General features: G+C 36.2%; 6 protein-coding genes across 7 annotated transcripts in view; 1 reads left to right on the forward strand and 5 right to left on the reverse strand.

The window, feature by feature from the left end:
- LOC142349129 (uncharacterized) overlaps positions 1-1,079 on the forward strand; it is a 14,410-nt gene extending 13,331 nt beyond the window's left edge. Inside the window, exon 8 of the mRNA XM_075400542.1 lies at positions 289-1,079. Within this exon, the coding sequence (XP_075256657.1) occupies positions 289-674 (386 nt within the window). The 3' untranslated portion in view covers positions 675-1,079. The remainder of the gene's footprint in view (positions 1-288) is intronic.
- A 10,723-nt stretch (positions 1,080-11,802) lies between these two features.
- On the reverse strand, positions 11,803-46,255 carry LOC142349678 (trimethylamine monooxygenase-like). The gene is made up of 8 exons (XM_075401401.1): positions 46,035-46,255; positions 45,117-45,264; positions 38,362-38,586; positions 36,903-37,123; positions 32,483-32,660; positions 17,208-17,449; positions 16,671-16,860; positions 11,803-12,032 (listed from the first exon to the last, which is right to left on the reverse strand). The coding sequence occupies exons 2-8, from the start codon at positions 45,260-45,262 to the stop codon at positions 11,960-11,962; spliced, it is 1,275 nt and encodes a 424-aa protein (XP_075257516.1). The 5' UTR covers positions 45,263-45,264; positions 46,035-46,255; the 3' UTR covers positions 11,803-11,959.
- A 2,530-nt stretch (positions 46,256-48,785) lies between these two features.
- LOC142349031 (DNA-directed RNA polymerases I, II, and III subunit RPABC1-like) lies at positions 48,786-49,498 on the reverse strand. Its single transcript, XM_075400442.1, has one exon. It carries the CDS (start codon positions 49,484-49,486, stop codon positions 48,854-48,856), a length of 633 nt encoding a protein of 210 aa, XP_075256557.1. The 5' UTR covers positions 49,487-49,498; the 3' UTR covers positions 48,786-48,853.
- A 6,553-nt stretch (positions 49,499-56,051) lies between these two features.
- LOC142350032 (V-type proton ATPase subunit D-like) lies at positions 56,052-57,306 on the reverse strand. The gene has a single exon (XM_075401937.1). The coding sequence runs from the start codon at positions 57,273-57,275 to the stop codon at positions 56,526-56,528; it is 750 nt and encodes a 249-aa protein (XP_075258052.1). The 5' UTR covers positions 57,276-57,306; the 3' UTR covers positions 56,052-56,525.
- A 49-nt stretch (positions 57,307-57,355) lies between these two features.
- LOC142350033 (charged multivesicular body protein 4c-like) lies at positions 57,356-58,854 on the reverse strand. Its single transcript, XM_075401938.1, has 2 exons — positions 58,579-58,854; positions 57,356-58,099 (listed from the first exon to the last, which is right to left on the reverse strand). Exons 1-2 carry the CDS (start codon positions 58,825-58,827, stop codon positions 57,716-57,718), a joined length of 633 nt encoding a protein of 210 aa, XP_075258053.1. The 5' UTR covers positions 58,828-58,854; the 3' UTR covers positions 57,356-57,715.
- Positions 58,855-101,308: 42,454 nt separating this feature from the next.
- LOC142349537 (uncharacterized) lies at positions 101,309-125,325 on the reverse strand. Of its 2 annotated transcripts, XM_075401166.1 has the most exons (8): positions 124,900-125,325; positions 112,473-112,579; positions 108,213-109,957; positions 107,786-107,915; positions 106,664-107,049; positions 106,037-106,344; positions 105,456-105,631; positions 101,309-101,724 (listed from the first exon to the last, which is right to left on the reverse strand). In XM_075401166.1, exons 3-8 carry the CDS (start codon positions 109,905-109,907, stop codon positions 101,549-101,551), a joined length of 2,871 nt encoding a protein of 956 aa, XP_075257281.1. In that variant the 5' UTR covers positions 109,908-109,957; positions 112,473-112,579; positions 124,900-125,325; the 3' UTR covers positions 101,309-101,548. The 2 variants fall into 2 exon arrangements, with proteins under 2 accessions (XP_075257281.1, XP_075257280.1); XM_075401165.1 differs by lacking the exon at positions 112,473-112,579.
- Positions 125,326-144,179: the final 18,854 nt, after the last annotated feature.

Genomic DNA, 144,179 nt, shown 5'->3' on the forward strand with positions numbered 1-144,179 from the left:
TAAGAAGAACTGAGTCCCATTTTGTACATGTCGATAAATCAGAATTTATTATACTTGCCAAACCTTTGCTTTTTAATATATTCGAAAAGTTTGGGGAAAAAGTTTGCATTGAATTTCTTCAAATATTCCCCCGCTGGAAAATATAAAATTTATCTACTTCGTTGCTACGTGTTTTAATATGAATTTTTGACTAACGTGTAATTCTGTAAGCATTATTTAAAAAACTTTAATGTTTTCCTAAACTAACTTTTTAAAATTTTCTCTCAAAATTTTTTGAAAATTTTTCAGAACTACTTAACAGCACTCTTGAGCGTGTACTCAAAGCTACAAACAAAAAGCGACGAGAAGAAAACAACAGTCAAAATTCACCCAATGAAGAAGCCAACATCAGCCCAAAGAAACCAAAACTAGAAATTGACGAATCACATCACGCGAATGACAACTCAGTGAACACGGACGAAGATAAATCAACGAAAGAGAACAAACTGGTTAACGGAGCCGCAAAAACATCATCAGAAAGCGGCCAATCATCGGTGGGTGAAGATTATCTCGAAATCTTACGCGCTTTTGGGTGCATCTCTTCAAATATCAATTGTTCACAAACGGCAACGGGTAAAAATCCCTCGAGTTCAATTGAAAATAACAGCAAGCAGGCACTTACTACTTCCGACTAAACTTCTGGATACTACTTCATTTTAATAAATAGTGCAATATTTTTGATATTTTTCATTTGTAGTTTTAAAAACAGCAACTTTTGTTTAGTTCAATTATTTTTAGTCTTATAACCATATAGATAAAGCTTGCCTAGTGCTGAATTTATATCACCTCTGAAAGCCAACGATTATTCCGTTTCGACTTAATTTCTCCTACTTTAATTATAAATTTTTACTTAGAATTTGGCGTAAATTGTACATATTGGTATTTGTAGCCACTCTCTTATCTTTCAGTCAGTATTCTATCTGCATTGCAATGATATCAGCTGTCACAAAATTCAGTTTCTATCTCGAAGCAGTCGTCATTTTTCAGTTACAATCTGTAGTTTCAGCTCAATTATGAACTGTAATAAAATCTTGCGCATAGCTATTTTACTGAGCTACTAAAAGCACACAGGAACTCAATAATTTTCATCTCTGACTATCCAAAGCGTATTACTTGCCTCTGGGTGTCTCTGCAATTGATGAACTTTGAATAAATATCAAAACATATTGCCAAGACATCTATCTACACTTATTATGAAACAGAAACAAGGAGGCTCGTCCACTATTCGTATCTTGGCTATTCAAAATTGCGCGCTCTATCGCGCCGGTCAAACACCGCATTTTTCTTTCAAAACTTTTCAATGAAAAAAAATTTGAAACGTTTCAATTGACGAATAAATTGGGCTAAAAAGGTGCTAGAGATGTTCGAATGCAATCAAACTTCTCCCATCTGAACTTAGAAAAACTCAACAGTCGACAATAAAATCTCAAAATTGTCGATGTTTCTCAATGTGGGCAAAAACAGACTACCAGAATAATTTAGGCCAACAGTAAATGGAAAGTTGTATTAAGAAACAGGGAAAATGAGTGTACTCAGTTAAACAGTAACAAGACGGCTCGTGCGAGTCTGTGAGTTGCACAGAATGTTCCAACATACTTCTCGAGTCTGTCAGAGAATCCGTTGGGAGTATCCAAAAGCAACTTACAAGCATTGGAGAAAATTACTTTTACTGTTTGAGACAAAACTGGCTTTTTTGGCAGAACAAAAGCAAAAAATTTTTCACAGTTTCTTGAAAGATAATTGTAGTACAATTCGAAACACAGACAGAGAAAAACCATACGAACACACAAAAACACACCACACATTACACAAACAAACACCAACAAAGAAATACAAAGCCCAACACAAAAAAAAAGTTTGAAATTGGTCAATACTCAGATTCGTCACTGTTCAATTAGCTTTTCTTTGATTTTTTATAAAAGAAACTAGGCATGGGTTTATATGGCAAGAGAATTGGCAGCTGTACAATTAACATTAAATTTTGAAATGCATTTTTTTCAAGTTTGTACAGGATTTTTTCGATTATGATTTTCCTTGAGCATAAGGGTACAATGACTCTTTTAAAAAACTGCATATATTTTATCAACAAAACTTAAAAAACGGAGCAATTCGTAGCCAATAAAAAAAGATTTTTTTAATTTCGTTATAATTACTGACAGTATTTGCTCTCGGGCTATCTGTGTCTATCAGCTATTTGTGTCTATCATTTGAAGAAACTCTTCTTCATCCTAACTCTTTCTTTCTCTCTCTCTCTCTACCCACATATAACAAACGCATTACGAAAATGCACGCCCATACATACACTCACAGTAGCGTGCACACACACATAAAAACTGACCTCGCTACCAAAAATTATATTAAAAATATATTTGGCATCTGACCTTTAGTCAAATTTCATCACTGTTCGTTTACGTCTTGAGTGTTTTTTTTAAGAAACATAGGTTTGAACTTCTCGGGGCAATTCAGTCCGTAATTGTGGAAATGAAAATTTTTTGAAGTTTTTCAAAAATTTTTAGTCATTTTCAATGTTTTAGGAGCCTAATTGGACAAATAGTGTTTTTGGCAGGACTTAGAGACACAGATACTTGGTATTGGATGTTATTGAGGCAGTATTTTTCAGCTAATAATAGGCAATTTTTCTAATTTTGTCATTATTTCTGACAATTTCGGCCCTCTGTCTCTATTTTTGTCCGAGATTAAAAGAAAATAACTATCTCAATCTAATTCTAAATGTCTCTCTCTTACACACATACCACTGGTTAGATTACTAAACCAGATTACAAAAAAAAGGAAACTTATATACACCCATACAAACACGCACACACTGTCATACATCATCAATTAATTTAGTGCAGTAAATTTATTATACGATGTACTTATTTTATTTTAGTGTTTTTATTCCTGAAGGGCATGTGTAGAAGTCAAGTGTAGTTCATTGTTATTTAATGCGCTAGTCTGTTACCCTAATTCCCGCATCGAGAAATTGTTGTTCATGTTTGTTGTGACTTCTGAGATATCATTTTACTTTCAGTATCACTCTTTTAGTTTTGCACTTCGCGAACAGTTGCATAATTAACTTATTCTTCGCTAGTCGTCTTTACTAGTCAAATAAACTAGACAAGTATTTGTCAAGCAATTCGCTCAGCGAATTCATTTATAAACTGTGCTAAGCGCACCCGCCGCGCAAGTTATCAAAGTAGAAACATAATCGTAACTCACGACTCAAGATCAAGTACACAATTTCATTTGTGTACGACATGGCGCAGTCAGCAACCCAAAAGCGGACCCCACTTGGCATTGAGCACTTTTGGGAAAAACCCAGTGCTGATCCCCCACTGAAGTGGGAGAAGTGGCAGATGCAGGCTCAATTGGCTCTCCTTGCGAAGGAAAATTTTGCTCTAGACACTCTACTGGAACCGAAACCCGAAACAGTACAACTACCACTTGAACCCATCTATGAGAATACAATAACAGGATCGTCGGCACAATCGGAGAGGGAAAGACTAGCAAGGAACGCACAACTGAAAATGAATTGGGAAAATCGCTGCCAGAAACAAATGGAGATAGGAATCATGAGTGGCGACAAACCGTGGGCACAGGCAGACCGAAAGACTGTGTCAATGCTAAATCTCAGTTTGGTCACCGAGGGAAGACGAATTGTTTGTAGTAGGAATCCGCACCTCAAGATGGACATCTTAACAACAGTAGAACTTTGGAACAACATGGAAGCAACATTTATCCGCCAACGAATTATTACCTTTGATAGGTATATGCTTCCCACTACCAAACAGTCGAAAGGAGAGTCTATCGAGCACTTCTTCAACAAACTGAAGGAATTATCCAAGAATTGTGAACTCGGAAGCCAAGAGGACACTCTGATTAGAGACTTGTTTTTTTGCAAACATGCAAGACCCAGAAATTCATAGGGAGTTACTACGAGAAACTCTTGAACCAGCTCAAGCTCTGCGTTTGGCCATAAATATGGAACCAGGACAAAGAAACCAACTGCAAATCACAAATTCGCAACCCTCATCGCATGTTCAACGCGGTACCTTCTCAACGATCCTTTCGACAACCAAGTCAACGGCCAACTACTTCCAACTTCACTCTTCCATCAAATCAACTATGCAGAAGTTGTGGTTGAACTTGGTCAGCAAACCACAAGGACAAATGTATTGCAAGGGGCAAGACCTGCAATAACTGTGTCTTACAAAATCATTTTTCACGAGTGTGCCGAAAACCGAATTCCTCATCATATAAGCCCACTCGCTCGAATGTTAACTCTGTTGAAGACACCTCAACTGATCAGACGGTGAACGCAATCCAAAATATGGACTATAACCCCCAATGCGAATCTGATTACGATAGCTCAGATGATAACATGGTCGCCAGCATTGCAAGTAACTCTATAAAAATCGAACCAAAGAATACTACGTTGCAAATTGGAAATACCCAAGTAGGACTACTCATTGACTCAGGCAGTGTGTGTAGTATCTTGACCGAGTCTCTTGCTGCGGAAATAGTGGACAATTTCCCTCTTGCCCGATGGTTGATGACAGCACCCCCTCAGGAACTCAAAACATTCGCAAATGAACCCATAAATGTTATGGGTATGACACAGGCACCAATAGCGAGCAAGGGGTGGCGAACCGAAGACGCTGATTTTGTGGTGGTTCGCGGCGGACTAAAACCACTAATTGGTAGAGATTTGTTTGACGCTCTCGGAATCTACTATGAAGGTAGTATGGTCAACGCAATCACACCTCAATGTCCATTCAAAACTCGCATTGCAAAGCAATTTCCACAACTGATTTCACGTATTGGTCGGTCAAAAGTCCACATTGTTAAATCTAAGTTTCAGAAAAATTTTCAACCAAAACATCAAAAGGGTAGAAGAGTACCCATTAGTCTACAAGAAGTAGTCAATAGTGAAATTAAAAAACTTCTAAGGACACATAGAAAAACTGAATAACTGTTCTGATCAATATTTTATTTCATCTATAGTAATTACAGTCAAACGCGATCAAACAATAAAGTAAGCATTGGATTCCAAAGTTCTTAATAAATCTATACACAAAAATAAGTATCAGATGCCGAATATTGAAACACTTATGGATTCCGTATCACTAACAATAACAGACTATAAAACAGAACAAGCAGATAAAATATACTTCTCTACTATAGACCTTAAGTACGCGTACAGTCAACTGAATCTTCACCCCGAAACTGCTAAACACTGTAATTTCAATATTGTAAGTGGTGATATGACAGACACGTATCGTTTTAAAACGGGATTTTATGGCCTCAATGACATGCCTGCCGAGTTCACGAAGGCAATGGATTACACGTTAATCGGCCTCAAAATTAAATTTTGTTTCTTGGATGACATAATAATTGTGAGTAAAGTTTCTGAAAAAGATCATTTTCAACTTGTATTAGATTGTCTTAAGAAACTGGATGCAGATAACCTCCGGATTAATCTCCCTAAATGTCATTTTGCGAATCAAGAAACCTCCTGATTAGAATATAATATTACTCAATCTGGGACATCACCACTCGAAACTAAAACTTCGTCTATTCTGTTACTACAGCCACCTAATACACTTAAAACATTACGTTCATTCTTAGGCTCAGTCCATTATATTAGAAAATTTATTCCCAACCTAGCTCAATTCTGCCATCCTTTAAGACCCCTCCTTCGTAAATCAACCAACTACATTTGGACTGATAATCACACTACATATTTCAATGCAATAAAAACACGCATAGCAAATCATACAGAAAATTTTCACTATAACCCGCAATTCGAAACACGAATTAAATGTGATGCCTCTCGCTCCAGATTGAAAGCAGCACTAGAACAACTAACAGTTGATGGTTGGAAGCCGATCTCTTTGCATCCAGATTTTTAAACAGTAATGAAGAACGTTATAGTATTAATGAACTGGAACTTCTCGGAGTGGTATGGTCTATAGAATATTTTAAAAATTATCTTTATGGTAAAGAATTTTCTATTATCACCAATCACCGAGCACTTCTCTCAATTTTAAAAGAACATAGATCAAACAAAAGTTATAATAGTCGTTTATCACGATGGGTTGATCGTCTTTCACCTTACCAATTTAAAATAGAACACTTGCCAGGCGCAAAGATGGGACTTGTTGATAATATATCCCGTAAACCATATCAACCGGCAAAAAGTATTTCTAAATACGGCGAGGAATTTTTAGTCGCAACATTATCAAGCATACACTCTGATGCGAAATTACTTCAACAAAAACACAACATTTCAGCTACTACACTTACTAAACTATATAACGATAATGAATGTGAAATACAAAATTCCACCAAACACACTGAACGAGTATTGAATATAGATTATGCTAATGCTAAATCCCAAACAAAAGTTAAGAAGCCACTCGCTCCGCAAAATCATAGCTTGAAACCATTCTTAAATCAAAACTTTTATTTTGATAGTGATCCCGCTAAGCGCGTACGCTTAACAAATTATAATTCAGCACTCGCTACGCAAAATTACCATTCTACTTTGTTCTTTTTTAAAATCAATAATCAGCATAGTGAACACGCCTCGCGCTTACGCTTAACTCAAAATATTAAATCACTCGCTGATCAAAATTATAATCCAGATTTCAGTCATACTAATTGTACGATTTTTACTAGTGCACATGCTAAGCGAGTGCATTTAACTCAAAATCAGTTAGTATTTGCACAATCATGTCATACTCCAAAAGTAAACACTCCCAAATACTCTAATTCTAATCCTGATTTCGCAGCGCGAGTACGCTTTTCTCATAACAAATTAACACCCGCAGGGCATAATACCCTATTAAGTAATCAACAGAATATATCACAAAATTCAAATGCCTCTTTTGCAATTCATGTTAACAATTACCAAAATAGATCTCAATTCGCGTCACATAGTCTACCTATTGTAATTACACCACAACAAATTGAGTCTCAAATAAACTCAAATACAGGAAAGGCGTCACTCGCTTTCCAAAATAAGCCTCAATTTACTCAAATAAGTCACTCTCACTTGTCAAATAGGAATAAGTCTCAAATTCCTACCTTATTTAGTACTCCAAACTCACATAATTTAAATAATTCACGTGCTCAATTGACAAACAACAAAAAGTCGCTTTTTGCCTAAATTCAACCTGAAATTCAGTTGTCTTCCTCTTTGTCAATTAACTTAATTGAAAAAACTAAAACCTCATCCAAAATGAGTCAGCAAGCATCATCTTTGAAAGCAAAATCAGCCTCAACTCGAGCAAATAGAGCTTCGCCTCGCGTATCTTTCACCGACAACCCAACAACCAACACGACGCGCCGATCCTCCTCGCATTCCAAACTCATTACCCCACTCACGGATAGTCCCCAAGTGATTTCATTTGAGAAAGTGGTGGGCAGAGTATTTAACAAAGGGCTGATTGCTTCCCTGACAAGCAACGACGCCGTTCTAAAAGAGGTTCGGGATTGCATCATCAGGTCAGATGAGGAACAACTCAAATCCCTCAACCCGTATCTCTACAGCTACTGGCGTGATCTTCATGTCAGTAGCGGATGGGTATGTATGGATGAGAAGGTGGCCATCTCGAACGCCCTCAAAGATGCGCTAATCGAGGATCTGCACGCAAGTCACCCGGGCAGCTGGGGAACGGTATGTATGGCCCAGCATTGCTGGTGGCAATACATGAATCGCGACCTGCTGGTCAAAGCCATAGAGTGCAAATCTTGCACTGCCATCAGTAAAAATTTAAAATCTGTTATTCCTGCAAAGCAATTCAAAGCACATACACCATGTATTGTCCCAAATCAAGAAGTCAAATAGATTTTGCAGGACCTATAAATAATGAAAAAGAACATGAATTTTATATTTTAACATTTACTGATAGATTTTCGAAATACCCTTCTGCAGAAATTTTTGAAAACGCAATTGCATCGAATGTAATCAAATTTTTGGATAATTATATACATACTCATGGAGTCCCCCGTTCTTTAAGAATAGATCAGTCTCGTTGCCTTATAGGTAATCAAGTAAAAAACTTTTGTACGAAAAACAATATTACTTTAATACCAGCCCCGGCAAATGATCATCGCGCCATAAGCTTAGTGGAAAGAATTATTAGTACAATAAAACAACGCTTAGCATGTATAAAAGAGGCAAACAAAGTAATAAATTTGATCACCATTAAAGCCGCATTAAAATCAATTATATACCAGCTCCGCATATGCAAACATAAAACAACTAATCTTTCGCCATTCGAATCACATTTTGGGCGCAAAGCAAATACACCGCTTAGCAATATAAGTACAAAACCAAATTCATCTGATTTAAGTTATGAAAAAATTTTGAATCATTATTTAGATGAAGAAATGGCCACGCCTAACCAATTGTTGCCTGAAGAGCACTGGGGAAATGATCGCAGTGATGATGAAATAGAGTGTAACATGTGCAAGGCTACAAGAGATGCCACCACGCGTGAACGACTCGCTGCTGATAATGAGTGTCGATTTCTCCGCACTACTAAAGCACATCGAGCAATTCCTCTAAAATAACATGTTGTGCAGATAAACATCGCTCGAAAGAAGCATCCTAACAAACGGTCCAAAAAGAATCTTGACGGGCTGTACGAGGTATTGGCACCAGGATCTGTCGTTCAAAAACGGACCAATAAACCTCAGTAATACGCGAATCCGGAAAAGTAGAGGAAACAGTTCGCAATAGCGATATTGCAAAATTTGGTACCCACGACGAACGCAAGACAAATCTCATGGAGTACGTGAATCGTAGAGGACCACGCACCAACGAAAAAACAACAGAGGCTAAAATATTTGGCCACATCAAAGAGTCGACCCGTATTCAAAAAGGAGACCGTAGGATGAAACAACGTAAACGGGAAACGGAGAGCGGTGTATCATCCAATAAGTCAAATATTGCTCGTGCGATGCGTGTACGCATGCCCAAAATTCCAGAAAATTTTGCGCCACAAGAATTACCCGCTATTCAAGAAACTGCTCCCGAACAGCAAATCATAACTACTGAAGTGTTAATAGCTCCTCCTCCAACAAACAATCAATCAGAGTTGACCATCCCATCTACGTCGGCTCCAGCAGCAGCCCTACAACAAATTCATCCAAGAGCTACAAAAAGGACCAGGAAAAGTCCAAAATATCATGGCTACGATAAAGATGATTCATCTGTCGAGTCAACAAACTCTTGTCCCCCAAATTTTGTTCAACCTCGAAGAAAGCGACGGGCAAGCGATGTTGAGTCAGTACAACCTTCTATAGTGCAAACAATTGTGGACACTGCATCGCGAGTTGAACCAATAGAAAACGAGTTTCCCTCGCCTATCATAGGACAAGTATCCCCGACAGATCCTCGCATCCGACCAGCGGATCACAATTCGTCAAATGAACTAATAATTGATGAGGAAGATTTGTAAAAACTTTGAAAAGCTAAAACTCGATATATTATTACATATGACTAGCTATGATACCCAGTACATATATTGCTGATAACTATTTAACCGGTGAATAAGTAATAATTTTTATCCATACTGTTATTAAAATTTTATTATACGCAATTTTATTTCTCATTAAAGAGGGAAAAATGTCATACATCATCAATTAATTTAGTGCAGTAAATTTATTATACGATGTACTTATTTTATTTTAATGAACTTATTCCTGAAGGGCATTTGTAGAAATCAAGTGTAGTTCATTGTTATTTCATGCGCTAGTCTGTTACCCTAATTCTCGCATCGGGATCTTGTTGTTCATGTTTGTTGTGACTTCTGAGATATCATTTTACTTTCAGTATCACTCTTTTAGTTTTGCACTTCGCGAACAGTTGCATATTTAACTTATTCTTCGCTAGTAGTCTTTACTAGTCAAGTAAACTAGACAAGTATTTGTCAAGCGATTTGCTAAGCGAATTCATTTATAAACTGTGCTAACCGCACACGCCGCGCAAGTTAGCAAAGTAGAAACATAATCGTAACTCACGACTCAAGATCAAGTACACAATTTCATTTGTGTACGACACACACAAAGAAAAATCCCGACACTAAAAAAATTTTTAAAATTTTTTTTGTTATCTGATCTCTACTCATGGCTTCTAACCGTTCTTTAATCTCCTGGTTGTTTTTTCCTAGAAAAAAAGATGCGGACTTCTTGAGGTAAATTTATTGGTAATCGTGAAGTTGATACTAAAGTCTGAAATGAGTTTTTTTTTATCTTTGTCCGCAACGCTTTGTCGTTTCTGATGTTTAATGAGCATAATTGTACTGTTTATATTTTAAAAAATCTCGCAGATGTGTTTGCAGCTATATTAAATCAGCTCAATTTTGGTTTGGAATTTTTTCAAAACCAAAAGTTTTTGCTATTTTTTTGACCTTATTGAACTCTATTTTTCTAAAATGTCTGCACAATTTTTTGCACTCTGTGTCCAGCTGTGTCTAGCATGTTAAGAGTAGTTGAAAGCTGTTATTAAAGGCTCTCTTTTGTAGCGCAGCAAACCACTGGTTATCAAAAAATTTTGCGTTTTAGCCTCTTTACTCTTATAACTAAGAGCTTTCTTTTAAAGAAATGGGAAAATTTAAAAATTTTTCTGTGAACTGAAAAAGGAAAAAACATTTCTTCATTTTCCTCAAAAGATATTTTCGTTTATCATATGAAGAGTTTCTCAATCATTGAATTCCCTGTTAACCAACCGAAGACAGAGAGACGTATAGAAATGTTTTTTAAGCGAAAATTTTCTGAAAAAACAAAGTTAATCATTTTAATCGAAGTTTTTAGTCATAAAGCTTAAATTGTTAATTTTAGGCTTGAAACTGCAAAGAGTGACTGAAAAATCTCCACTTAACCTGACTAACTTTACTACAAAGTTCCTGTTTGTTGCTAATTTAAATTTCAAAGTGATCTGTCAAAATGCCTGGTTTCTTTTTCTCTACGATGCGTTAACAAAAAGTGAAAAATTTTGACTGAAGAAAATTATATGTTCCTCCATTTTTTAAAACAATTGTTCGAACAACAAGAGCTTGTTCAAAAGATATTTTATAATTAGGAAGGAAACAACATACTTATTGGTATAGTTATCCAAGTGTGTTGATTTCGTGATTGAATTGAATTTATAAACAAATGAAAGAATTACATATATTTTTGTTTAAAGAACCCTAAACAATAGTAATGAGAAGGAAAATCTGAAAAATGTTCACGAAATTTTAAACATCATCTCGTTAAGTCGAAAATACGAAATTAAAAAATCTTTCGGTTATATATTCTACGCTGGATGGGTTTTATAATGATACCACACAAAACCTGCTACGATGAATATATCGATCCGCGGAAATTTACTGAAAAAGAAACGTTTGAGTATATATTTGCTCCCCCCACTAAAATGGGTGGGAACAATTAAGATCCTTCATTCATAATGAGTTCATTGCCAGACCACAGTTTTCCTGAATTATCTATTGTAATGTAAACTTTCTTAATTCTGAGTTTTTTCTGCATTTGTGCCTATCTGTTTGTGATGAACTTAAACATTTGATTAGCATAACTAATTTTACTGCGTTATGGTGCTTCATATTGAACAAAAAAGAAAGTACTTGCAATGCGTCTAGCTGTTAGCATCATTAACAAAATTTCAGAAAAATCAGTCTCCTTTTTTGGTAATTCGCACAATAGTTTTCTGTAGAAGAACAATTGCAGTTTTTTAAAAGTTTTATCGAATCTATGTCAACAATGATAAGCAAATAAATTCACTACTATAATGAGCGATACATTTTTTAAAAAAGAACACCCTCCCTGCATATTGTGAATTCTGGAATGACTGTATTAGCGATTTCTGTCAAATTCGGAGGCCAACTTTGTTTGCTTGAGGAGTATGTGTTGTTTATCTGAAGATTGACTTGAAGTGTGTCTGGTGTTTGTAAGTGCCCATGTCACGCATCCTGTCCTCTTCCCACCTGATGACAACAAAAAAACCACAGCCCAATCCCGAAATAAATCTCATTGCATTGTTTTTTTGATAGTCAAGTATTTAGATCATAATATGACCCGAAAAGTCACGCCGATTAAAAAAAGCCATAAATTGCAATTGCTCAAAATTTCAGAGGGCTGCCTCTCATAAGAACAATTTACCATTTTTCAATCGCATTAGGTATTACTGTTATCATGATTTTTTAATCATAACTCAGAGTTTGGTACGATTTTTTCTCAAAATAAACTAGTAAATTATGGAAAACTTAAATTACTTAATTGACACTCTGCAGTCACTGATACGGTTCCATGCTGCAGTTTTGATGAGTTCGGTCCAAAAACTAACATTACTTCAAAAGCATCTCTGGATTTAAAATCTCAAAATGTAATTACTTGTTTAATCCCCGTGTACAAAATTCATCCTGCGATACAGTTAACTTAGAATTGAGTAGATGAATACATTACTTTTGAGAAAAATATTTTTAAAATACAGAAACATTTTCATAATGGATAATGCATCTTATATGAGGCCAGAAATTTAGCTAAAATCTGATGTTTCTCATCCAATTCACGCGAACACAACATTTTTTTTCTAAAAAACCTACAACCATCTCATCGACGCGTGGGTAGCATCTTAACGCACTTATGACTTCGCTTGTATTTTAAGTGATGAGTAATTTTGTTGAAAATTTTGTCCGATCCATACTAAATTTTGTCTGTACAACAATATCCTTGACACACAATCAATGAGGCACTGTTAACGCTACTTCTCAATTTTAGATCCAGTTTCTTATAGCATAAGATTGTTTCTTATATCAGAAGGAAGTATATCTAAACAAGGAGGCTCAGTAATGTGCTTACGCACATCAAAATACAACCCCACTCCTCCGCATTCTTGACTTAATTGGCTACTAAATAAAGAAAATAATTTTAAAAATATTAGAAAACATACAAACTGTTTAATAAACCAATAATGGAATCAAATAAGGCCGCGTTAGAGGCCCGATGAAACTTGTTGTTAAAAGGAATACTAGAAAAGATAAAACAAATCAAACAAAAAACATTAATTACGACCATAACTCGATGTCTATATTAAAAACTCCAACTCGTATCAGATAAAATTATACAAAACAAATTAACTTATACTTCATTAGAAAAGATATGGAAAGTGTCTTCAATCGACTGGGTAACAGGTCGAAAAAAATAGCAAAAATGTGCGAAATTTACAAATAACTTTCTAATTTAAAAAGCAAAAAAATCAAAGAGCTTATTATCAATAGATATTAATTGAAATCACAAAACAGGCAATTGAGACCTGTCATTATTCAGTTTAAGTCATACGACTACAAAAAGAAGACAAATACCGGCAAAATTAAAAAGTTCAATTCAATCGCGCGCGAAAATAGAAGTGAAGGCGCTAACACCATAAACATCATATAACACCAATAAAAATGGTTCATTGCGCAATTTTTCAAAGCCAATAGGATCTACTTATAATGTTATAATTTAAAAAGAAAACAAAATTTCTTTAAAATGTATAAATATAAAAAACTCAAAACAACTGATGAAATCTCGTATTAAGAACAAAAACAAAGCAGCAAAACAAACGGTGAAAGTGATACCGGTATAAAGGCTACATTATATCTCACTAGAAACGGGTTGTGACCGGTCTTTAAAGAGAATACGATTTCAATCGTCTGAAAAAAAAATTCGAAAAAGGTGAAACTCGAAATTTCAGATAAAATTTTTACAATAAATGTTTTCAAGTCATAAAAAACATAAAACTTAAACAAAAAGAGATGAATTAATTTGCATCACCTCAGAAAGACATATAGGCCTGTTAAAATGAACTTAAGTCATGAGATTACAAAAAAAAAAACAATACATGCAGAAGACAAAACTTTCCCAGGTGTTTTTACGACAACACAGTGTTCAAGGCACTAGATTTACAAAATGTTATCTGAAAAAAAAACTGCAGAACATCACATGCTTCTCATCTGAACATCGACGGGTCTTCCTTATAAAAGTTATACTCAGAAATGAGAACAAAATGGAACCTAACAATTGAACAGTATGGAAATCTCAAAAACTTTTTATGAAATTAAACAGTCGAAACCACCAGTCTACAAAAAACAAATGACAGAGAAAAAGTATAAATCAGCAAAAGTATTTGAGACTTCTTATTAGTGAGATTGAGTTACATGGTGACGAAAACAAGAGCAAAAAGAAGACAGTTGAAAAATTGTTTTTTTTAAATTTAACTTGAAAGTCATGACAAAAATAGCTAAAAACTGAATTCTTTAAACAGGTTTAGTTGTACGTCCTGAAAAAGCAATTGAGTCTTATAATTATCAGGCATGTGTAGCATAACGACAAAATTAAAGACAAACTAAAGCAAAAATGAATAGAAATCCATTACATTTTGGTAGAGAGCTGTGTCTCAGCCCAAAAACATAAACTATTCAGTAGAAACAATTAACATACCCAGATATGTCCTTTTCAACGCCGTTCGTTTTTCTAGCTAAGCTTCTATTTAATTGACTTGTCAAAAAGGTGAAAACTCAACATAGAGACAAAAAGAATTTATAAAATGTACAGTTAAGCATAAAAAAATAAAAACTTTTGATATCAAAACCCAGAAACCATTCATTAAATATAAAACCGTTACAGAAATTAAATTATAGATCACAGAAAATAGTTTTTTGCCTGTTTTTTCTGAGACTACACCAAAATTTGAGAGAAATAAGATAAAATAGTTGCAAAGTTCAATAATTCATCCAAATTCTCTTAAAACAATTTTATTCAAATTTATAAGAGACTGAATGAAAATTCTCAAGGTTAATTTATACCTCATAAAAAACCAATTGGACATTTGGTTGTGGAGACTAAGTCATTGGACTACAAAAAGTAGAAGAAATGAAAGCAAAACATGAGAGGTTCAGAAAATTTTACGTAAACAATTGATCAGAGCCATAAACACCAGGAGCTCAACTCGGAAACCATATCATATTTTGTTGGGCCTCATTTTTAAAAAGCACCTGTCAATATTTGAGCCCTGATTTGAAATTCTTTTGAGTAACTTAAATAAATTCTATAAATGCGGAAATTTTATTTAAAAAAAGACACGCCCCATTAAAATCTAATGATTCTTTCTAGCTTAATGATCCATTTGGAGATCAAGATGAGCCCTGATATTGGTGCGCGTCTAAGAAAACACTCAATGGTTCAAATCGTTGCGAAATAGATAAGTTTGTTTTAAAAAAAAATTTATTTCAAAAATAAAGAAAGCATTTTGTATAATTATTATGTTTAAGTTTGGAAAAAGGCCAGCGGGAGTAGAGCTAGCTCTCTTTTGGAGCTAGCATAAGTTTATCATAAATTCTAGAAAAAAAACTTGGAACTCGGATTGAACATTTTGGCGACGTTCCTCTATCTTTAAAGATGAAATCACACCACTACTGTTTACAATTTTAACGTATTTTTTTTAGCAAATTGACGAAAATATTGTTAAAAAAATACTTAACATGTGAATAAGAACAATAGAATATTGTCTCCTATTCACAAAACTTTAAATTTCGATAACTCACTGTAAAAAGTGAAAATAAAAAAAATCTTTTAAATTCCATATTCTACGCTGAACGGGCTTTCTAATGATACCACTCACAACTCTCTACGATGATTATACCGACCGGCCAAAATTGACCGAACAAAATAACCCATTTGAGTATATAGTTCCTTCCCCACAAAATTGGATCGGAACAAGAATTCGTATTTTTGTTTAATTATTTTTAGGGTACATAAATTACTCACGAAAAATTTCTATGATCTTAAATTTTTTTAAGTCACAGCATCGACTAATGAATTGAATTCTTCTGGATTGTACAACTTTTGTAACTTTTTGTTAAAAATGCTTTTTCTTGATCCCAGATTGATTACTAGTGCATAAACAAAAATTGTGTTTGACTAGCACAAAAAAATGATGCGCCCGTCCCCTTTTTGAAATATTTGATAAGATGGAAGAAAAATTTCCTATGCAGCTTCTATGATAATATTTCTAAAAACTTCTAACAATAGTCATCAAAAAATATTTCACATAAGAGCGCAAAGAAAAATCAATTGCTCTTCAAGCAGCTGAAATTATTTCGCAACAAATTTGATACTATTCCTTAAGATATGTAAATCTGCAAAAGAAGTAAGTAAGTTGCTATCTTGAGGGGAAACAGCAAGGTGGGACAGTTAATTTTGGCATTGTTTTCAAGTTTTTGAAGTACAAAATTGCAAAAAAAACGAACGTGAAAACACATCTGATTTTTGGTTCCCATTCTTTTGATTTTTTTCCATCAAAGATAGTTTTATGGAATTTTTGTCTAAGAAAAATTTTCCCCTGGTTTTGTTTTATAACCTGGTTTCCCCTGGTTTTGTTTTGTATTCAAACATCAAAATAATTGAAATGCTAAGAATTTAAAATTTGAAGTATCGATAAATCATACTACAAATTTATAAAATAGGATATCGTCAATTTTTCTCACTTTTCTTTAAATGCCTGCAGGTGCAAATTTTAGTGTTAATTGTTTTCGATCGTTTTTCTCATCTAAGAATTTGTTTGAGAAGTAAAAATGGCCTACTTGTAAAATATCTCAGCGACATCTACGCTCACTGTGTATCCATTATCCTTGGTGAGAGAGTGGAGCTCATTGACATATTTGGTCTGAAAGTCTATTTCGTCATAGACTGTCTTCACTTTATCATCCTCCTCTTTCTCCTCTTGCGCTATTTCCACCCTCATTTCTTCCTCCGAAGGCACTTCCATTCCACCTGAAAATCATGAACTTCTTACGATTGAACTTGAAATCGTTTCGATATGTAATAGAAGCGTCACTTGTTGTTCACATTGAGTTAATGTCAATAACTTAGTTAGTTGGTTCGCATAAACATTTCCTTCTAGTACCTTTAGAGCGACAATCAGTGCAACTAATTTTCAGAAAAAGAACAAACTTCATAAAAAATTGGTCAAATCTGTTCGAAGGTGTCTTTATAGGCCGTATGCTCGTAAATTATATTTTAAATGGCTGAATTAGTAGGTATTCATTCTCGACTTTTTAATTTCTTTGCTCCGATGCAATTTAGGAGACCTGGGAGCAAATCTATATATACGTACTTACCGTTGATAAACTTTGCACACAAATGTCCTTGAAGCCAGAACATGCTGAACGTGTAATACTGGTCCTGCATACCAATGTACATGAGACGAGGGTTGTTGGGAAAGACTACTCCCTTATATAGCGGAACAACCAGTCTGTTTCTGGTCTTGAGCATCAGGTCTTCCTCCAAGAATGGAAACTTGTGCAGATACCCAGTGCAGTAAATGATGACGTCGAAGTCACGTTTGGAGCCATCTTTGAAACTAAAGAGATGGTACTCAACCAAATTGCCAGACAATAGCGACCTCTGATCAGATCACGTTCGCACAGGGCTGTGTTGATTTTTCTTTGCGCCCAAAATTGCGGTCCCTGAATCTGGGGATAACTTTGAACGCACAGATTTATGGACAATGGTCTGACTAGAGTCTGATCAGAGATCACTTCCAACGTACGAAAACTTCATCGAATTACCCAGTGAGAATGCACAAAAGTGTGGAGCGCGGTCACTCAAAACGCAGAATCAAAAGTATCTTCAAGCTAAAAAGTTTTAGCTCGAAGATACTTTTGATTCTGCTGCTTTTTGAGTAGAGTCAAATTTTCGCGCTCCACAGCAACGAGTCGTTTTGTTGTTTCAAACTGCTTTAAAGTCAATTGAGAAAAAGGTGTTAATGAAGATATTTGGTTTGAGATCAAATTTTTTGACTTATGACTTTCGTGTTTTCTCTTCATTGTCTCTGCCGATACTTTTGAAATGCGAGAAAACATAATCACAGTTTTTTATCCGCCCAAAGGGAAACTATTTTTTTCAATATTAAGAAGCTATTAGTCTTCTTAAAACAGAGTTCAAGAGTTCAGCTTTACATTTTGCCTGATTTTTTAGCTTTCTTGTTATTTTGCTAATCAGTCTAATTAATGAGGTGTCTCAAAGTTCGCCTGTTGAAAAAAGTTCGTGTTAATTGACAGATTTCAGTCGAAATCGGACCACTTTAACGAACACGACACTACTAGTTTTCAAATCGTCTTAATGGATTTTTGGTTTTTCCTCTTTATCGTTCTTCTTTACCGTTCCATAAGTCAACCTCATTATGGACAACTTTAAATAGCTCTTTTATAATTCACAATTTAAACCAATTGAAAAGTTTTAATTCAAATCTAACGTTTTTCTCAAAATTTTGTACAGTTTCCGTTCAAACAAACGTGTTTAAGGATTTCGAAGTTTTTTCGTTATCTAGTTTTTCTGTCATTTTGACTCTTGGATGATCAATCCCATTGGCCATTCATAAAGCATTTTTGAGTTGAGCTATATTTTGTTTAAAAATTGAAGGTTTTTAACGAATTTGACACAAACTATTTTTGAAAATTAGTCCCTATTATTTTTTAGAATTTATATTTTTCAGATCGATTTCTGGTAGTAGATTTATTCGTTCTGTCGCCTAATTTCAGTAATGATATGTTTTCTTCTTTTATTCATGTTCGAATATATTTTTTCATATATGGTTAACAATAATACCACACAATGCCAAATAGATTTCGAATAGCAAAATAATCTTCAAAATACTTATTGTTAAATCTATATTTCACTGATCATTCAATCCTAAACATCAAAATGGACGACGAGTACCTATTAATTTGCAAAAGAGATCAAATAAAGAAATAAAGAAATTACTTACTGACGGGGACATAGGAAAATTAAATAATTGTTTAGTTCAATATTTCATATCACCAATAGTTATTATTTCAAAAAAAAGATCAAACCGTAAAATTAGCACTCGCTTCCGAAAATAAATCTATTTACAACATTTAATACCAAAAGCCTAATATAGACACTTAATTAGACTCTATATCACAAATAATGACTGATAATCAGTCAGAACGTCATAAAAAATTTATCTGCTCAACCATTGATCCCTAATATCCTTAATATAGTCAACCAAATCTTCATTCTGAAACAGCAAAACAGTGCAACTTTAACGTCGTCAGTGGTTATATGACGGGATCATATAGATTTAAAACTGGTTTTTTATTGCAGAAAGCCATGGATTTACACACTCATGGGCTTCAAAAACACTTTTCGCTTTAAAGTTTCTGACGAGGAACATGTAAAATTGGTCACAGATTGCATTACAAAATTAAATTCGAATAACGTCCAAATAAAGTTACCAAAATGTCATTTCGCAAAGTCGGAAATCTCATGGCTTGGATATAATCTAACTCAACCAGGTATGATTCAGATTCAGCTCTCGAATCTAAAACACCAGCCCTTGTTTTTGAACCAACAAACACAGATCTACATATTACCCACTTTAATGTCATTAAAAATCGCATCGCAAATCACACTTAAGGAATTCATCATAAACCAAAACTCAAAACTTGCGTCAAACGCGCTCTCGCTCTAGCCTCGGAGAAGCTGTTGAACAACTCATGATTGATGGATAGAAACCTATATCATTCGCATCACGATTTTGAAACTGTAATGAGGAAAGATATGATGTGATTGAGGTAGAGTTACTACGAGTAGTTTGATCAATATAGTACTTTAAAAAAGATTCTTAAGTTTAAGAATTTTCAATCATAGCTTATCATCGGGCACTCCGCTGTAAACTCAAAAAAAAAACAAAACTGTAACAGATCGTCTAAAAGTCGTTTATCATGATGGGTCGATCGGATTTACCATTTCAAATTAAAGTAGAACACCTCCTCGGCGGTGAAATGAGGTTAAGGGAATATTTGTCCCGCAATCCATATCAACCAGCAAGAAAACCTCAACCTACGACGAAGGGTTTTAGTCGCAATATTGTCTAACATCAAATCAAATGCCCACCCTCTAAATATTTCGAAATTTTTTAGCCTGTCATCTAAACAACTTCTTTTCAGAATTAACACTTGCAGAGCAAAATACAACAGTGAATTCGTTAACACAGTTTCTAAATTTGATTACACATTGTCTGTACGCACAACTCAAAACAAACATCCACTCATCGGGCAACGCATAACTAAAAAAAAGCCTTTATTTAGAATATAGGTCATGCCCCCCGTGTTCGCTTGCTTTAAAATGAAATTGCACCCGCCAAGCAAATCACTACATCTAGCTCAAACTCATCTGATATCTCGTATGCTTGCATTCAAATACCAATTCACACAAAGATCAAATTAAAGGTACAAATTACTCCACAATACAAAATAATAATCGAATACCACATTCCGCGCCGCAAAACATTGAATTTGTTACTCCCTGATCATCAAATTCCACTAAACTGTAAAAAAAATTATTAGCAGCAACTTGTCAATCACATCCGCACCGCAAATTCCTTTCCTTTATAGGGCTTATACCTTAAATATCTCAATAAATCCACGTGCTAAGTTGGTGCACAAAAAATTGTGCTTTTTGCCCATTCAAACCCTGAAAAACAGTTGCTCAGAAACTCAATCAACTCAATCTCTGAATCTATTCAGACATCTTTAAATTCGTCATAAATGAATCAATCATCATTCTTCTGAGGCCAATCCAACCAAACTGCTTCCAAACGAAATTCGCGCCGCGTATAATTTATTACTGACACAATAGCCAACGCGCCTCGCTGATCATCCTTGAACTCATACATTGGAATTCCGCTCACTGATAGCGCCACGCTCTCTCAATTGATAAAGTCGTGGGGAAATCTGTAATATTTCATTTATTGCATCGCTCACGGGTAAAAACGCAATACTTAAGGAGGTAAGGGATTGCATTCTCCGCAATGAGGAAGCCCAGCTAAAACACGACTCAATCCCTATGTATGTACACTCGTATTCGCAACAAATGCACGTCAGCAGTGGTTGCGTTTGCGTTGATGATAAAATAGCAGTAGCCAGCGTAATCAAAGATGCCATTATAGGGGACTTTCATGCAATTCACCAGGGCGGCTGGGGGACGGTCTGTATGGCCAACCACCGCTGGTTGCCACACATGAATTGCGAGTTACTGGTTCGCGCCATCCAATGCAAACCCTGCATTGCAATTGGTTAAAACCTTAAATCTGCTATAACCGCCCATCAAAGTATTTCACAAAAACCATGAATATTTCACAACCAAGAAGTACCAATTGACTTTGCAAGCCCAGTCAATAATGAAACAGAACATGAATTATATATATATAAACATGCATAGATGGACTTTCTAAAAAAAAATAAACAGAATTAATTCAAGCACCTGCTAATGACCATCGTGTAATTGTCTTGTAGAACGACTTATTAGTCCAATAAAACAACGATTAGCATGTACAAATGTAGGAAATACAGATACTAACTCTTTTAACACCAAGTCAGCACTTAAATCAATATTATGCCAATTACAAATATGGAAACGAAACACACCGCAGATCTCGCGTTTCGAAATACAATTTGGTCGTTGTGCAAATACCTCGTTTGGCATTATTAGTATCTTACGTATATATACTGATCTAAGCTGTGATAAAATTCTGAAAAATAACTTAGATGAAGAAACGGTTACCACCAATTGAACTCCACCCAAAAGAACACTGGATAGGCTACCGCAGTGTTACGTAGATAGAGAAAAACATGTGTTCCTCCACCCGGGATGCCACAACACGTGAAGAGACGAACACAGATGACAAGAATCAGCTCATGAAATTTAACTGCTTGTATCGATCAATTCCATTGAAAGAGACAGCCGTGGAATTGAAATTGGCCAGAAAAACCCAAAAACAATTGAAAAAAAATCTTGATGGCCTGTATGAAGTCCTGGCCCCCCACTCCATCATCCAAAAGAGTGGACAGTCATACATCAGTCATCTGTGAAACCTGCCGATTAAATGTCCATGTCTAAAACAGTGAGATTCATAAATTTGGAACACGGGAAAAATGTGCCACAAATCGAAAAGAATACATCGGTGGACCTGGAACACGAGAGTATTTGAGAAGAACACCGAGGCTAAGAGAGCAATACATACGAAAAAACTAGTCCCATTTCGAAAATGAAACACGCAAAAGGGACAACAAAAAGCGGCGCTTAATGAAATCGCTCAAACGTCCGCAATGCGATTACCTTTGCCAAAAGTTCCCGAAAATCTCGCGCCACAAAACCAACCTGATGAAATTATCCAGCCACCAGTTCCAGCTCCACCAACAAATCCGACCGAAGTAATTTTTCCGTCCAAATCTGAACCTCAATAAGCCGTCCAACAAATATCTGCTCGAGCTGGAAAAATAACTAGAGAAAACCCAAAAATCTATGGCTTTGAAAAAGACGACTCATCAGGTGGATCTAAGAATTCATGCCCACTTAGCTGCAAATACTATAGAACGGAGAAGCGATCAGGAGATATTGTACCACATCAACAATTGTCATTCAATCAATCGTCGACAACGCTACTCCATTGAAGCTTTTTCCGAATCCTTTTCCATCTGCGGTCATCGGGATCGTTTCCTCGACAGCCCCAGAGATTCGCCCTGCAGATCACAGCCCAGGTGAAATCAATATGGATCTTGATGACAAAGAAATACAAGAGTAAATTTTGAGCTAAAAACTGTAAAACTCTTTAAGTTGTTACTATCATTAGCTATTCATTACGAGAACATTTATTGTTAGTTTTATTTAACCGCTGAAAAATTGTTAATATGTCATCAATATCACTATTAAGTAGGGGGAAAGTCAAACTTGATATCCTTACTGCTAATCTAGTGCTGTAAAAACTTAATACAATATGTACTTAATCTATGGAAGGTCATATTTTATGAAGACAAGTTCACTAATACCCATCACTAGTTATTGTTTCACGTATAGGTCTACAATTAAAATTCCCGCATTGCAAACTGTTATTTGTTCATTTGTTTTAGGTACCTACTAAATTCATTCTCTTCATTTTGCTTCTCGTGTACCGATGCCCAATGTGCCGTTTAGCTTTGTTAACCGCCTTCACTCTCAGAACGCACTTAGTAAGTTGATTCATTAAGCGAATCACTATATCAAAAATTGTTGAGCGAACGCGCAGGTCGAAAAACAGAACACAACTCAAGTAGTGTACAACAAGGACCAATAAATGTTTTTAAGCCTTGCAGATGGTTTACTGGGCATATTCATTGGACAAAAAAGTTTTGTAAAAAGTATTATAGCAAAATTTAGAAAATTTCAATAAAGTTAGCAATTTTCAGATTTTTTTTAAATTATTTTGTTACATCTCTCAAGTTCTCTCATGTTAGTGGCAAATGAAACCTTTTCAGGTCTTTTGCATGGTTTAATATGTTTATTAAAGTGAATCAATTATGGCTTTCAAGGTATTAGCATTGATTATATTTTTGTTTAGTTTGTTTGATTAATTTAGTTTCTCTGAAACTTAGGACTATTTAGACTTGAGTCTTCGCTGGCTTTGTTCAATTGAGTCTTCGTTGGCTTGTTTCAGTTGATCTGCTGGTCGGACTCAGTTGTTGCAATTCGTTTAATCACTTCATTGGATTGTTTTCCAGAATTTGTCCCGCTATGTTCTGTTTCTGGCCTCAATGTAATCTAATTGAAGTATCTATCTCAGCAGACGCTTTTTTAAAGAAAAACAATCTTGACACCAATATCAAAACTTATAAATCTTCAACTCGCTTTAAGTTAAAATAGTAAAACATTGAGCGCAGAAGGTGCTGAGCGCAATCAAAATTTTGAACAGAATTGGACAAGGTTGATTTTACAATTGCAGAACTTGGACAAGGTTGATTTTACAATTGAAGAACAAAGTGGACGTGGCAGAAAAATTACACGGGAATACCTGGATGTTATAATACTACGGAATTATATCCCGGAAAAAACGTTACGGTATCTTAAACTGAAATGACTACATTAAAAAAATTAGCATTGAAGCTGTTAGTATAAGTAAGATTTGACTGGACATAAACGTTCAAAATTTTCGACCTGAATGCACAAAAATCTGGCCATACACACTTTGAACTCGCAAATAACGCACACCAATTTTTGAATGCACAAACAGCGTTTAATTGAACGAAAGTCTTTAACACAAGTTTTAAACCCAAGGAATTAGCGTTTTTTGTGTGGGACTGTTTGGTCGTAATCTGGACATGCGAAATTTATGTGTGGGAGCTCGGCTTGGGAATATTAACACCCATGTTAAACCAATGACTTTTGATCTGAATTATAAATGATTTGGTATCCAGTGACTGCGACAGGTACACGCTTGCAGATGAAAAATGGCCAAATGGCTATTCTTTTTTAGCTCCTAAACATTTGCACCAACTATGAAATCAGACCACCTCTTAGCGGCAGAGCGCATGAGGGCTCGCATAGTTTGTGTTTCATGAATCCGTCGTTCACTATCTAAGTTGACTATATCTCTTACATCTATAGAAAAACTATTACGTTCAAAACTATAATCATTCTGACAACACTAAGACCACTAAGCATACCACATATAAAATTTGTTGTCCTAGCTATTATATTAACAATTTTTGGCATGATCCAATACGAATTTGGACGCAAAAATTTGACCATAGTCTCTCAGTTCGCTTCGAGCAAAAACTATGCAAGAACAAAGCCTTTTAAGTCATTGAGTACAAGTTTAAAAGATATTTTCATTTGGTTCCGTAAAAATACAATTTAAAAAGATCTTACCACGATTTGAGAAAATTAATGATGGATTTGAAATTTAAGTTGAAGTTTTTTCTAAAAATTCAATCGTGCATGCCTCTGCAAGATAAGTAACGTTTTGATCTTATATCATGACAATAGTAAAACATTGAGCGCAGAAGGTTGAGCGCAATCGAAATTTTGAACAGAATTGGACAAGGTTGATTTTACAATTGCAGAACAAAGTGGACGTGGCAGAAAAATTACACGGTAATACCTGGATGTTATATTACTACGGAATTATATCCCGGAAAACACGTTACGGTATCTTAAACTGAAATGACTACATTAAAAAAATTAGCATTGAAGCTGTTAGTATAAGTAAGATTTGACTGGACATAAACGTTCAAAATTTTCGACCTGAATGCACAAAAATCTGGCCATACACACTTTGAACTCGCAAATAACGCACACCAATTTTTGAATGCACAAACAGCGTTTAATTGAACGAAAGTCTTTAACACAAGTTTTAAACCCAAGGAATTAGCGTTTTTTGTGTGGGACTGTTTGGTCGTAATCTGGACATGCGAAATTTATGTGTGGGAGCTCGGCTTGGGAATATTAACACCCATGTTAAACCAATGACTTTTGATCTGAATTATAAATGATTTGGTATCCAGTGACTGCGACAGGTACACGCTTGCAGATGAAAAATGGCCAAATGGCTATTCTTTTTTAGCTCCTAAACATTTGCACCAACTATGAAATCAGATCACCTCTTAGCGGCAGAGCGCATGAGGGCTCGCATAGTTTGTGTTTCATAAAACCATCGTTCACTATCTAAATTGAATATATCTCTTACATCTATAGAAAAACTATTACGTTCAAAACTATAATCATTCTGACAACACTAAGACCACTAAGCATACCACATATAAAATTTGTTATCCTAGCTAATATATTGACAATTTTTGGCATGATCCAATACGAATTTGGACGCAAAATTTTGACCATAGTCTCTCAGTTCGCTTTGAGCAAAAAGTATGCAAGAACAAGGCCTTTTAAGTCATTGAGTACAAGTTTAAAATATCTTTTCATTTGGTTCCGTAAAACATACAAATTAAAAAGATCTTACCAAGATTTGAGAATATTATTGATGAATTTGAAATTTAAGTTGAAGTTTTTTCTAAAAATTCATTATTGCATGCCTCTGCAAGATCAGTAAAGTTTTGATCTTATATCATGACAATTCAGTTCATCTAAACCAATTTGTGAAACAGGAAAGACTAAAGCTTTGCTTTTAATCGTGATGTGAGATAAAGCATTTGCATTTCTATATTGAAATTGTATTCTTTATTATATTTTGCAAAATCTGTTATCAGTAGCAGTCAGCTTGTCACTTTTTACCTAAGTAATATTAGTTGGCGTTGGAAATAGAAAAAAATAACCTCAAACCGTCTGTAACTTAAACTTAATACTTCGAGATCGTAATTGCAGTCTACGCCCTGATCATTGAACAGGTTAAATCTTATTAAATCTTTTATTTCAATTAGTTATAGCTAAAATTTCACGAAAACTAGAGCTTAAAAAGATCTCGAAATATTATGAGATAATAAAAACGTGAGAATTGAGACAAGTCATGATAATGAAAATTATAAGATCACAAAATAATTTTCTTGTGGAGTAAGAAAAGAAGTTAATCTGACAAAGCTGTAACAATTTTAGTTTGTGCATCTTTTTTTTACGAAATTTGAGCATTCAATCTTGAAACTTCCTCAAATTCCCAAAACATTAAATTAAATTGCCGATACTATTTTGGCAAAAATGTTTTTGTCGTGGTCGATAACACGGGTCAAAGAATTCAATAAGTTGAATTTTAAATTGAATTTTGAACTGAAAATATACAAAAATTAGCTTGTATTTATAGTGGTTATCTATGCCAAAATATAGAGAGAAAATTTAGATTAGCTAAAAATATTTTACATGATTGGCACGTGAATAGATCTTAACTCCGAATCCCGGAGGTGATTTTCTATTTTCATCAACATTTCATGAGAATCATATATGGCTTGGGTACAATCGAGTTCATTAGTTGGAGGTCGGTGGATGTTAGAATCAGGTTTCTGTTGGTGGGAGAATTTACTTCTGACATATGATTGATAGGTCAATAAGATAATGATAGCGCCAAAACAAAATTAGAATTGAGTTTAGTTTTGTAGCCATTACTTATCGACACACCAATAAAATTCGTCAGGTAAGTTCTTCTTTCGTTCTTTGAAACTTTAATAAAACTTCTAAGTTTCTTGATGTTTCATTGAAACCATCACATCCTCCCTCCTTTTTTAAGCAAGTTTGTGGGTATAGGTTCTCCAAATGTGTCAGGTTGTTTTCTGTTCCTGGCTGATGTTCGTGAAGGCTCTGAGGTTTCGGGTTGTTGGTGCTCTGCAGATGATGTGGCTGCAGAAGCTTCATCTTGATGTGAAGGTCCCATATCTGTGTTCTGAGGTTGTGGTTCTGATTGAGATGTGGTCTCCTCCACTGCTGGTTCAGTTTTCACATTGTCCTCGTCTAGTCTCGCAATTTGGTTGTCGCTCACTAGAATAGTCCGTGCGGAGTTTTCGGGCTGTATGAAAGATGTGTTCAAGCCCTTCCTGATGATGAAGGTAGCAGGAACTGTCTTTGTGTTCTCGTTGGCCTTGAATAGAATGGGTTCGCACAATTCGAAATCTGCTATTGCTGGTAGTCTCACTCTGCGTCCCAACAAGAATTCAACTGGAGTTTTTCTCCTCGTCTTTGAAGTGTTGCGATGTGTCATCAGTGCCCTTTGCAGGAATGCTCCAAATGACACATTAAGGTTTGGACTCCACGCTTGAAGTGCCCGCTTCACTGTCTGAACTGCTCTTTCAGCTATTCCATTAGCTCTTGAATGATAGACGGGTGATTCTATTTTCTTAATTCCCAGTGATTCACACCACTGTTTAAGGTCACCACTTATAAATTCAGGACCATTATCAGAAACTAAAGTTTTTGGTATTCTGAATCTTGCAAAGATTTGACTAAGATGTATTTTAACTGTTTCTGATGTTCTATTTCCCACGGGGAAGGCTTCTATCTAACCAGAACCCGCGTCAGCAATTACTAATATATTACCTTGGTCCTCAACATAACCCCAGTCCATGTGGAGCCGTTCCCAAACGTCGGCTTCTGGCAATGTAGAGACTGTTTTTCCCAGGCTAGGCCTGTTCAATTGAAAATTCTTACATTTACTAACAAAGTGTTGAACGTCTTGGGTAATGCCAGGCCACCATGCTATCATTCTGACTGATGCCTCAGTTGCATTCTTTCCGGGATGTGTCTCATGCGCTTTTGCCAAAACCAAGTGTCGTAGTTTGGATGGAATGAAAGGAACAACACCTCTGAAGATGATTCCAATATGTAAAGTAAGTGCATCTTTCTGTTGTTCGAATCCTTTTTCCGCTTCTGAACATTGTTTCCAATTGCCGCTTTTGATTCGTTTCATAATGTCCTGGAAGAGTCTGTTTAATCAAAGTTCAGTTTTGATTTCTGCTTGGGTCACCAAATCACTGTGGGCGAAGTAGATGTTATTGATAGCGAAGCACACTCGATCGTTGTCAGATTCGTCTTAGTCAAAATCCATTCTGCTCAAATCATCTGCATGGGGTATCTGCTCCCCTGGAGTGTACTTAGTCGAAACCCATTAGAGCTATTGCCCATCTTGTGATTCTCGCTGATGCTGTCTTCGGGATCTCCTCGTCTGGTGCAAAGAGATATTTGAGTGGTTTGTGGTCAGTCTGTAGGGTAAATCTTCTTCCAAGATGGAATTGCTTCAACCTTGTGACCACAAAGACAATTGCCAGTGCTTCCCGCTCTATGTTCGAGTAGTTTTGCTCCGCTGGAGTCAATTTTCTCGATACATATATGAGTGGATGTCCTTCTTGCGAAAGAAACCCGCCAATGGCTTTTTCAGAGGCGTCAGTAGTAACTGTTGCTTCTTTTTGTAGACTATATGGCTGTACTAGTGGGTTAGCACATAATTCATTTTTTATGTCTTCAAAGGCTTTTTGTTGCATTTTGCCCCATGAGAAATCGCTATTTCTCATGTTATTTAAGGGTAGCATTTTTGTTGCAAAATCAGGAATCATTCTTCCGTAAAAATTAGCTAGCCCAACAAACGATTCCAGTTGTTTATTGTTAGTTGGTGCTTTTGCATTTTTTATTTTTTCAACATGTTTGGGATCTGGTGCTATTCCCTCTTTTGAAATGGAGTATCCCAAAAAGCTAACGCTATCGACTGGTTTTGAGTTAGACTTTTTCTCATTAATAGTGAAATTTTTCTCACGTAATCGACTCTTGACTGCAAGCATTCTCTTGTCGAACTGCTCCTTGGTAGTTCCATACACCAACACATCGTCTTGAAAGATCACAACACCTTTGATTCCTTTGAGTGTTGATTCTATGCATTTCTGGAAGATTGAAGAAGAGTTTTTCAATCCCTGAGGTAGCCGGCACATCTTGAACAGTCCCTGAGATGTGTTGATTGTGCATATATATTTTGCTTCTTCGTCAAGTTCAATTTGATAGTAGGCATCTGAGAGGTCAATTTTGCCAAAGTATGAGGCCCCATGTAGGTTATGGAAGATCGTCTCCATGTCTGGTATTGGGTAGTCCTCATCCAAGACCTTGCCATTGATATGCACTTTCAAGTCCACGCAAAGTCTCAGTTCTCCACTCTTCTTTCTCTGCCACACCACTTGAGATCCATTAGTGACTCCTCCTGGCTGTACCGGTTCAAGAATGCCTTCTCTGACCATTTGTTCCAGCTTCTCTGTGACCTTGTCTTGAAGAGGTAGAGGTATTTTTCTGGCTTTGCAGAACATCGGCTGTGTTCCTGGTATCAGCTTCACATGAGTTTTGTAACCCTCCACAGCTGGTAGTTGCTCGGCTGTTATGTTGTTCACGCCGTGCTTGGGTAGAAGGTCTCTACCAAGTAGTCCAAATTCTTTATCAGACTGCACAACTGCAAGTTGTTTTTGAGTGAGCCTGCTTCCGTTCCATTCAACGTCACAAGTAAGTGATCCCAGAAGCGTTAATTGATGACCATCATAAGCTTCAAGATGTCTTATCTTACCATCCAACTGAGGTTTACCAAGCTCAGTCCATATTTTTTGATGAGATCACTGTGCTATCTGCACCTGTGTCTACTTGCATTTTTACTTTGCAGTCATTTATTGAGATATATTCCCATGTCACAGACATGCTAAAGATTTGTTCTTTGCTATAAAACATTCCCATCTCCGATGCTGGAGATGCTTGCTCTGAAGAAACATTTTCTTCTTCGCAAAAGTTATTCTGTTTATTGTACTTACCTGAATTTGGTTGGGGTCTGCTTCTACACATTTTTGAGAAGTGTCCCACCTCTTCACAGGTGTTGCATTTCTTACTTAGCGCTGAACAAGGTCTACTAGAGTGTGGCTCACCTCCACACCTAGTGCACATGTTGCTGTTTATATTAGCCGTAATTTTTTCATTTGGTTTTCGAAAGGTCTTTTTGAAGTTGAACCCAACTTCTTCTTTCACCGTAAAGGGCTTATTACCTGATGAAGGACTTGCAAAAGCCATTGCTTGACTTCTGAACTGTAAGCTCTCGGTCATTTCAGTAACCGACATTGCGGGTTTTGCTTTAATACCGTCTAGTAGTCTAAGTTTTGCTTCAGGGTCCCTCAAACCTGAGATAAACTTTATTTTTACCAACTCCTCTTCGGGGTTGGCCGCTGTTTTCAATTTTTTGAAGTCACAATAGCGTGCTTCTTCTCTAAGACGTGCTAGGAAGTCGTCGTCTGACTCCCCTACACCTTGGATTACGGACAGAAATTTAGCCCTTTCTGCCGTTACTACTCTCTCTTTAGGAGAAATATAATTTTGAATTGCCAATCTGATGTCTTTATACGGAGTGTCTATCAAATTCCTAGGACTCATTAAGCTCCTAAGTTTAATAATTACATCTTGCCCGCACATACTAAGAAAGAGATTGGTTACCTGTAGGTCCTGTACAGTACCATCGGTGTTGACCTTGTCCTCTTTCTTCTCTGCGCGACATTTCGCCACAAAAGACATAATCCACGCAGTAGCTGATTCTGCATTCTGTAGATCCAAAATTTGTCTGTCTGTAGCTGGTCTGGACACCATTGTCGTGGTCGATAACACGGGTCAAAGAATTCAATAAGTTGAATTTTAAATTAAATTTTGAACTGAAAATATACAAAAATTAGCTTGTATTTATAGTGGTTATCTATGCGAAAATATACAGAGAAAATTTAGATTAGCTAAAAATATTTTACATGATTGGCATGTGAATAGATCTTAACTCCGAATCCCGGAGGTGATTTTCTATTTTCATCAACATTTCATGAGAATCATATGTGGCTTGGGTACAATCGAGTTCATTAGTTGGAGGTCGGTGGATGTTAGAATCAGGTTTCTGTTGGTGGGAGAATTTACTTCTGACATATGATTGATAGGTCAATAAGATAATGATAGCGCCAAAACAAAATTAGAATTGAGTTTAGTTTTGTAGCCATTACTTATCGACACACCAATAAAGTTCGTCAGGTAAGTTCTTCTTTCGTTCTTTGAAACTTTAATAAAACTTCTAAGTTTCTTGATGTTTCATTGAAACCATCACAGTTTTATATATTTGTTGCGCAGCTTCTATAAGATTTTTATATGAGCCTCAAGGTTAGAATTTTGGAAAAATTTTTGGCAAATAACTTAATCGTTTTCAGCAAAGTTTACGTCTCTCGCATGTTACGATTACTCTTTTTTGATTAAAATTGATTCATGTTTGTCATATTAACTTAAATGTACGTCTTAAATTACTCGACTTTCTTTTTAAATGACAGTTTTTGGTATTAATTTCTGTTTATCAAATTTTACAAATTTTGAATTGCTTTTGATCAGCACATATTATAAAACAGCACGTTTTTGTATTTTAGTTATGTTAAATTCTTATATATCATTTTAGTAAATTTAACAGCATCATTAGTCTTGTTTTAGGTCAAAGACGAAAAACAGTTCTGATGTCATTATATTTTGGTTATGGTGCCTCTATTTTATATTTCTTTGGTATAGGAAAACACGTTTGAGGTTGTTTTTGTAATTTTTTGGCCGCTGGAGGCCAATTCAGTGTTATAAGAGCGTTTTAAACCTGAATTTAGAAGAAAACTGTTGACAAAGCAAAAGGTTTTGCTTAAGTTTTTTTTGAGTTCCTGTTGGCTTTCTTTCGACAATTCTTCGGCTGATTTTGGTTTTTTCCAATCCTATTTTCGACAATTTTTCGGCTGATTTTAACGTTTTCCGGACATATTTTTGACATTGTTCGGCTTATTTTAGCGTTTTTCGGACCTATTTTGAATTGCCAATACTTGGATGTAGACTTTCAAGTCGGGGCAAAAACTTGCACTTAGACGTGCACGTCTTAGACAAGACTTACATTTAGACGTGCACATCGTGACAATGACTTGCATTTAGATTGACAAGTGTAAAAAGTGATATGATCATACTGATATAGTACTGATATAAGACTTGCAATTAGACGTGCCCAGTACTGATATTGGTTTGCCATTAGGGCCGGGTTAACATGACCTAACCTTTTTAGTAAATGCTTCATTATTTTTGACAAGTACTTTTTCATGGAAACCTGTTGTGAACTAACCTAACAGTTTGTTTGTCAATCTTCTCCAGCAGAGGTCTCTCATCTATGCCCTTAGGCCAGTTGGCACCCATGGGTCTGGATCTGTAGCTGATGGTGACATAAACAGCACCCGCAGCCATACTCTGTGTTGCAATATCCTCTGCCGAGTACGCAGCACCCACCAACAAAATGCGCTTCCCTAAACACATTTAACCCAAAATGAATGATTCACGAGTAATCCATCGCCCCACCCTCCCACTCCCCACCGCAGCTTAGGCTTGGTGGACGATAACTTCTACGCCCTCAGGCGCACGTGCTATTTTCTTACATCAAACAATTGTGTGTCTTGAGATTTAAGCGTCGTGGTCTCGATCTGCAGTAACAGCAGCTTCTATACTTTAATAACTGATTTCAAAATAACAAAATTAAACAGCCATGTACTTAAAAAACTGACGTGCACATTTTAAAATGCCGAAAGTCTGCAGTGCCAGAAGTTAAAATGCCAGAAGTTGCTTCTTAGCCAAACGTGCGCGTTTCGTGTTTTAAGCATGGTTAAGTGACTCTGCAGAAGGCACTTCGAAATTCTGACTGAATAATAAGCGCCAGAAATTCTCAGTGACTTCAAGCAGAGTCACTTAACCATTACTTCCCTTATTAGTGTGGGAAATTATAGATATCCGTCTAGATATAGATTAACTAATTAAGAGGATCTCCTCCGTTTACGCACCCCCCCCCCCCCTCCCCAGCCCCCCAGCACGTTATTCGCCCGCGCCACCAGTTACAAAGCACGCGCATTACATAGTGAATCAATATGTAAAAACAAGGCGGCTCGGTAATGTGCGATCGCACATAAGGTTCCGACCCCGCTCATCCACAATTTTGGCATAATTGTCTACCAAATGAGGAACAGATAGAAAACACAAAAAATTCAAAAATTTTTCAAAAAAAACGTGTGTGAACGAAAAGATAGCCTCCAAAGCAAATAACTCAGTGGAGTAAAAAATGATGCATTAGATTGATGAGATATGCCGATATTAATGAAAACCATTAGGAATCAACTAAAATATCCCATAGGTTTACAATTACCAATGCTTCTATAGAAGGGAATTAAGAACTCTTGGTATTCATTTTTTTATGTAGTTACAAAAAGAACAACAAATAGACAACAAAGTAAAAATCAATTAAAACTTGCCAGAAAATGCTTTGGAAGCCGTAAGGCCATACATTGGCCCCCAAAATATGTTCGGTTGCACCTTCGTCGAACACCAATACTGTATTATGTGGCCGCTCATTAATGCAACAATTAGACAAAAAAGAAAAAAAAATGCAAAATTATGTAAAACTTGTTTTCTTTCGAAAAATTTTTTTTCCAAAGACATGAAAGCCATTAATTATAAAATGAAAAAGTTGAATAGGTTTGTCCATTCCTCCAAAAGAAGCCCTTGAGACCCGCAATTATCCAGAATATGTCTTAAGTCTACAAAAAAAACGTCTACAAAAAAAACGTCAAAAAAAACGTCAAAAAACGTCAAAAAGTCTACAAAAAAAAAACGTCAACCCGTGTGGAAGCCAGTAAATTCATAACGAATTCTCTTAAAACATTAGATTTTGTGACAACAATCCCTTTTGACACCTCCCTTACAATGTATTACTTGACTTCTCATTAATAAAACTTTAATAAATAGAAAAAAAGCAAGACTATGTAGAACTTTTTTTTCGAAAATATTTATTTCCAAAGACATGAAAGCCAATAATTACAAAATGAAAAAAAATGAATAGGTTCGTTTATTCATCCAAAAGAAGCCCATGAGACCCGCAATTATACAGAACATGTCTTACGTCTACAAAAAGAACGTCAAATATGACAAAAATATAAAATTAATTCACTTTTTTTTTGTGATAAAACCGTATCGAATCCTGTAAATTCATAACGAATTCTTTAAAAACAATAGATTTTTTTGACACCAATCCCTTTTGACACCTTCCCTTGACAAAAATAATGTCATCTTTAACTTTAAATTAACGAGACCAGGTAACAAACAGACAATAAAAGGAACAAAATTGCGAAAATGAAATGTTTTTTTTTCATTTTGGAAAACAATTGTTTTCAAAGTCATGAAAGCCATTATCTATCTTCTAATATTAGAACGTCGGGTCATCTACTCTTCCAGGAAAAGCCAATCAAACCGGGTCCTTGTACATGAAATACGACAAAAAAGACAAAATAAAAACGACAGTTAAACACAAAATTGAAAAAATCAATTAAATTCTTCGAGAAAGTATTGTCAAAGCGGTATAGAACCACAATCTATATCCTTAAGGATTTAAATATTATCAATTGTTCGTTATTTTGAACGCGAAAAATGTGATATATGAACTGACAATAACGTGATAATTTGACAAAATTAGAAAACATGAAAAATGGGCAAATACCTAAAATTTTTTAAAAAAATTTGTGAAATCTAGTGGTATCAAAGCCAGAACACCATAACTTGGGGCGTAAAACTGCAATAAACACTCAATTTGAAGTCAGTAGAAAGAAAGAGCACTCACTGATTGCTGACACTAAGCTACAAGTTAACCAAAGTAAGTGAAAAGTGGAGGCAAAGTTCAATAAGTCATTTTTTAATTAAAAATCAAATATTTTCAAAGTCAAAACGACCTTAAGCTTTCAAGTAATCACTTGAAAAAATATTTTCGAGCTAATTAGGAGGCCAATAGGACCTATCACTAGTGAGCTTTGATTTGAAATGTTCTGTTATTTAATTAATATAAAAAAGATCGAATTTTTTTTTATAAAAAAACCGACTGATGACAATCCAAATTATTTTTGGATTGTAACGATCCAAGATTGGTACAGAACTAGTCCCGCTAATGTTGATTGTCCAATAGGAATATTTAATTTTAGGAATGTCATTGATATAGATATTTTGTTTGTTAAAAAATCAAAAGTAAATGCTGCGTTTTTGATAATTAACGAATAAAGTTAGCAAAGAACGGCAAAATTTTATTTACAGAGCACTCTCATCCGAAGTTGAAGTGGAATTAGCCCCCTTTTCAGTCTACAAAGATTGTGTTAGTGGTGTTTGGGTGTGCACATCCTGCATATTTAAGCAGAGTGGATTAAAGAAACTTATTTCGTGCTGTTTTTGATGAAAAAGTCTGAATTTTGTGAAATTTTCAGAGGGAATTTGAGACAAAAAAATTCTATGAAAATAGCCGACAATGTATTTTGTCTTTAAACGCAAAATCAACAACATTTTCATGAAAAATTTTTTTAAATTTTATCAAAAATGGCGAAATTTTAGTCTAAAACTCCGAAAAAAGGTGAATGAAATCAACGGAATTCACTCTATTTTCTCGAAAGTTTAAACCACGATATCTCCCTGTCAAAAACGAAAATCACAAAAATCTTTTTATTTTCATATTCTACGCTGGACAAGTTTTCTAATGATACTAGTTTCAACTCTCTACGATGAATATATCGATCGGCCAAAATTGACTGAACAAAAAAAAACCCAGTTGAGTATATAGTTCCTCCCCCCTCAAGAGGGGTCGGAACAATAAGGCACGTGCGTCTGTGGGGGGGGGGGGGGCAAATAATATGCGCCCACTAAGCTTGGGGGGGAGGGGGGCACAAACGGAAAAGATCCAAAAAAGGTTACGCCTTATATTTAAACAAAGAGGGCTTGCTTATTAAGCTTCAATCAAAATAATTGAAACTTTAATCAAAAAGCCCAAAACTGAAATGCGGAAACTATTTATTGCTGAGGCATGTATGTGTTTGCTTCTACATGTTTCAGTCTGTCTATTCTGGGGGTCTGACTTGTATCTGTCAATCCCAGGGTGGCCAGAGCCCGTTTAATCTGTCTCGAGGTCTGGCTCACTATCCTGCTGGGGGTCTCTTCGGTTTGGTCCAATTTAGCCACAGTCTGTTCAATATGGCACAGGGTCTGGGTTTGTTTCGTCCGGCCCAGAGTCGTGTGTCGCTCTGCATGGTCTGACCCACGGTGACCAATTTCTGTTCGGTTGGACCAAATTATTGCTTGGCTCCGTTTGGTCTAACTTAGGGTGGCCAATTTATGTGCATAATTCACTTTCGGTATAGACCTCCTGTCTGCGACCCAAGGACGTCTGACCCATACCTCTTTTCGACCGAGTACCTCATCAGGGATCTCATTCTTCCATTCACCTTCTCTTTAGCCATATTTAGTTTGAAGCACTACTTTGAAGTACTGGAAGTATGTACTTTGAAGCAATCACATTTACTCTTGGCTAAACTGATAAAAGGTCGTAAAAAATTAAAATCTACGTAAAGGTAATGAAATAAACAAGGAGAAAGGCGTTGTAATGTATTTGACCTTACTGATGCGCAACTGTTTTCAACGTTATCAACTATTATTGGACATATATACTTTCAAGCATCAAACATCACTGGTACCTGAATATCGCGATGCATCCATGAACTGTTTAGAGTGGATTATGAGCCCTGGAAATGTGTCCTGTCCAGGATACGACACATAGTTAGGATAGTTGAAGTGACCGGAAGCTACTATCACATAGTCGAAAGTCTCTTCCGATTCCTCTTTTGTCGGCAGATTTATTGTTTTTACTTGAAATTTGGACAACTTTTTGTCGTATGACACGTTATCGACCCATGTACTTACGTTGCCCGGTTTTATTCCTCAGAGTTTTATGCTAGACAAATTTTGTTGGCACGTCAAGCGTCGCATTTTTTGCTGAAATTTATATCAGTTTATATCATTTCTGTTCTTACTTTAGTATCAAAGACATCATACAAGCGGCGTTTATCTTTGACAAATATTTAAAAATTGTTGAATCTAAGCTTGTAAGGGAGAGGAAAAACCTCAGCTTGAAAAAGGCGTATGAGGGAAATGACAAATCATTTCCAATGTTTGCTCACTTTTATCCACTTTTTATTGCGATAGAAACTAACATAACTACAGAAAGTCAAGTGAAAAAAAATAAAACAACAATAATAAAAAACCCGCATATAAATTTCTTTTCATAACTAAGGAAAAATTTTGAAAATTAAACCAATTTTGAGCAGTAAATAACGTGTTACTATGTCTTGTACTCAAATATTTTTGAGCGGCAACTAAATTGTTAGTGTGTCTTGAATTAAAAATTATTTTTGATCTGTGAGTTCTTGGTTTTTGCATCTTGTATTTAAAATTACTTAAAATACAAGTTCACTTCAACGGGTGAGTAGTATCACGAAAACTGCTCTGCATAAAGAGATCCCGTATAGGGTGATCCGTAGTAAACCCAATCTAATTTGATATCGAAAAACTATTAAAAAAGCTTAACAATTATTTAATGATCTCGAAAGGTAGTAATAAAGCGGATATACAATAACGAAAGCGAATGGCAAAAATGTATTATGCAGACATATTTTGAACCGCTGAAACTGTGATGTGTAGAGCTTCCCGTATCATAAGCGGTAAGAAGGGTTTTTGTTAGATATTACTGGTTTATACAAATAACCTTCCGATATTATCTTAAATTTCGTATCTGCATATCCTTTCATGAGTGTTTGTTTCCGTTCGAAAGATTCAACCGAATACCTTTGGATTATAACAAATTCGGAATTAACACTTTAGACAACTCTAAATGTATTAATGGTATTAATACAATTTTTTATTCTTCGGACGAAATAATAACTTCAACATTCATGAGAAGTTTTTTGTTTTTTCCTCGCCGCATTTGTTTTTTTTTTGTTTTCATCAACCAGCCGCTTATTCACCGCATTTCGTACATTTTTTAGCTGTGAATAGACCTGAAACATCGGATTTGCGTGTCGGGTGTTTTACATTTAAAACCAGTGCCATAAAATAGCTTGGAAAATTAAGTGGATTCGAGGAATAAAACAGAGCTGCCTGAATGTTATATATTTGTGCAGATCGAATTTGTCAGCATATTCTTTCAGATAGTTCAGCAAGTATGGTCTGTCCGGATAGAACGGAAATCCAGTGACGTTGGAGACATCCAGCGGGAAGAGAAGCTCTGGCAACTCGATCAGCTGTTTGGCCCCATTGCTGATGAGGTTGTGGTACATGCCAGAGTGCACTTCAATCCCGTCCTCTTCTATGCCTTCCACGCCCCTGGAAAAATTGGTTCTTCTACATATCGAATGGAAAAAAGAATGAGATTTTTTTGAGCTGATAAAAACTCTTCAATATAAGTTTTCATTCAAAAGTTCGGGTCGAGGTTCCACAGGGAAAAATTTTACACTAGTGGTCAATTCTTACAAGACGTGTGGTTATTTTTTGTAATATTTGTGGTTTTCAGAGTGATTTTTCAGCGTTTTACTCGACCAAAAATTTAAATCTTGAAAAAACTAACTGCTAGCCCGGTAAAAATTGTACGCAGGCTGTTAAATAAATACCACCGGATCTGTTCTGTTCCCCCTACCCTCATGCTTTGTGAGCACAAAAACTTCACGACACCCAGGCCTACGCACTATTATTTAGATAGTATCGCGCAATATAAAAATACACAAATCTTAATTGGGGGGCATACGAAACATTGCGGGCCGAAACAGAATAGATCCCAATATTTAAAACGAGTACAAAAATGGGATATTTTCCGTTTGTGCCCCCAAGTACTTTATGCGCCCCCAGTTACAGAGCACGTGCCATTACACAGTAAAAATTTGGCACGTGCGTCTGGGGGGTGCAAACAATATGCGCCCACTAAGCTGGGGGGGGGGGCACAAACGGACAAGATCCCAAAAATGATAAAATGATTGGGCCAACTGTTTGGCATACATCGAAAACAAGGAGGCTCTGAAACGTGCGTTTGCATATAAAGTTCCGAACCCGATCATCCACATTTTTGTCTACTTAAATGTCTAACAAATGAGGAAGAGAAAGAAACTTTTCAAAAATACATATCCTGTTCGAAATCAATTGGTTAATGAGTAAAAAAAAAGGTTTCAATAAAAAGGTTTCAAACAACCAAATGAAAAATATAAAGCCGCATTAGAGAGCCAATGGTAACCACTATTAATAAGACTACCGGAAAAAAACAACAAAACAATAAAAACATTAGTTACGGCCATATTCAAAACATATTTTTTAGAAATCAGTCAAAATGGCGTCTGATAAGACCAGACGAAAGTCTTATTAACTTACAAAATAATATCAAAAGATAAAGAAAAGAGCATCAGAAAAAGAATAACTTGTGCATCTCCAGAAGTTATATAAGACAGGTCATCCATGAGACTAGGTAACAAATGGACGAAAAAGGCGAAATTTGAAATTATGTTTACATGACTGAATGAAATTAAATTCGAAGTAAACAAAAGCAATAGCTATCACCTGAAAAATTTTGATAAATTTTTTTACCATGAGAACTCATTGAGAATTATCAATGTCCACAATACGCCATAACCCTACAAAAAAGCGACAAACATGCAAAAATCAAAAAGTCACTTTTATTTTGAAAGCCATAACTTTTATTTTGAAAGCCATTGCGAATTATTATTAATGTGGTAATTGGGCAACAAATTTTTTTAAAAATAAAAAATTGTCAAATATCCAAAAATTAAAATTCCTTTGTGAAAACTCAAAGAATCAGAGCCATAAAACCGTAATCAAAAAATGATAAATTTTTTTTGTCCAGACAGATGATGCAACTTCTGTTTAATGCAATTATCCTAAAATTCTAAAATTGGACAGAAATAAGATTTAAAAGGGCAAAGTTCAAAAATCACTGCTGATTCCAGCTTTCGTTTAGGTCTCCACGGCGACTTTTAATAAATAAAGTCTAAATAGCATGAGAACAAGAAATCAAAAGAAAAAAAAACATCAGAAAAAAACTTGTACATCTCCAGAACACATATGTGACAGGTCCATAATGAGACTGGGTAACAATTTAACAACAAGTGTGAAATTTGAAAACAAGTTTACATGACCGAATACAAATAAATATGAAATAAATAAAAACAATAGCTATCACCTGAAAATATTTGAAAGGTTCTTTTGCCACAGAAAGTCTATGAGACATATCAAAATCCACAATGCGTCATAACACTACAAAGAGGCGAAAAATATGCAAAAACAAAAAAAAAGATAAACTCTCAGATTAAAAACGCTATTGAAGCCGTTAGAAAAAAAGAGATATCCATTAAAACGGTTATATATGTTCAACCACTTTCGTTGTGAAAGCCATTGCGAAACGTTATTAATGTTGTAATTGGAAAACAAAATTGAAAACAAATTAAAAAGAGACAATTTTCCAGAAAACAACAACATTTTGTGAAAATTCGAAAAATCAAACCCATAAAACCGTTAATGAAAAAACGATAAAAAACCAATTTGTTTAGACAGATGATGCAGTCTCTGTTTACTACAACCATGCTACAATTTGACAAAAACAAGATTTAAAATGGCAAAGTTAAAAAACCAACGGTTTTTTAAATTAAATAACCAATAGAATTTTAACAAATCTAAACTAGGTGAAATCAAATGTCATTTCATAGAAACCCAGGAGACTAAGTCTTCAGACTACAAAATAACAATGAATGCAGGCAGAACTAAAAATTCCACAAACAGTTTTACAAAAACACGAATGTATAGGCATTAAAAGCAGAAGTTATCAATTGGAAAGTTTACGACAGTTCAATAGGGTTACGTTTGAACACCAATAGGCCCTCTTTTTAGAGGAATCGGCATAAGGAAAACAAAAAATTGCAATAGGCAATGTCCAGTGTAAAGAACTCAAAAACATTTTCATGAAGCCACATTGAGTAAGAGCCATAAAAGACTCACCTGCAACATAAAATATTTGGGTCGCATTTAAACTGCAATAGGCCTTCTTTTTAGAGGAATACCCGACATGGAAAAAATTATAACAGGCGAGGACCAATGTAAGAAATTAAAAACATTTTTATGAAGTCACATTGAGTCGGGGCCATAAAACCACCATCTGCAACATAAAATATTAATGGATTAAAAATTGCTTGAAGAAAGTTGAATTATGAAGTAGATGGGATTCATCACTAATGACACAAAGTTACAGGCTGTCAAAAAGAAGAACCAAAGGTGCAGAGTTTAAAGTTCGATCATTTTTTTTAAATATTTCAATGCACTAATTCCATTAGCTGTCATCTGAAATCAATGAAATCGCTCAACTGTGACTCCAGATTTCGCTTAGGTTTCCACTGAGACTTTTAGTGCCCCTGAAAATGTAATACGACTTCAAAAGAACGACTGAGAAACCAATTATATAAAACAAAACAAGAAAAAAAACTGAGAAACCAATTATACTTTGTGAGAAAAATTTGAGATCAGATTTCTGGATCACACGAGTCAGCAACTCACCTATGTGATTATAAGCAAAACCAATAGAATCATTGACAAAAAATTGAGAGAATTTCGGCAAAATTGATGAAAAATTGTGAAAAATTACAAATTTTTTATTTAGAAAACAAGAATTTCGAAAATAAAATCTTTCTAATTCTATGTTCTATGTTGTATGAGCTCTTTTTATTGATACCCCTCACAACACTCTACGATGAATTCATCATTTGGGCAAAATTGATTATATGACTGAACCAAATTGATGAATGTATCGATGAATTGACCGAAAAAAAAACAGTTGAGCATATAGTACCTCCCCCACTAATAGGCCGGAACAATAAAGGCCTTCTATTTTATAACCTGCTCAAAAAATGATCAAATGTTAATCATCTTTAGTTCAGTTTTCGTACGCAGATGAAACAACTTCAACCTTTTTAGACAAGTACCGCCAAAACATAACACAAAAAAAAACTTATGGCAATTTCTTGTCTATTCGATTTCAAACAAAAATTGTTTATGGAAGAAACGACACACAAATCAAAACATTTAGCGTAGAGCAACTAAACTCTGTCATTGTAATACTAATTTTAATGGAGAGACATAAAAAACACTGGGGGAGAGAAAATTGATCCAAACTACCTCTTGAACGCAATTGCTTTCAGTCCAATTCTTAGGTTCACCTCTTAAAAAATCTGAAGTTAAGAAACCGTTTGAAATTTCATTTATCTGGTCGGTTGTATGCATCCATATTTGATCAATTCTCGTTGCAACAACAACAAAAGTTGCATAACTTAAAGTTGACATAACTTTTTATAACTACCCGTTGGCATTCGAAAAGTGGCTGGAATTAAGTGGCGGAAAAACCTTCTAATTAGCTGCAAGGTGGCATAAGTTATGCAACTGTAATCTAAACGAAAATTGATTAAAAATAGCATCACACGGCTAATTGCCCTATTGAATTTAATCAAGCAATCGGCGTTGCCTTAAAATCTGATAACCTCTCAATGGAGATAACAACTGTGAGTTAATGTTCATTTTTTGCTCAATTTGACCTCTGCTTAGTTGAGATTTAATTTCTAACATTTTCTTTCAATGCTTTACGCTATCTTTTCTGCCATTTCAATGACTAGAAAACTCACTTCAACCTTTCGGACAAGATTTGAGTTATCAGTTCATCACTTTCTGGTATGTTGCCGCAAAAACGGGGGGAAGCTCATTCAACAGCGTCACCAGTTAATATAACGCTAATGTTGATCTGGTTTGCCAATAATGATAATGTAACTCTCTGTTCACAATATTGACTATCCCAAAAAACCTACTGTTGCGTTATGGACTTTCGCCAGCTGAAGAAAAACGTTTTGCTCTAAATACAAAAAGTTAATTTCTCTAGAGAGAATAAGAATAGATAACAAAGATAATAGAGATTTACTGGAGGAGTCTATTTAATAGATCAATGTCCTGAATCGACGCAGGAATGCAAGTGACGCGAAAAGAGCAGGTACTTATACTCGGCAGCAAGGAAGCCAATCGAAAATTGAGTCTACTGTTACATTGTGTTTAATGGTAGAATAATAGTGTCTATCTACTTACCGCTGATAGGATAAACAAAGCAATAGACAGCAGCTATTAATTTTACCAACTTAATAATTGAAATTCCCATTATTTATTCCAAAATTGTCACATTAGTTGTACAGATGAGAGAAATATTCATACTTTCCAAGATTTGGATTTTGATTTTAAACTTATGCTCTTTTACTTGAAACCCCAATTAGACTTGAGCTCACTGCGTAGAGTCTGCTCCCATCAAAATTGTTTCTGAATTTCTCCACCTTCGATGCGGATGAGATTTTCGTGAAGAGGTCTGCTAACATTTTTGCAGCTGGAACGTAGTGAACTGAGAAAGACCCATCCTACGTCTTTGTCCCGACAGAAGTGAATTTTTGTCTCGATGTGTTTTCACCTCTTGTGCTTGACTGGATTTTGGAACAGTTTAATACAACTCTGGTTATCTTCCCCAATTACTATTCGGTGTTTCTGTTGGATACCAAAGTCCGCTAGCTGTTTCATGTAAAGTGCTTTGTGAAATGGTGATTTCCTACCCTGATACAATCCCTCTGATGACAAGAGAGCAGCTATGGCCTGCTTCTTGAAAGCCCTGCCGATTCAAAAGGCGCCTTAATTGCTTTCCCCGCTAGATCGCAGGTAGACGTTTTTGTGTACCGTAAGTGTTCAGAAGGTAGCCGCACGTAAGTGTTCAGCATTTTCAACCTTGAAGATAACTGAAGAGTCACTTTCCGCATGTCCATGTTTTTTGTTTTAGGCGCTTTCTATTTTCTGCACAGAATGATGACTGTGAACATGATTTCTGGCCTCGTCTATTCTCCACTTTTTCGTCCCCCTTCTGTGCTGCCTGAAGTTTCAAAATCAAGTCAACTGGAGTCCTTGAGGATTTGCATAAATCCATTTGAAACCGCTCAAGCATTGTCTCTATGTTGCATTGTCTGATTCTGAGGCCAAGAAACCAGTGTAGTCTCCCTCTGCCTTCCATGCGAAATGTTGCCTATAAAACTTTCTTGTCGTCCATCGGAGATCACTGTCATGCTTCCAGATGTTTCTATGATGTCGTTAACCTAGACCCGGCGACTTCCACTTATACATCCCGGTCAACCAAGTAACTCACTGCTTTCTTTCCCGGAAATCCCAGTAGTTGTATCAGGAATTTTTCATTAGCTGCTAAAAATGAAATTTCTTTGTGGATACCACTATTTCTCCAGCTGGAAATCAGGGAAATTTAGCAGGTATGTCCCCGTGAAAAACAAACGCAAAAGCGATATACTGAATTTCTTGTTGTTACTTAAGAAACCCCGTTATTTTTGACGAAAGCTTGTATCTCTGGTAAAAGTTCCCAGTTATTAGATCGCGTGAATTATTTTAGCTTCTTCGAGACCTGCTCTTTTATCTCTAATTTCGTCTTTTTTTCCATAACTTCTGATTTGTGGTTATCCGAAAACAAACCAACTAGGTGACTTATTTAAGTTGTATTCGACATAGCACAGGACGAGGTGCCAGGCCGAATTGGCTTATGACTACTCAATCTTGCGAAAAATTGTGAATTTTTCGCAAGAAGTGGTTTTGAGCACCCTTGAGCCTGGTCAGTGTCGGATTTGACATGGAATATAACGTGCGTAAAATACACGTTAAGCTTTGAGAATAAGTTTCCTAGATTAAATTTTTAAATGATTATATTTTTGCAAATATACGGGAGTGGTAAAAGATTTATTTTGTGATCCAAACAAAAACATCCAAAGCATTTTAGTGGCTTTTCTAACGTGAAGTTCCAAACTCCCCCAACTGAATCGTATCTCTCGTAGCACACCACCTCATAATTGTCCTGATCCAGATTGCACTGTAGGGCTCTCAAAGTTGTCAGTCCAGATGGACCAGCTCCAATAACACACACTCGTTGTTTTCTCATCACTGATGAAATACAGAATTAACGCATGCTAAAATTTTGTTTCCACCCCCCACTTGAACAATTTTTTCTTTACCACCCAGGCTGAGGTGACAGTGGATACGTCAAGACCCAACGCGCGAAGGTCTGAATACAAGCACTTTCCGCCTGGAAAGATCTGGACGTACTGATTTCCGTCTGTACCTCAGCTCAGTATGCCCAATTATGCCCAAAAACTTATGCCCACTTAAATAGGCGTAAAATTTCTATTATTGGGGTGTAAATCTACCCAGGGAGGGTTGAGAATTTCACAAAAAAAATCTGCAAAAGTTGAATAAAGATCAATAACTAATACGGAAGAGAATAATCGCACCACTGCTTCGCTCTTAATCCGTTACTCACTGTAACACTCAGAGGTGAAAGGTGTTATTTCACTAATATAAAAAAATGAACAATGAAAAGTTAAAAATTGTCATTTTACCGAATGATTATGAATAATTATTAATCAATTAATTAAATAATAATTAACATTTAGTAAATAATTAGCTCATTTAAGCTGTTCAACAAGCTGTGCATGGCTGTTAACACAGTTGAACAAAGTGTTAACCAAATGGGTTTAATACCTGCGTTGCGCGACCCATGTCAATCTGACAAGAGCTGGCTTGGGTCGCGCACGTCAACCTTGTTTTTATCACCCAACAGTTGATCAATATGCAAGTCCTAATTTCGAGTTAAAGTTGGAAAACACAAAAAATGCAGTTAGGCAATTGTCTTTAATGCTCAAATCGAAACATACCTTATTGCAGTTGCAGTCTTATTCCAAATAAGCAAGCTGTTGCTTGAAACGTATTTCAGTTGTTAGCTAGAAATTATTCAACTTGACTAATTGCTCCAAATTTCCAGCTGCCTAATTGTGGTCATTGTGCTAATTGAGTTTTAAGTCAATCTAGCAATGAAATATACTTATTTCACAGCATCCTGTAAACATATCAATGTGTTATCTTATTGAAAAACATTACATTAAGAACACATCATCATACATTAGGAGCTGAGACAAAGATGGTCAAGTGATCTCATTTTATACAAAGTTCTTACGCCACTCGTCCGCAATATGGGCTCAATTTTTGTGCCAGAAAGGCCAATTTTTCAAGCTCAAAATGGTATGAACTACTGGTGTAACTGAAAATGTGGTGAACTGCTAGCTTGACTGTTACATAATTGTAATAACAAAGTTAATTGTTAATTCAATGTGTTCAGAGTTTCACAAAACCTTTTTGCGTAATCTACAAGAAAAACTAAAAGAAAAATAAATTATTTACGGGATCAAATTTTACAAATGATCATGAACATTATCTGACAATTTATTTATTAATTGAAATATGCAACGGGAGGACACCATTAACCCTTACGGTCCGTTTTTAGGTCAATTTTTGGGAAATAAGAATATTTTGTTGCTTTTAAATGAAGACCGTGAAGAACAACAAACAATTAGCAATTCCCATAAGTAAAACCACAGTTTTGCCATCTAGAGATTCAGCAATCCAAAAAACGGTTTCCTTATGCCAAAAGAACCCATAAAATTATTTTTTAGTCCTGGCGTTTTTGCTTATTAGTTACGTTTATGAATAACCAAATTATTTGCACGCAAATTATGCATTCTGAAATCTTATTCAATTTTAAAAAGTCGTAAGGATAAACTACAGTCTAAAAAGTTTTTAAGTCTAAAAGGGATTGAGTTGTGACCAATTTTAGGGAAACAAAAGTTGTTTGTTTGTTTTCTGTCTCTTCGCAGCAATTCTTTTCTTATTTTCTTAAATGTAGTCATCTGGGAATTTAGTTGGAGTTTTCAGTTTCAATGGCCACAGCTCTTCATGTTGGTTTTAAAAGATCTTTTATTTGCATTGATGTCTTTGAGCGAATGCTGAAACTCAGGCGCTCGGTATAAGAAAAGGAGGGAAGCGACAAAAACAGGAAAAAACCTGATTTTTTCCTCCGTCAGGTTTTGTTGCTTAGAATTCTGATGCTTAGAATTACATCGGGTAGATTTCTATCTAACAACCGTAGAGCTGTTGGCTTTGGTAACAGCCAGCTGGGGCTCAGGAAGGCTAGCATTGGGAGGGAGTGGAGAGTATTCTGTGGTGAGAGGCCAATCGCCCGGGGTTGGGGAACGAGAGGGGTCCAAGTCTCCAGATGTATGAGGGTGGACGGGGATGAGCAGTGGGCATCTGGGGGAGGGGGGGGGGGGGGGGTTGAGTGTGGGAGGACAGCTAACTGAGGGAATTCAACTCTATAAGAATCGATCTTAACAGCATGAACTTAGGTCTCCTGAAAAGTATGGGCTTCACCTGTTCATCCCGTTTTTGGTGACAAAACTCAAATGGTCAGACAAAAAATAAGACAAGCAAAAATCACAAAAAAATGGCAGGACTAATATAACTGCTACATAATTAATTGCTACGCTTGAGAGCAATTAAAAACAAACAAATAACGTAAAATGCTGTCTTAATTTTGTTTTGAAAATATTGTTGTACCGTATTAAGTTACTGGAAGCTTTAGAAACCTCAATGCTCGTTAATTTGTTCGGTTTTTAAGTTCTCATGTGGATATTTAGGAGAGCTATTCAATTGTTGCTCTCGGAAGAAACAAAGATAGAATAGAAAATGACAGGTTTTCTGGGCTAAAAATGCAATTTGAGCAAAGCAGCCAATAACTCAAAAACTCACGTTAATATTTTTTAGACTATTGAAGATGAAATGGTAGTCTATAGGCCTTGCTGACTTCTATTTCTCATTGAAGCAACTGATGATTGCATTATTTTTTCACAGCAAAAAAGTAAACTTTATTTTGCATTTCTGTAGATCGCAGAATTACATTACCTGGTCTTCATTTAAATCTTTGAGGTGCGAAAATAAGTTCATCTGAACTACGTGGTCGAACTAGAGAATTCCTAAGAGCAACATATGTTATGCTATCTGAAGTTTAAGGAACTTGCTAGCCAGCAATGAAACCACTTCTGGCAAAGTGTATCAAGAAGCTGCGTTCTATCACTTTCCAAACGGCAATTGAATGCTGCGAAAACGACCCAAAACTCAAAAAGTGTTCGACCCCATATATAGATAGAAATCTTCTACACGCGTATTGTATTGCATCAGGATTACTCAGTTTTGGTTTTAGGGTTCTCTAGCTTACAGATACTCATAGTTAAAAACGGTCACATTTGGAATCAAAGTGCAAATAATGCTGTCACATGATATTTGCTCTCCAAACTTCATCTGAGAGTTCGAAATTTTTGGTCGAACACACTCAGATGATTTCATTCAGCATTCAAGCAATTCATCTTCACTTAGAGGTAAAAATACAATTGTGTATCAGTTGGCTGACGTTACACTTTAAATTACCTACAATTACTTCATACCTGCGTACCGTCCAGTCATACCTCAACAATGATGCAATTTGCAATGCAAACAGGAGAAAGCACACATTTTTGTTCTATAATTGCTTGCTCCACTTCACTACGCCGCCAATCTTAAATTCAGTTGGGAGAAAATCAGAACAAACATTTGATTCTAGATAATTAATAAGTCAATGACAAACAAAAAGATCAAAAACTTCTCTTCACACTACAAGTCTATAAGTCACATATCTTCCAGCAGTTTCAGACTTCCTAATAATTCTCACAACATCGCCCCTCTGGAGTCCAAAGTACCTCGCGACCGGATCCCCCATCTGGATTCTGGGTAGCTGATGATCCTTCAGTTTGTACCTCGTCAACAGTTCTTTCTTTTCCTCGGCTGTCATCAATACATGTTCAGGCACAAGCATATGTTCAGTGATGTTAATGAGCAATTCACATTCCATAAACTGTTCAAGGGTGTATTTAGGAGCCATATCTGTCAATGCAGCTTTAGCTGATGGAGTCATACCACCTTGAACAATGATGATTGCACGTGTTATACTTTCTTCTTGCATCCTTTGACAATAATGCTTAATAGTCTTGATTCCAATCTTAGGTTCTTCAGGGAAGAAAACGAACATCTGATTTGTCGGGTCGTCGTTATGGGCAACCAATACAATGAGGTCTGATCTCGCGGGTTTTCTCTGACTCGGTGCATTGCCAAATTTCTCGATGAACTGTTCGAGTGTTTCGTCCAATTCATCTTGTGTTACTAGGTATCCACGATCATGGCACAACTGCATGATGGTCTTGCGGATTCTCCACAATTTGTAAGTTTCAGCTTCGTCATCCATTTCTGAAAAGGGGCTACTTAATGCAAGACTTAAAACTCAATAGCTGAAATGACGGCATTAATTTCAGCATAAGCAAATGAAAATCCTTCCATAAAAAAAATTTGCTTCACCGCTTACATTACTTCTAGTCTTTAATTTTTGAACAGCAAATAAAAGTATTTAAATAAAACTTTTTAAAAAAATTTAAATGATATCTTTATCACTATGCCAAATAAACATGCCAAAATTTTCGTGCTATTGAAACCTATGCTAGGTATTATTTAAGTTTAATTGTGTACCAGCTGAACAGCTAAAACTGTGTTGTCAGCTAAATCAAACCCTGCTGAAGAAAAGGAAGTCAGTTTCAAAAATACTTATTCTCGAAAAAGAGAAAAAGGAAGTTTCAGATTTCGTTCCTTTTAGAAAATAAAAACTAGCACACACACACAGACACAAATAGGGACACTAAAAAAATTTCTTGTTGGCATCAGATCCTTACTCAAGCTTAATCACCGTTCGTCAAAGCTTTTACTGTCTTTTTTTCTGGAACTCTGGATTTCACGAGGCAATTATCGGCATTAGTTAAATTGACACCAAAATTGAAAATAAACTTTTCAAAGCTTTTCGATAAACTTTGTGATTTTTGCTGTTTCACGAGCAGAATGGGATAATTGTTCCGACCCCCACTTTAGTGGGGAGGGAGGAACTATATACTCAACTGTTTTTTTTGTTCAGTCAATTTTGGCCGACCGATATATTCATTGTAGAGATTTGTGAGTGGCATCATTAAACAGCCCGTCCAGCGTAGAATGCGAAAATAAAAAGATTTTTCCGCTTTTCGTGTATTACAGGGAGTTATCGATGTTTAAATATTGTGAACATTCGACTGTTTTTGTTCACATTTTCAGCAATTTTTGGCACAATTTCGCTAATATAATTCGAAATAAGTTAAAATTTTTAACGGCAGATTGTTGTTGTTACCGTTAGAGATAGAAGACAGTTGTTGAATTGTTTGATTGAAGTTTTTTTTTGGCTAAAATTTTTGATAAAATTTTCAAAATTCAAATTTTTTTCATCAAAAATGGCATAAAATATGCTTTTTTTGGTCCACTTTGTTTAAATTTGCCAGACTCAGTACCTAGAAACCTTAACTGAGACTCCCTTATCTCAAAAAAGCGCTCGATAATATCATGGACTCTTAGAATCAGACTTTTTGGTTTTTATTTTGATGCAGCCTTTTTTCAAAATATTTTGCATTTGTTCTTTTAATGTTAATTACTGACAATACTTTTTAATCACTGCTCCGTTAAAGACAACTCCATTTTACTTAAATTTGAGGCCGAATGTAGATAGAGTTTGTTTGCCGAGAACCAAATGGTTTTTATGGCTTTGAGGAAGAGTTTTAGGAAAATTTAACTGAATTCTTGTCTTTGGCCTTCAATTGTTATTCTTTTGGCAGTCTGATATTTAAGTTTGACCACTCAAAGATCTACATTTCTTCCTTAATAGGTGCAGGAGTACCTTTTCTATTCATTCGGTTGTTACCTAATGTCTCTTATGTTATTGTATGTATTTGTTTTAGGGAAAATTCTGATTTTTTGAACTTGCCAATTTTTTATATTACTTTAGTCAACATTTTGCTTATTCTCAGTAAGTACAGGTCAAATCATCATCCTTATATAATAAAACCTAATTTTGTGTCCGATTGTTTTAACAGAAGGTTTTCTTGCTTTTGTTACTACGAGTTTTTATACAAAATTTTCAGATTTTCGTGCATAATTGCCCATTTTTGCTGTTGTTTTTCTTTTGTAAACTGCCACATTATTTAACACTCTAACTAAAAAGCTTTACAACATTTGAAATTGAAAATAATTTTTGTTTTTATAACATATGGTCTGAAGGGCTGCGACACCGTTCTCTTGCAGAAATTGGTAGTTTTTTATTTTTGCCCTTTATTTGTTGTTAATTTTTGTTGTCATATGCCAAAAATTGTGTAATTAAAGGTCTCAGTCGCCAACTATTGATAAACAATTGAACTTAAATAACTGATATCGGTAAATAACTAATGGCTGTTTTGATTTTCGAATTAAATTTCTTAAAAAAAGTAGTATTCTTCAACTTATCCCTTTTTGTTCGTTTGAGTTTTTTTCGTGGTTTACAATGTTGTACCCTTTTCGTAAATTAGCATCATTATTTAGAGGTCTTTTTAATGGTTTTTTGAATCAAGCAATAATTTTTCTGTTGTTTGAACTTTTTAAATGATGTCTTCAGGGCTTAGAAAATTTGTTTCAGCAGAAATTTGTGAAGTTGATACTTTTCAGCTTTTGTGGTTCTTTTTGTTGTCATTTTGTGATAGCCGTTTCACAAAAAGATGTTAAGATGATCAAAGGAGACGCAAATGAAGATGTTATATTCTCGTGGATAATATCTTATAAATTTAATGGCTTCAAAACTGTGGTTTCGTAAAGTTGTTTTGTAAAGTTATTAGTTCAGCTTGTATTTAATTTTATTTTATAGTCTGATGATTTAGTCTAATTAATAACAGTCGCAATTAGTTTTCCGAGTAGTTGCAAGACAAACTGTCTACTCTTTTAGTCAAAAGCTTTTTTGTGCTATGAATTTTGAAAATATTTGTTTTTAATAAAAAAAGAGATAGATTTTTGAGATCTGCCAATTTTATTTCTGTTAAATTGTAGCTAAGGATCTCTATATACAACTCACATCATTTATCTTTTGAAATACGATTTGCTCTTCATAACGGTTTTATTTTCCTCAAATGGTCTTTCTTCTTGGAACAACCAGTTTTCATAAAACAAATTTTCCCCTTTTGCAAATTTGCCCCTTTTTTGTAGGTTTTGCTTTCATTTCACAGTATCACAATAATGGGGGTCATTTGACTTACAAATGTTGTCACCTGCAAAAAATGCAAACGAAGATTTATATTGTTTTTAGTGATCACCATAATATTTAATTGATTGGGGGGACATCGTTTTCGTGCAAATTTTGCCCGTATTTGTCGTTCTTTTTGTAGTCATATGACATATCCTGGATAATGAAAGGCCTCAGTCGCTCTCTAATGAGGTAAAAAAGACTCAATGATTTCATTTGATGCGTAATGTTTATCAGTTCGAATTTAATACATTTTTAAAAAAGCGATGTTTTAATAAACTTTTGCCGCTTTTGCTCATTTCTAGTCCACTTGTTGCCAAGTCGCATTGAGGAAAAGTCCCATATTTTGTTCCAAATAGTACCAGTTAATCTTCTTAGTATTAACTTTATCTGATGCCCTTTTGATTTGGTTATTAGTGGTTTTCAAAAAATGGCAAGGAATTATTGTCGTAATTAATGTTTGTAACTATTTAATTGTTATTGCCGTCTTTTCTGGTAGTCATATTATGGTAGCCAAAGGTTTCATAGACCCTCTAGTGTATATTGTTTTATTCTTTTAGTAGTTTGTTGAACGATATGTTGATATGTTAATTTTTGTTATCTCTTCATCATTTGGTAGACAATTAAGTAAAAAATGTAGATGAGCGGGATCGGAACTTAATGTGCGAACGCACATTACCGAGCCTCCTTGTTAGTTTTAAAACTCGTAGATGTTTTATCAGAGAAAGTGAAAAACCACCGATTTTTGACTATTGACACGTCGCACATACTTACACCCAGACAAGCGCCCGCGGACACAAACAAGCACTCAAATAGAATAGAAACCTCACCACAAAAAAAAGCTTTTGTAAGATTTTCTTTTTGGAATCTAATCATTACTCAAAGCTGGTCACAATTCATTAAAAGTCCGTTAGCTCTTGAATGTTTTTTTTCTGGCAATTTAGGTATGCAATTCCAGAGGCAATTGTATAGGTAATCGTAAAATTGCCACTACAATTTAAAATTTTTGAAATACCTTTTTTCTATTTCTCATGGACGTAATCGGCCAAATCGTTTTTTAAATCTCGCAGATTTGCTTGTTTCCAGCGAGATTTAAGTAACAAATTTTTGAAACTGAATATATTCGAAACCGAATTTTGCGGCAAATATTAAAGTTTTTCTAGTTTCTTCCAAATTTCTGACAGCTTTTGCAATCCGCCTCTGACATGTAAAGGAACGTTAAAAGCTATCCCTAAAAGCTTTCGTTTAATAGCGTTGAGAAACATTGGCTAACAGTTGAATTTATTTTTTGGCCATTTCATTATTTTAAGTAAGAGGAGTTTTAAAGAAATAGAAAATTATTCTTTTTTTGTGAACGAAAATGAAAAGAAAATACATTTTTCTTCTTTCAAAAGAGAAGTTGGCTCTTCATATGAGGTGTTTCGCAATTAAAATATTTACTTTTTTAACTTATCATACCAACACAGGAATTGAAAAGATCAGTTCGAAGAGCAATTTCAAAATACAGAGAAATTGAAAATAATTTACCATTTTTCAAAAAAGTTATATATTACATTTGTATTAAATTGTATCCAATTCCCCTGTATTTCCTTCTTCTAGAAATTATTTTGTACTATCTGCTCTGACAATATAAAAAAACGAATAAAAAGATAAGAAAAGCTCTTTTCTTCCATCTTTAACTTTTCAGTAATGTTTTTGGTTGCTTTGATATTCATTTCATGAAACTGATTTTTTCTTACGTCTGGAAAGTTTTGAGAAAACTTAATTAGTTATAGGTAAATAAGAAGAAAAGTTTACATAAACAATTTTAAAATTTGGAAAAAAAAGACATTTTTCATCTCTTAGTTTAACATTATTAAAGTTGATTTTTGTGTATTTTCTGATATATAAATTGTCTGAAGTCTTCGATTCTCGATAAAAAGCTTTCGATGCAGAACAAAAGATGCGTCAATTATTTTATAACCAGCAGAATACTTATAGAGAGTTAGAAATACTTTTTTAAATAAATTTTGAGAACAATAATTGATTTTTTTGGAAAATTTCTGTCAAATCGTTTGAATTGTTAATTTTCAGTATTGAAACTGAAATAATTACTGTCAGAAGAATTTAACTCCCAGAGTGATCTCTTAAGAATAATTACAGCTGACGTTAAACTCGTAACGGATGACAAATTCTATCTTTTGGTCATCTCATAACTTTGGAAATTGATATCTGAGAAGGCTGAAATACTTAGCCTAAATCTATTTCTCGACGTTTAGAAGTGGGAATTTTAAAAAAATAGGAAAAAGATATTCTGTGCAATGCACAGAATTTTTGAGTTGGAGGCATACAATCTTTCAAAAAAAATCTTTACCAAATCAATTGATGTCAATGTAAAAAATTTATAATACTGAGCAGATGACGCTAGTAATAACGCTTCATGTGCGCCGCTCTTTTTAATAGCACATACAAAAAAAAAGAAAAAAAACGATACAAAGAGAACGCAAACAAAATACAGAACAAAATACGAACTCAATTTTGAAAAAAAAAATGCCTAAAATATTTTCGTTTTTTGAGATTTCTATGATTTCGGTGAAACTTTTTCTATGATTTCGGTGATACTTTTCAAATTCATAAACAACCGTTCAAGTGTGACAGAGTTCAGATTATCTTTCTTCTGTTCCTAAAGCTCTCTAAAAATTGCAACAATATCGTAAAAAAAGTTACAAAAAATTTGAAAGATTTAATGAGATTAGCTGAAAGAGGGATAAAAATTTTTCTCAAAAACGCCCTTTTTATTCTAGATAGTTGGAGTGATAGAAAGAAAACATAAATTTCCTCGAAAAAGTTGCTAGATATCTGAAATGATCGAAATAGTTATCTTTGAAAACACTATCCATATTTAGGGTAGATTTACATGAAAAACTTCCAATTTTTTTTCAAAAAGCAAAATTCCTTAAAAAAATCTTTTTGTCGCAGAGGGCTTCAATTTGATACCAAATCTGTTAGTCTGAGAACAAAAACAAGTAGGGCTAAAATCGATGTTTTCCTTTTTCAAAAACTGTGGGGAAAATGCTCAAATGTCCTAAGTCCGCCAATATTTACAGCGAAAGTTGATCTAATTTGAGTGAAAAATATGCTGGAATAAAAAAATTAGAGGTTGCTTATTAACGGTTTTTTTTCTTAGCAGATTTGAATGTCGCTCCTTGAAATAAATTGTGCACAGAACAAATTAATGGGATTTTTATGTGTATACAACTCTCCCTCCTAGTCACTGACAAAATTGGGATAATCTTTAGTTAAAGAACATTCTGTCAAAAGCCAAATAAAGAAAAAAACGGCATTTCTCCCCAACATTTAGATGCCAATAATTTTAAAATGAAGAAATCATGCAAGACAAAACGATTCAATTTTCATTATCTTCTGTCGACACTACCACCGATATTGTCACCAGAATGCATCGTTTTCAGAGATGGAGACGAAGCCATCATCATTTTGCCTATATTTTTACAAATATTTTTCCTGAACGCCGCACATGCTGTTAAAATGAATTCGCCTTCACACGAAACTCATAAAGCATGCCAATTTTAAGCTTTACGATTAATTGTAAACACAGAGCTCTAGCTAGATTTTCAACAAAAGTCATATGGCTCGTCCAACTTATTCGCTGAAAGAAAATCTGACCAGATTTTCTAAGTCCCTCGCTCGAGTAACAAAATGAGATCAAATATAAATTATTTTATTCTGAAAACAATTCAATAATTTGAAAACTGTAGCTTTGGTATGCTTACTATGACTAAAGATACATTCGGTTCAAAATATATATATAAAGAGCAAGGACTGCATTAAATTCAAAATTGAGCAAGATTAAATAGATTGGTAAAAAGTGGACAGTATCATCTTGATTACACATGATCAAGGGTGACATAATGAGCTTCTTGAACTTGCAGTTCTAAATTTACTCGAATAGTTCAATCTCATGACATATTTATGATTCATAAAACTACATCAAATTACGGTTAACTAACTTTTAATTACTTAACTTTTATCTAGCCATGATCACTGGCAAAGAAAACGTAAGCAATGTAATATTTGGTTCAAGAACAAACATTGACTTATCGCCTCATATTATGTAGCAAATATTGAATGAATACCATGATAGCAAGTTCAATTTTTTGACTGTGAAGAAAATCTAGAAAATGATATCTTCGTCCACATTGGTGGTCAGCATGTTTTTGGCGTCCATGGCAGGCGCGTTATCCAATGAAGCTTTCATTTTCTCCTCGGCCGCTTTTTTGTCCTTTGTCTTCTTGTTCTGCACTTTTTTCAGCCTGTAGAAATCTTCACGCTCCATTTCATCGAGTTCAGACAGCATGTAAGCAATAGTGTTCTCAATTCGGGGAATCAAAACATACTCTAGGGCATTCACTCGCCTATTTGTCAATTTCAGCGCTTCATCCAGGGTGAAGAACCAGGTTTGCAGAGTTGCAAGATCTACGATACATTTGACCGCTTCCAGGAACTTGTTCCGTGTCTCCTGGACTTTCTGACCTCCTCTTGCGAGACCTGTCATAACGGCATCCTTATTATTTTGTTCAATGTGGGTCTCATTCGTAATCAACCCCACACCCACGACATTTTCTCTCCTCTGCCTAACACGGGTTGTAGCACTTTCGATGGCATTCGCTAAAATGACATTCTTGATATCGCCGGCCACAAACTCAGATTCGACGAGAGAAAAGTATGATTGTTTCATAAGTTCTCCTAGCTTTGTCTTGATCTCTGTGATATCTCGGACAACTTTCCTGAAGCGCAGTTGAAGAGCATCCGCTTTCTTTTTCAATAGTTCATATCCCTTTTTAGCTCCAGCAAGACGACCCTTCAGCAACGCAATGTTCATTCGCGATGGAAACATCGCAATTTTATCATTCGATTTACTCATTTTGGTCTGAAAGTACTCGTCGTGAAAAAAAGATGAAAAACTGTGCATTTCATTAAATACTCAGGAATTGGAAAAAGTAGTTCAAAAATTGACTTCATTTTTATGTGATAATTTTGAGACAAAAAATAAACTATAAATTTCATAACATCTACACTAGAAAAAGAGCAATGTTAAGTTCCTGACTTTATTGAAGTGATGAAATTATTCAACTTAGTTTAATTCGGCGAATTTTCTCAGGAACTTAAAGTAGCCGTCTATTAACGCAATGCAATCTTAATATACACGCTAGAACCAGTAACCGCAATGATTAAGGATTTTGCAATGATATTGATCGGGAAGGCGCGGTTTATAAATTTCTTGCATTAGCTGGATAGTAATTTACACACGATTGTTAAGAAAGAATCAATTGCCGTAATAAGTTAGGTCTTCATAGTTAACAATTATTGGGCTTGTGCAAAGGCTCTCAATTCATCCATATCATCGTCTTCGTCCTTGACGGCGGGCAGACTTGACGTAGGTACACTTGGCAGAGACTCTCCAGGCACTGGTGCGATGTTCAGCATCTCCGCATCCAGGTCTTCCTGCATCAATTCGTTCAACTCCGCCTCCAGGTCGTCTTCATCAAGGTCATTGGCTCCGTAGCCGATCTGTCTTGAGAGGGCATCGTTGATGGCCTCGCCCTGTTGGATCTGTTCTTCAATGTCATACATCATGTCTTCCAGTTTGTCCAAATTGTTTGCTTTCTGAGTTTGTTGTAGAGTTGTGGCTGCTTGGTGCATGGCCTTGGTTACCTGAGCTGTCATCTGAGACTGCTCAAGTTGATCCTGTAAGTTTTAAAACGTCAACAAAACGCTGAAAATCTGGTCGCTAAGTTATAATGCATTGTTTACGATAGCCGATTTATTGCCCATATATTCTGAGATTAGTCCGTTTTCACTCGACTGATTGCTTCAACTGCCCAGTGAATTCAGGAATTAGATGAAAATAAATGTTATCATGAAAGCTTTCACGAATAGAGCCCAAAAGTTGTATCTTTCTAATGTTTCCAATAGTGTACGTCTGAGTTTTAAAAAGTTGGATTTATTCTATTTAGCCCCCAAGTCCGTTGATGTATTTAGCCCCCTCGCTAAAATAATGAGTTGAACTAAAGAGATAAAAAACATCACGAGTACGAGGTTTCAAGTTGTATACATCCTCCCTCCCGGTGGGCGCGCTATACCACGTCTAAAAATTCAATTTTATTCCTCCTACCTGGCAGGAGGGTGGTCCAGAATAGATACAAACGTTTATCTGATTAACTCACCAAAAGGAGATCCATATTAGATAACACTCCATCGCATTGCTTAAGTTGAGTCTCGTATTTTTTCTTCTGTTTCAGCGCGAACATCGCCTTTCGTTTGTCAGTTCGGGCAAACTTTTTAGCCGTTTCAGTTTGCTGGTCAATTTGTTTTTCCAGATGTCCCTGCTTTTTCTCTAGCAGCTCTTTAGTTGATCGCAGATTCTGAATAGAATCCTCATTAGTCGGTTTTTTCGATTTCCCTAAAAGAGGCATTTGTATTCTGAAAAGAAAGAAGACCAGTTTCGCGAAACAACGATAACAAACATCAAAAGTAAGTTAGCTTCGTATAGTTTTACCAAGTATAAACTCAATTTTTTAACACATCAAACCAACTTAGCTTTAGTTATTGCAACGCCGATTTTGATAAACTCAATGCCCTCATAGTAACTAAACCACTTTCAGGAATTTGTTGGAGCAACGTAAATGTTCTAATTGAACAATGGTATAATTGGATAAGACTATTCATATTCCAGACAGTTCCACGGAGAAAAAGGCACAGATCTCAATTATCACCTTGGGTAACCCAAACTACCTCGAACCTGATCAAAAAAGTTAATACTGTAAAACGTAATCAGCCTGGTAACTACGAGATTAAATTGATGCAAAGATCTTGCGAACGAAGTATCGAACAAGACCGTGCTAACTTTGAAAGTCGGCTAGCAAATACAAGATCTACAAGCAAGCTTTTCAAATACTTTCGAACTTTCAAGTCAACATGTATTCCTGCTTCTGTCTCTTATATAAATGAAATTGCCACTGATTCGAAGTCGCAATGTCGTTTGTTCTCAAAATTCTTCGCATCTATTTTCACTGCCTCTAGCGATTTTGTACCTGTGGAAGAGGTCGAAGTTCAAAACCCCTTGCTTAATTTTGACGTATCTCAAAGTAAAATTCGTTCTATATGTGAAAATCTTGATGTTACGAAAGCCGTGGGCCCAGAGGGAATACCTCCAATCCTTTTAAAAATGTGTGCTAAAACCATCAGCAAGTCCATGGCATCAGTGTTCTACAAAATAAAGCAAACGGGTGTTTTTCCTGTATGCTGGAAAAGCTCTATTGTCAGTCCAACTTTTAAAAAAGGTTCTAAAGCGATAGTAGAAAACTACAGGCAAATATTACTCCTTTGTATTATCTCGAAAATTTTCGAGCGAACTTTGTTTGATTCCCTTTATAGATACGCATCACCCTATTTCAGTGATTCTCAATTCGGATTCCGGAAGCAACGCTCTTGTATCACTCAACTACTAATATACCTTGAGAAAATCTACAATTCCCTAGATTCTGACAACGAAATTCACGTCATTTACACTGACTACGAAAAAGCTTTCGACAATGTCGGTCACGGGATTTTGTTACAGAAGCTATATAAAATTGGGATTCGTGGCAGAGTTTTAAAATTGCTGCAATCATACTTAGCGAAAAGAACTCAACGTGTGCGAATCAACGGATCCTTTTCCGAAGAAATTCCGGTTACCAGTGGGGTCCCACAAGGCTCAATCCTCGCCAGCCTTCTCTTTCTTCTTTATATAAATGATTTGCCTCTCAACTGCAAGAATTGCCAACCGCTGCTATGTGCCGACGATGCGAAATTCTTCTCAATCAACAGCTCCTCATTGCTCTTTCAGCTGGATTTATCAAGAATTAAAAAGTGAAGTGATCATAACAAACTACCACTTAAGGTTAAGAAATGCACCCATCTTGACTTCGGCAATACAAACAAGGCGTTTTTCTTTTCAGGCAACGAGATACAAAAACTTATTGTGCAAAAAGACTTTGGTTTGTTGATATCCCGAGATCTTAAATGGGCTGATCACATTAGAGCAGCATGTAATAAAGCGACAGGTGTTTTATGCCTGTTGAAAAGGAGCTCGCCCCTTCTTATCAAGTCTGTTAAACTGAATCTTTTCAAATCCATGATAATCCCTGTTCTTATTTACGGCAGTAGTTGCTGGTATGCCAATATCGACAATTTGAAATCATTAGAAAATGTCCAGAAACGGGCTCTTAAATGGGTTTGCTCGGACCGAAACAGTACTTACAAAGAGCTCCTGTTAAAAGCTGGAATACTTCCCCTGTCATTATATTTGCAATTACAAGATCTGCTCACTCTATCCAAATGTACGACGGGATATTTTGATATCGATTTTAATCCATACCTTTGTTTGAGGAAATGCACTCGTGACATCCGATCTTCACACGACGTTAGATTTGACCACCGCAAACCACATAAAAGCCAAAGCGAGCAGAGCTTTTGCTTCCGTACCGGTGCCCTCGTCAACAGACTGCCAGCAACTATCGACATCAATAACCCCACTGGCCTAAAACAACGACTACTACGTGTTCTCTGGACTTTTTTCAACGCAAATTACAACGAACTTGTCAGTGCGACGTGGAGAGTGTAATTTGCCATCATTCGCCATCACGAAAGAAAAAGGGAGACGATCCCCGTGCCAGCAGATGAAGATATCTCCTGGCCGAATCCCAACTACTACTACTACTACTACTACTACTACTACTACTACTACTACTACTACTACTGCTACTACTACTACTACTACTACTACTACTACTACTACTACTACTACTGCTACTACTACTACTACTACTACTACTACTACTACTACTACTACTACTACTACTACTACTACTACTACTACTACTACTACTACTACTACTACTACTACTACTACTACTACTACTACTACTACTACTACTACTACTACTACTACTACTACTACTACTACATCTACTACTACTACTACTACTACTACTACTACTACTGTTTCAGCACTTTAATTCCAAATATGAAATAAAGGCACGGTTGGCAACAAATACAAAAAAAACAAGAAGAGTTATTTGTTTGGTTATTCTGTGAAGTGCTGTACGACGAAATTGTTGAAGGCATTCTTTGACCCGGTTGCTGCTTTCTCCTGCAATCTGGTGAACAATACTTTGTTTCGTACACAGTCTCCTTCGATTTGACTCATCCACGTTTTCCGTTGCCCCCCAGGAGCGCGTCTAGCATGGACGTATTGATTGGGCGGGTCCCAATCGAAGGCACTGCGGGCTAATCTTCCTGGTTCCATTCTCTGGATGTGTCCGTACCATTTTATCCGTTTGGGCATGATCATCGTGGATAGTTGGGGCATTCGTGATCTTGACATAATTTCTTCGTTCGTTGCTTTCTCCAGATATGACACACGTAGAATTTTCCAAAGACAACCACAGTGGAAACTCTCAAGTTTTCTCTCCATTAATTTCGAAAGAGTCCAAGTCTCTGAGCTGTACAGCACGGCTGATAAAACGAGTGCTTTGTACAAATTGCACTTGAGGTGCACGCTTAGCTGCTTGCTCTTCCAGAGATTTTGGAAGTTAGCAAACCGTTGTCTACCTTCTGCAAGTTTGCAATTGACTTGCAGGTCTCCATGCTTGAGGCTGACATATGATCCGAGATACTTGAACGCTTCTATGTTTTCAAACTCGTTTCCGAGAACATCTTGTACTTTGCAGGAAAACACGCGTGTGGCAACTGTTTTAGGTTTGCCACAGTATCTCGATTGGTGAATTTTTCTGCCATTGACTGTTTTGAACTTTCTTTCACACTTGTCACAGGTAAGGCTCGCCTCTAGTTGCTCGAACTTTGACTTGTCGACGACATTCTTTGACAAACCGGCTTTGCAGAATCTTGTTTGGTGCACTTTGCGTCCGGTAACTGTACTAGTAGTAGGTAACTACTACTACTACTACTACTACTACTACTACTACTACTACTACTACTACTACTACTACTACTACTACTACTACTACTACTACTACTACTACTACTACGGTAACTACTACTACTACTGTTTCAACACTTTAATTCCAAATATGAAATAAAGGCACGGTTGGCAACAAATACAAATACAAATACAAACAAAACAAGAAGAGTTATTTGTTTGGTTATTCTGTGAAGTGCTGTACGACGAAATTGTTGAAGGCATTCTTTGACCCGGTTGCTGCTTTCTCCTGCAATCTGGTGAACGATACTTTGTTTCGTACACAGTCTCCTTCGATTTGACTCATCCACGTTTTCCGTTGCCCCCCAGGAGCGCGTCTGGCATGAGCGTATTGATCGGGCGGGTCCCAATCGAAGGCACTGCGGGCTAATCTTCCTGGTTCCATTATCTGGATGTGACCGTACCATTTTATCCGTTTGAGCATGATCATCGTGGATAGTTGGGGCATTCGCGATCTTGACATAATTTCATCGTTCGTTGCTTTCTCCAGATATGACACACGTAGAATTCTCCGAAGACAACCACAGTGGAAACTATCAAGTTTTCTCTCCATTAATTTCGAAAGAGTCCAAGTCTCTGAGCTGTACAGCACAGCTGATAAAACGAGTGCTTTGTACAAATTGCACTTGAGGTGCACGCTGAGCTGCTTGCTCTTCCAGAGATTTTGGAAGTTAGCAAACCGTTGTCTACATTCTGCAAGTTTGCAATTGACTTCCTGGAGATCTCCATGCTTGAGGCTGACATATGATCCGAGATACTTGAACGCTTCTATGTTTTCAAACTCGTTTCCGATAACATCTTGTACTTTGCAGGAAAACACGCGTGTGGCAGCTGCTTTAGGTTTGCCACAGTATCTCGATTGGTGAACTTTTCGGCCATTGACTGTTTTGAACTTCCTTTCACACTTGTCACAGGTGAGGCTCGCCTCTAGTTGCTCAAACTTTGACTTGTCGACGACATTCTTTGACAAACCGGCTTTGCAGAATCTTGTTTGGTGCACTTTGCGTCCAGTAACTGTACTGAATTGCCGCTGACAGTTCTGACATCTTAAAGACTCTTGATCAGCCACCGCTGACCCACTCTCATTTTCTAGCGACTCTAAATCCGCTACTGCAGATTGTTGTTGTGAAGCTACCAACGCTGGCTTAGCCTCCGCTAAGCTTTATAATGGGACAATTTCTGCTACCTTCCAGTCATCGGGCAGAACTTCCGTCGACCAACATTTATCTATGATGTCCCAGAGCCACTCGACAATACCCTAGTGTGCTTTCAACATCTCACAGGAAATGTTATCGGGTCCACTTGCCTTGCCATTCTTCAACCTGCGGACAGCTTCAAGCACTTCTTCAAATCGAATTGGGCTCAGGTCAATCGGCAAGCTTTCAGCTGCTTCTTCGGGATCCAATCTCGTACTGCAACTGAATGTTGAGGGATTCAGGAGTTGACTAAAATGTTCCGTCCAGCGTTCAAGTCGTTCCTCTTTCGTCCGTAAGTTGACGCCAGTGCTTGAAACTAATTTGGTCAACTGGGGCCTCCATTTTCGGCAAATCTGCTGTGATGCCCCAAAAACCTCCTTTAAGTTGCCTCTGTCCGCGAAGCTCTGCACTTCTTGGCCTTTGCGTTCAAGCCATGCCCGTTTGTCTGCATGTAGAGCTTTTCTGACTTCCTTACAGCAGTTTGTGAACTCTAACAGCGCCTCCGCGCTGCTGTGTTTCTTTAACTGTAGATCGGCTCGTTTCCGGATAAGTTCCAGAGAATCTGGAGAAATCCAAGGTTTGTTCACTCGCTTGTCCGGAAGGAGGCATTTCACTGCTGCTTGGTTCAGGGCTTTTCGAAAATTGTCCCAAGACTGCTCTGTATTCTCGAAATCGCCGCTCTTATCAAGATGTAACTTGACCTCCTGCGTAAATATGTCACGCGTTGTTTCATCTTGCAGCTTTGCAGAACTGATTCTGGGCGTGAAGCATGACTTTTTAGACAAAAGTTTCATAGATACTTCCGCAATGACCAGTTCGTGATCGGTAATTGTGGTTTTCCCTCTTCTGGACCTCACATTCGTCAGACATCCTCTGTATCTCTCTGCAAACAGAATGTGATCCAGCATCTTTTTTCGACAACTCGGATCGGGAGGGTTGAAGGTGTACCGATGCACTTGTCGATGCTGGAACCATGTACCACCTACGAGCAATTTGTGTGAAGTGCAAAATGATAACAACTTTTCAGAGTTTTCATTGCTACTACTACTACTACTACTACTACTACTACTACTACTACTACTACTACTACTACTACTACTACTACTATTACTACTACTACTACTACTACTACTACTACTACTACTACTACTACTACTACTACTACTACTACTATTACAACTACTACTACTACTACTACTACTACTACTACTACTACTACTACTACTACTACTACTACTACTTCTACTACTACTACTACTACTACTACTACTACTACTACTACTACTACTACTACTACTACTACTACTACTACTACTACTACTACTGCTACTACTACTACTACTACTACTACTACTACTACTACTACTACTACTACTACTACTACTACTACTACTACTACTACTACTACTACTACTACTACTACTACTACTACTTCTACTACTACTACTACTACTACTACTACTACTAATACTAATACTAATACTAATACTAATACTACTATTACTACTAATACTACTACTACTACTACTACTACAACTACTACTACTACTACTACTACTGCTACTACTACTACTACTTAGACGTTTTACGTCGCTGCTAGGATTTGGTCGGTAGTCGACGATCCTCGCGGGTAAAATTTATAGTTAGACCATCCATGCTAAAAAACAACGGAGATGCATAAGTGAACCGAACCGGAAGTTCGCATGACAGTCTTGGTCTCTAACGATCAGAAAAAATTTTCTGAATACACACTGTTTCGGAAAACCGGTCTAGTGTAGCAGAACCCTAAGTAGTCGGGCATTTTCTGTTTTCGACGTTTCATACCGTGAAAATAATTTTTTTTTGAAAAGTAGGTTCTGAGTCGGTATTGGGTGTTGGGAAACCATTTTTTGTCAGTGTGTTGTACTCCTTGTCTAGTATATCATCTGTTTTTGCGTTTTTAGATCAATCGTACTGGGAATTCAAGTTTTGCAGGGTTTTGCCCATTAGCAGCAGGCTCCTCTCTCTTTGGGCAACCTTTAGTGTTTCCGTCTGTGCAATACATATTTCATACTTCAGAGTTGATTTGATTGCTAACAATGGATGATACAGATTGTACCTTAACGCCGGAACCCCATGGGCATGAAATTGTTATGAAAAGCCATGATTATATTGAGACAACTTCCGAAGTTGCTGGCCCAAGCACGTCAGCTCCCACTACTAAAAGAAAGCGGTCCCAGCTAACAACACCAACGCCCAAGAAGAAGACGAGGAATTGTGAAAATGGGGAGAATGATAAGGACATCCAGCTAGACTCGCAAATAAGTGCACACCGATCTCCGTATGGCCGCTTGATGTACAGTAAGTTTTTATTTAGTGAGATCAGACTTCGTAGCTATATATATATACGGTATCCATTCTGAGTTTTTTTTTAGCCGACCCGATATCAGAGGCTTCTGATCTTGACGAGATCGAACATTTGGATAGTCCCAGAGTGCATCGTAAGATAAAGAAGTCCCGCTGTTATGTGTGCGGAAGGAAATTGGCCGATATGGCACAGCACTATCAAAAATCCCACTACAGGATGACGAAGACTGTGAGACTTTATCTCTTGGATTGTAGAAGGCACTTTAATCGTTCCGGGTCATGTAAAGATCCTGTTTATGATTGCACGCTGTGCTTACGTCGCTTCGTCAACCAAACTGATCACAGGAAGAAGGGAGACGAGAGGAATAAGAAGACTAGCAGCAGCCTCCGTGATCACTTTGACAGTGATATAGTCCGTATCAACAACCCCAAGGACCCAGGAGAGATGCCTGAATTCATTCAAGACGAGTTATCTCAACTCAGAGAGCCAAAGGTGAATGGAGGAGTGCTCCTTGAGTATTTTGTGCGTGACCAAGTGAAGAAAGCTAGCAGAAAGAATAACAGCACGGACGCAGTTCATAAACGCGTGACAAAGACTTTTCAACACCATCTTAATCGTTTGTGGGTTACCACCGGGCAGTTCAAGAGACATGAAGACGCAGCGAAATTTATTGAAGAAATAAAGAAGAATGGGAACTACAAGGCTAGTAGTATGGTTCTTTTCATTGTCGTTCTCAAAAAGTACCTCAGGTACATAAAGCGAAACCAAAAACAGATAAGACTTCCGTATGACATTTGGGTTGATGTTCTGAGCGAAATTTCAAGTGATTACAGACACCAAATGAAGAAAGATCAAGTTTTGTTGATGAACAAGAAGAAGGAAGAGACCCCGACAGCAGATGAATGTGCATCGATGTTACGGTGTGTCACGGACCACCTTGATAGTCCGACGTCTGATAAGTATTCATACAACTTGCTGAAGGGTCTGGTCTTCTTTTACTTTCACTCCTTATCCGGTACCAGACCTGGACCAATTCTCAACTTAAAATACGAACAGTGGGCACCAATGCGACGAGGCGAACCCGTGTACTCAACAGATCACAAGACAGGTGCTCAATTTGCTGTGAAATTCGAGCTCACCGTGCCCCAGGTCCCATGGTTCGAGAAAATGTTTGCAGCCTTCAGGAAGGAGACTGGAATGGAGCCCTTGTACATATTTCCCACCATCCTTAACCACAAAGAGAAGTCGATCGCACGTTCAAAGATACCATCTACTTCAATTGTAGCGAGCCCGGTGACCCCATTTTCCCCCATTTGCACGAACAAAAGGCTGGACCAAGCGGTAGCAAAGAAGTGAGAGAGGACCTCAGTGATAATGAGTCGGAGATGGATGAGGAGGACGTGACTGCTATGTTTGAGGTGGAAGCCCATGAACAACACGTCGACGCCATGGAAGATGACAGCGACCTAGAAGCAGAGGAAATGGGTAACTATCTTCAGTCTGATGGTGAGGGGGGGGATGACGACGAAGAAGAATTTGACCCCCAGCAAGAAGATTTCTCAGACGTAGATGAGAATCTCTCGGTGTTTTCTTCCACTGTATCCGCCAGAAAACTCCAGAGTGTGGTCCCGGACAGCAGGAGGAAGGAGTTTATTGCTAGTCTAAACAAATTCTCTGGTAGAATTAATTGGAGAGCGGAGGAGAAAGGCCTACTTTTACTTTTTGCTCAAATAAAGACAACGCCGAATAAGCAGCAGATTTCGGCAACCATTCGTGATAAAATGGGTAGAAATCCCCATAAAAACACCGTCAACAAGATCTATGACAAACTTAAAGATCTAGTGAATCGGCTGGCCGAGTAAGAGACCTACAAACTTTAGTACTCAAACTGGTGAGACAGGACTTCATTGCTAACTTTGTTAAACTTCTTTTGTTTTATAGTGATGTTGATGTTGTGTTAAGCTTACTGTTGTTTTACTATCCTTGTTATGCAGTCTCACCTTTGTTTATTGTTTTAATTTGTTTTAGCTACTGTGTAGCCTATTTTTCGTTATATATACATTTATGTTACTCCGATTATGCATTTCAAAAACTGCTCTAGCAGTCGGGTCCGTGGCCCGCTTTCAACCACTTTCAAAGCCCATGTATATAGAAAAGGATCAAGAGGAGACGTTAATTCAAATGTTGGGGCTACATCTTGTTTTCTATTGAGATCAGAATTAGAGACCAATATTTCAAGTGGATAAGTGCAAGAAGTGGGGTGACTACCCAGTAGTGGCTATCAGTAGGCTACGTGATCAATTTTTTGATGAATTTTTGTGTCAGGTGTCACTGTTATTACTGAGCACAGATTTCACTCAGAGGCTTGTAGAAACTTTTTATACTTTCTTGCAGTGTCCATACAGGTAGGTTGTAGCTCTAGACAGTGAAAAACATGTTGTGAATCAACAACATGTTGAAAATGAGAGAAGTTTTTATCTTCAATATTAGCAGTAGGCTCCTCTCTCTTTCCACAACCACCGCTATGTAGGTACCACAAATAATGATTTTAGATACCTAGTTCCTATACTAGGATGTCTTTCTAGGCCAAAACAATGATATTGGTGCAAAAAAAAGTCATCCAAAATGTAAATTGGGAATCTCACACACGTATAAGCACTAGCAGCGTGGTCTGCTCACCAACCTACTACTAAAAAGTTAGCCCATCTTTATAGCTTGAAATTTGAAAAAGCCGAAAACACAAATTGTAGTGGTGCTAGAGAGCTTTCAGAAAAACTTTAGATCACTTTCAAGAGCCTTAGGAATGTGCAGAAATCAGCCTATGAAAAAATATTATCACTCACGTCTGTGCTAAAAAGGGGTGTAGCAGCTAGGTCTGATCACCCACGATATTAGGGTCCACTACTAGGCCGGTAGTGGGCATTTTTCCGTCCTGCAAGTTAAATGTTAAGGTCTTATCTAATAGTAGCGATGTCGAGCTACCCTCCCAGCCAGGTTTCCGCTGTCTAAGGCCCCTAGTCTAGGCTCTGCACATAGGACGTAGTTGATCATACTGAGGAGCGGCGTCTGGGACACCCGCTGATACGGACCCCCGCTGCTCCGAATAGCACGAAGGTCCCGCGCCCATACTACTACTACTACTACTACTACTACTACTACTACTACTACTACTACTACTACTATACTACTACTACCACTACTACTACTACTACTACTACTACTACCACCACCACCACTACTACTACTACTACTACTACTACTACTACTACTACTACTGCTGCTACTACTACTACTACTACTACTACTACTACTACTACTACTACTAGTAAAACTACTACTACCACTACTGCCACTACTATTACTACTACAACTACTACTTCTACCACTATTACTACAACTACTACTACTTCTACTACTACTACTACTACTACTTCTACCACTTTTACTACAACTACTACTACTTCTACTACTACTACAACTACTAATACTACTACTACTACTACTACTACTAATACTAATACTACTACTACTACTAATACTAATACGAATACTAATACTACTACTACTACTACTACTACTACTACTACTACTACTACTACTACTACTACTATACTACTACCACTACTACTACTACTACCACCACCACCACTACTACTACTACTACTACTACTACTACTACCACCACTACTACTACTACTATTACTACTACTACTACTACTCAGAGGTTTTACGCCGCTGCTAGGGTATTTTCAGTAGTCGCCGATCCTCGTGGGTGAAATTTATAGCATGGAGGGTGGAACCTCCATGCTAATAAATAACGGAGATGAATAAGTGAACGGAACCGGAACTTCGCATGACAGTCTTGGTCGCTATCGATCAGAAAAAACTTTCCGAATGCACATTGTTTCGGAAATCCCATCTAATGTAGCAGAACCCTAAGTTGTCGGGCATTTTCTGTTTTCGACGTTTAATACCGTGGAAATAATTTTTTTTGAAAAGTAGGTTCTGAGTCGGTTTTGGGTGTGCGAAAACTATTTTTTGTCAGTGTGTTGTACTCCTTGTCTATTATGTCATCTGTTTCTGCGTTTTTAGATCAACCATATTTAGAATTCAGGTTTTGCAGGGTTTTGCCCATTAGCAGCAGGCTCCTCTTTCTTTGGGTAACCTTTAGTGTTTCCGTTTGTGTAATACATATTTCATATTTCAATGTTGTTTTGATTGTTGTTCCATGGATGATTCAATTTGCACGTTCACGCCGGAGCCTTCCGGTCATGAAATTGTATTGCAAACCCACGATTATATTGGTTCGAGTTCCCAAGTTGTTGGTAAATGCACGTCAGCTTCCATTACCAAACGAAAAAGGTCCAAGCTAGTTACACCAACACCCAAGAAGAAGAAGAGGAATTCTGGAAAAAATGAGGAGGACAAGGACAGCCAGCTAGACTCTCAACCAAGTGAACACCGGACCCCGTAAGGCCGCCTGATGTACAGTAAGTTTTTTTTAGTGAGGTCAGACTTCGTTGCTATATATATATATATATATATATATATATATATATATATATACGGTATCCATTCTGATTTTCTTTTTAGCCGACACGATGTCAGAGGCTTCTGACCTTGACGAGATCCAACAGTTTGATAGTCCCCAAGTTTATCGTGTGACCAAGTAGTCCCAGTGTTATGTGTGTGGAAGAAAATTGGCCAATATGGCCCAGCACTACCAGAAGTCCCACTGCCGCATGACGAGAAGTGTCAGACTTTATCTCTTGGATTACCAAAGGCATTTTAATCGTACCGGATCATGCAAAGATCCAGTATTTGATTGCACTCTGTGCTTGAGGCGCTTTGTCAACCAAACTGACCATAAGAAGAAGGGGGATGCGAGGAACAGAAAGGCTATCAACGGCCTCCGTGATCATTTCGACAACGATACAATCAGAATCAATAACCCCAAGGACCCCGGAGAGATGCCGAAATTCATTCGAGACAAATTATTTCAACTCAGAGAACCGAAGGTGAATGGGGGAGTCCTCCTTGAGTATTTTGTGGGGGACCAAGTGAAAAAAGTCAGCCGAAAAAATAATAGCACGGACGCTGTACTTAAACGCGTCACAAAACCCTTCCAACACCATCTCAATCGCTTGTGGGTGACGACCGGCCAATTCAAGGGGCATGAGGAAGCAAGCAAATTTATTGAAGAGATCAAGAACAGTGGGAATTACAAAGCTAGTTCGATGGTTGTTTTCATAGTCGTACTAAAAAAGTACCTGAGGTACATAAAACGCAACCAAAAGCAGATCAAACTTCCCTACGACATTCGGGTCGACGTTCTGAGAGAAATTTCGAGTGACTACAGACACCAAATGAAAAAAGATTAGGTGTTGTTAATGAATAAGAAGAAGGAAGAGACCCCGTCGGCAGACGAGTGTGCACAGATGTTGAAGTGTGTCACGGACCACCTGGATAGTCCGACCTCTGATAAGTACTCATATAACTTTCTGAAGGGTTTGGTGTTCTTCTACTTTCATTCATTGTCCGGTACCTGACCGGGACCAATTCTGAATTTGAAATATGAACAGTGGCCAGCATAGCGACGCGGTTAACCGGTATACTCAACGGAGCACAAGACAGTTGCGCAATGTGCAGTCAAGTTTGAGCTCACCGTGTCTCAAGTCCCGTGGTTCGAGAAAATGTTTTCGGCCTTCAAGAAGGAGACAGGAATGGAGACCTTGTATATATTCCCGACAATCCTTAACCAAAAATAGAAATCCAGCGCTCGTTTCGTCAAGGACTCGCTCAGTGAGATAGCACCAAAGTCCCTCCTCACTAAAAAGTTCAACCCGATATCAATGAGAAGAGTGATATCAACATACTTGTGTGGACAAAAAGAAAAGAATCCACAACTCTACCAAGCACATTTAAATCAGACTGCCCACCAGGACAAAACAGATACGAGACACTACGTGATGGAATTACTAAATTCAGGGAAGGTATTACAAGAATATGGGAAGCTTTTTCGCCTACCGACAGAGAGAATCAGAACCCTCCCCTCTAACTTAACGCCTGAAGAATTCAACATGATGCGCAGAGAGACCATCTTTTTCAATTGTGGCGAGCCCGGTGAACCCATTTTCCCTCATTTGTACGAACAAAATCCTGGACCAAGTTGTAGTAGAGAAGTGAGAGAGGACCTCGCTGATAATGACTCGGATATGGATGAGGAGGACGTTAAGGCTATGTTTGAGGTGGAAGCGCACGTACAACACGTGCACGCATTGGAAGATAATAGCGACCTCGATGCAGAGGAAATGGCACATTATCTTGAATCTGATTGTGATGGGTGTGGTTAGGGCGACAAAGAAGAATTTGACCCCCAGCAAGAAGATTTCTCAGACTTGGATGAGAACCTCTCTGTCGTCCCGGAAAGCAGGAGGGGGGAGTTTATTACTAGTCTAAATAAATTCTCTGGCAGAATAAACTGGAAAGCGGAGGAGAAAAGTCTGCTATTTATTTTCGCTCAAGTAAAGACGACCCCGAATAAGCAACAGATTGCGGCGGCAATTCGTGAAAAACTGGGGAGAACACCCCACAAAAACACCGTAAACAAGATCTATGACAAACTTAAGGCTCTGGTTAATTGGCTGGCCGAGTAAGGGTCCTAAAAACTTGATTACCTAAACTGGTGAGACGAGACTTTACTGCTAACTTTGTTATTCTTACTTTGTCTTATACTGATCTTGATGTTGTGTTAAGCTTACTATTGTGTTACTATCCTTGTGTTACTATGCAGTCTCACCTTTGTTTATTGTGGAAATTTGTTTTAGCTACTGCGTAGCCTATCTTTTGTTATATAGCCAATTATGTTACTCAGATTATGCATTTCGAAAACTGCTCTAGCAGTCGGGTCCGTGGCCCGTGTTCAACCAGCTATAAAGCCCATGTAAATAGAAAGAGATCAAGAGGAGAAGTTAATTCAAATGTTGAGGCTAGATCTTGTCTTCTATTGAGATCAGAATTAGAGACCAATATTTCAAGTGGGTAAATGCAAGTAGTGGGGTGACTACCCAGTAGTGGCTATCAGTAGGCTACGAGATAATTTTTTGTGTCATGTGTCACTGCTATTAGTGAGCAGAGAACTCTCTCAGAGGCTTGAACAAATAACCATTCTTGCAGTGTTCATACACTTAGGTTGTAGCTCTAGACAGTGAAAAACATGTTGTGAATCAGCAACATGTTGAAAATGAGAGGAGTTTTTATCTTCAATATTAGCAGTAGGCTGCACTCTCTTTCCACAAACACCGCTATGTAGGTACCACAAATAATGATTTTAGATACCTAGTTCCTATACTAGGATGAGTTCTCAGGCCTAAATCATGAGTAAGGTTAGGTGAATAAAAATTTTGACCAAATTGTAAATTGAGAATTTCCTGCATGTAGAAGCACTAGCAGCGTAGTCTACTCACCAATCTACTACTAAAAAGTTAACCCATCTTTATTGCTTGAATTTTGAAAAAGCAGAAAACAAAAATTGTATTGGTGCTAGAGAGCTTTCAGAAAAACTTTAGATCACTTTCAAGAGCTTTAGGAATGTGCAGAAATCAGCCTATGAAAAAATATTATCACTGACGTCTGTGATAAAAAATGGTGTAGCAGCCAGGTCTACTCACCCACGATATTTGGGTCCACTACTAGGCAGGCTAATAAAATGGATGTCGAGCTACACTTCTAGCCCGGTACTCGCTGTCTAGGGGCCCCAGTCTAGGCTCTGCATATAGGACGTTGTTGATCATCCCTGACACCCGCTGATACGGACCCCCGCCGCTCCCTATTGCAGGAAGGTCCCAAGCTGATACTAATACTACTACTACTATCACTACTACTACTACTACTACTACTACTACTACTACTACTACTACTACTACTACTACTACTACTACTACTACTACTACTACTACTACTACTACTACTAATACTACTACTACTACTACTACTACTACTACTACTACTGCTAATACTATTACTACAACTACTACTACTACTACTACTACTACTACTACTACTACTACACTACTACTACTACTACTACTACTACTACTACTACTACTACTACTACTACTACTACTACTACTACTACTACTACTACTACTACTACTACTACTACTACTAATACTACTACTACTAGTAGTAGTACTACTACTACTACCCCTACTAATGATACAGCACTTGAATTACATGAGAAATAAAGGCGCTATCACAAGAAAATCAAACTTGGATTCATGGCAAGAAAATAAATCTACCAATTATTAAATTAAATGGGCATCAAGTTATTAGTTAAACAAGGAACTTTTCATTGACGAATTTGTTGAAGAATGATCTCGAATTGCTATTAGCTCTTACATGAACCACAGAAAAATCTATCTTGTTTCTTTTGCAATAGTTTTGTAGTTGATCCAGCCATGTATTTCGCTGTCCTCCAACAACTTTCACGGCGTTTGGATATTGCTCAGTAGGGCTCCATTCAAGAACTTTGGCAGTCTGTCGTTGTCCATTCTTTGCAAGTTTCCATTCCATTTGAAGTGTCTAATCATATTAATTTCTGATATGGCTGGCATCTGTGTTTTGTTGAGCACAGAATTTAAAGGAGTTGTGGTTTTTCGAAATCTGCAGTGCAATTTCAAAATTTTGTTTTTCGGTAAAAACAGGGCAGGTACTTGGCAAGATCACAACCAAAAACAGGACCAACTTTTTAATAGAAATGTGAAGTTTAATAGGTTATCAAGAGAGCCGGCAGCGATACCATCGTCCTCATATTATTTACGAAATGTGAAGCAATTGCTAAAATTTTGCGTAAGCGGATTATGGCAATTGTAAGCATAGATTATTGCAAATAGATCCCCCTGTGTAGCACTTTCTTGAGACATTTTTTTTAAGTTTGTTAGTTAACAATTTTGAGGGTTCACGATATGATTTGAAAATGAAATGATAGCGAGAAGGCCATAATTTCTAAATCGTTCTTAAGTCAATGTCAATTTTGTGACTATTGAAATCTTTTTCTGCATCAATAGGCATGATTGCTTCCAAATTTGAAATATTCACAATGTTGTGCTATTCGGATACGCGCAATTCGTGGAAGCGTTTGTTTTTCTTCTGCTATTTTTGGTGGGGGTGTACCGAGTAGCTTGCAGTATGGACTGTGGTGGTATTAGGTACAGCCATCTGGCTAACTTCATTGTTCCTTCCCACTGGTCAATCTATTTCAGGTCCCTGGTTTTCCTACAGCAGTCGAAAATTTGGTTTATGCCATGTGGTACCACTTCATATTCTGGACAGCAGTTTTCATCATTGTCATAGACCCCACTCAAGTAGTTTTTAGGTGAGGGCAGTGTCCAGTTCTCAGTTGTGCTAATTGGATACGTACAAATCGTGGCAGCGTCTGTTCTTCTCCTGCTGTTTTTGGTGGAGCTGGTCCTATTTGCTTCCTATCTTTGTTCAAAGAAGTCTACCTGCAATAAAGGTTTTGGCTTCTGTGTTATAAGGAAAAAAATCCCGTTTTGTCTTTTTCAGGCACTCCAATAAATTTTAAACAACATTTTGGCTCGAACTTTAGGAAATTTGCCTATTGGAAGTTTGCCTAGAAAATCAATAGCTAAGTCAAGAGCGATTCTCATTTTTATTCAGTTCTCTCTTATTTGTTGTTGGCGTGATTTTTTAATCAACAGTCAGATAACAAATTTGCAAAAAAATTTCATATCTCTCATGTGGTCGTTTCTTCTTTTGCAAAATGAAAGGAATTTGCCATAGTGGAATTTGCATTGCTTGCTAGTAATGGTAGACTATTTGCTGGTTCACAATAAAAAGCGAACGACAACGCCATCAATAATTTTGCTTATCGTTTGATCAAAATGATACTGTTCAACCAGCTTGATACTCATTTTTCAATAGCTAACTGAAGCAAGCGAAGCTCGTTCTTTTCCAGTTTTCTCTTTTTTTGATAGATTATGTTTTATCTATTTCTCAAAAAGTTTAAACATATCTTCAATTTTAGGGGTTGTACGATCTAAGCATGTCAACCGTGTTATTATTAATCAATCGATTGAAAGATTACTAAAATTTTTATACTGAAGAAAACTTTTTAGCACAGACTGCTGCCCTTTAAGTGACCGCCATTCCAATTTTAATTGTTGGCATTATGAAAACTTAAAACACAACCTAATACTCTGAAATTGTCAACTAATTCACTTTCATCATGAACAACAATATTTCAAAAAGTAATTTTTTGGTAATAACATGGCACGCTGCAACATGATAATCGAAAGCAGCAACAAGTTTTTGTAAGAAAATGTAAAAATTTTTTTTAGGTATTCATGAGATAAATCTTTTTTTGTATCTCCTGCGGGTGTATTGTCTTTTCTGGCATTCGATGGCATGTGCATGATCCCAATGTTTGATCCCTGTGGATTTTTCTTTACATGCTCACCTATACTGCATCCTAAGAATAGTTAAGGGCAACAAAGTCACTAAACTAGTTGCTTCTTTAGGTCAATTTGATACATTTCAGTCAACCATTTTTTAATAGTTAGGTAAAGCGCGCGCATATTGTTATTATTCAATTTGCTCTGATTGTTGATGGTTTGATTCTTTAAAAGATTCCTTTTGTCTGTAGCTAGTGTGCGCTCAGGGAGAAAAACCTACAATGGGGCCATTTATTGTCTAAAAAGTCCAACAAAAACCTATTGAAGCGTTTGCATTTTTTTCCAGAGAAAGTTTAAAGAAAACCATTAGTTTTATTTGAAACCATTAAACATTATAAACAAATGAAGAAAGAATAATTAAATATATTTGAACAAATTAAAAAATCCCTAAAAATTTTATAAGAGGCCCTTAGCTAAAATTTTCTGTTTGCAGTAATTGAAAACCTACCAGCAGCATCAAACGTGTTTGCAAATACTTACTGAAAAATCTTTTCATGAAATTCTATTTTATTCTTTGCTGCTCTCGTACCGATTAGAATTTTTCAAATTTTGTAGAGACAGAACTCACAAAAATCTGAGAGACTTGCTCAACAAGATAGGGTGAATCTGGACATCAAACCAGGGTACAGCCAGACAAAAGCGTCTTGCCAGTAAAGCAAATATTTTAAGTAATGCGTATTTGACAAGTTCTGGTGACGCCTTCGGGTGAGCTTCCAGTTCGTGGCAATGACTTTCTCCCAATTGGCTACGCTTTATTTTGCTTTGAATTTAACGGAAACCTAATTTTAGAACTTGTCAAAGACTTAGAAAAACATGAGAGTGGTAACTCAAGTTATTATTTCCCAGAGATTTCTTTAGATAAAGAATAATTTTCTGGTTTTAAAAATTTTCTGGCAAGTTTCCAAAATTTCCAAACAAAAATGCAAATTTCCAAATAATTGCATTTTTTTGAGCTAGCAGCAAAAACATCTCACGAAATCTTGATCATAATAATAAAACACTTACACAAGTCCAAGAATTAAATGAATCAGAAGCTTGAAAACTGTCGCACTATTGAGATAGACCTTGAAGAGAAAACGAAGACGCAGTCAAAGTTTTATGAAGATCCGTTATACCTTTATGTGTCAACAAACTCCTACCGCAATGATCAATAAACACGTTAAAAGGCAAAATTATTAATATCCTTTTTGTGTCAGACATTAACATACTTGAAGGTAGTATGCCAGAACAGATTGTTTGCAATGAAAACCTTTTTGGGGCATAACCATCCGCCAAAATGCATGACAAAAAATTAAAAAAAAACTACCTCTGACAACGGATTATCAAAGATGGCAAAACTTTTCGAGGAAATATTACTTTTTTTGTACCTGCGATAAAGGCAACAAATTGTGTGTTATGATAAAACGACAGCAATTTATCTCATTAATGCGCCCCATTTTATCTATTTCAGACAATCCATTAAAATTTAAACAACAAATTGACTCCAACTTTTGAAAATGCGCCGGGAGCTATCTTCGAAGCTTCGAGTCTGATAGCGAGACAAAAACTTCAAACTCTTGAGCAAGCGGCAAATGAGCAAGTTTAATAACTAGGTGTTGAAGGTTTTTACACAAATATTCCTGTATCTGAAACCATTGATATTGCTTTGCTATGTTTTTACTCAAGTGACACCCTTTTGCATTCTGAATGATCAACGCCTATATTAATACTCAAGCTAGCTGTGGAAAAAGTTTATTTCAGAATTACGTTTAAATGCTACTTCCAACATAAAACTGTTTTGCAATGAAATTTCTGTGGCACAAGTTGTTGCCAATACTTGGAATAAATCTTTTGAAGGAAAACTAATTGTTGAGAATGTGATGTGCTCTGGAGAAAGAAAAATTTCAAAACAAAAGTGCCCCGACTGTTATTAAAGAGTAGCTTGGAAATTGCCATGTGCATATGTTGATTTCCAAAAACGTCTCGCAAGCGAATCTCCGCATCATCTTGCAAATTCGGTTAATTAGACCAGCACATCATTTTTGGGCTTATTCTGAATGAAAATTTTTCACAAGCTTGTTGGTTCTAATCTTGGGTAGTTCAATTTGTACGCAACTTCTGCTTTGACACTCGTGGTCTGATGGCATCAACGTTCTAAACTGTTCGTTTTTCAAGATTTTTGCTGCAAAAAGATCATAAAGCTGCAGAAACATAACTTAGACAGAGGCAATATGTTGTTTATCCGGAGCTGTTGTACAAAAATTTTGTTTCGTTTAAGTTATCCACCTAACCACCCTAACCACCTCTCCGAAATTTTTCTAGAGACGTCAAGTTTATTCTCAAAAAAAATAAAAAGTGAGATCCGTACAAGAAAATTAGGAATATCAAAGGTTTATAAAGGACAAAATTTGCTGCCATTTTGAGGTGAAAGAAAACATTTCTCCTCAGAAGATAAAATAAATTTTTCCTTTTTTGTCAGTCTAGTATTGATATGGGTGTGCCAGTTCATGTCAGCAATAACGTTAACTCTTTGATCTTTGTTTTTTTGGGTTGCTGGAGTGGCTGACCCTGAAGGAAAAAGCGGCATTGCGATCAGAAAAATAATTGGCAGAATTTTTCGGCAGCTAAACCCATTGTGTTTTCTTTGACACAACTTTTGAGAGGATCAAGATCACTCTGAAATTGTTTGGTCGCATTGTTCGTCATGTTGTGACATTGAAATTGATATTGCTGGTTATTAGGACAGAAAGTCTTTTTGACAGAAAATCCAACATTTGGAAATCGGCATAGCTTTTCCGGTTGGGATTTTTGGGCGGAGTGTCGTATGTACAACTGAAATTTTTGTAGTAAATTAATTTAGCTATAAGGCAGCCAATGTCGTCAAAATGAAACTGACTGAAAATCAAACCATTTGGTCAGAGCTATGAGCACCGCACAGTTCTTGTTCTTTGTTGGAATTCCTTAGCTTTACGAAGATGGCCTTAGACGAAGATGGCTTCATCTGTTATTTCAAAGACAAGCCACGTCTCAGTTCAACAAATTACGTTGCAGTAAGTGGCTCTTCCACTGATATCAAGAGGACCTCTGGATTTAAAAGTGAACATTTTTTAAAATATTTCTTAACATATATTTTGCATGGTTATGCAATATTGCCGTTGAAGTCATCTGCAACCACCAGTGCGACCTATTCCATTTCGAACTGTTGCTAATACTCAAATTTTTTGATTCGGCGATTTTTTCTTACCACTCCATCTTTTATCTGTTTGCTTCAATTCGGCGGATAATTACTTGGAGCTTATGTACATTTTCTCCCGAACTGCTTCGAAGATCACGTTAATGAAAGTATGATATTGCAATCTTGGATCTTTTCTGTTTTTGCCCCCAGTACGTTATACGCCCCCAGTTTCAGAGCCCGGGCCATTGCATAGTAAACCATTGTAAAAATATGGCACGTGCGTCTGGGGTGCAAATAATATGCGCCCAATAAGCTGGGGGGCACAAACGGGAAAAATGTGCTTTCTTTTTTGAAAGAAAACTTAGGTTTTTCCCATTATAGCCCGCCCCGTGAAAATACAGCCCGTCATTCTGGTATATATACAATGATTAAGGGGCTCTTGGTTATCGGTCTACTAAGCTCGGAGAGGCTTGGTCAACACGGGAGGGGGAATTTGGGCTTCAAACAAAGGTACAGCGAGACAAAAGCGTCTTGCGAGGGAAGCAAATATTTTATTCACGTACGTAATTGTCGGTACATTGGGTGAGCTTCCAATTCATGGCCCTGACTTTCAGCTTGGTTTAGCTGCCAATAGCCTACGCTTTTTTTGTTTTCAATTTTAAGGAAACTAATTTCGGAAATTGTCAAAAAAATGGAAAAACATGAGAAGGGTAACTCAAGTGTTTCTTTCCCAGAGAATCTTTTTGAGAAAAAAATCCTACTTTCTGGCTCTGAATAATTGCATTTTCTTCAGCCGACAGTAAAAACTTTCATCGAATCTTGATATTATTTATAAAACTGTTCAACAAGTCTGAAATTTTATACCACAAAAGATGACTACTAGAAAAATATATAAAAATGAATCAAAAGCTTGAAAACTGTCGCACCATCGAGATAGTCCTTGAAGAGATAACGACGAAGCAGAGAAAATTTCATAGAGATCCGAACTACCAGTATTTGAACAAGATTTAACAAAGGATTGTCAATTTAAAACATTCTTACGAACGTTTCCAAACTTTGAGTTCATCGTCAGGATATAAACAATACAAAATTCTAAAATAAAAATAACAAAAATCACTAAACTCACTCATTCAAGCAAACTTAAAACGAAATTTTACATATCCGCAGTCGTATCTACAAAACTTTACATCTGAGTAAATAAACATTACCGATTTGATGTAGCAGATGCAGAATTTGATGAAGCACATAAATTTCCCTAAACATACTTTGGTTTTGTTCAACTGTAAAATTAAAATTTTCGATGGATAACGTGTCCTTCTTTCAAGTTGAAATTTCATCTCCAAGTTAAGCTTTCAGTGTCAAGTCTCGTGTTCGGTATTCGTCGCGCTTATTGATGGCTGGCTTCAGTGTTCCTATATAGAGCGCCTATATAGAGCGCCTAACCCTAACCCCTCTAGTGTCATTAACCTATATTGGTTGCCGCACTGATCTTATATCTTCCACTGGAAAGCTGTTTTATCACCGTTACACTCAATTGCATATATTTCTATCGGTGAGTCCGCCTTGGCATGCTCTGCAACACTTGTGGTAATATGTCAGCATGTCTGCTTTACATAGAGGGATTTGCATCTATTACAAGTGAGTTCATAAACCAAGTGAATTTGAGGTCTTTATCAAAGCTAGACTTATGGCTAGGTAAACGGCTCTTAAGTTTCCCAGTGGTGAAAATTGTACAGGATGAATTTTGTTCAGCTTCCTTACAAATTCATTAGAGATGATGACTCTGTACTGTAATACAAATTGTTGTTTCTCAGTATTTTTCTGTTGTTTTACGGTTGCACCCGCGTTATATCCTTTGTTGTTACTTTCGCAGCTGGGTAAATGTATCCTTGACAATATTCCCTCCCCAATGCCTAGGATATTGATTACGTTCCCAGTATTTATCAACAAACTCCAATCGCACGCACCAATAAACACGCTAAAAGACAAAATATTAATATCCATTTTAAATCAGACATTAATAAACTTGAATGTAGTATGCCAGAACATGGTGTTTGCAATGAAAACCTTTTTGAGGAATAACCATCCGCCAAATTCCACGCTAAAAAATTTTAAACAATTAAGACAAACTACCACTGACAAAAGTTTTTCAAAGATGGCAAAACTATTCAAGGAAAAATTACTTTTTTATTCCTGCGATAAAGATAACGAAATGTATTTTATGATAAAAACGACCGCAATTAGTCACATTAATGCGCCCCATTTTATCTATTCCAGGCAATCCATCAATATTTAAACAACAATTTGACTCCAACTTTTGAAAATGCACCGGAAGCTATCTTCGAAGCTTCGAGTCTGATAGCGAGACAAAAACTTCAAACTCTTGAGCATGCGGCAAATGAGCAAGTTTTATCACGAGGTTTTGAAAGTTTTTACAAAAGTGGTCCTGTATCTGAAGCCATTGATGATTCTTTGCGGTGACATTTCTTTGAATTTTGAATGATCAGCGCATACCTTACTACTCAAACTAGCAGTCAGAAACGTTTATTTAAACTGTTCGTTTTTCAGGAGTTTGCTGGAAGAAGATCATAAAGCTGCAGAAACATAGGCAGAGGCAATATGTTGTTTATCCGAAACTGTTGTACAAAAATTTCGTTTCGTTTAAGTTATCCACCTAAACACCCTTTTCGGAAATCTTTCGAGAGACGTCAAGTCCATTCTGAAAAAAGAGACGAAGTGAGATCCGTACATGAAAATCAGGAAAAGCAAAGGTTTGTAAAGGTCCAGGTCTGTTGCCATTGTGATGTAAAAGGAAACATCCTGAGAAGATAAAAGACATTTTTCGCTTTCTTCAGTCTAGTTTCAATATGGGTGTGCCAGTTTATGTCAGCAATAACTTTAACGCTTTGATCTTTGATATTATTGCTTTGCTGGAGTGGCTGATCTTGGAGGAAAAAGCGGCATTGAGAACCTCAAAAAAAAAATGGCGGAATTTGTCGGCAACTAAAGCCATTGTGTTTGAGGACATCAAGATCAGGAATTTGTTTGGTCTGATTGTTCGTCATGTTGTGGCATTGAAATTGATATCGCCGGTTATAAAGGCAGAAAGTGTTTTTGACAGAGAATCCAAGATTTTGGATTTGACATAGCTTTTCCCGTAGGAATTTTTTGGCGGAGGGTTGTATATACAGCTTAAACTTTAGTAAGTTACTTTAGCTATCGGGCATTCAACTTCGTCAAATTTAAACCGATTGAAAGTCATATACAAAAAATCATGTATTTTTACAATAAATATGACGACAAAATCTCAAGTACATGGAGAATTGATTGCGGATGTACCGAATGCAAAGAAGTGAAGAAACTTAATTTCTCTTAAAATACGAGCTTAGAAATGCTAAAACTGAGGTTCCCGTGACCCAAGAGATTTTGCTCTAAAGTCTTTATTATTATTATTAATTGCTCTCAATGGAAGTTTGTACCAATTATATTAGCCCTGTCGTTCTTTTTACGCGATTTTTCGCTTGACCGCTTTATCGTCTGACGCTTTTGACTTTTCGTCCTCAAAACCGGTATCAACAGATAGCGCCCAGCGGGCATTAATTGCTCTTAGAGCCGTTCAGTTCTGTTTCAGCTCAAACTGTTTCGGAGACTTATACTTATAGTTATAGTGTGAAGGGCTGTTCTTAGAGGTTGAAGACACCCGCCAGTGTAGACCCCCCTATCGCCGCCACCCCCCACTGTGCTGTTCCCCCACCCAGTGCCCCCCCCCCCCCAATTAGCCCCCGGTGCACCCCCCCATGGCTAGCTACTGACAAGCAGCCGCTGGCTAAAAACGCAAATTTATACTATTTTGCTATTTTTTTCAATTTTTTCAAAAATATTTGACAATTTTTTTTCTTTTTTTATCAGCCCTAGGTGTCAAGGAACATCCTCTGCGGTATGATAATAGGTTAGTGCATTGTTTCTAATGGTAATGGAGTGGTTTCAACATTTTAACCTCACGAATTTTAGCAATTTTTTGACAAAACGTGCAAATTTTTCAAATTTTTTGACATTTTTTTCCTTATTCAGGTTTTTCCAGACCCAGGGGCCAGAAAACATCCTATGGGGTTTAATAATAAGTTACTGACAAATTTTATACGGTCATTGATTAGTTTTTCAACTTTTTAATGTCACAAATTTTAACAATTTTTGATAAGACTTGCTTTTTTCAAGTTGTTTTGAAATTTTTTGTCGGTTTTCAGATTTTTCATCCTTAAGTACCGAGAACCTCCTCTCTAGGGTTAACAAATAGTTTTTTGAATAGTTTCTAGATTGAACAGATTGTCTTGAAGGATCTTAACATCACGAGTTTTAGCATATTTCAGATATTTTGTGCCATTTTTTTCCATTTTTTTAATATATATAGTCATTATTCAGAGTTTTTGAGCCTCAAGGGTCAAAAAAGCTTCCGTTGGGGTTTGATCTTAAGGTACTGAAGTTTTTTGTTGGTCTTGGATTAATTTTCAACTTTTTAATATCACAAGTTTTAGCTATTTTTATAATAAAACTTGCAATTTTAAAAAAAAAAATTTTAAAATTTTTTGTCATTTTTTTTAGGTTTCTCTAGCCTCAAGAACCACGGAATTTCCTCTAGGGTTTGATAACATCTTAATGCGTAGTTTAAAGATGTAATGGCATGTTCTTCAAGATTTTAAAAACACGAATTTAAGAAAAAATTTAAAAATATTTTCAGTTTTTCATTTTTTTGATTTTTTTCCGGCAAAAGAGGCCCTGGTGCCTCCTCCAAGGTTTGATAATAAGCTGCTGAATAGACATAGAGTTAATGGGATTGTGATCAACATTTATTATAACTCCAGTTTTTGTACTATTTGGTAAAAATTCAACTTTTCATATTTTTGGAAAATTTTCATGTTCCAATCTTATGGGTCTTTCAGCCAGTGAAAATATTTCAGGCTTAAAACAGGGATACTGGATAGTCTCTTGAGACAAAGAAATGGTTCATAAGATGATAGTGTCTTGAATTTTAGCAAGATTTTGTTAAAATTTGCAATTTTCAATTTTTTTGATTATTTTTTGTCCATTTCAGAGTTTAACGACAACTACTGGCCAACGAAACTTTTCAATTCTCGGAGATGGGTTAATTGACAGACCATTTGGGACAAAAAATGGTTTTGATTTTTTTTATTGCGAAGTTGAAAACTTTCTTTAAAATTTTGCCTATTTCAGTCTTTTTCTATATCATTTATTTTTAACAAGGTTAGAAAGCTAGAAGTTGCAGTGTAGAATTTCCCTTTCCTTCTCTTTCTCGTTAACGTTTTATCTCTCTCTCACTCTCTTTTTTTTGTTGATACCGCACTTCAGCTGCTTATATGTGGCGTTTAAGTTATCCACCTAACCACACTTTTCGGAAATCTTTCAAGAGACGTCAGGTCCATTCTCAAAAAAGGGACGAAGCGAGATCCATACATGAGAATTAGGAAAAGCAAAAGTTTGTAAATGACCAGGTTTGTTGCCGTTTTGATGTAAAAAGAAACAAGTGGAGAAGATAAAAGACAATGTTCGCTTTCTTATCTAGTTTCAATATGGGAGTGCCAGTTTATGTCAGCTATAACGTTAACTCTTTGATCTTTGATATTATTGCGTTGCTGAAGTGGCTGACCCTGGAGGAAAAAGCGGCATTGCGAACCTCAAAAAAAGAATTGGCTGAATTTGTCGGCAGCTAAACCCATTAAGTTTGAGGGAATCCAGATCAGGAGTAAGTTTTGTCGGATTTTTCGTCATGTTGTGGCCATGAAAAGGATATCGCCGGTTATAAAGGCAGAAATTGCTTTTGACCGGGAATCCAAGATTTTGAATTTGACATAGCTTTTCCCGTAAGAATTTTTTGGCGGATGGTTGTAAATACAGCTTAAAGTTTAGTAAGTTAGTTCAGCTATCAGGAAGTTGACTTGGTCAAATTGAAACTGATTGAAAATCATATACAATAAATCATGTACTTTTACAATAGAAATGACGAGAATATCTCAAGTACATGGAGAATTGGTTGCGGATGTACCGAATGAAAAGAAGTGAAGAAAATCAAATTCTTTTAAACCAAGGGTTTAGAAAAGCTAAAACTGAGGCTCGCGGGACCCATGAGATTTTGCTCTAAAATCTTTATTATTTTTATTATTAATCAAACGAAGTTTGTAGAAATTATATTAACCCTGTCGGTCTTTTTTTATGCAATTTTTCGCTTGACCGACTTACCGTCTGACGCTCTATCGTTCTCAAAAACGGGATGAACAGGTAGCGGCCAAAGGGCATTAAGTGCTCTTAGAGCCGTTGTGCTCTGTTTCAGCTCAAACTGTTTTGGAGACTTAACTTTTCAAATTTTTTCATTATTGTTTTTGCTTTTCTGAGTTTAACGACCATTGCTGGCGAACAAAAATTTTTCAAGTCTCAGAGATGGGTTAACTGATAGAATTTTCAAGACAAAAATTAGTTTTTATTCTTTTGCGAAGTTGAAAACTGTTTTTTAATTTTGCTTTTTTCAGTTTTTTTCTATATGATTGAATTATTAACAAGTTTAGAAAACTAGAAGTTGCAGTGTCAAATTTCCCTTTCCTTCTCTTTCTCGTTAACGTTTTATCTCTCTCTCTCTCTCTCACTCTCTTTTTTTGTTGATGCCACTCTTCAGCTGCTTGTGTGTGGCATAATGTCACCATCTCTGATCCTCGTTATCAATGAGTTGTAGTTGAAATGTTTTTTTATCATAAATGATCTAACAGGCACTTTTAGGAAACCGTTATTAATTGCTCTTAAAAGCAATTTGTAGCAAATATATTAATCCTGTTTGTCTTTTATGCAACTTTTTCGCTTGGCCCATTTTTCGTCTGGCTCATTTGACTTTCGTATCCAGAAACGGGATAAAGAGGTAGTGCACTGAGGTCACTAAATCGTTGCTAGCTGTTGACGAAGCCAACCGTTCGCTGGTCGTTTGAGAGCAGTTCGCCCGACGTTATTCGGTTATGTTTATTAATATATCATTTTTCAGAGCTAGAAGCACTGCAGAACTCTTTTTCTTTGTTGGACTTTCTTAGCTTACGCTAGCCTGGGAGGAAGATGGCTTCATCTGTTATTTTTAGAGACAAGCCACGTCTCAGTTAAACAAATTACGTTAATATTAGACCTCAATTTCGCTGTTAAAGAAAATAATCAATAAAGTTAGGCTGGATCACTAATTTTGAAAGTTGATCAAGCAAGAAGTCATTATTTCATGCTTTTTCAAGCGTCTCACTTTCAATATTTCACGTTTCATATCACACTAGACTTTGAAATTAATCAGTTTTTCGCTCCTTTCTCACATTTGTCTCGAACGGTTCAACAATACAAAATGGTATAAAATGAGCAATCAACTGAGCAAACTTAGAAAAAGTTCTTGGAAGCCTTATGGCATGTTTCTTGGAAAATTTTATTGGAAGCCCAATTTTTTCTCATGAGACAAAGCATACACTTTTCGAAGATATTTAAAGGGGAAAATTGAAAACAAGAAACAGTCACAAAATATCACAACTTCGTCAAAAGGAGTTTTTTATGGTCTATAATTGAGTCCCTGTAAAGAAATATTTTTTAAATAAATTTCTCATTTTCTAAAAACCATAAAGAGTGACAATGAGAGCGACACAAGAGAGCCGGCTGAGAACCTGTGCGATCCATTCGCTCCTAAAGTCTTATCAAGGAATTCAGGAAAAATCTATTATTTGGGTTGAACGATTATTCAATTGTTGGATTGATTCACTGCACGAGAATTATAATTGAATTCTCGCTTTGAGTTTTGAACAGCAAAATTGGGGTCTAAGTAAGATAGAATATAGTTCTGGGAAGCCTTCGGCAATTCGAGCTCAGCCTCGGGCGCAAGCGGCCTCGGCTTTGAGCTCTAATTACCTTAGGCTTCCGAGAACTATACTCATAACATATACTTGTTTAGTGAAACTGCGTTGCTGTAAGTGGCTCTTCCACTGAGATGAAGAGGACTTCTGACATTAAAAGTAAACATTTTCTTTAAATTTCATCTCTTTTGCATGGTTATGCAATATTGCCGTTGAAGTCATCTGCAACCACCAGTGCGACCTATTCTATTTCGAACTTTTGCTAAAACTCAAATTTTGATTCGGCGATTGTTTCTTACCACTCCATCTTTTATCTGTTTGCTTCAATTCGGCGTTTAATAACTTGGAGCTTATGTACATTTTCTTGCGAACTGCTTCGAAGTTCTCTTTAACGAAAGTATCATATTGCGATTTTGGATCTTTTCCGTGTGTGCCCCCCCAGTACGTTATGCGCCTCCAGTTTTAGAGCCCGTGCCATATTACATAGTAAATCATTGTAAAAATATGGCACGTGCGTCTGGGGGTGCAAATAATATGCGCCCACTAACCTGGGGGGGGCACAAACGGAAAAAATCCGCAATCTTTTTCGAAAGAAGAAAACGTGGGTCTTTCCCATTATAGCCCATTTCTAAGGATTCAGGAGTGCCTCAAAATTGGAGGCCCTTAACGGAGAGTCGTTCGTCTACCATCTTCTTTTGAGCGTTGTGCCATTTCGCAATTGTCAAGATTTCGACACTTTTTGAAGCTATATCTTGAACAGTTTTACAGACCTTTTGCAGTTCTTTTCAATAGAGTTAATCATTTTCAAATGTTATTCTCCTTTTTCTCGCTCAGCGGGTATACCTGTGATGCGTTTCATGAATTTGGAAGCAGAGGACCTGCTCCTCCAGTGCAGGAGAAAAATAGGGGACTTAGGGTTGCCTTCGCAAGAACTCTGATTCATTCGCTAATCATACTTTTTTCCTGATTTGCTCGCAATATTTGTAGGCTTCTTTAATTGATTTTCGACAGGTTTTTATATCTTGACATAAAGTTTTCGATGGAAAGCTGAATGAATATTAGATCTTTCTCATACTTACCTCAACTTTTGGTTGGAAAAAGTTTTGGTTATAAATATGAAATTCATTTTGAGATCTACTATGTTTTTCCAAGTTGATCAATAAAATACTTATTGGAACAAATGGCATCTAATAGAATCTTGAAAAATTGAATGTAATTACTTGAAAACAACTAGCTTAACGTGCTGTGCTAAACTTCTGACTAATTATTATCGACGAGTGTTCTTGGGCGAGTTTTGTCTTTCTTGTGAAGTTCTTCAATTTTTAGACAGTATACAAAACATAGAATTTGGAAGCCGATGAATGGTTTTATATTTTTGTTACGGAATGATTGCACTAACGTTCTCACTGCAACTCCTTTTGCTCTTATTGACGATGTTTATATGCCACGTATAGCAGCCGCCCGTGCGCAATATGTATTATCTTTTGTAGTTGAGCGTGGTACTTGTTTAAAATACAAGGATTGAAGTTTAATTGATAAGTAGATAAAAGCAGAAGAGAATTGTTTCAAATAAATGAAGATCAAATTGAGTGATCAACTCTGAAGGTAGGTTTATTGTTCAATGAGTGAGTTTTATCCTCAGTTTTGCCCGTATCCGATATCGGTTCTATCACCGTGGTAAATTAACCAAGTAAATACTGATATGTCACAATTGTTAGTATTGCTCGAAGCCCGAGCTTTGTCTATTTCAATCTGTCGACACCTATCAAGATTGTGTCAGTCATTAATCAAGTAATAAATTAAAATTTAAACTAAATCTTTGACCTTGAAACCCAAGGTTTTTAGTACACCCCTTTTTTACATACGTGTGACACTCACACTGCCCCCCTCTCAATAAGAATAGAGTGTGCCACTCACTCACATAAAATCAAACAAATTTTACATCTCTCGATACATACGCGTTTTAAAATATAAAAAGTTTGTACTTTTCATATCAAAAGTTTAGGTATCAGTTTTCGTCATTCATGACTTTCTCTGCCTCGTCCAGCCCGAAATTGTTGTACGCTTCTCGCGCCCCATCGTTTATCAGTATTTGGTATGCTCGATTAATGGTCTTGAAAAACTCCTCATCTCCACCAGCATCAGGGTGAGTCAACAAGCTCATTTTGTGGTAGTGTTTTTTGATCTGATCTTTTGAAGCAGAACTTTTTACCAACAAAATCTCGTACAATGTCGCAGGCCGATTCAATACATTTTTATTTCGAATCTCGAATAAACACTTCTCTGTGGCCTTCGTTTTGGCTCTCTCGTTCTTCAAAGAATGCTTTTGTCTATCAATTATAGTGTCTTTCCTTCGGCACTCACTCGCCAAGTACTGGTTATAGTTTTCCAACTGCTGAAGCTCTGACCTCAATTGGTCATTCTCTTTCTCCATGTTTTCCAGTGCTTCGCTCTTTTTATCAGTATTGACTTTTAGATCGGCTAACTCCTGCTTAAGTAAGTCGATTGACTGCTCTTGTTCGGCATTTCTAGCTGCCGCCGCCTTTAGGTTATCTCTTAGCGCCCCACACTCGGCGCTCAGTTTTCCCAATGCTTCTCTTGTTGCCTCTTTGGCTTTTTCGCAATGTCTGTCTAGTTTTTGTCGAAGCTCGACAAGATCTTTTTGGAGTAAAGAGTTTGTACTCTTCAATTTCTCTAACTGCGCGCACTGGCTTTGCAGTTCCACTTCAGTCTGCAGAGCTCGGGACCGAATATTGGCGGGTGCCAGAAGTTCTAGTGTAGACACCTTCCGAGTCCGTGACAGATAAGATTCCACTCGGTACACTCCCGGGGAAATCTCCGATATAACTTTCCACAACTCTGGCATATAGTACACATATTCACCAATTTGTGGGGTCTCACTGCCTGCTATGTTTAATAGAAACCATTTTTGGTTCTAAAGTTTCTCAAAATTTTCAGTCTTGATCTCAAGACTTCTCCCTTATTTTTAATTGTCTTGACCTCAAGACAACTCTTTTTCATTTTTTTTTGGTCTTGAACTCAAGACAACTAATTTTAATTTTTTTTTGGTCTTGAACTCAAGACAAGTCATTTTCATTTTTTTTCCGTCCTGAACTCAAGACAAGTCATTTTCATTCTTTTTTTTTACACAACCGACTCTTTCAAGGACTCTTTCTCTTCAATCATTTTTTTTTGTTCTTGACGCTCATTAATTAATTTGAGTAGTTGATTATACATACGTGTTCCCGTTACAGGGTCGAGATTCCGCAACAGTTGTTGCCAGGAAGCTCCATTAATGACTAATCCTAAATAGATGAACAATTTAGGAAAATTTTTCACAACTTGGAATATGAGGTAGACTGTTAAGACTGACACAGCAATATCCTTAGCTTTTAACCAAACGTATAAGCTTTCAATTTTTAAGTTACGAAAAATTGTTATTTCATTCGTTAGAAAAAATTGTTTTTGGAACTGAGCGTTCCAATTCTTCTATTGTTCGATTTGTTCGTTCAATCATCGCGTTCCCTTGTGGGTGGTAGGATGTGGTTGATGTCCTCTGAATTCCTAGTTCACTGCAGAGACTACGAAACAATTTAGACATGAAGTTTGACCCTTGGTCACTGTGTAGATTGACTGGACAGCCGAATCTTACTATCCAGTGTTCAACAAACGCTTTTGCCACAGTTTTTGCCTCTTGATTGGGTAACGCTACAGCTTCGTACCACTTACTGAATTGATCACCGATAAGCAAAATGTACTTGATTCCCTGAGACTCGGGAAGTGGACCCATGATATCAAGAGATACTTGCCAAAATGGATGACTAGGTTTCCATTTTGAGAGTGAATGCCGATGTTTCTGCTTAGTGCCTTTCCTTTTTAGGCAAACGTCACAGCTTTCTATCCAGTTTCTTACGTCCCTTCTCATGCACGGCCAATAAAACCTATCGCAAGCTCTTTTGTACGTTTTCTCTATACCAAAGTGTCCTGCGCTAGGCGAATCATGCAACAGCTCAAGAACGTTGGACACTCTACCCCAGGGTACCAGCATTTGGTAAACAGTTTCAAAGTTAGGTTCTGTTTGGTGTTTTCGATACAAAATCCCTTCTATGAGAAAAAGATTTTTATACTGAACCCAGTATTTCCATAACTCCTTTGAAGCTCCGTTTCTCATTTGCCGTGGTTCGGGTCTTTTTTTGTTTATGACCCATGAATATACTTCTTTGAGTATATTGTCATTTTGCTGCGAATCTCGCAGTTTTACTCTCTGCAGCTTGTGTAACTGCCAACCTCGACTACTATAGTCGGTATCGTCTTGCTCTACGTCTAGCGCAATAGCGTTAACGAAAGATGTTTGTTCCTCATCTTCTGTGTTTATGCGCGAAAGACAGTCAGCGTGTGGGATTTTCTTTCCTGCTCTATGCTTGATGTCAAAATTAAATTGCCCAAGTTTCTCTATCCATCTTGCGACCATACCGTCTGGTTCTTTAAAACTATAGATCCACACGAGAGCCCTGTGGTCTGTTATAATTAAAAAGTGCTGACCAAGTAAATAGTTTTTAAAATAATGGGTAAAATGAACTATTGCGAATAATTCCCGCTTAGTTGCTGAGTAGTTTCGTTGACTTTTACTCAAAGTTTTGCTAGCATATGCAATAACTCTATCCTCAGTTCCTTGTTTTTGTGTAAGAATTGCTCCGATGCCTGTCAACTATGCATCGGTAGTTAATGTATATTGATCCCTATCGTTTGGATATCCTAAAACTGGGGCTTCTTTTTCTTCAACTCTGCTACCGCACTAGTGCACTCTGTACTCCATTCAAATTTATTTGATTTATTTAGTAACCTGTAAAGAGGTTCTGCTGTTTTTCCGAAACCCGGAATGAATTTTCGATAATAGCCCACAAGGCCCAGAAAAGCCCTGACGTCTTTTAGGGATGATGGTTCTTTCATTTTTTCTACCGCTCTTACTTTCTCTGGGTCGACCTCGACACCACTCTCAGATATAATATGTCCTAAAAAGCTGAAGCGCTTTTGGAAGAAATTGCATTTTGATCCTTTAATCTTTAATCCATTCTCCGATAAACGTTGGAAAACCAGCTCTAACCGTTTAAGATGTTCTTCAAAATTTCTTCCGAAGACGATAACGTCGTCTAGATAAACTAAAGCTACTTCGTAAGAGAGACCAGCAAAAATTAATTCCATTAGGTTTTGAAAAGCTCCTGGTGCAGAAGCTAGTCCCATAGGGAGCCTCTTCCACTTATATAGGCCCAAAGGTGTAATAAAAGCTGTTACATTTTGACTCTCTTCTTCCAGCGCCATTTGAAAGTATCCCGACAGAAGATCAATGTTTGAGAAGTACATGTTTCCCTCCAGTGAATCAATAACCTCATTAATTCGCGGTAAAGGCCAGCATGTTTTCTCTATTTGTTTGTTTAGACCACGGTAGTCTACAACTAAACGGTAGGTTCCGTCTTTTTTTGGTACCAGTAATGATGGTGCTGCCCAATCAGAGTGTGTTGGTTCGACTAAGTCATCTCGTTCCAAGTCTTCGACAATTTTCTTCATGGCTTTTCTTTTCTCAAAGCTCATGCTGCCGTATGTACGTCTGAATGGCACAGCATCATTTTTTAATTTTTATGATAAATTCGGTCGCAAAATCCCATATCATTTGAGTTTCGCGAAAATATCATTTCATATTTTGTGCAAAGTGACCTCAGTTTTGACATTTCCTCACAAGACAAGCTCATTGAACTTGAGTTCACGTGTTTGTTGAAATTAAATTCGTCTCTATGCTTTTTATTATTGTCGGGGTTATTTTGTTGTACTCTTGAAATGTTTTCAATGTTTTCCGCACATGCGATTCTCGCATTTTTGTAAACTTTCTTTGATTCTAATGTAGGATTCAGAGCTCGAACCCATGCGACATCATCAACCATGTCATTCAGCGATCTCGCTATTAATAAGTGTGATTTGTCTTCAAACCCTTTCATAGGTTCGACTATAATTTCTGTTTGCTGTGTTATGTTACCTTCTTCATCGATAATTTTGCATTTAATGAAACCCTTGCAGCGACGAGGTAATTCTTGATCCTCAGCAGCAATTAAAAACAGATTCCTATTACTTCGTTGGTATGGGGCCAATTGTAATGTTTTCCCAATCGCCCCGCAAGAAAGTTCGTTCTTTCTGAGATTTAAAATACAGTCAAAATTGTACAAGAACTCCATGCCTAATAAACAAGGCGTTATCTCAATTCTGGTCACTAGAAATTTGACTGTTATTTCACATGTAAATTTCTGAAGTTGAACTTGAATATCTGTTGACCCCATTATAGGCATTTTCCCGTTATTGGCAGCTATTATATTTTTATTGCACATTCTGATCTGGCTTGGTTCCCCCAATTGCTTGTAGAGTGTGTCGCTTATAATATTAACACTACTTCCACTATCAATTAAGGCCATTATTAATTTGTCTTTTATCATTATTTTTGCGAACAACGCCTCCACTGGGCTGTTTCCGCCACGCAAGGTTTTTACGTAGCCGGCTGAAAATGAAGCCCTGCCATTTCCAGCTAATTCTCTTTTAAATACGGACAATTTCGTTTGAAGTGATTCGGGCTCCCGCATTCGAAACCATTTTTGCATTCCCTAGATGCATGGTTTCGCTGACCGCAACGGCGACATTTTTCTTTCTCGAAACTCACCGCTGCCTTCGACTGCTCGGCACGACTCTCGTGCGATCGATCTCGGCTTCTGTTCTCACCTCCCGGTGTTAGCGAACGCGCTCTACTTTCGTAATTGTTTCGTCTATGCTCAGCGCTGCTTCTAGTATAGCCATTAGTATTTCTATTTCTATCTTCGTTCTCTCTTGAACTTCGCTGACTACCGCGCAGAAACTCTTTTGGCCGCGCTCCTTGCGATGAAAACTTTTGATTCTCTCGCCTATTAGGTTGATTAGTCTGCAGTGTTTGCACTAAATCGTTAATCGAATTAACCAGTTGTGTGTTTTCATTCGACTGGATGGCAGAAACCCGCGGCTCATTATCCTCCTCCTCAATTCTCGTGACTGCTTCAATGTGTAGTGCTCTTTCTAAAGCTTTGTCTAAAGTCATATCCGCGTCACCCAAGTTCTTTCTCAGGTCGAGTCGCACCTGACTATTTTCTATGCCTTCGAGGAATCCTCTCAAAATGAGATGTTCTCTTATCTCATTAGACTCCTGAGGGTATGCTTTCAAGGCTAAAGTTTGCAAATCACCGAGAAAATCTGTTAATTTTTCACCAGGCTGTTGGACTCTCCTAGCTAGCCTCCCCCGGAACACTACTGGTTTCTCATTATAATGTTGTCTGAAAGCCTTTACGGTTTCGTCATAACTTTTTCTAGTGTCCTCCGAAAGTGTACGATAGAAATCAATGGCCGACTTTTGTAACCTTAACGCGAAATAATGCGGCCGTTCATCAATTTCGGTCTCGGCGCCGTTTACTGTTTCTTTTCTTTGCCACTTTTGGAGTTGTGACAAGAGCTCAAAGTGTGTAATGTAACTTTCAAAATCATTTGATCCATTAAACGGTTCCGGTAACAGCGTTTTTGAGGAGTGCCGCGCCATCCTTATTTTATTTAAAAGCTGTTGTTATTCAAAATATTCAACTAATTCTGTTCGAAACTCGAACTATTTTTCCGACACTCTAGTTAACAGCTTTTAAATATGATTGAAACTCTAATTCCCTCGTCAATAAATGCAAAAAAACTCGAGGTTTAATGCTTGAGTTTAAGTCAAATTAAGTCAAATTAAAATACTGATGTTTCTGAACGCTATTTTATTATCAAAAAAACATGTACGCCCTGATTTATGCTTTTCGAATTTTTAGGGAGTACTCACTTTATAGTTCCAAGATGGCAGTTGTTGTTGTCGAATCCCGACAGCAGTCCACAATTCCTCTTCCGGGTCGTGATGTTAAGACGTCGAACTCGAGTTTAAAAATTGGTTTTCAAACAAAAAATAGATTTCTCTTGTATTAGTACAACGCTCAATGTTATTGGGTGGTGGTTTTCTATTTACTTTTAATCTCTGTCGCCACTATAGCAGCCGCCCGTGCGCAATATGTATTATCTTTTGTAGTTGAGCGTGGTACTTGTTTAAAATACAAGGATTGAAGTTTAATTGATAAGTAGATAAAAGCAGAAGAGAATTGTTTCAAATAAATGAAGATCAAATTGAGTGATCAACTCTGAAGGTAGGTTTATTGTTCAATGAGTGAGTTTTATCCTCAGTTTTGCCCGTATCCGATATCGGTTCTATCACCGTGGTAAATTAACCAAGTAAATACTGATATGTCACAATTGTTAGTATTGCTCGAAGCCCGAGCTTTGTCTATTTCAATCTGTCGACACCTATCAAGATTGTGTCAGTCATTAATCAAGTAATAAATTAAAATTTAAACTAAATCTTTGACCTTGAAACCCAAGGTTTTTAGTACACCCCTTTTTTACATACGTGTGACACTCACACAGGTTTTGGATCTCTTTCGTTTGTTTGCACCTGCTTTGTTATTTCATTTTTTTTGCTCAGCAACCCCCAAGTGAACGCTTGTGCCATATTTAACATCAAACTCACTCTGCAATGGAATGTGATCTGTAAAGAAGGGAATAACGAAAAGATTATTTTTTCTGACATTTTTTAATTTCAGACATTGACTTAGCAACTCTGTAGAGTAGCGTTTTCTGCTTTCAACTTTAAGGTACACGCTATATACAGACAACTGATTTTATACATTAATGTTAGATTCTGGATGCCAAGCAGAACAATTATACAAGACCTAGAGAAATTGCAGCACGCAGCACCAAGATGAATTTAAGGGGGTTCACAAAGCTACAAAGAGCGACTAGTCCAACTCCAGATTCTGTCACTGATTTCGTTTATTGAAATGCATGACCTCATGCTGTTCCTTGCGATAACTAGTGGCAATTCGACATACAGTGCAAACATCTTAAAAAACACAACAAATTCCAACCCGAAGGCAGAGGTAGAGGCAAATTTAAAATCAAGAAAATAAGATTAACCCGTGCTGGTGACAACTTCTTCCCTAGAACACAACTGTTCAATTTTTAACGAAGATCTTTTCGAGATATGACCCCGAATTGTGCAAACAATAGGAAAAATATTTTGGAGTTTTTTTACGAGCAAATACTCAGAACTAAACAAACGCCATTGAAGATTACTTTGCAGATGTGAAAATTGCAACTTCATGAGCAAATTAGAATAAAACTTATTCTAATTTTTCAATTGAAGAAAAGGGGCACAAAAGAAACCGAGAGATGAACTCTAAATTCTTATCTACGTTTACTAATACGAGTTAGACTACAGTCGGGATGTGGGGCCAATCATCATGTGGCTCGAGCAAACAACTATTTCTCCTTATAGCCCCCATTATGGTATATTACACCAGGATTGTTGTGATTAACTTAATAAATTGTCTCCAAGTGCACCCGGGAGGCTTTTTAATTGTTTCAGCTCTTGATTATGGTTTTTAACTGTGGTATCAGAGGCCGGACTTAAGAGTAGCCCAAGATACCGGACTGTTTGAGTAGCCCCAGATACCGGGGATTTCAGATTCCAGCAAAAGAATTTATACGAGTTATCTGCGATTGCACATTTGGTATCAAGCATCTGGCGAGAGAGCTCTCCGCATCAGCTTGATTGTTAACCTAAATTTTTGACCATACTCAATTTTTTTAGTCAAACATTTGGGTGTGAGCGTTCTCAACATTTGTTTGGTTAATTAGTTTAGGCCCCTAGGGGCCACATCCCTTAGTCCCCCTTTATCCCAAGTTACAATGGTGCCGCCACCACCGCCCGAACTTCTCGGCAGTATTCGTAACGAGCCTTGCAATGTACAAGTGAGTGTATTTTGTGTCAAATGCAAGAGAATATATATTCACTTGAGTTGTTTGGAAGTTTCAAGGGTCGCTTATGTCAAAGGAATGCTCTGCTGGTCATGCGCTGGTCATTTTACTCTTATCGTTGCAGCAGAACTATCTGCGCTGGACAGAATTACAGCCGTTGAGAAAATGCTCGAATTTTCTGTGATCCTGTGATCCGCGAAGTGTTGATTCTGTGATCCGCGAAGTGACAATGCTACGCAGTGAAATAGCGATGATAAAGAAGCCGGAATTCCCTTTTCTAAAAGCTGCAAAAATTGGACCGCCCGGAATTGAAACGACAGCTCATCCAGTTATCACAGTTCAACAGTAAACAAAAAGAGAAATTCGGACGAATTTGAAGTTGAAACTGCAAAGAGAAAAGTAAGATCAACCAAGGAAGTGAAAACAGGAACGAACACCAACCCAGCAGTTATCAAGGGTGTCAAAAACCCCAGAAGCGTCGTTATTCATTTGTAGGGCAATTAAGTCAAAATAAAACAGCATCAGAAATGGAGGAGTACTGTGCAGAAAATATCGTTGAACTACTTCATATTCGCCAAATTTTGAAGTCAGAAGTTCACCTTAAATCTTTCCATTTTGTATTCAAGTTTGATGAGGAGAAAGTTGAGGTACCTAATTTCTGGCCTCAAAGCGTTACGGTGTCAAGATTTTTACCTGAATGAAGCCAACCGTGATTGGCTAAAAAATTTGGATCAAAATTGATTACCAGCCTGTCCTCAAAAAAACAAAAGGCGTAACAAACATCTAGAGAACTAAATTTTTGTCTAAACATTGTAAGCTCTGTCAGGAGTAAAAGGAAAGATGTAAATGCCCTCTTAGAATCAAATAAATTTTTTTTTTTGGAATATTTATAGAATAGTGGATTACGAACAATTCAGATGACGATTTTGTTTTAAAGCAGTGTTGTCCCCCAGCATTTCTGTTTTATAGTGCACCTAGGGTAAATACAAAGGTGGAATTTGCCTCTTTTACAGATGTGATCTCCTTGTGGAGAATTTCGAAGTATTTGCCTCTGACGCTTTTGAATGCTGTTTTGCTTCATTAACTGTTAGGGCTGGCACTTATTTTGTAATCGCTGTTTATTGACCACCTGGATTAATTGTTAAATCTTTCATTGATCATTTTTCTTTTTGAAAACAGGCTACAATTTGACAAGATTGTGTTCCTGGGTGGTTTTAACATTTCACTGAATGTAAATAATTAAGCATCGAAAATATGAAACTCATTTTTTGAAGATTTTGGCCTGACTCAGTACGTCTGCGAGCAAACGCATAGAACTTGTGGGATTTTGACAATATTATAGCGTCAAACAATATTTCAATTATTTTTTAATCGAATTGGAACATTCGTTTATTTGCCTCTCGGTCAGCAATGTGAAACAACGCGAATCTCGACACCAGTTGATGTATAGAAATTGGAAGAATTTTGACGCGGAGGTTTTGTTATTGAAGCTATGGTTTAAGTTTGATTTTGCTTCATGTATTGATGAAGCATGGATGTATCACAGATTTAGACTGTTTTGGATTTCGTTCTTTTACTAAAAAAACAATATACTAAACATCAAAGTCCATTTTTTGACGAGCTTTTGAGTTTTAAACGAAAAAAGAAAAGCAGAGCGTAAATATAGAAAGTCGAAAACATTTATACTAAAATCTGAATGCAAAATGTTCCCCATATGTTTTTGGAAAATTTAGAAAAGCGTAAACTCTACATTGAGAATGCGTTGATGGAAAATTATAACCGTTGAAACTTTTCCACCTTTAATTGCTTCTTGGTCAAGATGTAGAACAGCTCACGAAAAACGAAAACAAGAAACAGCTTGCATACTTCAACGAGTTCTTCATATGTAAAGTAGAGATTGTTTTTGCATCGCTTATCACTATGATAGGTCCTGAATTTCTGAAAGCTGAAGTTAACTTATTGAATTCGTTCAGAGTTGTTCAGAGTTGTCGATAAGTCAGTTTAGAGATTTGATTTCGGCTTCGTCAAAAAGTACCTTTCCACTGGAAATCAGTCCGACACATGTTGTTTAGTCATTCAGAATTATTTTTTTCTCGTTCTCCTGAAAATTCTTAATTTTTCACTAAAGTGCCATTTTTCGCAAAAGCCCCACTTGACAAAAGCAAATTCTTCTTTAGTCATTCAGAATTATTATTTTCTTGACCTCCTGAAAATTCTCAATCTTTTGCTGAAGGCGGGATTTTTTTCCCAGTCCTATAGAATGGCCATTGTTAAGCCCCATGAAGAAATCAAGTTCTGATGGCAAAGACTTCTCAAACTATCGATCTTCCCAACCCTAAGTTACTTTTCTAAACTATTAGAACCGGCGACTTTTATGCAAATGCGTGAACATCTTGAAACGATCAGTCTTTTTGGTAAATACCAAAGCGCCTACAGAAAGTGTTTTCTACAGAAAAAAACTCCCAATTGCTCGGCTTCAACTCAGATTCCAGAGTTTCAAATGTTTTCATATACAAAACAAGTTAATTCGTGTCGTAGATGTTATTATTTCACCGCCGAAAAATTTATTCCATCAGAGAAACAGTCGACAGAAAATAGTTGATCGACTTAGTTTGGGTAATGATTCTCTCGCGACTAGATTATTGCAACTCATTGTACTATGGACTACCTGTGGATAATATATAGAGAAATAACAGCGTATAATAACTCTGCTTGTGTCATTTTTAGACTATCACCTAGTTCACCAACAGCAATTTATATCAAACAGCCTCATTGGCTACCCATTAAACAACGTGTATTCTACAAAATTCAAATTTTGGTCACCGTTTGGTTCAGCATCCGTGGAAAATTCCCAAGTATCTTGGAGCATTATTTTTCCGAAATGATAAGGTGACAAGATGCCAATATTCCTACGAGTTACAGGTTTCTAATGTCAGAACTGCACTTGGGAGAAGATCATTCAGCTTTGCTGTTCCTTTTGAATGGAATAAGTTGTCTTTTGAAATGAAACTAATACCCCATGAGTTGGATCATCGGAAAAAACTAAAAAGTTTTTATCTTAAGCTTTTTTTGAGTTTGTAAATGGTGCGTAAACCTATAATGATGTAATAATAATGGGGGCTATAGGTTATCTGACAACTAAGCTGGGGCGGGGGAGCTATAATGGGAAGACCCATGAAATGGACGAGTAAAGCTGCTACTTAAAAACAATTTTTTCGATAGTAATTCATAAAGGATAAAATACGCGGTGATAGTTTACGTTCTAGCTCAGTAAAGATATTAACAGTAATCTCCGGACTTGATAGTTGCAAAAAGAAACGTAAAACTTAACCAAAATAAAAATAAAGACTGGCCTACTAAAAGTTCCATTGCAACAACTCGGTACAGAAGATTAAGTTACAAATAGAAAGTCTCGTCAAAAATTGTATTGTCATTCACGGTTCCCAACTCACACCTAATACTAGTCTCTAGCGCACTCCTCGAATGACTACCGAACGACACGACTAGCAGATAGAAAATCGAGAAACGTCAGCATAAATTCAACGGGTCTAAAAAACTGCTTGCTAATTTTTATGTAGAAATTTGTCAATGAAAGATTCGATGATCAAAATCTCTGCACGTGGCAATTGTTCTGCGACTGTCATTGGTGCAGAAACACGAGCATGAGTTTTAAAATAAAAACGACTGGGGCGTGCTTATCCCTGCAGGCAACTGCGAAACCCCAACAACTCGAATTGACCGAATAACTTCCAGGGGTTTCCTGTTATCAACCTTAATTTGACTTCGGAGAACTCGCATCAAAGTGTTTTCCGCCATGAAGTGGGTCTTTCTCATTATATGGCCTCACGATATTATAACCCTCCATTTTGGTAAATTTATATATTGCGGGCGTGTTTAATTACGGGAGGCTATACGTTATGTGAATCGGGACAACGTTTGCATGCATTTTTTAAAATGCTATATGAAAAAGTGTGTTGACAATCATTTATTTGAACGAGTTTTTGCTAGTAAAGAACAGAGATAGATGTGTCTGTACTGTCGCAGTATTTAAGCGCTGTAAAAATAGTAGAACATCGAGATATCTATTTATGACAAGTATTGGCTGCATTTCAAAATTATAAAGATATAGAATTGGAGCACCATTCTCGCAGATCTGAACATGAGCTGCTTTGTCTTCGCTGAATGTATAAATTAGAACAAAACTTTTTTCGTTCACAACAACCTTTGCATGAGTTTTTCTTTGGCGTCTTTCAGTTTAGGGATCACAAGGAGAACCTTGGAGAATTTGTTTGTTTGCTCCTCCTCAAATTTAAGAATCTTCTTGAGTCCTTGCACCACTTTGAGCTGCGATGCCTTGACAAGTTCCAGATTTTGGATTTCCAGTTCATCTAAAAATTTAATGTCGATAAACTTTCGGATTGAAAATGTGATTTTGCGCTCAAAAAGCGGATAGACAGGTAAAGCCCGGAGGGCATTAAGTGGCTGAGCAGCTCTCTTAGTGCCTTACGCTATACTAGTGTCTAAGTATGCTATTCACTGCAAGGAGACATAAATCTATAGTGTAAGGGATGTCCCCGCGGTGACTATTGATCTCCATCTTTTAAAGGCTTAGTTAAAATAGTGACGGTTTCACGAGAAATAAATATCATATAAGAACAAACAATTTTCAACTTCTTATTCCTCCTTTTATAATGTAGATTTATTTAATTTTGCCATAATTTAAAAAATGATTGTTTGTGATCGCAGTAAAAATTGTCTTTTAAGAAATACCAAGATAAAGACGAAAATGGACCGAATTGATCAGATCTGTTTAAGGATGAAAATTCTTGTGAGGACAAGTTCTCGACTGCATTATTTTTCCGACCACATTTGTGGGAGGGAGGAACTATATGCTCACGTGATCTGTGAGTTAAATTTTTTGAACATTTAAAAAATGATTCGCTCACTTTCGCTCAGATTTTTTTCACATTTTTGGACTTTTAAAAAAAATTATTTTTTTGCACATTTATGTTGACGTTTTCAAAAACTCAAGCGTTTAATTAACTCTGAAGCGATGTCTGGACTATTTTTTTCTCTTCTTGGTTTTTTGGAATGTGGATTTGAATCTAGATTTCTTGGTTTTTGAGCCATTTTCTTGCTTATGATATTTGCGGTCATTTAACGTCTATATTGGTTTTTCTGGCAACTTTCTGTTGAAGTGTAATAAGGGCAATGTTTTTGCGTTAATGCTGAATATAAGCTGTTGTCTCAATTGGTCTGCGGCAACTAACGATGTTGTGGACTTGCACGAAAAGTAATCAATAAAGTAAATTTGTATAAAAAATGTTTTCTTTGTTGTATTGTTTCTGAGTACCAATACGGACAGGTCTCACTGTAGTTATAACGAAGTATAAATGACCGTAAATAAGGTTTTGCAGTTTATAGTTTATGGCTTCCATTACTATGAAACTATTTCTCATTAAAATTATCGAGTTTTTTCTGTAGTTTTGTCGCAGTCTGAGAAATGAAAAGCCGCATGGATTTCAGATGTGAGAAAAGTGATCCTAACAATGGATAATGTTCATAGCTTGTGAGTTTTCTTACTGGAGTTACATGTTTTCAAAAATATAAGTGAATTTTGAGTTGTGACCATTTTTGTTTTCTTGTCTTGTCCTTCAATCTCATTTATTAAAGTATTTATTAGCAATAATGAGTCATATCTTTTCCGTCTCATTTGATAGCTAATTGTAGATGATAGATTTAAATTTGATCAGTCATTATTTGGTTTTTCATTTGGTTTACTTTGGTTAAATTTTGTTTACAGTTAGGACTATCTCTCATTCTGATTGTGTAAAAGGCCAACTGTTTTTCTAACGAAGCAAATTGAAATTTCTAATTGCGTCCATCTTACAGTGAATGATTATAAGATTAGGTAAATTGGTTTTGAAACATAATAAGATTGTTAATAAAAATTTTGCCCCGCATTTTTGTTTCGTCAACTTATGAATTACTCCTTAACAAGAGGTTCTAGTTGCTGCATACTTAACTTGTATGACTGCTTTTATTAAATTTAATTATTCAATTTTCTTTGGAGTTGTAGTTTTCAAATTTTACCAAAATTTTCAAGAAATTGAGTTCTACTATTGTTTTTTTTTTTTGCTCTTTTCGCATATGTTCATGTGTTTTGATAACTAATGACAAGAAAAAGGGCTTGCTAAACGCCAAAGCCAAAGCTGATTTACACCAATCAGGACTTAGTTCATGATTTTTTAGCTGGAGTGACCTCTATTTGAATTTGCATTCTCATTTAGATTTTCAATCCAGTGCTGAAGTCAATTTTCTCTTACATCTGCGCCATGTATACATCTAATCTGAGCTCGCGTTGTCTAATGGAGAATAATGAGATGTTAAGCACAATGAATTGTGGTTAAGTTGTTACTTGAGAGATTTTACATTTTTAGCTTTACTTTTAAAACACGTTGCATAATGATTTCTGGATCTCATTTTTGTTTTTTGGCACAAATTGTTTATCTGATAAAAATTGATATTTTACAAATGTTATTTTTTATTAGAATTGATTTATTATCTGTGGTTCCATCTGTTCTAGTGTTCACTCTAGTGAGTTGAAGAAAACTGGTCTCACAGTTATTAACCCGGTTTTGTGTACATGTATGGCTTGTAAGAATCTATCAAAGTTTTATTACAAAATATGAACTATTGAGTGTGTTTAGTGCAGTGTGTATTTTTATATTTTATATATTTTTATACTTTATTTCGTTATACCGAGAGGTCTGATTGATTTTTTAAGCTCCTTTCGTTCCTTTTTACATTTGAAGAGGACATTGTTTCGTATCAATGGTAGAGGTTTCGGCTGAATAATATGATTACCACAGGGCAATAATACGTTAAGTCATTCCAGTCGGATGCAAATAAGGCTTTGCAAATAGTGTCTATTCCTCCACTCGTACTTTCGGAGGTAGCTTGGTCCGAGGCAGTACGTTGCTATCTTGTTTCAATTGCTTTTACACCGCAATTTTTGGTAATGGCTTTTAGATGCATATCTTTGATTCATATTTGTGATTGATTTTGCTGTTGTGCAAAAATTCGCGTTCCTTTCAACTATAATTTAATGATCTCATGGGATGGTAGCTAGTGGTGAGGGTGGTTTGATTATTTGCGCGGAGCATTTACTATCAACTGGCTAAGATATTTTGGTCTTCACGGGTACCATGGTGCCTTTTTTAGGTGCATGAAGACTTTTTGCATGACCAGTTTTTGCGCGGAGGGCGCTTGTTGAACGTGCACCTTGCTCCAGTTAGTGCTGTGATGGTGGAAGACTTATCGGGTATCACTGTCAATGAAACTGCGGGAAATGTTTCAGCGGCATTCGCGTGTTGTTTGAAAATTGAGGTTTGAGGCTTGCCTTCTTGCTCCAAGAAGAGAACATAGTTGCAATTGACATTTGTGATGAGAGTTTCAGTTTTCTGGTTTTGAACAAAATTGGATAGAGTTTCAGAAAATTTAGATGACTCTCGGAGATCCTTGAGAACCACTTGTTGCGACTTGGTGATCTCTGACTTCTCTGAGTTTATATCAGAGGGTATTATTTGTACTATTTGAGAGCCCTTGCAGACAATAATTGAGCTGTAAAGCTATTACTGAATGCTTTTTGGGACAACTGAGGCTAAAAGCGGGGCTTTCTATTGGTAAAGGAAAAGTAAAGGGATACCGGGAAATTGATGTGGGATACTACGACAATATGCAACACAAGACGCTGAGAAAAATAAAATTTTCAAAACAAAAATGTGGTTTTTTGCGTTTCTTGAGGATCTGGCTTTGACAAAGAGGTTAAAATAATTTAGCTGCGATGAGTGGTAACTAATTTAATTTTTAGAGAAACTAGCGCATATGCAAAAAATCTTAAGCAATTATAGAATGTCCAATTAACTGATGGTAAATAAAGTGATTTTAAATATATAAAACAACAAAATTAGCGTAAAATAGGCGACTGTTTTTCGATAGCTGCTAGAAAAATATGAAATTCATAAAAATTTTTAATTAATTAAACTTGTCCGGGCTTTTTCATTTTAAAGAAATTGAGCTGGTGCACTGGATGATTGAACTAATAATCAACACTCACCGTAGAAGAGGGAATAAGCAGCTAGGCAACTGAACACCTGTTTGGAGATGTCGAGGGGCTTGAGAGACATACTGATTGAGGTCACCACATCCGCCCACTCTGGGAAGTGGAGTTGCACCTCCTCTTCTGACAGACTAGCGCCATTAGGTAGTCTGTACTTCTTGTTAGCATCTTGACTGAAACATAAATATCCAGTTGAATTCTCTTGTCATTGTTCTTTGTTTGAAGACTAGGAGAGAAAAATCTAATGTTTATCGTGCATAAAAAATCTTGACGAAGCTCTACTTGTTCAACATATACTTGGCTAGAGAGATGAAGCCTCGAAGAACAAAAATTATTACGAAAGTGGGTTGTAATATATGTCCAAGTTCGAGAGCTTAAGACAATTTGGTGTAATGGGTAGCATGCAATTAATAGATGCTGGTTTAAATCGAGTGCTAGTCCTTTTTCACTGTACTTTATTATTATTTGTTACCGAAATCTATATCCCCATTAAGGCTGTATAAATTAGTGCATTAGCCATTATGTAATAATTGTCCTGTACGTATGTGTATATGGAGCTGATGCGAATGATGAATTACCTGTTAGCTAAATGATATGCAGTGAAAAGAGTAGCAATTTCGATCCATGAAGCTTGCAAAAGCTTTTGTTGATCCATAATTGACAACGCCTTGAAGTCCTCAAGTTTGTTCGCATAGTTCACCATAATTTGCCTGCATTCGTCCCAGAACTGCCGCGGGTTGCTGGGATTGGAGGGATCCGTTGAAGTACTACTGTTGCTCATGGACGGAGTCGTGGAACTAGTAGAGGGCTCGTCCATGTCTTCTAGCTTGAATGATTTGAAGCCTGAATCCTCGAAACGGTTGATGCTCAAGCTCAAGTCTTCTTCCTTTAATATTAGTAATTCACAACAGCTGATTTGTCACCAGTCTGTGACCAACTAGGGTGTTCAAAATAAATATTTGCTTTAAAATTATAATGATGCTGTAACCAGCTGTCAAATGGTGCAAGCAATCAATTTGGTTTCTGATTTGGAAATGTTTTCTGTAAAGCAGTATTGATATGATATCGCGTAGTTCGCAGAAAAGCTCAAAGAATACTTTTTGGGTGCATCGTTCATTTGTCTTAAGACATGAGGATTCAAGGCATTTGAGATAAGAACAGTTTGCTGAGCGTTCAGGAGTGTCTTCCTTAGGTTCAGAACTCACCATGAAACTAGACTCTACGCTCGGAGACGTTTGACCTAATGACTGGAATGCAGTGACCAGCATTCCCAGGTAATTGTCCAGTTGTTGCTCAGCCGACATTGAGGACTGAGTGGAGGATGTTACACTGGTGTCTTCAGAAGTGCTCCAGCTGAGTCCGAAGCTTCCACTGGCTTCAGTCGAGGAGTAGGAGTAGTCGGACGCAGAAGCAGTGAGGGTTGCGCTGCGGGATTTGTTGGAGGAGGCGGTGGGTGAATCTTCCCAGGATTCGGAGAAGTTTCCGGGGAGTGTTGAGGAGCTGGATGCGGTTGACGAGTGGGTTGGTTGTTGCGTCTTGGCTTTAGAGGGAAGTCTGCCTCTTCGACCGCGAAGGGAATCCGATCGCACCACTGTTACAAGCAAATTTCTAATTAACCACCGTTGAAATGGAAAAAGTAGTGTCATCATTATTAGGCCACATAAACCATTAGCAGCACAAAGCGCTCATCTGAGTTTGCTCGCGCTTTTTTTGCTTGAAAGATTTTTCTTCTGACCCTTTTGAAAACGGGATAAATTGGTAAAGCCGGGGGGGGGGGGCGAAGAAGTGTAAGAGACATAAATTCATGATATGATGGGTGGTTCTAAAAGTTTGACCCCTCCCCTCCTTTAGTCGGTAATGTTTTAATCACTTTATTCACGGATCGGAAAACAAACAGTACCTGTTTTTACTTAGATGAGAGTAGGAATAGTTTTTCTGGCCAGTCGGCCTAGTTTAGTATTAGTACTTGATCAGGAGGATACAGCTTATGAGGTCAAAATACACGGAACCCGTCGATGTTTGACTTGAGTCTCACTAATTAGCTTGGCGTCCGATCAACACAGCGAGAGTATATGCCATTGAACCCAGTTTTGACGATCTCTTATATCTTAATGTATGTGTCTGACTTTTTTTTCTTTTCCGGACCTATCACTCAATGGTGAGTTGACAGAAATGAGACGATGAGAGATTAGCAGCTCCATAATAGGCGAAAATGATCTATTTTTGGGCAAGTTAATATTGACCGTAGATATTTGGGTTATATATTTTTTATGGGCTTGTTCTTATAGCGCTACTATAAAATGCAATTTGTGTTAAGTGGTGCTTACCATCTTTGACCATTCCTACAGCGAGACACTTTTGGTATCTGCAGTACTGGCACCTGTTGCGTGTCTTCTTCGTTACTGCACAGTTCTTAGCCCCAGAGCACGAGTACGTGTTCCCCTTCTGCACTGTCCTCTGCAAAAACATAACAATTATTGATTTCTTAATTTTCGTTCACGTGCCTCGATGCATGTGTTACATGGACAAATACACTACCTAATTTCAAACTGCCCCCCCCCCCAGATAGGATTTGACGATACATAATCAATATTTTTGTTTTTAAACCCTTATAATGGTATGTAATAATGGTTGGTCTTACCTTGGATTAGGCTTTACAAAAAAAAATCATTGGTTCAAAAACATTAGTTAGTTCAGACATGGTAATTAAACAAAAATTGTTTACTGCGGAGGATCAGTTATAAGATTGATTACCTTAAAGAATCCTTTGCACCCTTCGCATGTTTTGACTCCGTAATGTTGGCACGCAGCTTTGTCACCACAAACTGCACACAAGACCTCCTGTCTTTCGATTTGACCAGGCAGAAGTACATTGATATCTTGGGTATGATATGTCGGGGGTACACAGGGAGAGTTAGCTGCGCTGCTGTCACTGCTTATCGACCAAGAGTCGTCTACACTCAATGAAGTTCCTCCGCTTTGCATACTGCTCAGGCTACGTCGTTTTGTGGCTGAAATTTGGGGGTGTCCTGGAAGACCCATGATGCTTCCGGTTGGTGACGTCAGAGCGGAAGCAAAAGGTTTCTGAGACGAAAAAACAGCGGGGGTTGAAAAATCTACAGAGTGCATTGGATTGTCGAGTCGAAGATTTTCGGACGGACGACGTTCTAGGAATGTCTGCGTAGCTCCCTTCACGTAAACTGTCTGTTGCTGAGGATTCTGCGGTTGAAAGGGTGTTTGGTGTAAGATAGTTCGCCCTATAGTACGCATAGCCAGGAGGTCTGCAGGTCGCTTACGCGCTGCTGCTTGCATGCAGTAGTTGGCAGCATCGGCCGTTGCAGGCTGCATGCCTGCAAGGCTTTGTTGAGCTTGCATTGTTGAAATCTGTTGTTGGTGTACGTTCGAGCTTGAGTCAAATGGTTCAATATTGGGATCAATATCGTCTAAGAAATCCCACAATTCTCGTTCGATTTTCTGTCCACTTTGACCAGTTTGTTCTCTCATTGAGCGACTTGCATTTACAAGTTGCATCTGTTTGGCGTTCTGCAGCAGGAAACTTTCTTGATGTTGTTGTTGATGCTGCTGGTGAAACTGTTGTTGTTGCTGTTGCTGCTGTGTTGGATCTACGTTGAATATTGAATTCAAAACATTTGTGGGATTAACGTCTTGAAAAAGAAGTGGGTGGTATTGAATAGGATCAGCACTGCCAGCTGTGTTTTGTGTATTGGGAATCGAGAATGATCGGAAGTTCCCACGCAAGTGACTGATATCATCTGTCAAAGTTCCAGGCAGCGATTGTTCTGGAGGTGATTCCTTCAACGATCCACTTCTGAAAGTGTTGAAGATGAAGTCTTTATCTTCTGTAGATAATTGGTGAGGGACTGTTGTTGCTTGTTGTGTGGGCATAAATGATGTTTGTGCTGACAGTATGCTACTCTGGTCAGCCTGTACCTCAGTTGGAAACATTTCGGGGCCAGGTTGACGCACCGGATCCAAGTCCAAAATTGACGTTGAAGCGTGAGTCACGGGGTTTGGCGTGAGGTCCATCTCCATCGGTTCTGGATCCAGAGTTTGTTCAAAAGGCACCTCAATTACGTGGGTACCCCATTGCTGCACTGGTGTGGATGATAAAGAAGAAGTCATCGACAACTGAGGTGTGTCGCTCTTCAACTGCGATTCGGAACTGCTTGTGGAACTCATACTTGAGGAATCCTCAATTGACGAGGATCCATCGTCATGACTTTGCACAGTCATCATGGAATGTTCTTGTGTTTGTGTGGTTGGCTTCGTAGTTGTTTGTCGTGTTGTACTATCAGATTTGGATCCTGTTGTCAAGTTCAACGTGGATGGTTGCTGTACTTGGAACGGAAAGGAGTTTGGAATTTTTGATGCTAAGTGTTTGCTTCCATTGTTAGTAGTGCTGCTTCCCTGATTTGGTTGTGGTTGCATTTGAGGTGGAATTGATAACTGCTCAGTAGCGTCTAGGCAATCACCGGCCTCTAGGCAAGTGACCACTGTCATTACGGTTCAAATATAATACTTTATGAATGGGCTTGTTCATTTATTAACTAATGTAAGAGTAAATCTCAAGCACAAAAGTTTATAACTAAATGACGGTCTCAAGATTATATGAATTCACTGACGTAAAACAAAAATGAGTACGGGATTATATGAGTATTACGTAAATTACTATAATTTTTTCTCGTATGCTACCATCACGGAGTGTTATATCTATAAAGGCTCGCTTAGTTCTTTTGTACCATTTAAGTAAAAAATATCTAACTCATTGACTCGCCATGTAGCCGCGTTTTCAACCTTCGAGAAATAAATTGAAGCGTCATTCTTGAACTCATTGACAGAAGTAGAATCAATTCACGTCATATAACTTCACAAGCACCGCGTTCGAGTAATACAGAAGGTCATATAGTCATGTTTAATGTGACTACTGCTGTTACTATAGTCTGTCTACATGTGAAAATAACCCGAGGTATTCTCTATTTCATTTTGTCAGATTTTTTGAAATAGTTTTATAGGTACATTTATTTCTGATTTTAATTCTTGCTTTTCCATGTCGGGGAGTTCTGAAGTGCATTTTTGGTAATTATTTTTTCGAGGCTTATTTAAAGACTGTTTTGAAGTAAATTTGATTGAGTAATTGCGATCAATGTTTGCGTACAATTTTTTTAAAAATCGAAAATTAATCAACAGGAAAAGTTTAATTTACAGAAAAATAATATTCATGTGAGAGTGTTTGAATAAGGGCGATTCCTTTTGCAAAGGCAAGAACAAATTTTTGATGGCTAAGTTGATGGCGTTTAAACCTCTAAGGCCATTTTCAGTGAAGTTGCCAAAATCATGCTTTTGCAAGTTCTCAAGTTTTTCATCGCAATGCGAATTTAATTTTTTCGGTCTATTAATCCTCTAAATGTAGTTTTTTGAGCCTCAGTTCTATTCACTTTTATCATTAATTATTTAAGGTAGCATGTTTGCGTTCGCCAAAACTGGTTCTTAACTATTAGTTCTTACTACTATTTTGAAGTTTTGGAACCTTTCGCACTTATGAATCTCATCTGAGCTGATAAAAGTCCAACTTACGAAACTATCGCATCTCTACAACCCTCAATTCACTTAACAATTACTCCAAAACCACTATTTTCTGGAAAAATTCTGAAATTTCATATCCCCTACCCGTTCCAATTCTAGCTTGAAGTTTGAATTCTTTTTAAGCTATTTTGTATGTCATACATACTAATTAGTTTTCCTCCATTCATATAGTTAGTTTTGATTTTCTTAGATAATTTGAAGATAATTTGAATATACAGCTTTTAATGGGAAGCTGAGGACAGCATATCCGTTTATGGGGACAAACAGAAAACTCAACACTTGTTAGTTTGGTCCACAAAATTTTTTTCAAAGCTGATCAAAGTAACATTAATCAGGATCAATTATTGCCCTCAAAATGGAATTTGTCAATTTTTCTATTATTTTTTGAAATAAGAAGAATTTTGAAAAGGAACCTCAAACAGATGTTCTTTTTTGCATTTTATTCACTTATTATAATGATATCTGCAAAACTGCCGAAAAATTGGGAGGGAAAAAATCAAAATTTCTCCCGCAGCGTCAACTTTTCAATAGATCAAAAGAAATGAGAGTTTTTGTTCTTAATTTATGAGTATTTCGAAAACGCAGTACTTGAGTGGAAACATTAGGGGTCACCGCTGTTGAAAAGAAAAAAAAACAAGCAGGTAAATGAAAATTGTTTATTAAATATGACAATTGGCTTATTTTTTCAAGTGTAAAAGCGAACTGCACAATGATTCCGGCAATGCAATTTAATTATTTAAAAATAGAGATCCAATAGTTTTGCTTTCTCAGTTTTACAATTCAACTAGTGGCTATTTTCTTGAAATCTGTTGACTATTTTTTACCGATGCAGCTTTTGGTCGTTAAAGTAATTGTTATCTTACTATTTATCAAAACTAAATAAAACAGATGGGTTATTTTTGGTTAAGATGAGCACAAGCAACAGCATTTTTTGATGATTTGACATGACGTAGATTGCTGCATTTAATGGAATCTCGGAGCTGCCAACTGTGAGTTTTTTATGTTTATTGATCAGTAAAAACTGGCGCGTGTTTACCTACCGTGACAAAACCTATGAAGCTAGCATGGAATTGCGGCGTCTGTTTAACCATCGATTTATATAGTCATTTCTCAGAGACTAAATTTAATCAACTTATATCAAAATATCACAAGTATGTTTGCCTCAAGTGTTCCGTTACTAGTTTGAAATACTTAGTTTTTCAAAGACAAAAAATATATTGTCTTCAGGCTTTACTTAGAACTTATTCGTTTGAAACTTTCGCAAGACCTTAAATTGAACTGGTTCTTTGTTGTGAGTTACTAATCAATATGATCATATTTAAAATTGAATAAAAAGATTTTGAGGTCATTTAATTGATTTGGGTGAACAAAACAGTATTGTTTACATAAAACAGGACATGTTTGGCCTACCTGTCAGTTATTGTTGGGCAATTTGCTGCTCTTTGTTCGCTATTGTTGTCAAATAAACGTTATTTGGGGGTGTGAGTGATCAACAATATAAACTCTAGCAATCAAATCTAAATAATTAATAAAACAATAATACAAAATGATAAATTGGTTAACAGTTAAACACATTTTACTGAGTTTGAATTAAGTACAAAGTGAACTGAAACGTACTGTAATTATGAAAGTTTTGAAACAGTGAAAAATAGTTTCAGAAATTAGAGCTTTTAAGTTGAACAGAACGGGTTTAAAGTGATGGGTAAAGAGGAAAAAGTATAGAGGACTTGAAGTTATTTGGAATTACGTAAGCGAATTTTTTTGGTTACTCCTCTACCCGAACTAGTTTGTCGCGCGTGATCGGAAAAGTAGTGCGTAATAGTAGCTGAAAAAAATGAAACGACAAGTAAGAAGTACTGCGAACTAGCGGCGTGTTGTGGGTATATTACAAAATTCAGGTTGGGGCGATAGTAGTGAGTGATAATAGTAGTTGTAGTATTCAAACTGGCAATGTAGTTAGATATCTAGTTAGTTAGTTTGTTTGTTTTGTTGGTATTAATGGTGGGAATATAGGTATAGGTACTGGTATAAAAAGTGTGGCGGTGTTGGTTGGGGTTAGACGGTCGAGCGGCAACAAGCGCTATTGAGGAAAGGTAGTATTTGTGATTAATTGAAGCATTCTTAGCCTTGCCTGATTCCCATCCCCCTTTTCCTCCCCAATTTTTTTCCATATATTTTCCCTCCTGTGCTCTTCGGTCGGACGGTCGGCGGCGTCGCTTGAATTGAATCGAATTTGCGTAGTTTGAAAGTGTGACGTAAATTTTTCGTTTATGCACATAAATGGAAGTTTTTTCCACTTTTTCTTCCTTTCTTCTTTCGCTATTTTTATTATTTTATTTATTCAATCCCTCTTGATAAGAGAGCGAACAGCCGTCGCCGTTACTACTCTACCATTTTACTATGCCTATTTTCCATTCATAAGAGCACACGATAAATTCATCGCTAGAATAGATGTCGGTGGTGTTGCTCTTCTAGTAGAAATAGTTTTAATAGTAGTAGTAGTAGTAGCACCACTGCTGGTGATAAAATGTTTTTACACTTCGTTTTTCTACACTGCACTCGGGGTCGGTCTTGTAGTTGTCTTGTAAATGTAGTAATGATGGTTTAGGTGCATCGTACCCTTGTAATAGTGTATTAGGAAGTACGAAAATTTTTGGATAAAATCTATCCTTTGATGGTAATTTTTCAGTGGGAGTATTTGACGAAAATTGATGTATAAGCCGCGAGAATTATTTGATGTGCCACTGAAAAACATTGATGAAAACAAAAATTAAAACCGAGGTTATAAGTTTACGATTTAAATTGACTTTGTCGGAAAAGGCTAAAACCTCCTATGAACTGAAAAACGCTGCCAATTAGTTAGTAGTGATTATTTATAACCATGCTAACAAGTGAGTTATAAGTTAAGTCCCGTACTAGACAGATTGTCTCTCGGAGAAATAATTTATCCCAAAAATTACTTCAAAACGCCTTAGGGAAAATATTTTACTCTAGCTTTTATCCACGAAATTCTAAAAATAACTAGTTTTCACACTAAATAGTAAGTTTTTCCCAACTGATAACAAATTTTAATTGGCAAAACTTAATTCCTTTCATCGATGTATTACGTGTGAAACGGAAACGTAGGCGGGTTAAAAAGTTAACTGACATTTTAGCATTGTGAAAGTTTTACGTAATGCGTAGGTAGCGGGTTCCGCTTCAATTAAAAATTCAAAAATACAAGAAGCAGGGATAAGTTTTGTTCACGTAAATTGAAGTTAAAATGAACTAGTACACGAGAACTAAAACTGGGCTTAAACTTATCAAATCTGGGTAAAAATTATGGGTAAGCAGAGTTTTGGTGGTGGTGGGTGATGTTCGTGGGAGTGTGGTGCACTTGAAAAACAACTTTTTCAAGTTGCACTTAAGAATTGTTTTTGACTGTTCTTTTGTTGGAAAGTCTAAGTGCGGGGTGGCTAAAGAATAGAAGAGGTCTAAAAAGTAGATGAAGCGTGCTTGTGGGTTTTGTTCAGCTCGATATTAATACGGGGTAGGAGTTTCACTGTGGGAGGGTTTCAGTGACGTCACCTTTCAGCTGCATCACTCAAAAGGTAATGAAGTATGGCGGTAGAACTAATTTTGAAAGGTACAAATTGACGAATACAATCAAAAAGAAAAGAGTTAAGTCAACCGTACTTCCAGTCAAAAGATAATGAAGTTTGTTGTTTTGTTCACCTTGGGAAAACAGTGACGTAACTAAATGACGATGGAAAATTAATTTAGTTTCACTAAAACGTCACTAATTGACTGACTAGATGCAGTTGAAAAACTATAATGAATAAAAATAGCTGTTAATTTTATCAATTTATTCAAAGTCGTCGTAATTAGTTTAAAATATTGTGTTTAACTACTTTACTCACTTTGTTAGAAAATTTCAATCAATAAGATTGTGCTAAGACACGTCGTTATAGCTCCATAATAAAGAAAAGTTGGTAGCTGAGGGTGCTATTTAATCGGCCCACTTTTTTTATTCATTTGGGACTGGAAGGGTAGGCTAATTGATTAAAGAAACTGATTCAAATTTTTCAATACTCCTTGAAAATTAACTAATTATTTGATTTTAGCTTATTAATTAGATAATTTTTCCATGATCTTGAAAAGTAACCCAGAATTATTCGTTGGTCCGTTTCATTGAAAGCTATACTTGGATGGCAAAAAAATTAAGCTTAAGCGCTAACTCCGGTAATTGAAGCCCGAAATTTGCTACTTTTTAAAATTTGCATTATCGAATTATAGGCGTCGTCAATGTTGGTAGTAAGGCCTGTAGTCACACGAAATTATAGACTTGCGTTTTTGAAATTCAGAACACTTGACTAATTAAGAGAGTGTTGGGGGTGAATAAAGGTGCTGTTCTTGAGGTTTTTAGGATTACAAAAAAAAATGCTGATTGTTCCGTTTTGGCCCTATTCCACCCCTGCTTAGTGGGTTGTGGTAGGACAAAAATCACATGCTTAGTGGGTTTAATTATTCTGCAACGAACCCCCCTCCAATTACGCGTTCTATATCACCACAGTAATTCTGTATACAATGCAAGGCATTTTTTGATTAGTGATCAATAGCGGAAGTTCGGGATATTTCACGAATAAACGTTATCTTTGAAAGACTTCCCAAATTTTCCCGCAGTTCTGCCGACAAACCTACAGAAGTATTTTCGTATTTTACCCTAATGACTCCATGACTTAGCTCAAAAAATTGGGTACGAACAGAACTATTTTGGACCATAATGTAAACCGTGATTGCATGTAAATGGAGTTCTCTGCTTCAGTGTTCGATATATGTTAATGTACAAGCTGTTACTTGAACCAAAGTTAACAACAAATGAGACAGAAAAAGTCTGGCGGTTTTTGGTAGGAATCTTGGAATTGCTTCCTGCTCTTGGAAAAGAAAATTTTCCCAATCCTTTTCATTTTGTATTTTGTGTTCTGTTCGTTTGCAGCTTTAAAACAACTAGAATTTTTAGAAGCCTTTTTCAAATAACCGGTAGGTCTATTTGTTTCTGGCAGAAAAAATTTGGATGAAATTGGTCGGAAACTGATGTGCAAATGCACATTACGGCAAACCCTTTACTTGATCATACGCAATAGCAGAATTTCTTTAGAAAAGTTTGTATTAATGATAAGCATTACAGAATCACTAATGATTTTTGGGTAGCGAAATAAAATTTTCAAGTAATGGCGCGTACTAAATTGGCATTTTGGTGTCTTTGTATTTTAATCCGACCCCTTTTAAGTTGAAAGAGAAAGACAGTTGTTGTCGAAACCCAGAAGCTCAACTGTCAGTTCATAAAAGGAGGCTCGGTAATGTATGTTTGCACATAATGTTCCAACCCTGTTCATCCACCTTTCGGCTTAATTGTTTCCAACTCAAACCACTTTTTAAAGTAAATAATGCCAAATTAGGGGGCCAATGTGAACTCTCATTATTAAGACTACGAGACAAGACAAACAACAACCAATTAAGAACAAGAAACATTATTACATCCAAAACTCATTATCTTTTTTTGAAAAAAAAAAACCATCTTTTGAGTAAAAAAAGAGTCAAATTAAACCTAAACTTGAAAAATTTTTTTTTTATACTTCAATAGACAAAACTTTCTGAGGCTCAGTATCTATTAGAGAAAAAAGAACAAAAGTGCCAAGGTTAAAAAATACGTTTATATTTTTTGAAAACCAATAGTTTCAAATAATGAAAACCATTTGATATCAACTGAAGTCTTTAAATAGGTTCATGTTCAATCTTACCTCCATATGAAGTCATTAAGACCTACCATTATCTTGAACATGATTTTTGTCTACAGAATCAAACGACAATTACCGACGAAGAAACAAAAACTTAATTAAAATTTGGGAGAAAACGATGCCGAAACCGTTAAAATTATTTTCTAATACGTAAGAATTAAGATATAACCAAGTGCGCGTTTTTTGAACACCAATAATGTGATATCTATCCAGACTCTGTAAAAAAAGAACGACAATTACAGACCCAAATCAATACGCAAAGAACTAAAACATTAGATATGTTCAATTCTGCTTTTCGTCAATGTTAGTCATGTGATATGCAACCTTTAATTAATGAAACTAAGAAAGGTATATTTGATTTGTATAGGAAGCTCCTAAAACCTGCAGTTAACCAGAGTTTTTCATACGAATAGAAAAATTACGACAAACAAAGACAAAACAAAAAAAAATCCGTTTTCTGCTAGCAGACGGTGTGGAAGTCGTTACAACCATAATCCATCCACTGAAATTCATGATATGTTCAATTATGCCTTCTTTTAAGACGCCAATAATGTGAAGCTGACCTCACAATGTGACAGGACAAAAAAAGAACCTCAAAGATGGGAAAATTTCAAAATTTTATAAATTTTTTTAAATGAAAACTCGTATTTTTAAATCCGAAAACCAAATCGCCATTACTTTAAACTTAAAAGAGCAATAGACATTGAATTTTAATCTATTAGAAAGTCATTGCGAACTTTCTTTTCTTACGTTCAGCTACAAGGTGATAAAAAACGATAAAAAGTTGCAAAACTCAATGAGCCATTGTTTATTTTGAAAATAAGTATTTTTAAAATCAAAAAGACCATAAGCCTTTGACTTAACAAACTAGATAAGTTTTCTTGAAACTCCTTAGGAAGCCAATTGGAACAAATACTAATATGCCTCGATTTGAATTGTTTTGTATTGTATTCACACTTAAAAAAAAGCAAAAAAAAAAATGAAAAAATAAAGACAGCGACTGATTATCGAGTATTTTTTGGGCTGTGAAAAAAAACTATTAGACCAAAAGTAGCCCTGCTATTGCGTTGATCTAAAACTGGCTCTTCCAAACAATCTTGATATGAATAATTTGACAAAAGCCATTTTATCAAAATTAAATGCATTTTGGATAATTCCCCGAGTTAAACTATCAAAACACCGGCAAAATATTAATTCAAGAACGCGCTCAAAGGAAGCACAAGTAAAACTAGACAAAATTTTTTGTAAAATAGGTCACTAACACTCTTCTATCTTTAGACTTAAAACCAACAACACTATCGTTAACATTTTTATCATAATTTTTTTAGCAAAATTGGCAAAAGCTGCGTAAAATTACGGAAAATGTGAACTAATACAACGGAAATCAGTCAAATGTTCAACTTTAAATCTCGTTAACTCCGTCGAAAAAATGAATTCCAAAAAAATTTTAAGATTATTAAGTTCGACGCTGGACGAGCTTTAACGATACCGCATAACTCTCTTCAATGAATATATCGATCGGCCAAATTTGACTGAACAAAAAAACTCATTTGAGTATATAGTTACTCTCCCCCGCTAAAGTAGGTCAGAACAATTATTATACGGTACAATTCACTCTTCTTGAGAAGCGTCATTTAGTTGAGTGTTATTTTCATATCTTTATTCTGATGTGAGTTGTGTTGTTGCGGGAGTCCGCAATTCAAGGTCATGCTGGTTAAAGTGAAAATTTCTGCGCTTTGAGTGGCTTTTTTTGTTTGGTCATTTTCAGGAGACCTACAAAGATAGGGTGTGAGAGGATTGTAAAATGTTTTTGATGGTGTTTTCAGGTTACGCTGATGTTGAAAATATGAATAGTGGAAATTGTGTGTCTGAAGGGGGCGAACTGGTTCTAGGGATTTTGAGGTCAACTCATGTGAGTGCCGAATACCCTGTGGTAAAACCCACAAAGTGGGTCACATGCGCAGATAAAGAGCTACCTGGCGAGGCTGTGGAACGGCAGGTAATTTATTAATTCTTTTTTTAGCCCTATAGCGATAGCACCCGCTATTTTTCGATCTCATTGTTACGCTTTTAGACATTGATGAGTAGTGTTCGCACTTTGTTTTTTTTTGCACCAGAAAACTTTGCTCTGATAGCAATTTGACCTAGCAATAAAAGTAAACAAATTTGAGCCAATTCTTGCTCAGTGATGAAGTTTATATGCGACGCGTTAAATCGATGACATTTTGACTTTGAACAGTTCTTTTCGTCGGAATAATGCATACAGTTAACGCATACAGTTTTTGCAGTCGCTCCATTTGTCTTTCTGTTCTAAGTGCTTTTGCATGAAATAACCAATGGAAAGTTTTAAAGAACATCAATTTTTAGTGCACTTTCTAAATATATTTTTTCAGGTTATTGTTTTTGCCATCAGTTCCTGAACTGATTGAATTTTACCTTGCGTATTTCTGAAAGTCAATATTTTTTTGATGCAGCTGTTTTTCAATGTTGCCATTTGCAATAGCAATTTATTATTTTGCCTTGATTTCGAAATTGTTCGACCAAATTTTCATTTAAAATCTTAGAATCAGTTAATCGTATTATTCCTAGAATCAGAGATTATCGTATTATTGAACACATTATTTGGATAAGATAATTTTGGACTGTTTTATTGGGGCAACGATTGGGTTGATTCAACGTCTGGATGTTCTTCCTGTAATATATTTGTTTCGGTAGTTAATTCACATTGATCTTTTTTGCTTTCCGAGTGGTTATTCGAGTAGCCATAAAATAAAGCTAATATTTTTGACGTGTTTATTAGTTGCTCTCGAACCAAGTTTGAATAATTATTATGTATCCAAAATTGTTGCGCGACTGTTGAACTCATTTGGTGTCATTTTACTTCTAAAGTCAACTGAAAAATGTGATGCGACAAGGTGGGTTTCAAGTTTTTAATAGTAGCCTATAACTACTTTTAAGGGTTATTGCGTTAAGCGTTTTTTGCGTTAAGCGCATTTTTCCTTTTTAGTCAATTGTTCAACTAAAGAGCTGAAAACTAGATTTAAATTTGAACTTCTGAATGCTCCGAGGATTTTTGGAACTTTGTTTTTGAACAAACGATTTCGAAAAGGTAAGTTTGTTGTTTCAGTGTGACATTTAAAATTGCGCAGGGTTTCTGTGAACTCAATTAAGATAAATATTTTAATCTAAAATTTTATCTATAGCATTATTTTTTTAACAGCTGTTAATGTGAATGCATGAGCCAAACTTAACCAGCTTGACCTTATCGCCCTTGACTTTGCTTCAACGCTGGGTTCAGAATTCCAGTTTTTTAAGCAAGTATTGTTTTTTTTACTGAAGACGCATTCATAGCGCCGTTTTCATGGCTCTTTAACGCGGCTTCTTTGCGCAAAGAAGTTTTTTAATGGTTTGAAGGTTCGCGAGACAAACTGTAGCGAAGCTGTTATTGGCGATATCAATATTCATTCCCATTTTAATTATTTGGTAAGCTAATCGGACCAAGTTTTTGGTGATTTTTTTAAGCATCGAAATTGCAAATGTTAAATTCCACAAGTTTTTCATTTTTGATTTTCGCCACCAAGATCTATAAATCCAACAATCGGGGGACTATTTTTTTAAGGAAATACTATGAATGCACGTTTTTCGGAGCTGATTAAATTCGGCGTTCGCTGTTCTTGTCTAGGAGCAAAGCACCGACAATTGTCAGTTTTTGCTAGTATAGTAACCGAATTTTAGTTTAGTCCTCTTTCTAGAATAGAGGAGACAGCTGATTAATTGCTCTTGAACGAAGTTCATAGCAATTATTGTAAACGTGTTGGTCTTTTTTATGCAAATTTTTCGCTTTACCATTTTGCGCTTTTCTTCTACAACATTCTTTGACTTCTCAAGAGACTTTTTCATGCTTTTGTTCATTTTTGAGTAATCTCTATTGCTCTCATTCCGAAGTAAAGCTTGTTGCTAAAAATTTGATAGCAGCATAGCAATAAGAAAGGCCTGATAGCGCAGTGGGCAGTGCTGCTAGTCAGGGAGCGAGAGGTCAATGGTTCTAATCCCGGCGTGGTAAACTATTTTTGCACCCTTAAACAAAATTTTATACAGCCCCTGAATTAAATTGCTTCGCCTGTCGTTCAAGAGCAATTCTTGTGACATTAGTTGGTTTATGTTTACAGTAGCAAATAATTATATAAATTGGTGAAAAATATTATCAAATTTTAAGTTTCGGATTTAACGTTATATCATTGCTGAAGGCTACCACTGTTGCCGAAACAAAAGCAATTCGACAACAAAAAAGAATTTAAAAGGATTAGGTTGCAATTATTCTCACTGAGAATTATTTAAAATAAGCTGTTCTGCTTTTGTTTCCGCAGAAGTAATTATCTGCATAAATTTACTAACAATGTTTCATTTTTCATTTGATTTATCGAGCCAAGCAAGCTATTTTTCTATTGTCTCGCTACTTATGAAAAGTGTTGAACTCGCTGGTCTAAAATTATCATCAACGTTTGCAATGTATGAAGTAGGGGCAAAAACTGCAAACAATATTTCAAACTTTCGCTGAGTTTAGTTTTTTATCTTTTTTCTGGAAAGTTGATTATCATTCCCTCCAAGGAGTTCCAGAAAGGCTTTTAGATTGACCTTTCTCAATTTTTTGTTTTTATTCAGCGCCATCGAATTTCGGATACATCAACGACATCCTTTTATTCTACAAAAATATTCCGAAATTTAAATTAAGATGAATGAAGGTACACACTTCTTCAAGGGATTGATCTGGATTCATCCAACTTTGTTTAATTGAATGCAAATTGTTTTAAATTTTTGAATTTATACACATACAAATTTTTGAATGGGTTTCTCAATCTTTAATGTTCGCTTGTTAATCTTAAAATTCTCCGTATCAACTTTTCTGGGGCACAAATTACGAGTTTTTCAACCATTTGGGACTGGTTTCAAAAAAGCTGTTGATAGGATTTTGAAACAAAAAACGTTGGCGTTAAGCCCGGTAGAAAGTTATTAAATAGTTTGCATCAGCATTGAATGCTTTTTATTCATCGTTAGAAGGTTTTTATTCAAAAGTAGCAGCCTACAAGATTGGTTTCATACAATGAAATTTTATGAAAAATGTGATGGTTTCTCTATGTTCTATAATCACAAAAAGGTGTACTTGCATACCAGCTGCTAAGAGCTTGATAATATTTTTTATCTAAATACTTAATACGTTAGACTACTGATGTTTGATTATGTTTCCATTGGCAAAAGCTTAAAAGATTTCGATGTATTCTGGAAAATTTGATCAAAATGTGAGAAAATACAATTGCTGTCGCATGTAAAGAAGTAATTTGTTCTTTCAATATACTAGAACTTGAACGATATGGGTCTGTGCTGTTGAGTTTATCCTGAATTATACGAAATTATTTATTGAAAAATGAAATCTTATCTTTTTTGAGAGTTAATTTGTCACTGTGCTTACCAGTGTAGAAATTTCTAACGCTTCATATTTCAGGAAGACGACCCCTCGTCACTATCGCAGCAAATGGTTGTTGCAATTTTTGTTGTTTTTGTATCCGATGGTTTTCCGACAGTTAAAAGTAATAGAGATAATTTGCTTGTGGTTTTTTAACTGCTCTCGGACAAAGTTGAAGCAATTATTGTAAACGTATGTCTTTTTGATGCAAAATTTTGACCGTTTCCTTCGATAATATTCTTTCGATTTCACTTCTCCAGTGACTTTTTCACGCTTGACTTCTTGACGTAAAGTGCTCTTACTGAGAAATTAAGTCTCCGTGGCAAAAATAAAAGCAATTGAAAGCTAGGAGATCGTGTTCGACGTTTGGTTTTTATTTATACTTTATCAAAATTTTGATAATAAAGCTTGCGAAGACAACACTAGGATGGTTTTTTATAAAAAAGTATTTCAAGTTTCTGAATCGTCTGTTAAAGTCCTGTATAATGTAAGCGAAATGGTAAAAACTAAATATTTGAATCTTTTTTGAGACTACTTTTTGAGATAAGAAGAATTAAAAATGATTAAAACAAGCAGCGTCTATTGAAGCACGTTTATTCCTCAGATTGCAAAAGTGGCGCTTAAAAAATCAGTACGCGTCATCTTCAACTGTCTCTGATTGCTATCACCATATTGGTTTTAGTAATAGCAGCAAAGCCGTAACGGGTTCTTATAGGCCTTTTCGGTTTTTATAATTCAAAGAATTTGGTTTCTATTGGGGCGCTGTCTTTTTTATTGATCTGTGTAAAAACATATTTAAAAAAAGATCATGATTGTTTAGGAGTTGGATCGAAAAAGCAAGTTCTTTTGCATCGCAAAATCTTTTCACTCCGATTTAAATGTACAGGGAGAAAATTGTGTTTGAGCAAAAGTTCTCGCTAGTTGTTTTTTATTCAGATGCCGTAATTTTTTTTTACTTTTTTACTTTTCAACTTGTTGATTGGACTTGTTTAAAATGGTTTGTATTATCCTTTCTTTGTCCATTCGGGTATCGCTTTTTCTGTAGTCAAAAAAACTCATTGAATTGTGGAAGATTTTTGTGAAGACCATATAGCGCCATGATCACTTCAAATATTCTTTTTAAGTCGTTCAAAGAATTGCGGTAGTGGAGCGAGTTTTTTGTTCATTCTCCTGATTAAGTTTTTGGTCACAAGTGAATTATCTCACTCTCAAAAATGACTTTCCTCTTTTTCGAATTGACCTTTTCATGTAATAATATCTTAGTGTATGTCACTCAAGATGTATTTTGAGAACGGCTAATGGAAGCAGCAGTAGGTTTACACAGATCCCTAAACAAAATATAGCGTCTCAGCAATTAGCGTTTTTTTAACAAAATTGTTCATTTTCAATTGGTGCAGGACCAAATTAACATTGTCATGTCAAAGGGAAGTCAATCAGTCCACAATAGCATACATCACATTAAACCAATTTTTAACACCTTTTGGGTATTTCGCGCCTAATTGCTAACTACTCGTTTTACAATTGAACCAGACTGCCGGGGACCCATATTTTTTGTCTCAATGACATTAACAAGTTTCTCGGCCCATTAAAGCTGAGCAGCATAGTCGCTTAGAAGAAAAGCGCAGAAAATTTATGTTTTTCCGAGTTTGACCCCCACATATTACTTTTTTTAGAGGAGTCGTCAGCTAGTCACGCTAGCAAGAATTATCCGACTACCCAAGTTATTCAAATGCACAGATAAAAATTTCTCACATGTTTTTAGATTCGTTTTTAACGGAATCCGCTAATTACGCTAGGAAATAATTTGAATTGTAGCTTTTCAAAAATTTTCAAAATCTTGTGCACACCGAATAGTAAGCAGTTTTATCCTGTCCAACTACCTGTTGGCATTGTTCTGCCCTTTGTTCAATAATTGATTAACAGATATCGTTATGTGTATTAAGAGACGCTGGTAGTTTGGCATCTATCGAAATATTTCGTTTTGAGTTCTTCTTTGGGCTTTATAGTTTATCCAGCTACTTTATTTTCATGTGTTAAAAGTTGTTCGTATAACAAAAATTTGACTCGTTTTATTTGAGGACTTCATTTCAAATGAGGTTCTGAGCAATCTGTTTTGAGCGAACCAATACTACCTGCTTACATTAAATATCAAATGTCGCAAAGTGTCGCTGAATTTTTTACCGCTTTTGTATCTCTTCTACAAAATAAAATATGGAAAATATGGAGAGTATCAATTTCCTTTCGTTCAAGAAAATTAGTTTCGGAAAACATTTTTTGAAAACAATTTTTAATGATGTGAGGCGGGAGTCTCGTAGAAAATCTGTACAATGACAATTGGGTTCTGTCTATTTTAGAATTTGTTTTTCAGAAATAATACCTAAGGTGCGCAAAAAAAATTGAATGCAAAAAATGTCGATTCTTTAGGTTATTTTTTAAATAAATTTAGTTAAAATTTAGATTGTTAATTGCGTCAACAAAAACTTTTTGTTTGTATTTAAGTACTCAATATGCAAAGTTGCTCGATGAATTCTTTATCGCGCAAAATTCTAAATTGTTGTTTTTCATTCCAAAAAGTTTTTGTTCTTGAGGCATGACTAACATGGTAATGGTTGGGAGTAAAGATGCTGCTCTAGATGAACTTCCAGCTTTGAGTTGAAATGAGTTCGTCCTCACTTGTTGTTCGTTCTTTAAACGATAGTAGTGCCGTTTGAAGTTTGGGTGAAATTTATGACAGAAATATTAATTGGAAGTAGTCGGGAAATGGTAAGTAAGTGAAGGAATATACAAGTAGTGCGGAAACGAGGTGGACTTGGTTGAAAATGTTTTGGACTTTTGATATTTTGTTAACCTTTATAGGTTAATTTGGAAAATCTCGGCTTAGCTACATTTGGAAGGCTACGCTCCCATGAGATGACACCTTTTCATGTACTGCTAAAGTAATGAATGGTATAAATTAAAAAGTAATCAGTTATTATTATATGCTTGTAACTAACTAGACCTGTTGGTTATTGCAAATGAAATGTTAGTAGTTAGTTATTGTTTGTCCCCTGTGTCCTCTTGATTTGTGAGTGTTTAGGAACTGTTAGCAATACTTGCGCTGCATCATTGTTTCAATTTACCTGTTTGCTTCCAAAATATTGGGTTTATTCCTTCGTGCGAAGCGTTGTTTGTTTGTTTGTTTGTGTTGATCATGTTAGTTTCAATCTGATCGGTTGTTTATGAACCAAGCTTGACTTTGGTTTAAGCTTCTCCTAATGAAGTGCATACAGAATATTGCACAAATGGCAGATTAAATCTATTAGTAACATTGTCTTTTACTGATATTTTACATTTAATGTTCTACATAGAATTGTTATAACTCAACTAATTTCTCAAACTATTGAAGCGTATTTAAAATTTTAATACGGGTGAAAGACTGAGCCAGTTTCGCTCGATGTGCGTTCATTGACAGCATCATCATAACAATCTTATTCGACATTGGCGTGAGTACATTTCACTATTAACGATACAATATCTTTTTTACTGAAGATAACTGCTTCAAGCCAAAGAGAATCCACTAGACTCTGTTGCATTCTTTTTTTTTGCTTTCATCAGTATTGGTCAGTGAAATGCTCTTTTCTGTCGTTGCGTACTTTCGGTTTAAACTCTGGAATGTATTCGCGCGAATGTCGAACAATATTATTATGATGATGTTGTGAAAATATGAATGAACGCGCGTTCGAATCCTCGAAATCAGGCATGACTTTCAAAGTACTCACTTACTATTGGTCAACAAAGACACAGTTCTGAACTAAAGTTTGTTTCAATATCACGATTTTCTATTCAAACTTGGCAATAGCTAGCTGTATATGCCACTAATGTTGCCATGCTCGTCGTGAACTGGATAAACAGCTTTTCACTACGTTTTGATCCCCGTTCATTAATCAAATTCCTTCACGTCAGTTTCTCCCAATTGTCTCAAAGTGAAATTTTGACCAAGTTCTAGTCAGTTTAAGAAGTTAATGCACCGCCATGCAAGAATTTGTTTCGATGAGTTTTTTTTTGCTCTCAGTTTTTCGGGATTTTCTTTTTATTCGATTCGTCTGTTGTTGATAGTGGCCTGTTTCGTGATTTTGGCTCTGTGTAATTTTTTCAAGGTATTAATTGACAGATGACACCTCTTCCCCCGTCTTTTTAAATAGCCGCGAAGCGATAGTGCCTATTTTTGTGGACATCGTGGTTTTTACAATCCAACAAATTTGGATTGTGTTGGTGCGCTGTTTTTCTAAGATGTTTTCACACATTTTCACACATTTTTCAATGACTTTCATCTTTTAAAACGGGATAAACAGGTAAAGCACAGCAAGCAAAGTTTCATTAGGATCACGAAGTGGGCTTTAGTAGTCCTTCAAGTGCTTAGAGAGGTGCAGCTGCTGGGATGGCCCTAATTTAAGGTTAAAATGTCATTTTTAGGAGTTTTGAGCTCAAAATGTTGCAATTTTTGATGTTATTTGTGATTTTTTCAGCCTTTTGTCTGATTAGTCCTAGGTTGAAGTCTTTAAAAGTGGATGAAGGTTTTTTGCGAGACAAAATTACTTGTTATGATCGTTTTATGAGCTATGTTTATTTTTTGAAATTTGAAATTTTTTCTAAAATTTTTGTCTATCGATCTTTATGATGCAATGAACTTTTTAGTGCTTGGAATTGGGTTTTTGGATAGCTTCTAGAGACACAGAAATGGTTCAGAAGATATTAATATCACGATTTTTAGCAGCATTTCAGTGATGTTTGCAATGAATTTTTCTTATTTAATCGATCTTCAAGGGCCAATGAATTTTTTTCAGGTCTTGCACATGTAATACTGGACCGATTTCAGAGACAAAAATTGGTTTTGTACATATTTTGGAAATAGGTATTTTAAGGGATCAAATTTTGCCTTTGGGTTAAAGGCTTCAAGTATTTTAGCAATGAGTATATTTTTGTTTAGTTTGTTTGATTGTTCGTTTCTCAATTTTTTGTAATGATTTTGTTTGTTTTGGCTGGCATTGTGCAATTGATCCGCTGGTCAGGTAGAGTTACTCTAAGTTCTTCATTCTATTCTTTGGATTGTATTTCAGGACTTGTCCTGCTATGTTTTTTAATTGGTCGTCTTCATCGATTATTCTTGCGACCCGACTTCTTGGAATTGACTTTTTCTATTTCAGTGACTACTGCTTTGCAGTTAAGATTTGTGTGCGTGAAATTATTTTTTCTACTTTTAGGTCAATTGCGTGACTTACTTCACTCAGGAAATGACTTCTGAAATCACTTAATGAACTTCAAGTTTTATGAAAATTTACTAGTTCAAGATCAATAGTGTGCATCTAAGTAGTGCCAACGTGCATGCCCTAATTCTTGTTTATTAGATTCTTGAGTTTTTGATTTTGAATATTAATTTTGAAAAAGCTCTATTAGGGCTTGTTCCTTATAGCGCTTATGTGTCATAAAAATGACAGTCCGAATCTAACCCAAAAAGTCTAGTGGGCTATTAAAGGACTGGTGGTCAATCTGTCTGTCCTATTTCTTATTTGTTTCAGTTCATGGAAGGCCACAAGCGTCTATCGCTGCTATTTTTCGGCAATCTGCCGGCTATATTTGTTAAGTTTTGTCCAAAAAAATTTCTTTTGCCCAATTTGCGGTATGTTTTCAGTCAACATTTAAGCAGCTGCCTGCTCTAATTGGCGCCATACAATTAAATAATGATTGAAGACACTTGAACTGGAGTCGAGGATTGTTTTTTCATGAATTGCCTCGAAGCAAAGTTTGTTTTCAATTTTGCATCTGACCTGTTTGACTTTTGGTTAAAATAAGTGATAAACTATTATAGAGTTGTCAAAAGTGACTAACTCCTTAGGGCATAGAGTTGAGGCGAAGTATTAGTGAAGTTTTACTGGCCATATCATGGAGTTCAACATGATGTGTAAGATAACTTGATGCCAAATTCTTGTTTTTGAAGAATTTGATGTTATTAATTGCTCTCACGCATATTTTTTGGCAATTATATTAGTCCTGTGGTCATTTTTAAGCAATTTTTCTCTTGACCTATTTTCCTACTGAACCATTGGACTTTTCCGTCTCAAAAACAGGGTAAACAGGTTACCCTCGGAGGATTTTAAGTGACTGAGCAGCTCTCTTAGAGCCTTAAGCCTTACTAGTTTCTGAGGATGTGAAGGGCGGTTCTCAATCGCCGACGATTCGCCCGCCTTCGTACAGCCCTCCCAACCCTACCCAAATCCCGCATGGCTTGACTCCTCCCCCACTTTTCCCGCTCCCCATATACTAGCATACATGAGCCCCAGCTGCCTGCTACCAAAGCCAAACGCTCTCGCCAGGCGTTCGAGAGTAATTCGCCACCGACATTGGTCGGTTATGCTTGAATTATTTGGCCCCAATCAGTCAAGGCCCCCGGCTATTTAAAACTTAATATTAATCTTGCTTTGTAATATTTCAAATTTACGTCACGGCGTAGCTTTCTAGAACCCTTATTTGTTCCTACTTGGACAAATGTTGAATTTGTACCTGTCCTAATTTATTTACAAATTAAACACGCTGTACGCTAGTAGTAAAAGTCAAATCCGTTTGTGGTTTAACTTTCTTTTTTATTTGCTTGCATCTATGCATGTTTTGCGTCTTTGTTGTAATTTTTCAAACCTGCCTATAATCAAACATGTGAAAGAATCCAAAATAGAAATACTGTACGATTTCGACGGAAATTCCTATTTGAACTGTATAACCAATTTTCTCCTGAACAAGTTGTTTGTATTCCTAAGCTAGTGAACAAACTGCTATGTTTGGACTGATGATATTTTTTGTTGCCTAATTAAGCTGGAACTGAATGTTACATCGAAATTCACTATTGTACCAAAAAGCTACGTAGAATGATTTCAGAACTTCATTTCTGCTCTTTAAGCTTGATTGGTGCTCCGTAAGCATGAGTTGCTCGTGAAAAATTTTAGCGCTCCTAATTTTTTTTAATTTAAAGAATTTGATTTGTATTGGGGCGCTGTCTTTTTACGACTCGAAGAGGAGTATTGGAGAAGTCTTTTTTTAATCAATTTTATTGGAGTGAATTTTTAAGCGGGAAATGAAACGCGTGAGTTATTTTGTTGCTGAACAAAATGAAGAGTGGAGCGAAAAGAGAGCGGTTTGTTTTTTGTTCATATTGCTGTTTTCTAGAAAGCGAGAAATTGAGGTGTGAAAAAAAATTCTGTAGGCGAGTGATTTTTTTTTGTTCACGTGCGGCATTTAAAAGCAGTTTTTTTTTCATTTTATTGGTTAAGAGGTTTGGTTATGATTTTGTTTTAATTTTAGGCTGGTTTTGATATTGTGTTGAAGGTTCCTGGAAATTCATATGAATTTTGTGCTAATTCGGAGGTTTTTCATGTATTTTGCTGATTTTCGGGACAATTTTTGCGTTTTTTTACGATTGTTTTGTTTTACGGGCTCAAATGGGTATTGGAAGACACCTTTACCTGGGCAAATTTTAGATAACAATCGGTTGCAGTTTTGTGGATATAAATCATTTTTTTAATAAGAAATATGACAAAAATGGCGAAAATTGGATCTATTTTCTTAATTTTTTGCAATTTTTTTCTATTTTTTAGACCAGTTTCTTAGCCTATTATGACTTGCTTATTGTTTTGCGAGCATCTGGATACCCTATTGGCTGAAAGGAATTTTTGGATTTATATGCTTTTGTATTATTGAAAAATTTAATAATTTTCAGTTTAGTGCAAGTTGTTTGCAAGAGCTTTTTTTCATAATTTAGCCTAAAGTACTTTAAAAAAATCAAGTGGTTTTAGTAAGTACTAGTAGTTTGGATGAGGTAAGTTTGGCAGAGATTGTTATTTTGGGATCTCAATTTATGACAAAATTCGATCAGATTTTTAAATCATATTTCAATTTTAAGATATGATTTTCTTGTTTTTACTTTTTTGTTTTATGGTTTTGCTTCAAGATAATCATAAATTAGTAGAGGCACCTTTTGTCTGATGAGTAGTTGGATGGCTTTTGAATAGATTTCCACTTCGAGTCGTTTCTGGCAATCTGCCGGCTATGTTTTTAAGATCTGTTCACACATTTTCATGTTTTTTGAAGTCAAATTGGTAGTGATTTTGATGATGCCGGAACAGGAAGTGGAGCAAAAAAACGAGTGGTTTTCTGGCGTGAAGTTTTTTTGCTCCAGTTTTAAATTAGAGCTGGAAACTGGTGTTTGAACAAAAATTCGCTTTCTCGCTAGTGTTTTTTTGTTCACATGCGGCCATTTCACTTTATTTTTGTACTGTTTTTTTTTTAAATTTTTTGGATCGGATTTTTTTCTCAGTGGTTTTCTGGGACAGGTTTCTTGTTTGAACCAAATTTCCATTTCTCGCTAATGGTTTTATTGTTCACATGCGGCATTTTGACATTTATTTTTCAATTTTTGTTTTATATTTTTTCAATTTTTCCAATTCACTCTTAGTCCCTTCTAGTTCTAGTTCTTTGTTTAGTCAATGAAAATTTATTGAATTGTACGTCAGGACTTGTCCCGCTATTTTTTTTTTACATCGTCGAAGAAAAATTTTTTGTTTTAACTTAGTTCACATCTTGTTCAACATTTTGCGTGAAATCTTTTTGACTTCTCCAGGCTAGTTTCACTCTTCTCTCATTCTGCTAAAAGTGGTTTTAGAGAGCAGTTGCTCAGAGAAGCAATTCAAATTGAAATGAGTCATTGTTGAAAAGCGAAATCAGAAATAAAAACGGGATAAACCCAAAAAGTCTAATTTTAGATGCCCGTTACTCGAACTTTGTTCTTAGTTACTATCTCTAATGCTTATTGGTGTTAATAGTAGCCCCTTTGTAGTCTCACTAGGAAAAAGGAGTATGTTCAGCTCAAGATGACATCAAAACAGTTCAAACTTTAAAATTGTTGGTACAAAAATTATTTATTCACAAGTTTTTTCTCTTTCAATTCAAATCTTGGGTATGGGAATCATCGGCGGCTATTTTCCGGCAATCTGCTGGGTATGTTTTTCTCTTAAAGAGAAAAGATGGTTGGACCGGTTTGTTTTCTGAAAGTTTACCAAAATGTTAGGCTTCAAAATGCCCGATTTTTGTGGACAAAGTTCAAAAAGAACTTCGCTTGGACATCATGATTCGAATGCACAGCATGCATACGAACGATACGTTAAGAAAAAAAACTTTCAGTGCCAAAAAAATTGAGCGAAAAATCTCCCCAAAGATGCTGAAGAGAATCAGAAAAATCAGTGAAGAATTTTTAAAACATTCTAAAATTATACTGGATTACATGTGGTTGATATAACTTTTCTGGCATTAGTCTGTTTCCTGATGTTCTGTCAGACGAATTCTCCAAATTACATGTTTTTTCCAATAGATTCTTCAAAAAAGTTGGTTTGAAGAGGTAACGCAAGCCTTTTTGATCAAAATGGTGGTTTGATCTGATATGCTCAAGAAGACTTTCTTTTCCGGCAGAACGTTTTTTAAACTGATGAAACTGGAGTGAGCCTCTCCTTGACGGAATTGTTCTATTTTTTCAGAAAATGGTTTCTCGCTAATGGTTTTTTTTTACTTAAGGCATTTTGACATTGATTCTCATTTTTTTTTGTTTTATCTGTTTTTCAGTGTGGTTTTTCCGATTCACTCATAGTCCCTTCTAGGTCTAGTTCTTTGTTTAGTCAATGAAAATTTATTGAATTGTACGTCAGGACTTGTCCCGCTAGGTTTTTTACTTCGTCGAAAAAAATTTTGCTATATCTTAGATCACAGCTTGTTCAACATTTTGCGTGAAATCTTTTCGACTTCTCCAGGCTAGTTTCACTCTTCTCTCATTCTGCTAAAAGTGGTTTTAGAGAGCAGTTGCTCAGAGAAGCAATTCAAATTGAAATGAGTCATTGTTGAAAAGCGAAATCAGAAATAAAAACGGGATAAACCCAAAAAGTCTAATTTTAGATGCCCGTTACTCGAACTTTGTTCTTAGTTACTATCTCTAATGCTTATTGTTTTTAATAGTAGCCCCTTTGTAGTCTCACTAGGAAAAAGGAGTATGTTCAGCTCAAGATGACATCAAAACAGTTCAAACTTTAAAATTGTTGGTACAAAAATCATTTATTCACAAGTTTTTTCTCTTTCAATTCAAATCTTGGGTATGGGAATCATCGGCGGCTATTTTCCGGCAATCTGCTGGGTATGTTTTTCTCTTAAAGAGAAAAGATGGTTGGACCGGTTTGTTTTCTGAAAGTTTACCAAAATGTTAGGCTTCAAAATGCCCGATTTTTGTGGACAAAGTTCAAAAAGAACTTCACTTGGACATCATGATTCGAATGCACAGCATGCATACGAACGATACGTTAAGAAAAAAAACTTTCAGTGCCAAAAAAATTGAGCGAAAAATCTCCCCAAAGATGCTGAAGAGAATCAGAAAAATCAGTGAAGAATTTTTAAAACATTCTAAAATTATACTGGATTACATGTGGTTGATATAACTTTTCTGGCATTAGTCTGTTTCCTGATGTTCTATCAGACGAATTCTCCAAATTACATGTTTTTTCCAATAGATTCTTCAAAAAAGTTGGTTTGAAGAGGTAACGCAAGCCTTTTTGATCAAAATGGTGGTTTGATCTGATATGCTCAAGAAGACTTTCTTTTCCGGCAGAACGTTTTTTAAACTGATGAAACTGGAGTGAGCCTCTCCTTGACGGAATTGTTCTATTTTTTCAGAAAATGGTTTCTCGCTAATGGTTTTTTTTACTTAAGGCATTTTGACATTGATTCTCATTTTTTTTTGTTTTATCTGTTTTTCAGTGTGGTTTTTCCGATTCACTCATAGTCCCTTCTAGGTCTAGTTCTTTGTTTAGTCAATGAAAATTTATTGAATTGTACGTCAGGACTTGTCCCGCTAGGTTTTTTACTTCGTCGAAAAAAATTTTGCTATATCTTAGATCACAGCTTGTTCAACATTTTGCGTGAAATCTTTTCGACTTCTCCAGGCTAGTTTCACTCTTCTCTCATTCTGCTAAAAGTGGTTTTAGAGAGCAGTTGCTCAGAGAAGCAATTCAAATTGAAATGAGTCATTGTTGAAAAGCGAAATCAGAACTAAAAACGGGATAAACCCAAAAAGTCCAATTTTAGATGCCCGTTACTCGAACTTTGTTCTTAGTTACTATCTCTAATGCTTATTGGTGTTAATACTAGCCCCTTTGTAGTCTCACTAGGAAAAAGGAGTATGTTCAGCTCAAGATGACATCAAAACAGTTCAAACTTTAAAATTGTTGGTACAAAAATTATTTATTCACAAGTTTTTCTATTTCAATTCAAATCTTGGGTATGGGAATCATCGGCGTTTATTTTCCGGCAATCTGCTGGGTATGTTTTTCTCTTAAAGAGAAAAGATGGTTGGACCGGTTTGTTTTCTGAAAGTTTACCAAAATGTTAGGCTTCAAAATGCCCGATTTTTGTGGACAGATTTCAAAAAGAACTTCACTTGGATATCATGATTCGAATGCACAGCATGCATACGAACGATACGTTAAGAAAAAACACTTTCAGTGCCAAAAAAAAATTCAGCGAAAAATCTCCCCAAAGATGCTGAAGAGAATCAGAAAAATCAGTGAAGAATTTTTAAAACATTCTAAAATTATACTGGAATACATGTGGTTGATATAACTTTTCTGGCATTATTCTGTTTCCTGATGTTCAGTCAGACGAATTCTCTAAATTACATTTTTTTCCAATAGATTCTTCAAAAAAGTTGGTTTGAAGAGGTAACGCAAGCCTTTTTGATCAAAATGGTGGTTTGATATGATATGCTCAAGAAGACTTTCTTTTCCGGCTGAACGTTTTTTAAACTGATGAAACTGGAGTGAGCCTCTCCTTGACGGAATTGTTCTAGTTTTTCAGAAAATGGTTTCTCGCTAATGGTTTTTTTTACTTAAGGCATTTTGACATTGATTCTCATTTTTTTTGTTTTTTATCTATTTTTCAGTGTGGTTTTTCCGATTCACTCATAGTCCCTTCTAGGTCTAGTTCTTTTTTTAGTCAATGAAAATTTATTGAATTGTACGTCAGGACTTGTCCCGCTATGTTTTTTACTTCGTCGAAAAAAATTTTGCTATATCCTAGTTCACAGCTTGTTCAACATTTTGCGTGAAATCTTTTTGACTTCTCCAGGCTAGTTTCACTCTTCTCTCATTCTGCTCAAAGTGCTTTTGGACATCAGTTGCGCAGCAATTCAATTCAAAATGAACAGAGTCAGTATCAAAAGACGAAATCAGAAATAGAAACGGGATAAACCCATAGAGCCCAGTTTTAAATGCCTGTTTCTCGAACTTGGTTCTTATATGTCTTAGTTACCAGCTCTAATGCTTTTTGGTGTTGATACTAGCTCCTGTTTCGTCTCACTATGAAACAGGTGTATATTCAACTACAAAATGACAAAATAGTTCGCACTTTTAAATTGTTTTTCTACAAAAATCATTTTTTTAAATCCCAAATTCTTTCAATCCCAATCGCGGTTATGGGAATCAACGGCGGCTATTTTCTGGCAATATGCCGGGTATGTTCTGAAAATTTTGAAACAATTTGAATAAAATTTTTTTAGACCTTATTTTTCAACAAGATTTTCAGGATTGTTTCAAAATGACTAGGATTTATTGAAATCTTCAGCATATAGTCGGGTTTGGAATCCATTTGAAAGTTTATTGACTAGTCTGAAGCAGCGATACGAACAGAGGCATTTTTAAAAAGCAAAGTTTAGAAAAATGAAAAATGGTTTCGAACTTTTAAATACTTGATGTACGTAGCTTGTACCATAGTGCATATATAGATATCTTCTGTAAGTTTCAACATTGTACTGACGGTAATCTTAATTGTTGAGATCAGCTTTATGATTAATAGACTATTGATGACCAAAAATTTGCAGTTTAAAAACACTTATTGTTTGAATTGGTTTCCTCATTTTCGCATTCTTGAAAAGTAGAGCTGCAGCGTGCCGTCCGAGTTTCTACAATTAGTTGTGAATAATTATACTCTGAGTTGGAGTCTTACCTCTGTTTGGAATTTAAAAGGAATTATCATTATTACTCTCCATATGTCAATCACTCTCAATTACACTCTAATATGGATCTGAAATCTTTTTTGCTGCTAATTGCAAGAAGTCCATATACAACTAATTGAAATTAACGTAGGTGCTAGTATTTTACGCCAACTTTGCGCCCTGCATGTTTGACGTAGACTAGTTCAATGGGCGCAGTTCGCAGTTCATTGAATTTGATAATAATTGTAGGTGTTCATAAAAGTTTACATACTGTTGCTTTAATTTCAGATTGAAATTCACAATGAAGATGAACTTGTTTGCGTGGGGTGCCTTCAAAGTTAGACAGTTGTTCAATTTCACCATTTACCCTCTATGATTGAATCGAATGTTAACATTTGTAGGTTTATAAAGTTTGTACAAAGAAATATTTTTGAAAGTTTTTTTTCAGCGTAGTCTGGCTATTTGTTCATTCTAGTCAAGATGTGAGATGATTAGAAAAATAGTATACCGTCGCAAAAATTTTCCTTTCTTAATTTTCCTTTCAAATAATCACAATTTTCCTTTCAACCCTCGCAGCTTTTTGTTTGCATGTTTAGTTTCCGACCTCCAGGGTGCTGGCAAATAAGGATTTAAGTTGCAAGCAAAAATTTACTTGCATCTATTTTCAAGTTCAGCGTGCTTGAGCGTTAATTATTTTTCCTTGTCTCCGATTTGTCGCTAACAAAATTTAGCCTTTCTTTCAAACAGAGTTATGATTAATTATTAATAGCTGCCTCAGCTTCTCAGCCGGCTATTATAGCGCTCCTATTTTTTTTAACAATTCAAAGAATTTGAATTTTTTTGAGTTGCTGTCTTTTTTTACGACTCGAAGAGGTGTATTGGAGAAGTCTTTTTTTTAATCAATTATTTTGGAGTTAATTTTGAAGCGGGAATTGAAACACTTTGGAGTGATTTTATTGCTGAACAAAATGAAGTGTGGAGCCAAAAGAGCGTGGTTTTTTGTTCATATCGCTGTTTTCTAGAGAGCGAGAAATTGAGGTGTGAAAAAAAATTCTGTAAGCGAACAAAATTTTTTGTTCAAGTGCGGCATTTTAAAGCAGTTTTTTGTAAAGAGGTTTGGTTATGATTTTGTTTTGTTTTTAGTTTGGTTTAGGTAGTGGTTTGATGGTTTCTGGAAATTCATATGAATTTTATATGCTAATTTGGGAGGTTTTTTCATGTATTTTGCTGATTTTCGGGCGTTTTTTTACGCTTGTTTGCAGTTTTTCTTTTTTTAATAGCCGCCCTCATCTTCTCAGCCGGCTATTATAGCGCTCCTATTTTTTTTACTTCGTCGAATAAAAAATGTTTCGCTTTACCTCATTTTGCCGCTTTTTCAACATTTTGCGTGATATCTTTTTGACTTCTCTAGGCTAGTTTCTCTCTTCTCTCATTCTGCTAAAAGTGATTTTGAACATCAGTTGCTCTGCAAAGCAATTCAAAATGAACAGTCAGTATAAAAAATTGAAGTCAGAACTAGAAACGGGATAAACCCATAAAGCCCAATTTTAGATGCCCGCTATTTGAACTTCGTTGCTATAAGTCTTAGTTACCATCTCTAATGCTTATTGGTATTGACAGTAACCCTGTATCCTCTCTCTAAGAAACAGAAGTATGTTCAACTACGAAATGCCATCAAAATAAATCGGACTTAAAAAAAGGTTTTTGTACAAAAATCTTTTTTTTTCCAATCTCTTCTATTCTTTCAATCCCAATCATGCTTATTGGAATCAATGGCGGCAATCTGCCGGGTATGTTTTCTGTTTTTAGACAAGGTTCTTAGCCTATTATGACTTGCGTATTGTTTTGCGAGAATCTGGATACCTTATTGGCTGAACAGAATTTTTCTTTGGATTTATCTGCTTTTGTAATATTTAATTTTTTTTAATTCCCAGTTTTGTAGTGCGTTGTTTTTAAGAGCTTTTTCTCATGGTTTGGCTCCAAGCATTTTTTAAAAAGTCACAAAAGTGGTTTTAGTAAGCCTGAGTTGTTTTGATATAGTAATTTTGGCAGAGATAGTTATTTTGGAATCTCAATTTATGACAAAATTTGATCAGATTTTTTTTATAATTTAACAGATGAGACTCTCTTGTTTCAGCTTTTTGTTTTATGGTTTCGTTTCAAGATAATCATGAGCTAGTGGAGGCACGTTTCGTCTGATCAGTAATTGGATTGCAATTAAATGGATTCCCACTTCGAGTCGTTTCCGGATTTCTTCCGGCTATGTTTTTTTAAGATCTGTTCACACATTTTCATGATTTCTGAAATGATTTGGAGTAGTGATTTTGGTCACGCCGAAACAGAAAGTGGAGTAAAAAAAGAGAGTGGTTTTCGGCGTGATTTTCTTTCGCTCTAATTTTAAAGTAAGTTAAGAAAACGGTGTTTGAACAAAATTTCGCTTTCTCGCTAGTGGTTTTTAATCGTATCCGGCAATTTCTCTTTGATTTTTTTTTATTTTTTGGATCGGATTTTTTCCTAAATGGTTTTCCCAATGCGTTCATAGTTCGTTCTAGGCCTAATTTTTTTTGTTTGAACCAAATTTCCCTTTCTCGCTAGTGGTTTTTGTTCATATGCGGCAATTTGCATTGATTTTCTGTTTTTTTTTAAATATTTTTTGATATGATTTTTTTAAAAATGGTTTGCACAATTCTTTTTGAATTGTACGTCAGGAATGGTCCTGCTATGTTTTTTACTTCGTCGAATCAAATTTTTTCGCTTTACCTTTGTTCACAGCTTGTTCAACATTTTGAAATCTTTTTGACTTCTCCAGGATTTTTTCACTCTTCTCTCATTCTGCTAAAAAATGTTTTAGACAGCAGTTGCGCAGCAAATCCAATCAAATTGAACAGAGTTAGAATCAAAAAACGAAATCGGAGTTAGAAACGGGATAAACCCATTGAGCCCTGTTTTAGATGCCCGTTTCTCGAACTTGTTTCTAATATGTCTTAGTTGCCATCTCTAATGTTTTTTGGTGTTGATACTAGCTCCTGTATCGTCTCACTATAAAACGGGAGTATCTTCAACTACAAAATGATTTTGTACGAAAATCTTTTTTTTCATTATCACACTCCCAATCGTGTGGTTATGGGAATCAACAGCGGCTATTTTCCGGCAATCTGCCGGGTATATTTTTGTCCCTATTGGTTATTTTTGTCGTAATATGACCATTTAAATCGTCGGAGAGATAAGACGTCCAAACCGGCGCTCGATGTCTAGTTGGAAAGCGTGTTGGCTGTAAGGTACATTCGTATGTACGACCCTCCCTAATATATTTTTCGTCTCACAAATTTTATTTTTTGTCCTCAAAAAGGTATGAACTGGTGAAGTTGCTGAAGAAGCCGAAGTTCATTATCGTAACGACAAGAGGTTTGACCCCCTCCCCCCAGTATCCCTTCCCTCTCTTTTCGTGCCCCTTGTCCAACGAGGCTGACCTAACCGAGCTTAAGCAAAATTCAACCACTCGCCAGTCGTTTGAGAGTTTTTCGTCTGACGTTGTTCTGTTATGTTTGCTGTTGTTGCACTTTTGGGGATTGGCTGATTTAAGTAAGGTTTGTTAGAGATTATTGCAAGACTTGTCGAGTCATTTCCGGTTTTCTGCTGGCTATTCTTAACTTTTTCTTTTTTGAACTTTGACTTTTTAACATTGGACTTTAACAGTAGGTCGATTACTAGTATATAGTAATAAGGAATTGCTGGTAATATTCAACGTCCAAAGATATTGTTGAGTAGTTTTCTTCCCATAACAGTCCCTCGTTTTCGCGCTGTCCAAATAAAAGACCACCGCCCCCACGACACCTGTCACCACCTTAAACCCCCCAACCCCAGCTATCTACTCCCCCGACACACAAACACACTTTATCTACCCACTCTAGGTACGTACTTACAACCCTGTTAATACCCCTCCAAACGTACCTATTATTCTCGTCCCCTACCCCCAGTCACTCACCAATCTCACCCAACCACGCACACCTACCACCTGAATTAAGAGTAAGCTGCATTTTAAAACTTTCTGGTGTTATTAGGCGCAACTTTTGTAGTTTCTTTTTTAAATGTTTAGGTAAGATTACTTTAGGCTTTATATTGCACGACTCTTGAAGTCTTTTCCGATTTTAATGTTTTTTACCGGTGAGATGATCTTTATTTATGCAAAGTTTATGCTTTATTTTTCCTTCAACGTTTTGACTTTTTAGCTGGAACATTCTTGAACATTGTGTGATTTAAATTGTTTTTCCGTCTTCAAAAACAGGACAAACTGGTGGAGACCAAAGGAATTAACTCTGACTAACTCTTATAGAGCTGTGCTAATTTTAAAGTTTAATGTTTAGCAAAATTGGTTAACAATGCAAGATGAGGAAGATATTAATAGTTTCCAGGGCGGTGTTCTCGCTTTTGTCACCGCCCTCAGAAACTAGCCACCCTAATCGTTATCTAGCTACCATCCCTCTCCTGTCATTCGAGAGCAATCCATCCCACGGTATTCGGTTATATCTCGTTTCCTGTTCGTCAAGTGCTTAGAGTGGCGCAGCTGCTAAACTGCTTTTATTCAAGGTTAAAAGATCATATTTAGTGGTTTTTGAGCCCAAGATAAAGGTTTTTTGCTGGATATAATTACTTTTTATGGGCATTTCATAAGCTATATGCTTTGGTAATGCAAACATACAAAAAATTATACTAATAGTTGCACGTTTTTCGAAAATTTGTCAGTTTCTGAGTTCTTCAAGCCTCAAGGTCCATAAAACTTCTTCGAGGCTTTGGTAATTTTGAATGTTTCCAGCCTCAGGGGTTTAAAAACCTCCTCTAGGGTCTGATAATGAGTTTTTGCATAGTATTGAATCGCAACAAAATTAATTTCAATTTTTTGATATCCGAATTTGGCAGTTTTCTTTGTAAATTTACAATTTCATTTTTTTAAAATATTTGTCTTTGAATCATTTTCTTGTCTCAGTGGTCAGTTAATCTCCTCTATGGTTTGTTTTTTTGTCTTTCATAATTACTTGGGGGCCTTAGAATGTTTTTTAACTTTTTAATATCGCAAAGTTTTGCAATTTTTTAAAATAAAATTTAGTTTTTTTTTCGAAAAGTTTTTGAAAATTGCAAATTTTTAAGGCTTGAAACTGGGTTAAAAAGTAGCCTCTGGAGAGAATAGATTGTTTCTGAAGAATTTAATATCTAAAATGTGGGCAGCATTTCATTAAAAATTGCAATTGTTTTTATTTTTTTGATATTTTTAGTCATTTTCTAGTTTAGTCATTTACTCTTTCAAGTTTACCAATGGTTACAGACCAATGGTCTATGAAACTTCTTTATATGCATTACAGACAGGTTACTGGACAGGTTTCAGAGAAAAACAAATAATTTGAATTTTTTTATGCGAAAAATTTTCTTCAAATTTTGCGATAAATTTTTTTGAATTATGTCATGTTTCTCGCTTTATGCTATATTTTTGGCCAATAAACCGCGTTCAAGACTTTTGCTTGGGTTAATAGCGTTGCTCAAATTTGCCGTTCAGGGTAAAAACTTCAAGAATTTTAGCAATAATTTTACTTTCGTTTAGTTTGTTTTTTGTGTTTTAGTTTCTAAGCTTTTGAGATTGTTTTTCTTTTTGACTGGCATTGTTCAATTGATCTTCTCACTGTCTGAATGACTTTCTAAATGTCTTTTTGCTTTCACTAACGGTATTTGCGCATGTGACGTCATTTCTCACTCTCTTAAGTCAACGTTTTTAGCTCAATTGCGTGAATAGATTTTGATCATACGAGACTTACCTCACTCGATAACTTGTGCACTTTAAAACTTAAGTTTAATTATATTTAGTTTGAGGCCGAAGGAATGCATATGCTTTTTGAGCGGCGTAGAAACCTTTTTCAACTTAAATCTTCATCTGTTTCTATCTCTATTGTGCGGCACGCAAATCTTTTCTTTCGCAGTTTTTTCAGCAATCTGACGGCTATGTTATGTATTGTCAATTTTTTCACAAAACGTAGTTTGATGTTTTTGTTAAGTGCACTCAAACAAAGTTTTTAGCACTTATATCACTGCCGTTGATCTTTTTAATGTGATTCTTTTGTACTAACGCCTTGAAACGGGATAATCTAATGAAGTCCGGGGGCATTAGGATCAAGTTACTGAGCTCCATTGGTCCAAGAAACGGTCCGGAAGACATAAATTTATAGTTTGAACGACGGTTTATAAAGTTTGACCCCCTTCACCGATGTACTGTGTAGGCGTAAACTCACGGTGGAAAGGAAAAAAATTTTAGCTGGTTTGTTTGCTGCCCTACGGTGTTGCCTCCTGTACCTCACCCGTGAAGATAAGCTTCCTAAGCGAAAGATAGCATCTCTTGAGAGCAATTCGGCTGTAAAGTTTGAGTTCCTTGGAGTTGATCCTTTTCTGCCGCCAAATGGCTTTTTAGTTCAATTTTCTCATTTCTCTTTTTTACAAATTCTCCAATTTTCCAATAGTTAGATTTTTGCTTTATTGGTTTTGCACATTCTTGTTTCAAAGTTGTTACAAACTGAAAATCATTCTCCTTTATCCTGCGACCGACAATATTTGCTTCTAAATGGTTGTGCCCTCTGTTCAATTTCTAAGTTCAAAATTTTTGTCCTTTCAGACCAAACAAATCTGCTACCTCTACCATGCATCCAAGCTAACTCGGAGAAGACAACGCAGCCGTTTCTCCTACTCAGAAGCATCTTCATCTTCACCATCATGCAATAGCAGATTTGATTCATCTCCTGGTTCCAGTCCTAATGACGACGATACAGTGACCTCACTGGCGGCCTCAACTCTTAGAATGGAGTTCTTGGATAGTGAGGAAGCGGTGTTGAATGTGTCAGTTGATGTGCACAGAGTTACGGGGTTCTTGTTGAAAGTGTCTGACTGTCTGGAAGAGGACAGCAAACTCAACAGGTGTGGATGGGGGTTTTTCTGTCGCGTTTACTTTAGCACCGACTTTAGATCTATAGACAAACTTGAAAATTTTCTCTATTGGTCATTGTTCCGGACCCCGACTCCACTTGTGGGAGGGACGAACTGTATGGTCAGCTGTTTACTTGCTCTTGAACGAAGTTCATAGCAATTATTGTAAACGTGTGTCTTTTTTTATGCAAAATTTTTCGTTTCGCGTGATCTAAAATTCTCCCTCAATCACAATTTCAAGCAGCTGAATTCAATTGGCGGAAATTTAATACTAAAAGTAAATGAAAAGTGCGCCGAAACTGGTGTCATTTTTCACTTTAAATCTTAATAGTGGTATATGTTAACCTCTAATGTGGTTATTTGAAGTCCACTATTGAACTTAGTCCCATTTAGGCTTCCCCCTCCCCCCAATGAAGCAGGCTGCAATTGATTAGAGCTCTTACAAGTCGTTCGAGAGCAATTTTTCCGACGTTTAGTCGGTTATGTTTTTTTTATTCAGTCAATTTTGGCAGATCGGTATATATATTGTAGAGAGTTGAGTGGTATCACTAGAAAGCCCGTCCAGCGTACAGAGTGAAATTTAAAAGATTTTTTAAAAATTCATCTTTTCGAGTAGTTATCTAGGTTTAAAGTTTTTGTGAACATTTCACTTTTCGACCTTATTTTATGTTCACTTTTTTGTTATTTTTTTGCTGAAGCGATATCGAGGCTATATTTTTTCGTTGTGATCTTTTAGAACAAATTAACTTTGGATTTCGATCTTGAATATTAATAGCCGAGGTCAGCCTCTCAGCGGCTATTATTTAGGCGCTGTACTTTTTTTAAATTCGCTTTACCTTTCGATCACGTTTTTTGATTTACATAAGTCACGAGTTTCACACTTACTTCTGACTTACTTCACTAACTGTTTCAACTGAATGCATATGAAATTCTTTCACGCTTTGAATTAGCAATGTAGTGAATACGGTCAAAATCAAAAGAAACAGCATAAGCATATAAAGCGCGGCTATTAAGTCATAGTGCATTAGGTTATCAAAGTTCATTAAAGCGATTGTTAGCTGGCATTAGTATTATGCTTAATAGCGTTCAGTTTAAATGCTGAATTAAGTGTAATTGTAGAATCTAACCTAATATGCTGAATTTGCACACCTGTTTCAATCCCAATGTGCGTCAAGCGGGTCAGCGGTGTCTATTTTCCGGCAATTTGCTGTCTATCTTTCGGTTTTTGAGCCTTTTTTGTTTTTATTTTTGCGTCCATTTGACATCTTTTGGTTTTTTGTGACTTTTTGGCGCAGTATAATAAATGTGCCGCATTTGTTTTGATGATAAACCTATGCTTTTGTCTGCATTGGTCTGCGGCAACTAATGATATTATTGACTTGAGACTAAAAGTTTTCATTAGAAATTTTCTTTGTTTTTTGTTCTTTATGGTATTGTTAGAGAGTGGCAATAATGGCAGTTCTCACTAATTTTGTCAGGAAATTTAAATGAATGTAAATAAAGTTCATAGGTTAGGGTTTATAGCATTCCTTACTTTGAAATTCTTTGTTCAGTATAATATTGATAATTTTGTGTTTTGACTGTTTTGTTTCAGTATTTTATGTCACATTCTCAATGAAAGGTCTTATTGATTTCAGTAGTGGAATAAAGCAAATTTTGCAATAGCTAGAGTGTTTTTTTAGTGGACACTAAATTTTTTACGAAAACAAGTGTATTTTGATTTCTGACTGTTTTTTTATTGTCTTTCCGTTCAATCTCATTTATTAAGGTCTTCATTTGTCAGAAACGAGGCTTATCGGAATCTCAATTTCCCTTTCAATTGACAGCTTATCGCCAATATCAAAATTCGATACAATGCCATTTTGTAAAAA

The sequence above is a fragment of the Convolutriloba macropyga genome, chromosome 11 (genome assembly GCF_964194025.1).
Source record: "Convolutriloba macropyga chromosome 11, txConMacr16.3, whole genome shotgun sequence".
Classification (NCBI taxonomy): Eukaryota; Metazoa; Xenacoelomorpha; order Acoela; family Convolutidae; genus Convolutriloba; species Convolutriloba macropyga.

Bases quoted from the DNA above. Each gene is read 5' to 3' on its own strand.
- LOC142349678 (XM_075401401.1), bottom strand. From the start codon at position 45,262: ATGAGAAAACAACGAGTGTGTGTTATTGGAGCTGGTCCATCTGGACTG. The intron at 37,124-38,361 runs GCAGCTCTGTTT...GGGCAACGTAAG, and splicing joins CACAAATATATAACATTCAG to TACATGGGTCGATAACGTGT. The intron at 32,661-36,902 runs GTACCAGTGATG...AAATGTGTTTAG, and splicing joins GGATGCATCGCGATATTCAG to GGAAGCGCATTTTGTTGGTG.
- LOC142349031 (XM_075400442.1), bottom strand. From the start codon at position 49,486: ATGGATGACGAAGCTGAAACTTACAAATTGTGGAGAATCCGCAAGACC.
- LOC142350032 (XM_075401937.1), bottom strand. From the start codon at position 57,275: ATGAGTAAATCGAATGATAAAATTGCGATGTTTCCATCGCGAATGAAC.
- LOC142350033 (XM_075401938.1), bottom strand. From the start codon at position 58,827: ATGCCTCTTTTAGGGAAATCGAAAAAACCGACTAATGAGGATTCTATT. The intron at 58,100-58,578 runs GTGAGTTAATCA...TAAAACTTACAG, and splicing joins CTAATATGGATCTCCTTTTG to GATCAACTTGAGCAGTCTCA.
- LOC142349537 (XM_075401165.1), bottom strand. From the start codon at position 109,907: ATGCAACCACAACCAAATCAGGGAAGCAGCACTACTAACAATGGAAGC. The intron at 107,050-107,785 runs GTAAGCACCACT...TGCTTGTAACAG, and splicing joins TGTAGGAATGGTCAAAGATG to TGGTGCGATCGGATTCCCTT. The intron at 101,725-105,455 runs GTGAGTGTTGAT...TTAAATTTTTAG, and splicing joins TGCTTATTCCCTCTTCTACG to ATGAACTGGAAATCCAAAAT.